General features: G+C 35.7%; 8 protein-coding genes, 1 long non-coding RNA gene and 1 pseudogene across 10 annotated transcripts; 4 read left to right on the forward strand and 6 right to left on the reverse strand.

The window, feature by feature from the left end:
* The first annotated feature begins 19,010 nt into the window (after window positions 1-19,010).
* On the forward strand, window positions 19,011-20,618 carry LOC110798795 (uncharacterized). Its single transcript, XM_022003988.2, has one exon. The coding sequence runs from the start codon at window positions 19,349-19,351 to the stop codon at window positions 20,402-20,404; it is 1,056 nt and encodes a 351-aa protein (XP_021859680.2). The 5' UTR covers window positions 19,011-19,348; the 3' UTR covers window positions 20,405-20,618.
* A 4,901-nt stretch (window positions 20,619-25,519) lies between these two features.
* LOC110799066 (pentatricopeptide repeat-containing protein At4g02750) lies at window positions 25,520-27,238 on the forward strand. The gene has a single exon (XM_022004270.2). It carries the CDS (start codon window positions 25,520-25,522, stop codon window positions 27,236-27,238), a length of 1,719 nt encoding a protein of 572 aa, XP_021859962.2.
* A 9,795-nt stretch (window positions 27,239-37,033) lies between these two features.
* Window positions 37,034-54,944, reverse strand: LOC110799773 (formin-like protein 20). Of its 2 annotated transcripts, none has more exons than XM_022005046.2 (17): window positions 54,163-54,944; window positions 52,889-53,592; window positions 52,584-52,805; window positions 49,694-52,503; window positions 49,248-49,377; window positions 47,159-47,203; window positions 45,597-45,695; window positions 45,378-45,419; window positions 44,911-44,991; window positions 44,750-44,800; window positions 44,581-44,662; window positions 43,504-43,598; window positions 40,768-40,839; window positions 40,575-40,691; window positions 38,535-38,603; window positions 38,385-38,451; window positions 37,034-38,050 (listed from the first exon to the last, which is right to left on the reverse strand). In XM_022005046.2, exons 1-17 carry the CDS (start codon window positions 54,233-54,235, stop codon window positions 37,887-37,889), a joined length of 4,923 nt encoding a protein of 1,640 aa, XP_021860738.2. In that variant the 5' UTR covers window positions 54,236-54,944; the 3' UTR covers window positions 37,034-37,886. The 2 variants fall into 2 exon arrangements, with proteins under 2 accessions (XP_021860738.2, XP_021860732.2); XM_022005040.2 differs by having other exon boundaries at window positions 47,132-47,203; window positions 54,163-54,943.
* Window positions 54,945-61,026: 6,082 nt separating this feature from the next.
* On the reverse strand, window positions 61,027-66,642 carry LOC110799790 (protein IMPAIRED IN BABA-INDUCED STERILITY 1). Its single transcript, XM_022005065.2, has 9 exons — window positions 65,806-66,642; window positions 64,690-64,974; window positions 64,192-64,509; window positions 63,868-64,095; window positions 63,631-63,728; window positions 63,174-63,264; window positions 62,544-63,083; window positions 62,140-62,263; window positions 61,027-61,443 (listed from the first exon to the last, which is right to left on the reverse strand). The coding sequence occupies exons 1-9, from the start codon at window positions 66,139-66,141 to the stop codon at window positions 61,424-61,426; spliced, it is 2,040 nt and encodes a 679-aa protein (XP_021860757.1). The 5' UTR covers window positions 66,142-66,642; the 3' UTR covers window positions 61,027-61,423.
* A 7,379-nt stretch (window positions 66,643-74,021) lies between these two features.
* LOC110799073 (uncharacterized) lies at window positions 74,022-75,291 on the forward strand (annotated as a pseudogene).
* A 110-nt stretch (window positions 75,292-75,401) lies between these two features.
* On the reverse strand, window positions 75,402-80,226 carry LOC110798801 (NAC domain-containing protein 92). Its single transcript, XM_022003996.2, has 3 exons — window positions 79,881-80,226; window positions 77,851-78,116; window positions 75,402-76,267 (listed from the first exon to the last, which is right to left on the reverse strand). Exons 1-3 carry the CDS (start codon window positions 80,032-80,034, stop codon window positions 75,659-75,661), a joined length of 1,029 nt encoding a protein of 342 aa, XP_021859688.2. The 5' UTR covers window positions 80,035-80,226; the 3' UTR covers window positions 75,402-75,658.
* Window positions 80,227-91,452: 11,226 nt separating this feature from the next.
* LOC110799800 (uncharacterized) lies at window positions 91,453-102,252 on the reverse strand. The gene is made up of 3 exons (XM_022005074.2): window positions 101,907-102,252; window positions 92,458-92,577; window positions 91,453-91,813 (listed from the first exon to the last, which is right to left on the reverse strand). Exons 1-3 carry the CDS (start codon window positions 102,148-102,150, stop codon window positions 91,659-91,661), a joined length of 519 nt encoding a protein of 172 aa, XP_021860766.2. The 5' UTR covers window positions 102,151-102,252; the 3' UTR covers window positions 91,453-91,658.
* A 4,829-nt stretch (window positions 102,253-107,081) lies between these two features.
* On the reverse strand, window positions 107,082-109,034 carry LOC110798809 (uncharacterized protein At5g01610). The gene is made up of 2 exons (XM_022004006.2): window positions 108,704-109,034; window positions 107,082-107,759 (listed from the first exon to the last, which is right to left on the reverse strand). Exons 1-2 carry the CDS (start codon window positions 108,803-108,805, stop codon window positions 107,325-107,327), a joined length of 537 nt encoding a protein of 178 aa, XP_021859698.1. The 5' UTR covers window positions 108,806-109,034; the 3' UTR covers window positions 107,082-107,324.
* Window positions 109,035-114,916: 5,882 nt separating this feature from the next.
* On the forward strand, window positions 114,917-116,278 carry LOC110799807 (anthocyanidin 3-O-glucoside 2'''-O-xylosyltransferase). The gene has a single exon (XM_022005081.2). It carries the CDS (start codon window positions 114,917-114,919, stop codon window positions 116,276-116,278), a length of 1,362 nt encoding a protein of 453 aa, XP_021860773.1.
* A 6,541-nt stretch (window positions 116,279-122,819) lies between these two features.
* Window positions 122,820-124,533, reverse strand: LOC130460863 (uncharacterized). Its single transcript, XR_008921053.1, has 2 exons — window positions 123,601-124,533; window positions 122,820-122,984 (listed from the first exon to the last, which is right to left on the reverse strand). It is a non-coding gene; the product is annotated as an uncharacterized lncRNA (long non-coding RNA).
* Between the last annotated feature and the right edge of the window lie 18,979 nt (window positions 124,534-143,512).

Genomic DNA, 143,512 nt, shown 5'->3' on the forward strand with positions numbered 1-143,512 from the left:
GGAAAAACCATAAAGCTAGGAAAACATATTATTTACACATAATCATTTAGCATAGTTTAGATGCATACTCTTTGTTGCGTGCCCTCCCTAGCTGCGCCCGAACCGAACAAGAACAAGTCTTTAGGACTCCAAGTGTCGTCCCTCCGTAGATAGTCCACAGCACGTCCGGATCCGCCTTAAGATTGACCAACTAGAATCGCCCTTAAGGTACTTAGAATTTTCGGCACTTTATAGGCAATTGTATGACTGAATTTTGCTCTCAAAAACTCACTTTGAATACTTGAATGCTCGATGTAAATATGTGACCCTAGGCACCTATTTATAGAGTTATGGAAAAGGATTTGGAATCCTATTAGGATACTAATTTATTTAATTATAATCCTACTAGGACTCTAATTAAATAAACTAAATCTTTTAGGATTAGATTTAATCATATGACAAATCCCGGTAGCTTTAGGATTCGAGTAGCACACAAACACACACGAACGCACAGCAGCCCACGAGGGGCGCCATGCGCGCGCGCGCAGCCCGCGAGCTCGCAGCCCACTGCCGCAAGCCCACACGCTGCCGTAGCCTTGGCGCGCGCTGGGCCTGCCTTGCGGTGGGCCTAGCGCAGCCTTGGCTGGTGCGTTTGTGGCGCGCTGGCTTGCTGGGCGATGGCCCGGCTTCGTGCTGGGCCTTCGTCTGGCAGGCCTCGTCCGATGCTAATTCGTACGATACGCTTCCGATTAATTTCCAGATTCCGGAATTCATTTCCGATACGAACAATATTCAATATTTCCGATTCCGGAATCAATTTCCGTTTCGAACAAATATTTAATATTTCCGTTTCCGGAATTATTTTCCGATTCCGATAATATTTCCGATTCTGACAATATTTCCGTTTCCGGCAATATTTCCGATTCCGGCAATATTTCCATTTCCGATAATATTTTCCGATACGTACCATGTTTCTGTTTCCGGCAACATCTACGACTTGGATAATATTTATATTTCCGATACGATCCATATTTCCGTTTCCGAGAATATCATCGTTTCCGGAGTATTCATTTCTTGCCTGTGACGATCTCAGCTCCCACTAAAACCAAGATCCGTCGATTCCGAATATCCATAGATGGAGTATTTAATGCCATTAAATACTTGATCCGTTTACGTACTATTTGTGTGACCCTACGGGTTCAGTCAAGAGTAAGCTGTGGATTAATATCATTAATTCCACTTGAACTGAAGCGGCCTCTAGCTAGGTATTCAGCTCACTTGATCTCACTGAATTATTAACTTGTTAATTAATACTGAACCGCATTTATTAGACTTAACATTGAATGCATACTTGGACCAAGGGAATTATTTCCTTCAGTCTCCCACTTGTCCCTATCCTTTGTCGCTCGATGCTTGCTCTTGAACATAAGGTAAGAGTTGTCATCCTTATTATGTCCAGAGGTGTTTCTCGGTTTCAGAGTTCAACTGATCAAATAAACAGATAATCATAGCCTATGATTCATCCGAGCACGGCCATGCATTTCACAATTTCTAGCTCTCCGAGTGGCCTTGTACAACTTTTAAGCATCTCATCCCGATTTATGGGAGGACAATCCCAATCTTGCGATCTTGAGATTAGACTTCGTTTGATAGGTGATTACCTGAGCGTTGCCTTTATAGCCTCCTTTTACGGTGCGACGGTTGGTCAACGTCAAAGCAACCAGTTCTCAAACAAGTAATCTCAAATCACTCAGGTATTGAGGATTTAGTGTCTAATAATTTTAATGAAATTTACTTATGACAGATTTTCATCTCTTACAGTAAAGTTTCATAGGTCTTGTCCGATACTAGTCTTCCCAAAGTAAGTATCTATGCAAATGATTATGACATTGCCATGTCCACATAGTTCAAGAAACAGAACTACTAGTCATCTTTCATTCTAGTCGTCTAACGTTTTCTATGCGTCCAATTTTATAGAAACCTTCGACTAGGGACCATTTTCAACCTTTGACATTCAAGTTCACTTGATAGACATTTCTTAGTCACAGGACTGGTCCTGACAGTCTATCTTGAATATATCGTCAAATTGAAGGGACTCATCATTTAATAAACCACAAATTAAATGGAAAAATGAATTCTTTTCATTTATTGTGAATGATTAACCAATAATGTTTTACAAAGATTTAAACTCTAAAACTTTAAAACATTAAACAGGGTCATCAAAGCCATTCTCCAATATGCTTGATTCCCATAGCTGTAGTGTGCGAGTTGTGCTTCGCCTGCGGCAGAGGTTTAGTCAATGGATCTGATATGTTGTCATCAGTTCCAATCTTGTTTATCTCGACTTCTTTTCTTTCAACGAACTCTCGTAGAAGGTGAAATCTACGAAGTACATGCTTGACTCTCTGGTGGTGTCTAGGCTCCTTTGCCTGTGCAATAGCTCCGTTATTATCACAATACAGGGCTATTGGTCCTTTAATGGAGGGGACTACACCAAGTTCACCTATGAACTTCCTTAGCCATATAGCTTCCTTTGCTGCTTCATGTGCAGCAATGTACTCCGCTTCAGTTGTAGAATCCGCAATGGTGCTTTGCTTAGCACTTTTCCAGCTTACTGCTCCTCCGTTGAGGCAGAAGACAAACCTAGACTGTGATCTGAAATCATCTTTGTCGGTTTGGAAACTTGCGTTCGTATAGCCTTTAACAATTAATTCATCATCTCCACCATAGACCAGGAAGTCATCTTTGTGCCTTTTCAGGTACTTCAGAATATTCTTGGCAGCAGTCCAATGCGCCTCTCCTGGGTCTGACTGGTATCTTCTCGTAGCACTGAGTGCGTACGCAACATCCGGGCGTGTACATATCATAGCATACATTATTGAACCAATCAATGATGCATATGGAATCCCATTCATTCGTCTACGCTCATCAAGTGTTTTTGGGCACTGATTCTTGCTTAGAGTCATTCCATGAGACATGGGTAGGTAGCCTCGCTTGGAGTCCGCCATCTTGAACCTATCAAGCACCTTATTGATATAAGTGCTTTGACTAAGTCCAATCATCCTTTTAGATCTATCTCTGTAAATCTTGATGCCCAATATGTACTGTGCTTCTCCTAGATCTTTCATCAAAAAACATTTCCCAAGCCAAATCTTGACAGAGTTCAACATAGGAATGTCATTTCCGATAAGTAATATGTCGTCGACATATAATACTAGGAAAGCAATTTTGCTCCCACTGACCTTCTTGTATACACAAGATTCGTCTGCGTTCTTGATGAAACCAAAGTCACTGACTGCTTCATCAAAACGTATATTCCAGCTCCTGGATGCCTGCTTCAATCCGTAGATTGACTTCTTTAGCTTGCATACCTTTTTAGCATTCTTTGGATCCTCAAAACCTTCAGGTTGTGTCATAAACACAGTTTCTGTTAAAACGCCGTTTAAGAAAGCAGTTTTGACATCCATCTGCCATATTTCGTAATCGTAATATGCAGCGATTGCTAACATTATCCGAATAGACTTTAGCATTGCAACTGGTGAAAAGGTTTCATCGTAATCCACACCGTGGACTTGCCTGTAACCTTTTGCAACCAATCTAGCTTTGAAAACTTCAAGTTTCCCATCTTTGTCCTTTTTCAGTTTGAAAACCCATTTGCTTCCAATGGCTTGGTAGCCATCTGGCAAATCAACCAAATCCCATACTTGGTTTTCAGACATGGAGTCTAATTCAGATTGCATGGCTTCTTGCCATTGCTTGGAGCTAGGGCTCGTCATAGCTTGTTTGTAAGTCGCAGGTTCATCACTTTCAAGTAATAGAACGTCATAGCTCTCGTTCGTCAAAATACCTAAGTACCTTTCCGGTTGAGATCTATATCTTTGCGATCTACGCGGGGTAACATTTCTAGTTTGACCATGATTCTCACCAGATTCTTCTAAAGATCTCTGAGTTTCATCCTGAATGTCATCTTGAGCATTCTCTAGAGTTTGTTGTTCGACTCGAATTTCTTCAAGGTCTACTTTTCTCCCACTTGTCATTTTGGAAATGTGATCTTTCTCCAAAAAGACACCATCTCGAGCAACAAACACCTTGTTCTCAGATGTATTGTAGAAGTAATACCCCTTTGTTTCCTTTGGATAGCCCACAAGGATACATTTGTCAGATTTTGGATGAAGTTTGTCTGAAATCAATCGTTTGACGTATACTTCACATCCCCAAATCTTCAGAAAAGACACATTTGGAGGCTTTCCAAACCATAATTCATATGGAGTCTTTTCGACAGCTTTAGACGAAGCTCTATTTATAGTGAGTGCAGCTGTATTTAGTGCATGTCTCCAAAATTCTAATGGAAGTTTGGCCTGACTCATCATTGACCTGACCATGTCTAGCAAGGTTCTGTTCCTCCGTTCCGACACACCGTTCCATTGTGGTGTTCCAGGAGGAGTCAATTCTGATAGAATTCCACATTCTTTCAGATGGTCATCAAATTCATAGCTCAGATATTCACCGCCTCTATCAGACCGCAGTGCCTTAATCTTCTTGCCTAATTGATTCTCTACTTCACTCTGAAATTCCTTGAATTTGTCAAAGGATTCAGACTTATGCTTCATTAGGTAGACATAACCATATCTACTGAAGTCATCAGTGAAAGTGATAAAGTAGCTGAAACCACCTCTAGCATTTGTACTCATTGGTCCACATACATCTGTATGGATTAAACCCAATAGTTCATTTGCTCTTTCTCCAACTTTAGAGAAAGGTTGCTTTGTCATTTTGCCAAGTAAACATGATTCGCATTTACCATAATCCTCTAAGTCAAATGGTTCTAGAATTCCTTCCTTTTGAAGTCTTTCTAAGCGTTTCAAGTTTATATGGCCTAATCGACAATGCCACAGATAGGTGAGATCTGAATCATCCTTTTTGGCCCTTTTGGTATTTATGTTATATACTTGTTTGTCGTGATCTAATAAATAAATTCCATTGACTAATCTAGCAGATCCATAAAACATCTCTTTAAAATAAAACGAACAACTATTGTCTTTTATTAAAAAGGAAAATCCCTTAGCATCTAAGCAAGAAACTGAAATGATGTTTTTAGTAAGACTTGGAACATGGAAACATTCTTCCAGTTCCAAAACTAGCTCGGAGGGCAATGACAAATAGTAAGTTCCTACAGCTAATGCAGCAATCCGTGCACCTTTTCCCACTCGTAGGTCGACTTCACCCTTGCTTAACTTTCTACTTCTTCTTAGTCCCTGTGGATTGGAACATAAGTGTGAGCCACAACCTGTATCTAATACCCAAGAAGTTGAATTAGCAAGTATACAGTCTATAACGAAAATACCTGAAGATGGAACGACTGTTCCGTTCTTCTGATCTTCCTTTAGCTTCAAGCAATCTCTCTTCCAATGCCCCTTCTTCTTGCAGTAGAAGCATTCGGATTCGAAAGTGGGTTAACTGACCTTCCTCTTTACAGATTTGGCGCCAGTTTTCTTAGTTGGGCTGGCCTTGTTGCCACCTTTCTTAGCATTCCTCTTCTTTCCAGATTTCTTGAACTTTCCCCCACGCACCATAAGCACATCCTGCTTATCACTTTTGAGCGTCTTTTCAGCGGTCTTCAGCATACCGTGAAGCTCAGTGAGCGTTTTGTCCAGACTATTCATACTGTAGTTCAGTTTGAACTGATCATACCCGCTATGAAGAGAATGGAGGATGGTGTCTATAGCCATTTCCTGAGAAAATTGCTGATCCAGCCGACTCATATTCTCAATGAGTCCAATCATTTTGAGAACATGTGGACTTACGGGCTCGCCTTTCTTAAGCTTGGTCTCAAGAATTTGCCTATGAGTCTCGAATCTTTCGACTCGAGCCAGATCTTGGAACATGTTCTTCAACTCACTGATGATTGTGAAAGCATCTGAGTTGATGAACGTTTTCTGCAGATCCGCACTCATGGTGGCGAGCATTAGACATTTCACATCCTTGTTGGCATCAATCCAACGATTGAGGGCTGCCTGAGTGACCCCGTCGCCTGCGGCTTCGGGCATCGCCTCTTCTAGGACATACTCCTTTTCTTCCTGCATAAGAACTATTTGCAAGTTCCTTTGCCAGTCAAGGAAGTTCTTCCCGTTCAACTTCTCCTTTTCGAGAATTGATCGTATGTTGAATGAATTGTTGTTTGCCATATTTAAAACTACAATTGAAAAGAATAAACAAATAAATAACCATTCACAGTTTCTCTTAATAAACTTAAATTCTAGCATACATGCATAATTCAATGTTTATTAAGCATTTTATTCAAGTTATGTGTTCCGGCAGGTGTGAATAAAATGATTCCAAGATCCTAAAATCATTGAAGAACTAAGCACAGTTTGTCGACTTAATCCTAAAACATCTTAGGTAAGCAAAAGCCTTTTGCTAATAGTCTAGAAACTATTCTTGGTTGATAGGTACGTCTAAGAACTTATTAGGTAAACCTATCGATTTTGCCACGACATAAAAGGACTCCTTACTCATATCGTTGAGTTTTACCAAAACTAACATGTACTCACAATTATTTGTGTACCTTGCCCCTTTAGGACCAATAAGTAACACCTCGCTGAGTGAAAACTATTACTAGATTGATGTAAAGGATATCCAAGCAAGTGTATATTTTGGCATGGCACCTTTTAACTCAATTTTTAAGTTTGGAACTTAAGGCTCTTACTATGCTGGTTAGATTTTAAGTGAACTAAAATCCTTAATCATGCAACATAATCAAGCTTTTGATCTCATGCATTTTAAGACATATTTAAAAGCAATAAATAACTTAAAACATGCATAAGATAAATGTGATCTAGTATGGCCCGACTTCATCTTGAAGCTTTAACTTCAAAGTCCGTCTTGAAAATCTCCGTGGGAGGCACCATTTTCTTCAAATAGGATAAGCTATAATTAAAACTAATTACAACTATTTGATGGTACGCAGACCATATTTGAATTGAAAAACAACTTTGGTACTTTAGACCAATTACATTCAAATTAATGGTACGCAGACCATATTTTCTATCCTATTTGGGCCATACTAGTCACTTCATAACCTGCAAAACAGTACATATACAATATATACCATTCACCCATTCATTATCATGAATGGCCCACATAGCTGGTTAGTAAAACACATTATGCATCACGTAAACATTTGCAGCAATTAATCAAGGGCACCAATAATCTACCAATTATTCAGTCCTTATTAATTCTAATCAAGTTGTTTTAACCTTAAGGATTTGTAGACCTAATCAAGAGTTTATGACTAAAAGGGCTCCCACTTAAACCAATAAATTCATATGCTTTACTAATTTTAAACATAAAAATGTATTTCTAGTCTAACCGGAAACGTACAAATTTAATTAAAATTTAAAGCTCATATAAATTTATAATTGAATCCAAAAAGTTTAATTTAATTTCAGTCGTATTTAAATTAATTCATGATTTTAATTTTAGTAAAATAATTAGAATAAATAAAATTTATTATAATTACAATATTCAAAATTAAAATCCAAGAAAATAATTTAAATTATTAATTTTAAAATTAATTAAAATTACGTAAACTGAAAATTTCAAATTAAAATTTCAAAACGATCCAATCGCAACGCAACAACTCCACGCAACGCACGCCCATGGGCCACACGCACACAGCCATCGCTGGCCATGTGCGCGCAGCCCATGCGCTGCGTCGCATCGCTGCTGCTGCTCTCCTTCGCAAGGCATCACGCGAGCTGGTGCTCGCTACGCGCGCCAGCACTCGATGCACGCGAGCCATCGCTCGCTGCGCTCGCTCGCCAGCGCTCGCTTCATGCGAGCCAGCGCTCGCTGCGCGCGCTCGCCAGCGCTCGCTTTATGCGGGCCATTGCTCGCTGCGCGCGCTTGCCAGCGCTCGATCCTGCGAGCCTCGCTCGCTGCGCAAGGCATCGACGCTGGGCGTAGCACTCGTGGCACGCGAGCTTGCGCTCGCTGCGCGCGAGGCTCCGCACGCTTGCGCGAGGCAGTGCGCGCTGTGGCGCAGCTCGCTTGCTGCCCACACGCGACTGATGTGCCTTGCTTTCGCCCTCGCCCATTCGTCCATTGCTCACAGCCCACGACACAAGGCAGGGCTGCTGCCTTGTGCTCGTGCACCATGGCCTTGCTCATTGCATTCGTGCCGCATGGGCGACGAGCTCCCTTGCTCGTCGTCACATGCCCGCACTATACAACACCCCTTAAGGGTAACACGTAGCGTCCATTGCTTTGTGCGTGCAAGTTATATGAGCGAATCGCATAAAATTTAAAAAATTTATATTTAAAAATTAATGACAAATTAATAAATAATATTAATTTCATAATTTTAGGGCGAAAAATCGAAAATTTATTATTCAATTGATTTTCGATTAACATGGATTCAAGTCTAGGTCATAAAAATTTAAAATTTAACATAAATTTACAATTTTATGGTGGTTTTTAATCATAGGTATCTAATTAAATTATAATTTATTATGAAAATCAAATTAATTCTAAATTATTCTAATTTTCAACAAATTAATCATAATTACAAATTAGATTGCATAATTAACAAGGCTAGGCATTCAAACTTGTTAAACATATACAGTAGGTCAATCAAAAATTCAAGATTTATCAACAAGAATCGCAAATATTTAATTTAACATCTTAAATTTACGAAATTTTGCATTCGAAAAACTAAAACCTCCGAAAAGTCATAGTTAGGCTTCGAATTTGAGAATTCTGGGTTCGGCAGAAAAATACTATTTTGTCAAAATTTTAGAATGCCTTTTACATGCGGAATTGACACAAAAATCACTCGATTTGGATGAGTAACGAAGAAACTGCCGAAAAATTGCGTACGTATAATTAAATAAACGCAATTTGCAATTAATTAACAATTACGAAAATTAATCACCCCTTTTAATTCTTGCAAATTTGTAATATTTAACCATGTTCATGCAATTTTAGATTATGAAAATAATAAGAGGCTCGTGATACCACTGTTAGGTTATGATACATATGACAATTCATAAATCATGTGGAAAAACCATAAAGCCAGGAAAACATATTATTTACACATAATCATTTAGCATAGTTTAGATGCATACTCTTTGTTGCGTGCCCTCCCTAGCTGCGCCCGAACCGAACAAGAACAAGTCTTTAGGACTCCAAGTGTCGTCCCTCCGTAGATAGTCCACAGCACGTCCGGATCCGCCTTAAGATTGACCAACTAGAATCGCCCTTAAGGTACTTAGAATTTTCGGCACTTTATAGGCAATTGTATGACTGAATTTTGCTCTCAAAAACTCACTTTGAATACTTGAATGCTCGATGTAAATATGTGACCCTAGGCACCTATTTATAGAGTTATGGAAAAGGATTTGGAATCCTATTAGGATACTAATTTATTTAATTATAATCCTACTAGGACTCTAATTAAATAAACTAAATCTTTTAGGATTAGATTTAATCATATGACAAATCCCGGTAGCTTTAGGATTCGAGTAGCACACAAACACACACGCACGCACAGCAGCCCACGAGGGGCGCCATGCGCGCGCGTGCAGCCCGCGAGCTCGCAGCCCACTGCCGCAAGCCCACACGCTGCCGTAGCCTTGGCGCGCGCTGGGCCTGCCTTGCGGTGGGCCTGGCGCAGCCTTGGCTGGTGCGTTTGTGGCGCGCTGGCTTGCTGGGCGATGGCCCGGCTTCGTGCTGGGCCTTCGTCTGGCAGGCCTCGTCCGATGCTAATTCGTACGATACGCTTCCGATTAATTTCCCGATTCCGGAATTCATTTCCGATACGAACAATATTCAATATTTCCGATTCCGGAATCAATTTCCGTTTCGAACAAATATTTAATATTTCCGTTTCCGGAATTATTTTCCGATTCCGATAATATTTCCGATTCTGACAATATTTCCGTTTCCGGCAATATTTCCGATTCCGGCAATATTTCCATTTCCGATAATATTTTCCGATACGTACCATGTTTCCGTTTCCGGCAACATCTACGACTTGGATAATATTTATATTTCCGATACGATCCATATTTCCGTTTCCGGCAATATCATCGTTTCCGGAGTATTCATTTCTTGCCTGTGACGATCTCAGCTCCCACTGAAACCAAGATCCGTCGATTCCGAATATCCATAGATGGAGTATTTAATGCCATTAAATACTTGATCCGTTTACGTACTATTTGTGTGACCCTACGGGTTCAGTCAAGAGTAAGCTGTGGATTAATATCATTAATTCCACTTGAACTGAAGCGGCCTCTAGCTAGGTATTCAGCTCACTTGATCTCACTGAATTATTAACTTGTTAATTAATACTGAACCGCATTTATTAGACTTAACATTGAATGCATACTTGGACCAAGGGCATTATTTCCTTCAACAGGATGCCTCTACAATCCTTAGATCTTGAAACACCTTACTACAGATTGTTTAAACAAACTCCAAACCTCTCACATTTAAGAACCTTTGGTTGTCTTTGTTATGTATCCACATCTAAGGTTGGGAGAAACAAGATGAATCCTAGAGCAACTCCTTGTGTGTTCATGGGATACTCTACTACTCAGAAGGGATACAAAGTACTGGAGATAGACACAAATAGATTCTTTGTAATCAGAGATATCCATTTTAATGAGAAACATTTTCCTTTTCATCTCTATCTAAAACACGGCCTTTCACCTTCTCTCTATACTAATTCCATCTACTTACCTAGCTTCATGTCACCTGCAATTTTTGATCCACCTGATTTCACTTCTTCTGCAAACATCTTTCCACCTCACTCTTTGCCTGTACATTCACAATCACCCACAGAATCAGCCACATCTACAGATTCTGTGCATACACAGTTCAATTCTTCTCCATCTCCAACAACACCAACTCCCTCAAATTCACCTCTCCCTTATCCTATTATCAGACAATCTGCAAGAATACATAAACCACCAGGTTACTTAGATGCTTATGAGTGTTTTGCAGTATCATCCACCAACACAGACACCCCTGTTGTCACCAAGCATTGGTGTAATCTAGTTTCATATGTCACATTTCCAGATGAATTTCAAGCTTTTTTGTCTCAAGTTTGTACTATCACAGAACCAGTGTCTTATACTCAAGCTGCTAAACATCCATTATGGCTTGAAGCAATGAAGAAAGAACTGGAAGCCTTGGATAGAAACTACACTTGGGAATTGGTGGAATTACCAAAAGGGAAAAAGGCTATAGGGTGCAAGTGGGTGTTCAAAGTGAAATTGAAATCCACTGGTGCACTAGAAAGGTGCAAAGCAAGATTAGTGGCTAAAGGGTACAACCAGAAGTATGGTATTGATTATGAGGAAACTTTTAGCCCTGTTGTGAAGATGAGTACTATAAGATGCTTGCTAGCAGTTGCAGCTAGTAGAAAATGGCCTCTTTTTCAGCTAGATGTCAATAATGCTTTCCTACATGGGGATCTCAAAGAAGAAGTGTATATGCAGATGCCTGAAGGGGTAGACAATCCAACCAACAAAGTTTGCAGATTGGTTAAATCCATTTATGGCTTAAAACAAGCATCAAGACAATGGCATGAGAAGTTGTTGACTGCTTTAGAGACACAAGGTTTCATACAATCCAAGTATGACTACAGTTTGTTCATCAACAAACAAAATGGTCACATCAACATTGCAGCAGTTTATGTAGATGACATCATTTTGACAGGAACAAATGTTGATACACTGAAAGCATTAAAAGCATATCTTCATCAAGAATTCAGTATTAAGGATCTAGGGAGGTTAAACTATTTCCTTGGTATGGAGGTGGGCTATACTACAGATGGGATTATTCTGAGTCAGAAGAAGTTCACTAGAGAACTTATTGAATCTTGTGGTTTTGATACCACTAAGAGAGCAATCACTCCTTTGCCCATGAATGTTAAATTATCAAACACAGAAGGAGAGTTCTATTCTGACACTGAGAAATATAGGTCTTTAGTAGGAAAACTCAATTTCCTAACCCACACAAGACCTGATCTTTCTTATGCTGTCCAAACTCTCAGTCAATTTCTCCAGAATCCTAGAGAACACCATGTGGCAGCTCTGCACCACACTCTGAGATATCTAGCACACACTGAAGGTCAAGGGATATTGCTGAAAGCATCAGATGCTGTTAGTTTACAAGCATTTTCTGACTCAGATTGGGCATCTTGTCCTGATACTAGAAGATCAATCACAGGGTACATTTTATTGCTTGGTGGATCACCAGTCTCATGGAAGTCTAAGAAGCAAGGGACAGTTTCCAAATCTTCTGCAGAAGCTGAATATAGAGCAATGGCAGCAGCTGCCTCAGAAGTTACTTGGATTGTCAACCTGTTAGAGGATTTGGGAGTTCATCATTTGAAGCCAATCACATTACACTGTGATAATCAGTCAGCTCTCCACATTGCTAAAAATCCAGTGTTTCATGAACGCACTAAACACATAGAGATTGACTGTCACTTCACCAGAGATAAGGTTTTGGAAGGGCTACTGCTTCTAAATTACTTTCCCACTCAGCAACAATTAGCAGATATCTTCACTAAGCCATTGTGTTCTACACAATTTCAGACACTTCTTTCCAAGATTGGAGCTTGTGATGCTCCATCTTGAGGGGGGATGTTGATTATAACATCATCATTCTATGCATACTAGTAGTTTAGTGATGCTGCTTTCCTAATGTTGTAGTGTTGCTTAGGGGTGTAAGTGGATTGAGAAAAGTCCAAAGTCCAATCCAGTCCAATCCAAACTTGTCAGATTGGATCGGACTTGAAAATTTTTGGATCGGACTCGGACTCAAATTACCAAGTCCAATTATTTTTGGACTGGACTTGGACTCAGCCTTTTGGAGTCCAAAAATCCAATAAAGTCCAAAGTTTTAAGATTTTATTTATAGACAAACATAAGTAATTTGAAAACTATTGTGAACTATGTGATTTTTAGGCCTTTATTTACTATGTGCAACAAAAAACAATCAAATATTACCCTATATATAAAACTCATAACCCAGAAATATTCTATCAACCTCTTTCTCTTTCCCTTTCTCTCGTTGGCTGTGATGGTCGATTATTGAGCTTTAATATTATAAAATTTTGTTTTTTTAAGAACTGGAACTTTTTTTGACTAAGTATTTAGAATTTTAGATGTGTAAGGCATAATGTTACTTGCAATTATATCTATTTCTTAATGGATATTTTTTTTCCCTTTATGCAAAAGTGACATGTAGTTATAGGTGTTAAAGTATTTCTTACCCAATTTTTAATACTCGTAAATTCTATTTTATGTGTATTATTTGAATTCTTTTATTAATTTAATATTATTTTCATTTATGTTCAAACTAGTTGAGTTTCACATTTTAGAAAAAAAATTAAAATAAAGTTTTTTTCAAAAAAAAAATCGGATCGAATTGGACTGGATTCGGACTCAAGAATTTTTTTTATAGATCGGACTGGATCGGACTTGAAAAAAGTTTGGATCGGACTCGGACTCAAATATCCAAGTCCAAAAATTTTTGGATTGGATTTGGACTTGGCAAAGTCCAATCCAGTCCATCCAATTTACACCCCTAGTGTTGCTGCTTTCCTAATGTTGTTGTTTTACTGCTGATGCTGCTTTGTCAGCACACAGTCAGCAAGTTAGTTATAAGTTTGTTATAACAAACTTTAGAACAATCTAGATCCCTAAGCTGTACTATATATACTTCATTGCTGTAATAATTATTTGATCATCTAATACAAAAAATCAGAAATAAGATTCTGCTTTCTTCTTCTTCTCTCAATCAATACTTTTCATTCTGTTTCGTTTTTCTTCACTTATTCTTACATACTCCGTACTATATTTTTTTTTTTTTTTGAAGGTTCTTATTCTTTCATACTACGTGCAACATATATTTTGGAAAGGAAATTATAGCACCTTAGGAAATTGCAAACTTATTTCCTGAATAATAGTGAAAACAATGGATGACCTACTTAATTTCCTGTTTCCATGAAGCTGAGTGTGCATGTTGAGTTTGGCAGCCACCAAAATGCATTTGTTGTCTTACCTAATTGAAGTTGAAGTGATTTAGGTAAGTATTTATTCTTTCCCAACCGAAAGATAACTCACAAAAATAGTCACACCAATTCAGATGTTCAACTAACCTCGACTTGGGTCAACATACTTTACTACTCCACAATATTTAATTTGTAACCTAACCTGCACCAATGGTCGAGTTGATAATTTTTTTGGCTTGTGTAAACATAAATCATAAGTTATTTACCTCAGCTAGGGTCAATATATTTAAAAATTACTAGATTAAATCTCGTGCATGCACGAATATTCTTAAATTCTTATTTGACCATTTTATATAAAATATTTTAACTGAAATATTTTTTCTCGTATACCTACAGCATGATTTATAAATAATGAAAATACATATTTAATTAATAACATTTTTGTCTTATTACGTATTACATATTTTATAGCTCAATAAGTTTCACAAAAATATTGATATGCTTAATATAATAATTTTCCAAAATATTGAGTAAATATATTTTCCACTAAAAATATAGATTTGGCTAAAATATATATACCAAAAACCCTTTTTAGCAAATTATTATTACTTTGTATATGACAGAATCTCTAAACCAATTCTTTTCTTCTCATACATAACAATTTATAAAAAGAAGGATACAAAAAATAAAGTAGACATTTTTTAGGAAAAGTATTTTGGCGGGAACAAGTGTCTTGTGTCATTTCTGGTGTTGTTTTAGTAATACTCTACAGATATGAAAGTTTTCTTTCGTGGCTGCTTATACATATGTAGTACATAACTAAAATATGTTTTTTTATATTATAGAACGACTATAATTAGGATCAATTAAAACGATAATGATATAGTCAAAATGACTTATATATTACAAATTGAGGGTGTATGATGTCCTGTCAAAAAAAAAAAGAGAGGGTGTATGATGTAACAATAATACATTAATTATGCCATGAGATATGATCCTATATCGTTCTCCTAAATCCTAACAGACTTATATGTGTTTATATTCTCCTTCGACATACAGCTAAACTTGACCCATTAGAATTTATCATTTTACATTGTCAAAGGATTAACGCAACCAAAAGCTTAATCTGATGGTTGAAGTCTCAATATTAGTTTTATACTCTATCACGCCCCTCACATGAAAGCCCCACTTTGAAAGGAGGGGTGGATGAGATTTGAACCTGTGGCCTTTGCATCACGTTGGCTCTGATACCATGTCAAATGACCAACTCAACCAAAAGCTTAAGCTGGTGGTTGAAGCGCCAAGATTAGTTCTATACTCTATCATATATACGCAAATGTGAAGTTTTTTTTGCTCAACTTTCCATAATTCAAAATGATCAAATTTAAGGATCGTCAAAACGAGCAATTACGGGTTTACTGTTTTTTTTGCCATTTTGGTGTTAGCACCCGTTTCACCCTTAGGGATAATCCGAATTCGGGGCGAGTTTTTGGTGGATAGGTTCCAGTCCCTCCCAATTGTTGTTGCGCGGGATCGAACACGGATCCGCCCTATCAAGTTCATCCTCAATCGCCACTGAACCAACAGACAATTGGTACGTGGTCCGTGGAAATGTTCTCAAGTTTACAATTTATTCCTTAATTGCTTAATTTTAATTTTCTTAAACTACTTTATAATTATTGCAAATTTTAAAGGTCCCTATTATACACCAAAATTGAATGACTATACCATGGAAGAAAATTCTTATAATTTTCAAAACACCATTTTTTAATTTGAATGGTATACTTAATTATACTACTAATCAAAAAATACTTAATTATACATTTATACTACGTATTTAACACTTTCAAAAATCAAAAAGAAAACTTCCAAGTATTCAATTTTGAAGTACCCGTTGACTTTACTGACCATAAGAAAGAAAGTACTCCGTACTTGGTTGGCCAAGTTATAGATGAATCGATTGGTTTTGTATATGACCCAGCAATTCATGTTTTCTTATCTAATTTTTTTTTTTCTAAAAAATTTAATACTTCACATTGCTTTTCGCCTGGTTATAAGCTACTATTATTTTGATTTTTCTTGCAAGTAAAGGTTAGTCCATTTATCAGCATGGTAGGCCATATATGATACTCCGTACATTTACATTTTTCAGAGGAGTAAGAAAGAGTAAGGTATAATAAGGAGCTTAAATTGGTATTAAGTAGTGGGTTCAGGGGGTGGAAGTATTTTCGGATATCAAAGTAAAAGAAAAACGATTTTTTCATGAAATGCACCTGAGGTTTCACGAAATTCATCAAATACTCCTGCGTGTTTCAAAATACATAGTATACCCCTATTTATCCGTACTGTTCATTAAATGCACCTGTACTTAACGGACGTTAGCCTGCCGTTAGCTGTGTTTTACCATTTTACCCTTAATTCGTATTTAGGGCGATTAAGGATGAAAAACCTTAAAGAAAATCAAAAAAAAAAAAACATCTTCTTCTCGTCTCTCATCTCCCCTGTTCTTCTTCCTTAAATTCTACTCAAATGCTACAAAATCTGGGTGTTCTTTGGGTGAATTCGCGACAAAAAGGATATTTGACGCGATTTCGATCTCACCCCCAATTCATCAATGGCAGATTCACCTCAAATTAGTCAGAAACACAAACATGGGTATTTTTTCGTACTGTTCGGATGTTTGACGCGATTTCGATTTCACTCACAAACTTTCTTTCTCCTCCACTCAACCAACACCACTTCTGATTTCATTCACTAATTTCTCCTTTTGAATCTTCAATCAAATAATTGTTGATTCTTGAAATCCCCAATTTCTAGGGTTCATAGCTTTTATTCGCAAAATTGAACGATTTGCCCCAATTTAATTTTGTTGGGTTTTCGATTGTCTTGGTAATTTCTTTTGCAATTTTAGTGTTCCTCAAATATGGATTTCGATTGCCTTGGTAATTTCTTTTGCAATTTTAGTGTTCAAAATTTAGTGAAGACACTTACTGTGAGATTGTGAAAGGGTTTCTAATGCATGAGAGTTAATGCTTGTATTGTACTTGGGATGTTGGATAAAGCACATAGTATATTGGATGAGATGAAAGCTAAAGGAGCTTCTGTTGGACTTGGGGTGTGTATTTGTCAATCTTAAAATCCTACTGTAAAGAGTATCGGACAGCTGAAGCTGCACAAATGGTAGCGGAGATCAATTGTTCTGGCTTGCACTTGGATGTTAGTTGTTATGACTCTCTAATAGAAGCGTCAATGTCAAGCCAGGATTTCCAATCTGCATTTTCTTTGTTTAGGGACATGAGGGATGCAAGAATATCGGAGCTAAAAGAAAGTTGTCAGTCCACTGTTGGGTAATGGAACATCTGGAATTCTGGAGGCAAAGGTGCTCCGTCCCAGTTGGGAAGAACTACTAGAAGAAAAAATGCTCCTGACTTAACAAAGGAAACATCTAGAGGTGAAGATGCTTGTGTACGTTAGATTCAAATTCTGCAATTTAAAAAGCAGTTTTGGTATTTGGTGCAAACAAATTTACAAATATGGGTATATTGTGCAAGACATTTATAAATAGGTGCATTTGGTGAATTATAAACATGATTTAACGGAGGACTAATGGAAAGTCAAAATAGGGGTATTTGGTGAACAATACGAAAAAAATAGGGGTATACTATGTATTTTGAAACACGCAGGGGTATTTGGTGAATTTCGTGAAACCTCAGGGACATTTCATGAAAAAACCGAAAGAAAAATAGCTAAAATATAAAATAGGAAAAAAATGAAGTACCATTCATGTTAAAAGAAAGTACAATTCTGTAAAAACAAAAAAAAAGTACCATTTTTGTTTTAAAAAGTACCATTCAATTTCATTTTTGTCTTTTCACTATTTTGTCTTTTGCGATGATATGCATTTGCAAGCACATATCTGATATCCATAAATACTTACTCGGTTCAGGAGTAAAGAGAAAAATATCTTTGTTTTGAAACGAATAATGTGAGAGTGAGTACAGTGAGTAACACCTAATAAGCGAACGGGAAAAAATTAGTAGAACATAAGAGAACGGAAGAAGTATTAGAAGTCTAAAATAGATTTTGCAAAATAATTGGAGTTCCCCTTTTCACTTACAACTCCTAATTAAACTCTTAATCCAAAATTGGCCCAAATTCATGTTAACTTACATGTTACATTTGATGATCATAGTTTTATGCAAACAGAAATACCCTAATCATGAAGGTTTAACCATGCTTACAGTTCAAGTTTTTTAATGGCCTTATATTATTGGCCACCTATGCAGATTCATGATAATACATAAAACATGAACATGCCACAACTTCAAATAATTAGCCTAGCTCAATGGAGTGAGAAGAAAGTCAATTTGACATATTTATCCATTTCTTGGAAAACAAACTATAAAAATGTAACTACCATTTGTTCATAATGTGCGAGTCACTAAAGATGAGCATAATGGAATACCTGCATGATAAAAAACTTAAAACTGATTGGAACTGGTTCCTAACGTTAGAATCAGATTCTGGTTTTCGATACCAGTTCCTATAATTAATTTGTTTTCTTTTTTGAGTTTATTATTGTTCCAAGATCATCAATTCCGTACCGTGATACATCTTCAATACATCCCTTTTATGATTTTGCCTTATTAAGAATTCATTCATTACTTAATTGAAAAAAGTTTACGTAATATTTATCGATTGTGACTAACAAAGTGACATATGTAACACAAAGTTTAAAACAAATTATTAATAATGAATTCTTATGCTCCATAAAAGATTGATCAACTAACGGTTAGTAATTTATCATATCAAATGTCATCAGTATGCAACGTTACTTGGGATCTGATAGTAAATTACTCGTAAGCGTCAGATGATTTGAAAGAAGAAGAGCTGATGTAAAATTTGAGAAGAAATAATAAGAAATTGTACACCCCCTATTTTCTAATTAATAAAACCAACTCCACCTCCAACTTCTCCAAGTAGTATATCAGTCTCTAGTTGTTGGCCTATCCATTCATCCAAAACCACCATTTTTCCAAACGTCCCCTCCAAACTACCACCAACAATTTAGAGAGAGAAAGAGAAAACTAGACAGAGAAATTTCCATCATTAGCATATTATTAAAGGGGATTAGGGGACAATCATCAAACAAACCCCTTTGCTTATTTCTTCATCTTACTTCCTCAAAAAAAACAGAGGAAAAAAACAGGGGAATTTATTTCAACTAAGTACCCTCATTTATAAGCTAACATATATCAACATCATTTTTGCTTCATTTTCACATCACTTTCTTTAGTTACCTACTTTTCTTATAAATCACCTTACAAAAATTTGTACATTTTCATGGAAGATAATCCATTAATTTCAATGGCAAGAGCAGGAAAAATCGTTCGAAAATCGGTTTATACATTCCTTCAACACTACCAATACTTCACCTCAATAGCTGCCTTCATAGCTCTTCCTTTCTCAATTTCAGTCCTCATATCTCAAGCAATTGTTCCTCGCTCGTTCGCGCTCCTCCCCACCGTGTATGGCCGCCTTCACACGGTGTTTCTCGCGGCAGGGTTCCCTCCTTACTCCGATTTCTTCTCCCTTCTCAGCCTTAAACTTTCTCAAACAATCTCATCATCTATTGTTACTCTCCCTTTCACCCTCTCTTTTCTTCTCTTAGCAAAAGCCTCAATCATCCATTTCTTCACACATAAGACTAATAATAATCAACAAAAAACACCACCTTCTTCTTCTTCTTCTTCTTTTATAGCCCTTTATCACCCTATTCTCTCCACCCATATATGCAACACTTTCATCATCTTCGCCGCAAATGCAACATGCTTCTCCCTCCTTTTCTTGGCATTCAACTTCATCGAAGGCTTCCACCTTAGCTCTCCAAAATGGGTGCTCCTCTTCTCGGTTCTTGGGTCGGTGTTCTACTCCATAATCCTTGCGAATTCTTTCGTTGTTTGTAGTTTGGCATTGGTGTCATCGGGAATAGAAAGGAGAGGTGGATTTTTATCTGTACTTAAAGCATGTGTTTCAATACGAGGTAAAACCTCCACCGCGTTGGCCTTAGCTGTGCCTACGAATCTCGGCCTCGCCGCGGTGGAGGCGTTGTTCCATTTCAGGATAATCGCCACCGCTCAACACCACCCTAATAGTAGTAGTGCCGCCTTGTGGCTGGTGGCGCTCGAGGGGGTGCTCATCGCTTACATTTACTCCGTCCTCGTTGTTCTTGATGTGATCATGAGTTGCTTGTTCTACCAATGTTGCGAAAACGATCAACTTTTCCTTCAACAATTCACTCAAGATAATAATGGTAGCGTGACGGAGGTTGAAGATGAAGAGTATTGTTATTATGAATATAATGCGGAAAAGTTGAAAGAATTGGAGGAATTTGTTTAAGTGTATAATTGGTTCAAGAAAAGGTTAGATCATTTTTCAAGAATTTAAGTATTGTTGTTTAATTGGAAACAGAGCATTTTGTACAGAAATATTACAATGAAAAAAAAAAGATAGATTATTAAAACCAAAAGAGATGCAAACTTGCAAAGTAAAGATGATAATTGATAAATCATCAAATTTTATTAATGAGATTAATTTTCATATTTCAATACAAGTTTCTTTGTACAGCCAATCAAAAATATTTATTTTTTTACGTGTAATTACTAAGAATTTAGTTACGGATTTAGGGCGTGTTCGGCGGTAGCTTTTGAGGTAGCGGGTAACGTTTTGACCGAGTCAAGACGCTACTTGTAAAATTTGTAAGTGTTTGGCGAGGTAGCGATTTAGGTAGCGGTTAGCGGTAGAGGTAGCGGTTGAGTAGCTTTTATCAAACGTTAAAATTAGTAGCGTTTAAGGTAGCGGGTAGTGTTTGACAAATTTATAATAAAGTTTTAAATAATATTTCACCTTTTATTTTATTTTATAATATCAACCGCTACTTTTACCGAACACTCATATCAGTTACCCGCTACCTTTGACAGCTAACCGTTACCCGCTACTATTGACCGCTACTCGCTACTTTAACCGCTACTCCAACCGTTTCCTTAACCAGGTTAATTGGTAAAGTCTTTTTCATCCTTTTAATTATAGGCCCTGTTCGGCAAAATTAGCGGTAGCGGGTAGCGGTTGAGTAGCGGGTAGCGATTAGTTGAAATGTTCTTTGAGTTTAAGGGTGTCATGATCGTTTGACTTGCTTAAAAAGTAAGTTATAGATAATTCATGATCTTTAAATGATTCTCTTTGGCTTTAATAATGAATTATTTAGTTAAGAAATGAGATTTCACCTAATAAACAAAGAGTAGATTGATTAATAATAAAAGGTAGGTAGGAAGGATGTTGTCATGAAACTATATGTATTAACATGTGAGATTTCATCTCAGGTGTGTGATGGTTCATAATTACCATATTTAGAAAAAAAATATTGGGGTGCATTTTAATTCTAGAATTGATTGTTCTCTTTTTTTAAGTTGACATTTAATTTTAAAATCTGTCTTTAGAAGATGGGGTTTGGTTGAGTGATTTATAAGGCTCTTATAATTTGGGTACTTTTTGCAATCACACAATACCCTATAGCGGAATTTTGAAGGGATAGTGTGCGTACCTTTTTCTTATGTAGAATTATGAAAAACAATGTAAATGTGTTGTATATCTAACTTTCAAAGTTAATAGGATACACAGTAATTATGTTTTTCTCAATTTTGACAAAAAATAAACTTTTTCTCTCATTACAAAAATGGTGAAAGGAGATTAATTCAGTGGCAGGTCCCAGGAATTAATTGAAAGACGTCAAAGAACAAGAATTACAAACAAGAAAGGAAAATTTTACAAAAACACTAAACTTATTAGGTCAAACACTTATTAGTGGCTCTATAATTTTATTATGTACATATTTGCACAAACTAATACTCCTTTGCATATGGGGCAGGTCAAGGCTCGAGTAGACCGCTAAATCCGTCAATATTTATCATAAATTACTAGGTTGCGTTTGGTTGGGGGTCTTCATGTAAGGAAAAGGGAGTGATGGGTTTTGATTCTATTTATTGTTGTGTGTTTGGTTGTTTTTGTCATTCCCTTTATCCTCTTTTCTTTTTCATTTACCTTTAATCCCTCTACAATGATACCCTACTCCTCCAAGGGTTTTCTTTTCCATTTCCTTTTGACCACCCTCTTTTATAAATAATAAATAAAATATAAATAAAATAAATAATATAATAAATACAAAATACGGAGTAATAAATAAATAATAAATAATACGGAGTAATTAATAAATAATAATTTTATTTATTTATTATTATTAAAATATATTATTTAATATTTATTTATTATTTATTCAGTTCAATTAGTTGGGAGTGAGAGGGAGGAGAATAGGAAAACCAAACACCATTTTTAAACAAAGGGTTTTCATTTCATTTTTCTTGATTCCTTTTCTCACCCTCTGTCCCTTTCCCGTTCTCCAACCAAACGACCCTTTAGATGAATCCAAATGCGAGATACTCAATGATTGATAGTGGTAAGCTTGGCATGAAACAAATTAACTCTTGAGTGAAAGGATTCCCGCACCAAGTGAGCATAACTTTGCTCTCAAGTGCATAATACTATGTAAGAATTGGTCGTCTTTTGCTCAACAAAATAACTAGTTAATGAAAGTACTCCCTTCGTATGAGTTATAAACTTGTAATTTGACCGGCATAAAATTTAGAGGATGGGTTGATTTTATTAAAATAAAATACAAGTGGAAGTGGATAATAAACAATTGTAGAAAAAAAAAATGAGACAATTAAATTATTTAAAAGAAATAGTGGAGACCATGAGAGATGAGAACTATGTATTGTTAAAATATAAAATCATATTAAGAATAAAATTGTAAATAATATTAAAATATGACCGTTTATAGTAACTATAACGCATATTAAAATACAATTGTTTGTAGTAATTGTAACTCATATTAAAATAGGAAGGGATGAAGTAATAAGATATGGAATACTCGTAATAAAACGGAGAAAGGTTAGGTGGTCAATTTCTAGTCAATTCCTTAACTTATTTTGACACTTCAATTGAATTAATACTTCGTTATTTCCATTGGATTTGATTAGCCATAGAAGCCTTCCATATGTGGCCATTACCTCGCATGTTAATATCAAGAGCTTCATGACAAAATCCTTGTAGACTTATGCCTTCAAATGTTACTCCGATGGTCCTTAAAGTCTTAAATATAACTATATAACCCTTGTTAAAATATTAATTTAGAAAAATCTATATAATATGTTTGTAAAAATTTAGTAGTAAAGTGTGTAGAAAAATCTAGCTAAAATAATGTCTAGAACATACTTAAGAAATATCTAGTTAAGAAAAGTCTAGATAAATGACAAGTGTAGAAAAATCTAGAAACTAGGATACAACCACTATAAACATGTTGTATGTGCATGAGTTGAGAGGTGGGCCAATCAAGAGAGCTCCCACAAAAAATATGAGTGAGGGGTAGAAACAAGAGTTCTACCAAAGATATAAGTGAGAGACATGGGCTCTCGCAAATATTGTTGCACAATTCTTATTAATGTAATTAATGATAAACATGCAATTTTGTTATATAATCGTGGCCCATCAAAACTTCCGCGTGCGTCCTCAAATTTCTATCAACCCTATAGCATATTTTTAGATTAAACTTTTATAAAATTAACATGAATTCTCATTAAAGTATAAGGGGAAAAAAATTTAATGTATCATCTTGTCAAATTCATTTAAATATGTGTTTTTAGTATATCAATTTTTTCATAATTTTTCAGAGATAAGTAGGTTTTAAGTCGTGTTTCAGATACCATAAAAAGTTAAATTTGACAACTTTTAAAGGTACGTAGGAGGAAGTAATACTTCTTTTGTTTTTTAAAGACAAATTGTTTCTTATCACCTAAAATTTTTTGTTTTTTACCACCTAAAAAAATTTAAACTTTTTTTTACTACCTGAAAGCGAAAAAGTAGATGAAACACTCATGTATGGCTATATAATTCAATTTCCCTCCAATTTTTTACACTCCCTGTGTGATTTCTTTCACCCTCTATCTTTACTTCCATTAAATTTTGTCAATTTATTAATTAATGGTGGTGAAAAATTATGTAAATTAAATTTTGTCAATTTATTAATTAATGGTGGTGAAAAATTATGTAAATTAAATTTTGTCAATTTATTAATTAATGGTGGTGAAAAATTATGTAAATTCATGGAACATAAGAAAGTTGGGGAAGAGACAAGAGTTAAAGACATGAAATTGTGGAAGAATAGAACATATAAGAAACATTACCGTTATTATAGCCCCTTACATACCATATTCATATATTTTTCTAATTTTCAGATGGTAAAAGACAAGTTTTAATTTTTTTTAGATGGTAGAATACAAATTTTAGTTTTTTAACGTGATAAAAAACAAACTTTTTATTTTTTTAGGGTGGTAAAACCAATTTATCCTTTTTAAAATAGGGTAAGAAAAATTACGTAGAAGACCCTCTTCACGAGGTAAACACCCAAGTAATCATTGTTTATAATCTAAATTAATTACGAGCTATTACAAGAATCAATATACATGCTACTACTACCTAAATGATCAACTTTTGCATTTTAATTTGCTGCCAGATTAGCTTCTCAGTATATAAGATTGATATCCCAGAAATCAAAGGGTCATAGAAGAGCTTTAGAGCTGCTCACAAAAAAAAAAAAAAACATGTGAGCAGGTAGCCCACTATTGATACAACAATGACATAAGCAACTGTTAAAACCTTGTAGCTATTTTGGGCTACGTAGCTCAAAAAAATATAGCTCAAACAAATATATTATTAAAATTAAATACTGTAGGGAGCTATGAAGTATTGTAGGCCACCAATATGATAATTTATCGTTTTAATTAATTGTAGTTAGAAATTTGATGTGGCAAACTTAGGCACAACATCTTGTAGCTAACCATTGGAGTTCCTATATTACTAATGCTTTGAAGTAAGACTTTTTTTTTTTTGGTTCTACTACGAGGAGTTCCCACCGCCTTCGGCGAGGTAATCTCCCGTGGGAGTTTGCATGGGTACCTCGATGGGCAGCATCCCTCCCAGTTGAGATTTTTTCCATTCCCAAGGCTCGAACCCGAGACCTTGGTTAAGGAGCAAGAGGCCCTTAACCACTCATGCCAACCTCAATTGGTTTGAAGTAAGACTTGATAGGGTTGAATCCTTTGCTTTAGCTCAAATATTTGTGCGCAACCAAAAGAGTGATTATACTTCAATATTTTTATGAAGTATTAACGTATGGTCATATGGAAATTACAGAATTACTACTCATCTCTTTTGAAACACATATCAATGTTTTCAAATTTTCGGCACTGCGTAATATTTGCAAGAAGAAACGGTTTCTTTCGCAGATTGTGGAATAGTTCCCCTGTGTCATCAAGAAACCATGATACATTTTCATGGAACACGAAGATTACCTCCTGCTTTAAAAGTGGCGACATTGACTATGCACGCAAACTGTTCGACGAAATGCCGCAGAGAAATGTGGTGACTTATAACTGTATGATTTCTGGGTTTGGTAGGAATCACATGATTCATGAAGCTCGCTACATTTTTGATGTTATGCCTTTCAAGAATTTTGTTTCATGGACTGCAATGTTAAGTGGGTATATTGGTTGTGATAAGTTGGAGGAAGCAAGGAATTTGTTTGATCAAATACCGGATAGAACCAAAACCCATGTTTGTTGGGACATAATGTTAAACGGGCACATAAAAACTGGAAGAATTGATGAAGCTAGAGAATTTTTTGATCAATGTCGTAATCGTAATGTAGGTCTTTATAATAGAATGTTGAGTGGTTATGTTCAAATGGGATGTGTTAAAGAAGCATATGAGTTATTCTTAAGCATGCCTGACCGCGATCTGGCTTCATGGACTAATATGCTAACTTGTTATGCAAAAGCCGGGTTGATGAATGAGGCGAAGGCAATGTTTGATGAAATTCCTTTCCAAAAGGATGCACAAGCTTGGACTGTTATGATCCAAGGTTATATGCAAAACGGCATGGTAAATGAGGGTTTGAAGTTATTCAATGCCATGCCAAATCCTGACATTGTTACATGGAACTGTATGATTGGAGGATTTGTTGAGAATGGTAGATTAAAAGAAGCTCTAGATTTGTATGGAAGGATGCCAAAGAAGAATATCATTTCATCAAATTCAATACTTCACGGGTTTGTCCTAGAAGGAGACATGATAAATGCTCAAAAGTTCTTCCAAAACACAATGACTCGTAAAGATACAGTTTCCTGGAATACATTGATATCTGGGTTTCAAACAGAGGAAGCTTTGTTTATGTTTTCAGAGATGAAAAGACATGAATTCAGACCTGATCAAACAACTTACGTAACAATTTTATCTATTTGTGGTTCACTTGCTCTACATGGTTGGGGTAAAGCACTCCATTTACAAACAATCAAGACAAGTTATGTGCAAAATGTATTGGTTTCAAGTTCGGTTTTATCAATGTATTCAAAATGTGGGTTGATAGATGATGCTGCTACCTTGTTCGGAACCATGGAATACCGAGATACAGTGACTTGGAACACCATGATAGTGGCACAAGCATACCATGGAATTCCAGGTAAGGCACTTGAGCTTCACTCTTGTATGATTCAATCAGGATGTAAACCTAACCATGTTACATTTTTAGCTCTATTAACTGCTTGTGCTCATTGGGGTCTAGCTAAAGAGGGTCAAAAGTATTTCAAGTCTATGAAAAACGAGTGGAATATTACTCCACATCCCGAACATTATGCTTGTATGGTTGATCTGTTTGGAAGATCTGGTATGTTATATGAAGCTTATGAGTTGGTTAAACAACTGCCATTAAACGATACATCATATGCCTGGGAAACGCTATTGAACTACTGTAAATTACATGGAGATTTTGTACTAGGAGAGATAGTTTCACAGAGGATTTTTAGAAGTAACCCTTCAAATGGAGAGATGAACGTGCTGTTATCGAATATTTATGCTGCAAAGGGTCTGTGGGGTGAATCAGAAAACGTTCGTACAACGATGAAACAACGGGATGTGAAGAAAGAAGTGGGGTGTAGTTGGGTAGAACTAAGGGGATTAGTCTGTAAATTTGTGTATAATGACAGGTCTCATCCACAAACAGAGGAAATTTACAGGGAGGTTGAAAATCTTTCTGTCATTATCAAAAGGATTAGCACTATGATATAATTCATTAAACTGTTGTATTATTCTTTCTTCTATGACTTGATAACTAATCATAAGATGTGGTTAGCTATGACTATATGAGCTGGTATTGTTTTAAATGATTGTGCTAAAGATCTGAGATACTGTATATATCTATACGGCTATACCTAATGGCCTCTTAGCTTCTTCATGAACCTTCCCAATTATGCGCGTGATTTTGTCATAAATTCTTAAATTATAATCTCGTATTGATTACATGTAACTACAACTCTATAGCAATATCGCCAATATGATATACTCCTCAATTCAAAGGTTCTCGTGATCTCTGTCACAATATGGCAGAGGGTTCGATTTTCTTGTACGGAGTACTAAAATCAATTCATTAATTAAATTCATATCACATTTATCAAAGAAATTAGAATCTAACAATTAAAAATCGAAAACAAATCGAATCAAATAAGAAGTTCATTCATCAAAACTACGATCGTTAAGTAAATCACTGGTTCATAATTGATAGCTTTAGTGATTCCGAAAACTCCCTTTGTCTCTTTTTTATAGCAATCCGATAACGACCATCACTCCATTTCATGATAAATAATAAGTGCATGTACCTAATTACCTATAGACCAAATAATAGTACTTCAGTAGTAAAACTTTGACTTAGCCGAATATTAGACATTACACAAACAAAAGTCTAAAATAATTGCTTGGAAAATGCAAATAATTGTAGTTTGATCATTTGATTAGTTAGCTTTAAATACATATTGTACGTGGATCGTTCTCATTCCACTAATTACACATAATTTCCAAAAATAATTCCGTACATTTTTAATTTCTTAATAATATAATTGCTGATTTCACGTTTGACAAGAAATAGCTTCATGCCGACGATTTTGTCGGCTATAAAAAGAAAGTGATAAAAAGGAAAGCTGCATATATAATCGGCACCATAAGCAGTGAAGTAGGACTTATATATGTTGATTATTAGGAAACGAATAAATGTGGTGTTTTGCCACTAAAAAGCATACTAAAAACTTCCAGAAGATATGATAGGCTTTTTAGAATCATATAAATTTAATAATGTTATATTATTTTTATTATACATAAAGACAAATGTTAAATTTGATGTGGGCAAAGTTTTAGGCTTTTTTGGGTCTATTGCATATTTGCATGAGACAGAATCAAGTGATTATTGGCTTATTGCACCATCTTCTTTGGTTAATTAATTAAACGGTTTTTTCATGATATGCCCATGAGGTTTCACGAAATTCACCAAATACCCCTACGTGTTTCAAAATACATAATATACCCCTATTTAAACTTATTTTGCACCAAATACCCTTGAACTTAACGACCGTTAATGTTCCGTTAGTGTTATTTTACCTTTATACCCTTACTCATCCAATATTCTACAATTCACTTAAAAATAAAAATAAAAAAAAAAAACACTTCTTCTCTTCTCTCCTCTCCTGTTCCTAGACCCATTCATCTTCATCCCAGATTCCCAATTTCCTATTTCATCATCTTCTTCACTCCATTTTCTCACTCCTGCCATTTTTGCTCTGTTAAAAAACAATAATATGTCTAGCCCATTGATTAGCACTAACCCCAACACGAATCCGTACCCGCCTCCTGATTCGAATCCAACCTTAAACCCATATCCTCCTCCGAGTCCTGGGTCTAATCTGGTAATGTTGCCGCCACCGCCATCTCCATTGATTTCGCCACCGCCATTGTCAGCTACAGTTTCTAGGGTTTCGATTCATAATGTTCAGAACCATATTTGGGAGGCGGCTACATCGTATATTTGCTCGGGTTGATTGTTGGAGGAGAGAGTTTGTTGATTTGTTGTTATTTTGGGGATGGCTTTGAATTTTTTGCATCGGATCTTTCCGGTCCATCTTCCTAAAGAGAATATGGTTCATGGTGGTTCAGAGGATAGGGACATTCGTGAATTGTTGCCTGCTGATCCTTTTGGGATGGATATTAGCTCCACATTAACCGCCATTACGGGGTGGCTTGAAGATCTAGGAGCTGATTATGGTGCTTATTGTAAAGGGGATTACCCTCTTTTCGCTGGATGGAATTTCTGGTGGAATAACACGCCTATGGAATTCCAGAAGTTCCCAAAAAAAAATAAGTGTGATGATAGGATACTAAAAGATGCCTGGGATAATAGTTATTTCCCTGCAGAGGAATTTTGGCGTCCTACCATTGGTTCTGCAGATAATGATAGCATTTACAAGATTGATTGTCATTGTAAGATTACTAAAGATGATGGGTACCTTCAAGAGGTAGAATTTGGACATATGGTGAATGATGGAGGTGTCTGTTTCAATTGTCCCTTGGATGGTGTTGAGTTTGGTACTGGTAATGACAGCTTCAACAGGGAAGATGATATTTGCGGGATGAGTATCGATATGGCTGTTGTTACTGAAGATATATCGGAGCCTCCTCACCCAGCCTTAACCTATGCTCTTCACTATTTGGGTATTTGGTGCAAACAAATTTACAAATAGGTGTATATTGTGCAAAAAGTTTATAAATATGTGCAATTGGTGAATTATAAACATGACTTAACGGAGGACTAACGGAAAGTCAAAATAAGGGTATTTGGTGAACAGTATGAAAAAAATAGGGGTATATTATGTATTTTGAAACACGCAGGGGTATTTGGTGAATTTCGTGAAACCTCAGGGGCATTTCATGAAAAAACCGTTAATTTAAATAAAGTACTAGGAGTACTATATTACCTAATTTATGTTAAACTTTGTAGAAATAAAAGGTAGACACTAACATTTCTGTTGTGTAACTCGTGTTTAAGCTTACATATAAAATTAGAAATACTTTTTTGGGTAAATATCAAAGTTTTACGGAGTATAATTTTAGCTAATACAGAGTACTTAATTTAAAATATTAATGGTTAGAGTAGTACATTGGAGACTATATATTTATAGAAAAGTGAACACAAATTATGGAACATATATACTCCGTAGTAAGTATAATATAACTCTCGAGGAGTTTGATGTTCACCTAAATTGCATAAAGTGCCCTTATTTTTACGTACTTTTTAGGATCTTTTACCAAACTAGCTACTTTTACAATTTTATTTACCAAAATGGCTACTTTTAAAATCTATTTACCAAATTAGCTACTACGTATAATTTATTTACCAAAATGACTATTTTCATTTTGTGGCAAAAACAATTAAACTGGTTTTGTTTGATGCATTTTTTTAGTATAGTTAACCGGCTTTTGGGGGGTTTAGTTATCTTTTATTTTTGTTTACTTTATAATCCCAATTAATTTTTCTTTTGAATTTGCCCATAAATAATATAAAATGTTGCTCTTGATGGTTTAATTTTGATACATACACGATACAGCATAGTAATACTTTAAGTTCATTTTTTTTACCCATTTTAATATTTTAATTATGTTTACTTTTTGACAATATAAACTCCAATGGTCGGAATTTTTTTATTATGCATGCTTGTTATGACGCATTATCTTCTCAAGTTACACACTTGCTACATATTTCTTGCTCCAATGATAAGTTAATTATTAATTAATTATTTTAATTAATTTTTATTCAATTCATAGTTTCAACTTAATAATGAGAAATTACAGTAATTTAAAAAATAAAAAATTACAATTGAGTATAGTAAGATAGTGGTCCGACTTGTAGGGATAATAGACGCAAAAATTTGCATTGTTAGACGCATTTATTGCACGCGTTACTTTTCTCCTTCATGTCACTTTCACGCACACGGTTTTAGAGTATGTTAAATTCTTGGTTGATCGAGTTTGCCAAGCAAATTCGTTTAACACAACGAATTCGCGTAGCTAAGAGATCGGATTAACAATATCTGCAACAAGGTTCAACTAATTTCTTTATATTTGTAATATTTGCGAGCAAGTCTTTTAAAAACTTTGAAGTTGCTAAGAGGCTAAAAATATAAGTAAATTTTCAATCGGTTCATTAATAAAAAAATTCATATCGGTTCACTGTGTAAAAAAATTAAACCGGTTAATTGGTTTTAAAAAAACTCAAACCGGTTTATTGGTTTTTAATTGAAAGTAAAAAATTAGCTACTTTTTTTTTGAAACTAATTAAAGAATAGCTACTTTGGAAAATACAATTTAAAACTAGCCGTTTTGGTAAATAAAATTTTAAAAGTAGCTAGTTTGGTAAAAGATCCTACTTTTTAAGCCTAGTTATTGTATAAACTATGGGGTACATATTTTTGAAAAGGTAAAATTGTAATACCTAGGTTTTTAGTGACTTTGCGAATACCTACCTTGTTAAAAGTTGTTAATTACTACTCATAGTAATTAGGTGAACATATTAATTAGATAGGTACCTTGCTAGGTGTTAGTTATTGTTGTCAATTGCTACCGTAGTCCATATTCCAACTAGGGTGGACACGAGCCGAACCGAACCAAACTCTAATAGGCTTGGCTTAGTTAAGTTATTAAATTTCCCGAGTTCGAACTCGAGCTCGAACTTACCTCAAGCTTTAAAATCTTTATCGAGCCAGGCTTGATAAGAATTATTTGAGTTCGAGCCGAGTTTCGAGCTTGTTCGAGCCTTGATTCGATAAACTATAAACCATATTCTACCAACAGGTACTATAATATTACTAATAATTTTCTTAATCTAACATTATATTAGTATTTTACTTGGACAAGTTATGTAAAATATTATCCCTTATTTTTATTTGAATTGATAGCTTGGGTAATGGTATTAAGCGATATATAAAAATCTTAAATTATTAAGCATTATTATTCTTAAATTAACGAGCTTGCGAGCTTTCAAGCTGAACACCATTGAGTTTGAGTTTGGTTCGTTTATTTATCGAACCATAAATATAAGCTCAAGCTTGGTTCATTTACAAACGAATCGAGCTCGAGCCGAACTCTTATCGAACCGATTTTGAATGTTCATGTCCACCCCTAATTCCAACCAAGTAGTCACTAATTATAGCATAATCAACCGTTAATCATACTTTAATTATTTTAATTAATTAATAAAAAAAATTAATATTAAAAAAAATCAGAAATAATTGAATCCGAAAATACCCAATAAGATCAATGAAAAAATAAAAAGTAAAAATTACCCCAAAACCTAAAAAAGATTAAAATAATATTTTTTTGACATTTTTTCGGATTTTCTAAGTTTAATTATTTTGGGATTTTTTTAATTTTAATTTTATTAATTAATTAAAATAATTAAAGTATGATTAAAAGTTGATTATGATATAATTAGTGATTAATTGGTCGGAATATGGGTTAAGGTAGCAATTGACAGTAATAAATAAACACATAGGTAGTAATTGAAAACTTTTACTCCGTAACAAGTTATGTAGTAATTTGCAAAGTCACTAAATAACTAGGTGGTATTTGAGAAATTTTTCTTTTGAAAATTAGACCACGCATCCCATGCATTTTGATCTAGTTTATTATTACGGAAAGACGATTGATTTAGAAATGTTGAGCAATGTGGATGTCAATTACTCCGTAGCAGCTTCCAAGCGATCAATACCTAGTATTTAAAAAGCATAACCATCACCATTTCAATGACACATAAGTAATATTATTTTGATGATACGTGTCTCAATCTTATTAATCTTTTTATTTACTTTTTTTATAAAAAAATAATGATCATCCATTATTCTACTTTATTGTCATTAGTTATTACGTAGTATACTACTAATCTCAGTCTCTTTAATTTACTAGAATTGTACTGCATCCATCCCATATTTATAGTATTGTTTGACTAAAAACACGGGTTTTAAGAAAAGTGTAATATAATACACGGAAATTTAGAATATATATAGTATATTGATAATTGATTTGTATGAGAAAGTGAAATAATAATACATGGAAAAAGGAATATAGTACATGGAGAAGTTGTGCTGGATTTTCAGTGCATTTTTAATTAATATAGTACATGGGAAAGTGGAAAACTTAATGGCCAGAAATAGAAACATGATTATAATTTTGGGACGCTTAAAATAGAATCAGGGCTACAAAAACAGGACGAAGAGAGTACCCAAAATTAGGATCGATACGAGAGTGATGGATAGCTCAGTTGGTTAGAGCTTCCATCCCGGTTCCAGGTGATCCTGGGATCGATTCTCATCCCCGCCCTTTGTGGCTCATTCGCACCAAAAAAAAAAAATAGGATCGATACTCAACTTGATTATGCCTAAACTACCTTCCCCTACTTCATCTTCCCCATTCTTCACCTTCCCATTAACTCTCCAAGCTTAATTATTTTCAATGTCAATTTAATTCAATCCCCAAATCTTCTCCCCTTCTCCTGCAACATTAATTCAAAATTTAACCTCACTAATAGACTTTTTGACTGACCCGTTTTGTAACGGTGGGAGATTATAGGGTGCTTTAATTCAACATTTTTATTGTTTATTTTCATGCATGCAATTCAAGCTGTAATACCACCACCCCCACCCTCTCTATCTCTCCCTAAGCACGTTGTTCTTGATTTTTCTTAAGCATATTGGAAGTATGTTGTTTATCTTTCTTGCTTAATTAGTTGCAATTCATTTTACAGAGAAGGATAATCTTATAATGTATGGTTTCCATGCAAATGATAAAAGGTGGGTAAATCGTCATCGACATTTTGAGACTTTTAAGTGGGTTTAATTTGTATATTTTTGTTGTTAGGGGAACTTACAATTAGTTTTAGTTCTCCTATAAGAAAAGTTTTATCATTATAGTTCAATAGTTAGACTTTGTTAAGTCTTTCCCTTAATTGGATAACATGAGTATAATCGTAAACTGTAACTGTTGCAAATTTGTTTGGTCTTTGTACAAATGATATGCTATTGGTGGTAATAAGTGATTTAAAGTGGATCTATTTTTTCAAGGAATATGAACATGAGCAGAAAAATGTTAAATTTTTAATTAGTCATTTGGTTTAAACACCTTCTAACACCTACTTAAGAAAAACATAATTTCTAAATTTCATTACACGACCAACATATAACCAGCCCGTTCATCGAACGGGCCAAAAACTAGTTATTAATTAATACTAACTCAAGCATAAAAAAACAAAAAACGAAAAAACAAAACGAGAAACCATTTTCACAATTGGTTTTCCACAACTATATGAAACATGTTTTGAAAATTGAGACACCTAAATTGAAAAGATTTTCATTTAAAATGATGTGCTTTTAAAAAGGAGTTTCGAATAAACCGTCTCTTAATTATATAGTAGCATTAGTTAATTCCAAATTCTTATATGAGACTGTCCTCACCATCAACTGATGGTGAGACCAGTTTCCACTTACGAATTTAGGTATGTTACTTCTATAGTTTAGACATGTTTTTTTTTTTTTTTTTATAATTTTAGAGGAGGTATTTTTTTAGTTTTTATAGATGTTACTTTTTTTATACGGAGTAGTTTTAGGGGAGGTACTTTTTTAGTTTAGGTATGTTATTTCTATAGTTTAGAAGTGTTACTTTTTTTTATAATTTTAGAGGAAACACTTTTTTTAGTTTAGGTATGTTACTTCTATAGTTTATAGAATGTTACTCTTTTTATACGGAGTAGTTTTAAGGGAGATACCTTCTTAGTTTAGGTATGTTACTTCTATAGTTTAAAGGTGTTGCTTTTTTTAAAATAATTTTAGAGGAGGTATTTTTTTTTTAGTTTAGGTATGTTACTTCTATAGTTTAACTATGTTACTTTTTTTTTATAATTTTAGATGAGATACTTTTTTAGTTTAGGTATGTTACTTCTATAGTTTAACTATGTTACTTTTTTTTTTATAATTTTAGATGAGATACTTTTTTAGTTTAGGTATGTTACTTCTATAGTTTAGACATGTTACTTTTTTTTTTATACGGAATAGTTTTAGGGGAGGTACATTTTTAGTTTAGGTATGCTACCTCTATAGTTTAGACATGTTACTTTTTTTTATATATAATTTTAGAGGAGGTACTTTTTTAGTTTAGGTATGTTACTTCTATAGTTTAGACATGTTACTTTTTTTATATATATAATTTTAGAAGAGGTACTTTTTTAGTTTAGGTATGTTACTTCTATAGGTTAGATCTGTTACTTTTTTTTTATATAATTTTAGGAAAGGTACGCTATTGATTTCGCGCTCGTCACACCATCAAGTTGATGGTGTGACTGATCTCACAGGAGACACGCTGTTAGTTAATTTAGTAACAATGAGGGTAATTGGGTATAGGATCCCAAGCAATTTCGAATCCCGTGGACCATGGTTTACCCTTTTACTAGAGGAGGAATAAGAATACTCCCTCCGTTTCAAAATGTTTGTTACGTATTCCTTTAATAGTGTTTCAAAATGTTTGTTACATGAAGAATCTTTCTATTTATAAACTTGTTATTATTATTATTTTTTGAGCCAACTTTTATTTCTAATTGGTCCAACTTTTCAACTCAATAAATTTCATTCACAATTTCCGAGTAAAACAACACTATATTCCAAGAGAGTAATAAATGTTAGAATTTGGAAAGATGAAATCAGATTTATGATGGAATCTAGAACATTTAAAATTTTAAAAAAAAGAATTTTAAATATACGTTAATAAACGTGCCAAAATCCAAACGTAACAAACATTTTGAAACGGAGGGAGTACATCAGAAGAAAACTTGTGCTTGAATGTTGCCGACTAAATATATATTGTACTTCCTCCGTCCTTTTTTACTTGCCGTATAGCCATTTGTGCAAGAATTTAGGAGAACAAAAATGTAAAGTGAAGAAAACGGATAGACGATGGAGGGATTCAACTCAGGGAAACGAGTAGATGTGAAAGTTTTACCAAAATGAAATATTACATACTCTTCCTTAAAGGATAACTACTAACTGGATAATGAACAATTTTAATTGGACGGAGAGAGTACTTGATTCTTACTACAATTTTTCGATAGATAGCTGTAGTTGATAAGTAGACGAGGAAGTCTTGTTCTATAATCCGTAGAGATTTGAAATGTTATATTCAAAATATAATAATAGTTCGCATTTTCATTTAGTACCAAACAACATAATTCGTAGTTTGGTAGAAAAAGAGTAGTTGCAGTTTCTCATGTGGTACCAAACGACATAGTTTGGTAACATGGTTGAATTTTAATTTGGTACCAAACAACATAGTTTGGTAGTCACAAGTCAAAGGTAAATGTTACTTTTCACATGGGTCAGACTTAATTTATTAACTAGAGTTATCATCTAGTCTTTAGTATACTGTATACCACCCGAAGTTATTATTTCGTCCTTAGTATTTTCTATAATCTCTACCGGTTAGAAAACTAGAAAACCTCTAAGTTGACCCTACTTCAAGTTCAAATGACACCATCACTATTCACTACTTTCAGAAAGGTAGAAGCCACCTATAAGTCTATAACAATTCAAACGTTTGCTTTAAGGAAGGCAATATGTAATACCCCGTATAGTGTGTCCAAATTAGTAGATTTTATAGAAACAGTGAGGTTGTTTTTCTTTAAGAGAGCACAGGTAGAACTTCCTAATAATGGCAAAGAGAAAATCTGTGCATCAAACCATCCCAATTGCGGCCGAGAACGAGTCACTATCCCTTACGAGAATCGAACTCGTGTCTTCGGTTTTCTCTTTCATCCAAGCCCAGTTCAAGATCTATGTATACAGAACACCTTTGACGATTTGCTATGAGTTGGTTCAATTTCAATAGCATTATAATTTCGGTTGACTGTACAAACTACCAAACATGGCTGTAATTTGCGCAACCAGACAATAAATTCGTTTTTGTTCCGTACAACTTTCAATTCCAGCTTGCATTTGCAACAAAATGGGAAAAAAAAATACCTATTCATTGTAGACATACTTCCAAGATCAATTACAAGTTACAAGAAACTAAAACAAGGCCTTAAAAAGCAGAAATTTGTATGTTTTCATTCAAATTTCACACTATTTATAATAGAGAAAACCGACCCCTGTTTCTGAATTTTGATTATTTTCCCATCTCCCAACTCTACACTCTTTATATATTACAATTACATTGAATAGAAATTGAAGACACGATGACCTATACCGAAACCCTAACCATCTAATCTCCCTTTCTAAGTCCCTAAAGTTCTATACAAAACTGTCTGTTATACCTCCTATCCTAACCCACTAACTATATCAATTTTATGGGAGGACAAAAAAAATCAAGGACTATATGGTACAAAAAGTTTACCTACCTACCTACTTACAGGTTAGAGCTTTGTACAAGATCGCACGCAATGGTAGACAGGGGTGAGCGTTGGAGATCGCCATGCTGGCGGCATCTGCTTCGGAGGATTATCGGTAAGTGAGCATCATCTGCCATTTCTAAGCAGGTTTGAACTTTTGATGGCGAAATATATCTCTTGGGAGGGAACGGTGTATCTGTACAGTGATGATACATTTCTGACAGTCCAATCAGCCACCGACAGCTCAGCACCCATCTTGAACATATTCGAGCTCCTAGTGGGAAAAAGTCCGAAGGTCTTGACCGGCAGCATCTCATTATGCTTCACCTCAAAACATGTTTCACTGTTACTGCAAATCGGTGGCGACAAAAGCTTAAGTTTGCTTTTGGGTTACTGAGACTGCACAAGACCTTTTTCACGTATGGTGCGTGCAACTCTGGGCTTCACGAGAGATATTCTGCCATCTTTCAACTACGTATCACTCTCTTTTGATGGCTTGGCTGCTGCTTTTGCCTTCTCTGCCTTCTCCATTTCAGCCTCTTTTTGGGCTTTTTTCTTTTCCAATTCAGCCTGCTTACCATTTTCATCGTGTGCTTTCCGGAATAATCTTGTAAAGTTCAACAAAGTCTGTGCAACTGCATTCAGTTTGGAGCATATATGTAAGTTACCTTGATTGTTATTAATGCCTATTTGCTAATGAGTGCAATCAATCAAAGTTTATGTGGAAAATAAAGGGAAAGTTGCATTTTTGGGATGACCACAAAAGATTAAGTTGCAAACATTATAAGATAGTGTCCCCAAACTTGGGATTACTAAGAAATAAATCAAACTTAGAATTAATATGAGTAGACAAACATGAGATTTGTGATGTCAATTTTTCCTAAATTATATTCTTCTATTTTCTTTGACGTATACAGCTAAACAAATAAGGAGCTTTACAAAATTGTAGCACTAAAATATACAGCATACCTTGCTCGAAAGGATACTTAGCAGGATCTTCGCCAAAATAATAGGCTAGTGCATCCGCATTTCTACCCTGTCTCACAATAAGTTAGACAAAAGAACAAGAAGCTTGAACACAGTAGATCATACTGAAGTTAAAAGAAGAAAAAGTAGTACCGCTACGGAGTAAAGATTCATCACAGATTCCACCTCAGATTCAGCAACATCGACAAATTCCTTCAGAGTCTGCAATAATAACAGTAAATACAAATTAATTCTATAAGGAAAAAAGAGGGAAGGGAAGAGAAAAAAATAAAGGAGGGAATTAGAAGTCAACGACTGGAAAAATTAACTACTTTCACTGGAAAAGTAAAATAAGGTGCTACTGTAGAAACATATCTTCTTAAGTTCTTAATGACCCTCTTAAAAGAACCTACGTTACAATTATTATTTTATATTTTAAATTGATTAAATAGTAAATAAAACATGTATCTACAAAACAATCGTTCTAAAATGAAATTGACCAAGATAAATGAAGTCAACTAAACCAGAAACTAATTCCAAATAAATGAATGAGAATGTTGAAGCCAACATATTTCACAGCAGTAGACAGGAAGGCTAGCCAGAAGTTTTCCCTAACTGATGTGACCCCTTTAACATCCGATTCACCTTTACAACTTCAAAAGCCCGAAAACAGTACTCACTGAACCGGTAACTCATGGGCAGAACCAGGAAGTTTCAAAATCTATAAATTACAAAAGTTACAAATGCTACAACATCACATGACTGGCAGGACTTGTTGCCTGGAAATCATGTTTGTCGCCCTTATATTACAGTTATCCAATGGTTTTAGATTTTGATCTCTTCACCCCTTCTTTGATTTTTCTATCTTCTCAACTCCTTCCCCTTCAGCAAGTGTAGGTGTTTAATAACATGTCCATGATTTCTTTCCTTTTTCTGTTTAGGGCACGCTTGGATTGGGTGTAATGTATTATGGGGGTAATAAAAGTCAAACCACCATAATAAAAGGACAATGAAAGTGAATTGAGGTGGTTGTAAGGAGGGTGGTGCGGTGGTATTGTGAGGAGAAGTTGTGGTAGTGGTGGTGTTGTGAGGAGAAGGGAGGAAGGGGGGAAGTAATTAGCCCCCAAATGAGGGTGATAATCACCCTAGTGGGATGGTGGGTAACTATTCCCCCCATAATGAGGGTATTTGTTCTCCCTTCCCTTTTATTTTCTTCTTGCCAACACTAGCTTGTTCCCTTTGACACCACTTCATCCCCTCATCATCATCTTCAATTACCTTAGTTTGACTTTTATTACCCCTTTAATACATTATCCTCAATACAAGCATGCCCTTAGAGGTAAAGATGGGAGGTTCTCCCTTTCCTTTTTCTGACATTATTTGTTGTCTCTTACTACTACCCTCTTCTTTCGAAGCTTTTCAAAATGCTTCAATGCTGTGGAAGGGAAACATTGCCCTATATTTTTTACTAGATTTAATTCAACAAGAAAAAATTATTCCATTTCAGTAAGTAGTAATATTTGTATTCTCCTCTATTATTGATTTGCGATCCAATCCCAACGCAAATATTACATTTTAAAATATTGATACCATGAACTTCTTACGGGGTGCCACATTTATTATAAACAAGACATCTACAGGCAAATTGGCAGGGTGAGGATTCAAACCAATGAAAAAAATGTCACTAACAGTAGCAAGTTCTAATTCCATAAGAGAAAATGCTGGAGGGATATACCCAAATTGATAAATGAACATATGGGGTGTGACTGGTGTCAATTAGAATATTTTTAAGTTGGATATACATAAAAGTTGTATTTTCCCTTCTTGCTGACATTTAGTCGAATAGGTCTTTAAATCTCAATAAGATGAAATGCTGTTAACTCTAATGATCGTTATTTACATCATTGCACAACACAGCCCACCCCCGAATAGTGATTTTAAGGTACCATTCTAGCATTAAATCACTAAAATGGAGATTCACGGACAAGGTAGTTCACCTCCCAAGTGCAAACAGAAAAGATCCTTCACTTAAAGTGTTACAAGCCTACAAGAAGAAAGGAGCGGGAAATAAACTCCCCATGAAAGGAAACTAACACAATCAAGGACAAAGGGGGTAGAGAGTCAACTGGAGAAATGCAACAGATATCACATTATAGCAGTAAACTGTAAACATCACATACTGAGAAACCATACCTTGCAAAAAGTCTCAGAAACAGGGCCATCATTAGCAGATGCAGACAGCTCCTGCTTAACCTTTTCCAACCCTTTGTTTATAGCCTGCATTTCCTCTGCCAAGGACTTCAATTGTATCTGAAACAAAACAAGCTGTTACTCAACCTATAATCAATATTTATCATAGAATAGTCATAATGAAGACTAATAGAACCTTTGTTGCTGCTTCAAGGCTTAAAAGATCTTCATGGAAGTTCAACAGTGCTGGTACCTTCTCCGCTACAAACTGGAAAAAAAAAAAAAAAACCATGAGCAGGAAACTTGAAGCAGAAATTAAGAGGGGGAGAAGATGACGATATGATGGATAACAGAAATTTGATACAACCTCTCTAGGATTTGTGAGGCTTGAACGATTCAGTTCACTAATATTACAATAATTTTCACTTTTCATAAATAGCTACATGGGTCATTAACCATAGAACAAACAGCACAGACCCCATGCAACTTCATTTTATGTAAATATGCATCTAATTGAATCTCAAGTTCTATACAGTTTTTAAGTTTTATGATTGACAAGATAAACTTTCTAGCTGATAATTCAGAGAAAGTAATGCAAGCAAATCAAACAGCTATAGTTTCCAGACAAGACGCTATAAATACCACATGATGTCCGATATCATAAGCAAAGTCGATTTCTCTGAATAGATCGCAAGCTTAATTGAGCAAAATATCATATTCTTGTGAGCCTTAAGAGTTGAGACATTAGAAAAACAGAAGCAAGGTGTCACGTGTTCTCTCTCTCACTATTGCATGGGCCATTTGGTGGCCCAAACGGTATCCGTTTGGGCTGAAACTTGGGGGTCCCACCAGCTTTGGGCCAATGAAGATGATGGTTGGGCCAGATTATCCGGATCGGACCCAAAAAGTCCCGCACGCAGCAGAACAGTAGCGGATGGGCCTGGAAGCTTCTAGAATGTTCTACGGTGTTCTTGGGCATTCTAGCATGGTTGGAGCTTGAAGGTTTTAGATAGGGAAACTCTAGAACACTCTTGTATATTTGTATAGGAAGTTCCCTTGGAGATGGGAATGTTCTGAAAACTTGTAGGAATTGTATAGAATAGTCTAGAGTGTGAATTAGGGGATGGTGGCCTATAGATAGGCACCAAGGCTCATTTGTACATTTAAGTTGAGAGTTCAATACAAGAAAACATTCCAAAAGCACTTGTGTTCTCTTCCAACTCAACCTTCTTTCTTCTTTCTTCACTTAGAGAGTAGTGAAGAAACTGAGGCACGAAGCTTGTCAAACGAGTGATCGGGCACACTAGCGACGGACTGCTCGTGTGTTCATCTTACTACAACCAAGGAGAGTCGTAAACTTTGTAGCTAGGCAGGAGGTGTGCTAGCTAATCGAGGGTATCTCTAGCACCAAGGAGTCGTGCTACGAGTATACTAAGGTACTAAGAGTTGTGTCAACAGTGGGAAAAACCTGACTCATCTAAGCATCAAGGCTTGGAGAGTGGCGAACGGTGCGTGAGTAAGTCAAGAGACTAGGCCAAATAGTCAGCAAGTGACAAAGAGCTTCAGCCCAACTCACTAATCAATGTGGCATCCAATCACTAAGGTAACAAATTCAAGCCCCAATAATGGACTTCATTCAAAAGTAAATACCAGATAACGTGAAATTCTGCATCTAAAGTTTTTTTAATTGACCTAATCGGGGTTATGGAAAGATCTGACGGAAGAGCTAACATCCTTTGTCCAACCCACTTAAACAAGGTCCAATCCAGTTTCATAACACAGATAAGACAACAAGACGGATTGTCGCTGATATCCAGTTCAAGCAAAATGAAAGGAAAAATAACACAAGACGTCTTGATTTTTGTATATACTCCCTCCGTCCCAGATTAGTTGTTACACTTTCCTTTTTCGTCCGTCCCAGATTAGTTGTTACACTTCTAAATTAGGAATGACCCCACAATTATTATATTGTATTTTTCTTCCCACTTACTTTTTTTTGTCCCCACACCCTCTCTCATTCAATTAAAAAAATACTCCATTAACTCCTACCACATCTACTTTTTCAATAAAATAACAATTGATAACCAAACAACCACTTATCACCTAAAACTTTGTGCAAAGGTAAGTGTAACAACTAATCTGGGACGGAGGGAGTAATACAATATGTTCTATTAAAAGTGCACAAAATATCTTTGGAAGACGGCTTCTTGAAAGTCAAGATCAACTAACTTGACTTGAATTTCATTGATTATGAATCTAATTGCGATTTAAAAAAAATCTAGCCTAAAGCCCATTGACTCCTGGTCTGAAACACGGTAGAATAAAAATGTAATTATCACTAGTGAATTGTACAAAGTATAAACCAAAGGGAAAACAACGTGAAAATACTTCTTCAAGACTAAATGTATAAAGCTTCTTTGTCAAGAAAGACACTATATGATGCTAAGAAAACTGTCGTCTTAACTAAATGGTGTCATATACACTCCAGGCAATAAGGAAAACTCTAAACTATCCATATAGACCCACAATTCAACCAATATACCCACAAACTCATCCCATTCTCTCCCTTTAAAAGTCCCTACAATCAGGAAGTCCCTAGATCTGTTTACTGTTCACACACTTCATGTGGACATAGGCTGGGACACAGAAGAGATAAAATAAAATGCAAAGGTATCTATGTGGAAGGAAAGACGGAAATGGGCTCATAAGATAACATGTTTTCACATAGAACCCAATTTAGAGAACATTAACGCTTACCCACGCCATGTTAAATTGGACACGATTTTACAACCAGATAACAATGATGTCTGTGAAAACTGACAAGGACTAGCGAATCAGATATACACAACGTTTTCAAGCAATTGCAGTAGGCTTAATAACTTCGTAATAAGCAAGTAAAGAAAATTAAACCTTAAAAAGAAACAAGATATACCTTGCAAAGATAATGCATAAGTGTCATCCTGCTGTTAGTTGCACGGGTATCCGTCAGTTTTAACAGACTATCCAACTTGAAGCCAACTGCGGATCCTGTGTAACATGAAGAGGCAAATTATCTTGAGAAGTTTCGTCATTTGTCAAATAAACATCAAACAGTTTGCTAGGACTTAAATTCTCTCTTTTTATTTTTGACAAAAGGCTTAGTTAGCCTAAACTTGACTTGCTCAAAAAATAACTTGCTCTGGTGATCAAGGTTTCAGATAAATGTGCATAGAGGTCACAGATGCGATAACATACATGAAGCACAGGAATAAACCAAAAATATAAGCAAGAGAATCTTGGCTAGTGGTAAATTAACCCCTTATTACTCTATAACTTTAAAAATAGAAATTAAGAGGATATAAACAATTTAGCAAATGAAGGGTGGACATTCTGTTTCAAAGCATTAATTCTCATAATATGAACATGAACTAAACTAATACTCCAATAATTAACATTAAAAATGATCTTGGATGTCGAGGCACGATAAAAAAACGTCTGCACTATTTTGGTGAACTTGATAGAAAGGAGAGAGTATTTAGCAATGTGTTTCACAGCAAACAACCCTAAGCTGGGAGCAAACCTGCTAGATAATAGGTAACGGTTAAAAGTAGAGATCAATCTCATGGGCATAGGTTTAATATCTCCGGGTGGACATAGCAAGACGTAGCATAATAACAAATTTACAAAGAGCTCTTCCTATGGTCTATAAATCAACCTCTCAAAATTCTAGCTAAAGCAGTGTAGATTTCCCACTCATCCGATACATCGCTTCCAAAGCATAAGTATGCTACACTGGCTGCTTAGGGAGGAAAAGAGGAAAAGATGAAAGCCTCAAACAGAAGGCAGATCTTCTTAACACAGATCATATTTTGATTTTGCAAACAGCATAGCAAGTATGAAATGCACAGAAACAATCAGGGAGGACGGGGTACATCATGATTTTGTAAAACGGAGAGCATGTATATTTTCTCGATCTACTCATTTTGGTAAAAGCTTACTGGTAAGAAAATTACAAACTTGAAATTCATACCTCTTGCAGTTCCAGAATTTAATACATTTCCTAGATTAAGGATTAACTGCATGATCTCTTTCAAGTTCCCAGAATTTCGCACCTAGTCAACAAAAAAGAAAGTATCAGCATATAAATAAGAATATAAACGAGAACAGTATACAGGGTCATCAGTGCAAAGGTGATGTACCTCATCACATGCAGAATTTACAGTATTCAAACTCTTTTTAAAATCTGTAACCTGCAAAAAGAAAAGGTGTTCAATGACACGTTTCCATGCAGCACCAAACAAGAACAAAAAAGTATATGCGGAATGGTGCTATAACGATCCAAACCACCAAACAAAAGTACCTGAGTGTTAAACTGAATTTTGAACAAAAAAACTCGCATTTTTGACTCCACCCGCGGCACTTTCATGAGCTCCATAAAAAACTGAAAACAAAAAAGAAATGACAGTAAGAAAAACCAGCAGTCACATACAGAGTACGCAAATATTCAGAAGAGAAATAATTTTTAGAAGACAGCTAAGATCTAGCAAGCAACATATATTCAAATTTAAGAACAGTGTCATCTTTTTTAATTTAATTTCTTTCATCCTCCTTCATTAATGGTAGAGGGCGTTTTTAACAGTTTGACCAGTATATTAAAGTCAGGCCTTGCACTTTTTGGACCAAAACTAATACTGCAGGCAAATAACTATGTCATTCACTGAGTAATAACGTAATTAGGCACAATACGAAGCCAACTATCTCACAGCAGTAATTGAGTTCAATAGACGAAAACTTCTAGTATTCAAACAGAAATAAATAATAACATACCTGCTCACATTTTCCTAGCTTCGTTCTATCGCCTGTGTAGTTCTGTAAAACAATAGCAAAAGAGTCAAAACTAAAGTTTCAGCAATGACAATCAGACTCTAGACTTGGGGTAACTAACAAAGCACGTAACCACATTCCGTATTTAAAATAATGGGGATTGGTGAAAGAGACTTGCATTAACAACGAAACATAACAAGAAAATTCAAATTTGAAAAAGACCTTTAGAGTGTCCATCTCCTCTTTAGTGGGACAAAATTTTATTAGGTTCTCCACCTGATCAGCATCCAAAATTGACTCATCCATAGCTAGTACTGCAGCCTGCAAAGTTCAAGGCAGCACCTAAACTTAGCATGGGCATGATCAAGTACAAAAAACATAAACGCTAATCCCTTGACACTATGCCTCCACATCACCTTCTTATAAATATGAAAAATTTAAGACAAGAAACTAGCAAGATAAAGTTATCAATGACTACACCATGAAGATGCAAGAGATGCAAATTTTCTGCCTAAATCAACATAGATTAATACATTCAACCGCTACAGAAAGTTCAATCAACGGTCGCAAATGTCAATAAATTCAACCACTAAAGGCACTAATCATGACCAAAAAAAACTACAAAGCTATTCAGCAACCAAAGTTCAGAGATGCAACACATAGGAAGAAAAAGATGACTAATTGACTATAACTTAAATTTCTAGGAGATACCAAAGAAAGTTCATCCAGATTCAAAGTCGGTCCATAACTAAAGGCATACATCAGATGAAGGCTTTCCTAGAAAGTGCAGTTCCGAGAGAACTGAAGTAGCTTAGGCAGGATTGGCATCACAATAAGCTATTTCGCCAACTGTATACATAGGTGTCATGGTGCAAGAAGAATAACGAAACTGAGAGTCTGCATTCAATGATCTTTGGAATACAGAATATAAGTTAAATAATTAATGGAAATCATTGCATTAATTATTTAGTAAGGAAAAACTTTATTAATACTGAGGGAACTAAAGTGGATCAAGATGACAAGGTGTCTACACAACGTAGTAGAAAAAGCAAACCATAAAGAAGTACGACTTCTTTGTATCTTGCTTATAGAATAGCCAGGGAGAGCCTCACGCACCTTAGTTACCAAGGTGACTTTATCCTCATAAAAAAAATTGGGACTCTAAATTATGTTGTATCAGAAAAGGAAAGTTCAAAAGTCTGGATTTAAGCCCTTATGTTGTATTACTTCTAAATATAAAATGTCTGTTCAGCATATCAAGGATGACAGATGTTCCACACCATAGTACATATTAATATAACTCCTCTAAAGGCCATAGATGACAGATATTCTGAGAACATATACTCAACTTCTTAGTGCATATCAAGAGTACTCCTCTAAAGGCTTCAGAAACCTCTAATTCTCAACCAGGAAAGAACTCCTGCTGGTGTCAATTCTCACCAAAAAATCTATCTAGAATCACATATATAATTAATTCATCGCCAACGTGCAGGAACAAACTTGAAATACTCCGACACTTGGCTCCAATCCTGACTTAACACCAAAATTGTAAGGTAGGCGTACAGTCCATTATCTTAAATATAATTAACGGATTTAAGGAGGGCAAAGAAGATGAACAACAGATAAAACTTAAATAACGTGGATCATGGTTTTCCAGAGTACGTGAAAAGTAAATTTGCTAACTGAAGATTTGTTGCAAAAATTGCCTACTCAGTACTCCCTAATTAGCAACACGTGTGGAGAAAATTCTAGCATACCATCATATCAGGGAGTGGCATCTTAACCTTTGTAAGCATTATTTCTGTGTTGTTAACCCTTCTGGTGTCAATCTGCAGCAACCATGTAGATGTATAAATATATATCCAATCAACAAGCAAAGAACAAAAGGTGAGGACTGTTTAGAATATTGAATTATTATCATAGCCAAAAGCACTCCAAAGGTTGAAAACCCTCCATTATAGTAACATAAATTTGGCTGGTACTATTCAGTACAAATATACTCTTGCAGCAACGCAATCCCTTACATATTCTCTTCCTGTACATGGATTGGAGTTTCGACATAACCATTACCACAGCAGAAGTAATGGATTCTCATAAGGAATTTCACTCAGTACCTTATTACGAGAAAAATAAGCAACCAGAACAATTAACTACCTAACTACATCAAGCAGCCAAACAACTGAAATGACAGATCTGGATATATTATTTGTTGACGTATAGTGTGAGACGTCATTGCACATACACAAGCAATACCACTTAATCGATTCACAAAAAAAGAACCTTCTTTCATTTCCACTTTGTCTATGTATCTATCACTCTATCCCGATCTCCGTATCTTCTGTTCCTTTGCCTATATCCAATCAACAAATACCTTATCCTCAGGTTACATAAAGGTGACTCGCCGCATTAGAACTTCTTTTTCCGGTTACACCATTCTTTTGTCTAAATTCGCCAAAAATATTTTAGTAATTAGCTTGTAAATTATAAAACACGATATTTTGAGTGATTATTCATTCACAAAATATGTCATGCGCCCATATTATGATACATTTAATTACATTACTCCGTATAACTTAATAAATGTAAGCAAGGTTTAAACCCTTTAATGCGGATGTTTTGACAAAATTCACACCGTGTTGGCCGCGATCTGCAATTCTTCCATTCATCCGTTACAAGTCGTTTCCGCGACCGCATCCGCGGTTTTTTTCTATGGTTAGACCCCCTCCCCTAATCACGAAAATTTCTGTTGATGGCTTGGTCAACTTCAACAACAAACTTTTTAACAAAAAAAAAACCCATTTGTACTACTATTAACTAAAGCTCATTTGCACTTTGAAGCAATTAAAAGAAATTTTCCCATAAATATTTGATTTCTAAATTATGAACAAACGAAGAGGTGGCAAAGTCTCCACAAGATTGGATTCCAATTATGTGCATCTCATTCTTCTTCATTGGCATAATCTTCACTAACAAGTTTGAATGGTTTGATTCACCATTTTTTCTTGTGTTTTCTGCTTCTAGATATGTGTCGTACGATGGTGTATTTTTTTTTTCCCAGTTAATTTGATCTTGTGAAGGTAGTTCGTATTTGCAAAACTTGAGTTATTTCAATTGATAGGTTGAGGGCAGGTTGTGGTGGTAGGGTGTCGAGGGAAGAGAGAATAGAGGGGAGAGATAGAATGGAGGGGGAAAGGAATGAAGAAGAAGAAGAAGAAGAAGAAGAAGAAGAAGAAGAAGAAGAAGAAGAAGAAGAAGAAGAAGAAGAAGAAGAAGAAGAAGAAGAAGAAGAAGAAGAAGAAGAAGAAGAAGAGGGATAATATTCTTGGCACACCCAAGAAAAGAAAAAAATGGAAACCAAGTCAACTCACTAAAAATTTCTTTTTTTTGCCGGAGAGTTAAGGTTATGTGCTACTTCACAAACTTATAAAAAATCAATTTACCAGCCATACCTATGTTGACATGACCCAACAAGGGTGCATACCAGAATACAGATCCAACCAAGTTCAGAGAAAGTCGACTCAGCAATCGCTAACCCTAAATCTAAAATTGAAGTTCAGATCCACCAAAACAAGAACCAAGACATTGGGGCTTTGTAGTAGAAGGGACAGACAAGTAGACCAGGCCGCTCTATGCATCCACACAAGTGGCTCACACACTTACCACCAGAATAATACCATAAGATATAAACTCTATTCTGAATTGTCAAATAGACATTGGTTAAATGAAACAACTACTAGCCTACTAGGAGTACTAAATATCCAAATTTATCAAGAAGGCATGGACATTTATGTTTAAAATAAGCCTCACATCTCCAACAAGTATATATGATCCAAGGGATATTAAAAAAACAATATAACAGTTATACTGATTTACCAGGTGAACAACTTCAGACTTGGATCCAACAGCCTTCTTCTTTTCACCAGATTTCCCTCCTGCACCAGCAGGCTTTGACACTTGATTAGAGAAAAGCTTCTCAATCTCTGACATATCAAATTCTGCAACACTAAATTTAAAGGCATGATATCAGTGCTTACATAACAAAATTACACCAGCCCTACAAAAACGTGCATTTCATGAACTAGACATCTACTAACTCCAAACTGGAACTCTCATACAAAAAGAATTATGATCAGCCACTTGAGCACAAAAGAAGAATTTTTTTCTTTAAAAAAAAATTAAGCAAAAAATTGATAACCTTTAAAAAAGCTCAAAAGAATAAGAAAAGGTTAACATGCAAAAGAAAAAGTCACACAAATGATGGATGGAAAATTAAATCTATGTATGACATTGCTGATAAGAGAAGAAAGAAGATGCACTACATTTGAGACCCTGCCTGTGTTTGCAATTCTTCCCAAAGACTCCCTTGTATTAGCCTCGGCACTTTTATCCAGTGATAGGGTTTAAGTGTTGTTTTTTTAGTTGCAACTCCTGGTGCTGACCGTGGCAGCCCACGACCCCTACCCAGAGATGGGGGAGCATTAGGTGCACCTGGAGCGGCTTTTGCACCAAATGGCGGGGGCGGTGGTGGTCCAGCTCCCGGGGGTCTTGGTGGTGCAGGAGGACCTGGAGCACCACCTCTAGGGGGTGGTGGTGGTGGTGGTCCTCCTCCACGCAAAGGAGGAGGAGGTGGGGGAGGACCTCGGCCCCCCGGAGGTGGCGGAGGAGGAGGAGCGCCTCGACCCCCGGGAGGTGGAGGAGGAGGAGGAGCACCTCGGCCCCCTGGAGGAGGCGGAGGAGGGGGAGGTCCTCGTCCCCCGGGAGGTGGCGGAGGAGGAGGAGGGCCTCGTCCCCCCGGAGGTGGCGGAGGAGGTGGAGGGCCTCGTCCTCCCGGAGGTGGCGGAGGAGGTGGAGGGCCTCGTCCCCCGGGAGGCGGGGGAGGAGGGGGAGGGGCTCGGCCCCCTGGAGGTGGCGAAGGTGGGGGAGGGGCTCGGCCTCCTGGAGGTGGTGGAGGTGGGGGAGGGGCTCGGCCTCCTGGAGGTGGTGGAGGTGGGGGAGGGGCTCGGCCTCCTGGAGGTGGCGGAGGTGGGGGAGGGGCTCGGCCCCCGGGAGGTGGTGGAGGTGGGGGAGGGCCTCGGCCCCCGGGAGGAGGCGGAGGTGGGGGAGGGGGTCCGGCCCAAGGAGGTGGTGGAGGTGGGGGAGGGGCTCCATAAGAAGGAGGTGGTGGAGGAGGAGGTGGTGGGGAAACTCGTAGTAAAGGAGGTGGGGCATAGTGTGCTGGAGGTGGTGGGGGAGGAGGAGGTGGGGTATCTTGAATAGGATGAGATGGAGCACCATATGCAAGAGAGAGAGGTGGAGGTGGAGGTGGGGGTGGGGGTGGTGGAGGTGGTAAAATAGAAGGTGCCAACAGTCCACTTGATCTAGGAGGTGGTGGTGGAGGAGAAGGTATTGCCTTTTCAAATGATGAAGGCAATGAAGATGGAGTTGATGGAGGATATGGATTAGAAAACCTTGGTGGAGGTGGAGGTGGAGGCGGAGGCGGAGGCGGAGGCGGAGGCGGAGGTGGAGGAGACAAAGTTTGACTCCTTAACATGTTAGAGGATGCAGTTCGCTGGGTTGGAGGCGGAGGTGGTGGTGAAGGTAAAACTCTCGAATGAGGGGGAGGTGGGGGAGGGGGAGGGGGTGGCGGTGGTGGTGGTGGTGGTGGTGGTGGTGGTGGTGGTGGTGGTGGTGGCGGCGGTGGCATTTGAGGCATGGTTGTAACTCTACTTTGTTTATCAGACGAATCGAAAAGAGACGGCGATTGAGGAAGCATTGGAGAGGATATTTTAAAATTGCCACATGAATTGATAGAAGAGGGTGACGGAGGTCTTTGTAGTGGTAACACCTCTACAGTTGGCATATCTGATGAAGAAGAGTGAACAGGAGATTGGGGAGGTAGGGTTAAGGGTGCCTTTATTTCTTCTTCAAGCTCAACAGACTCAGCTAAAGACTGGGAGGATGGATTAACCAAAGAGGAGGGATCTGAGCGAGGAAAGCATTTAGGACTGGAAACTTCTTGGTTAAGCCCATCATCAGGTGTTTCAACCCAAGAAAATTTGGCAGATTCCACAGGATTTACATCCTGAAATTTATGCGGACGTCTATCAATACTAGTAGCACCAAATCCAAAATCTGTGCTGGCAGCACGATCCTTCAGTTTGCCAACGGAACCAGAATCCTTCACTTGATTTTTTGTACCTCCTAAAGAAGGCGGTGCACTGTTGACCCGGGTAGGTGGATAAGCGACATGCATAGAATTGGTGTAAGAACCTTTGTTTGAAGGTATCCACCGATGTTCAGTTGGTTTTTGCTTTCCAGACTTATCCCCTGCTGCTTCTTGCTGTTTCCCTCTGTGCTTGCCCAAAGCTGAGTCAGAAGCTGACTTTTGATTAAACGTGGGAGGCCTTTTGGGTGAAGGTTGCAGGACTCTCTCTTGCTTTTGCTTAGTAACATCACCATTCAACTTTTTCCGTGGACTGTTGCTGCTATCTGACCCTTTTCCCATTTCCCAGTCCTCTACAGTCTGTTTTCTATCTAGCTCTCCCACCATGTTGCCATCTACAAAACCAGTCTTGATATTCTGCTTTATGAGCGTATCTGAAACCACAATCATCGTGTCTGCCTCTTTAACATAAGCATCCAAAGCAATGTCCTTCACTTCATTTAGATCATAGTGTACCTCATGTTTGTGCCCCCCTTCATGCAAAACAATATCATCGACAGCCCATTTAACGTCTTCTTTCTGATTCGCATCATCCATAAGAATGTCTTTGATAGCATTAAGATCAGACTCGACATGCCGATGCAATGTTTTACTCCAACCATCCAGGCCTATGTCCTTCACTGTTTCAATCTCCACTAGTTCTTTTATGTCTCGTCTATGAGCTCTTGTATCTGGTCCACAATCTACAAATGAGGGTGGTTCTCTATCTTCCTTCTGTTCTCCATTACCTACTTCATTGACAGAACTATCATGAATGAAAGGACCATCAAAGTCGGTCTTCCCATCTTGGGCATCAACAGCATTACTGAAGATCTCTTCAGCTTCAAAAAATTCCTCTGGTGAAGCACTATCTGTTTCATTATCATCATCATCACTTTCTAGTTCTGTATTTATAATTGGCATTGCACCAACGTCCGAGAAGAGTACCTGATACAGATAATAAGTATGCATTCAACCCCCATCGCTTAAGGAAGAAAAAGGCATTTCAAAAAACATCTATAACTTACCTCTGCTTTGAAGTCCTTAGAAATCTGAACCTTTGCATCCCATAATTTATCAACTTCGTCACGGCTGAGGGACAAAATGTTTGACCGAATAAAGGATGAGTGAAACATAATTCTGAACATAATTTCTTCCCGTATTAAATCATCACAAAGATGGACGCATTCCAAAACAACATCCCCTTGAACACGGCAACGAATATCCAATTTTACCAAGAGACACTCTGTCTGCAATCATAAGCCAAAGTTTAGGTCTTTAAACCTACTGAACTACCATCTCAAATTAAGGGGGCAAAAACTTTTGACTTTACCTCTGAATAACGGGGAACCTGTTTTTTGGACTTTAAGGATGAAAATAACTGCTTGGTACTTCTACTAGATTTTGTTAAAGGGTCCTGCCCATACACACGAACCACTGGTCTGCAACCTTTACCCTCATCAAATAAAGGAAGAACTCTAAGTATTAAACAGTCTAGAATAAGAGGTGTGTCAGAAGGAGGCCAATCGGAGCCTAAACTTCTTCGGGATATATACTGAAGATATCTCTGTTGTGAAGGCTGTGGGTTTAAAGGAGACAAAAGCTGAAGAAGCTCCTTCGACGCCTGCTTGTTGACCATTTCAAGTGTTTTTTGCTCACCAGAATAGTTCTTTCTGTACAACAAAAGACCTGCAAGCATAAAGGCAAGGACAGGCCAACCTCCTCTTTCACAGTGCAGCAGCAATACATTTTGCTGCCCTTCCAACGACAGCCAGCTTTCACTGGAGCGTAGGAAGTGGTGAACCATTTCAAGGGGAAGCAAAGGACATTTCTCATATTGACGAGGATATTCCATAACCGTCATATCATAATCGGACAATATGTCTGCAATGTGACTCCTTCGATCCCCTTCTCTAAAGTTGAACACCATGAAAGAGGCATCTGGGCAGTAGTCTTGTAGCTGAGTTACAATACCACCAAGGTATTCTGTGTACTCATCTTCATCCAATGCATCCGTGGAGAAGCAGCAATCAAACACTGAAAAGGAATAAAGATCGAATTTACCATTGCTAAAGAACCCAACTATAGAAAACCCTTTTGCTGAAAGGAAAGTAAAAGGTCTGCTGAACATGTTTAACTAACAGAGAAAACCAACTACATTGAACCCTCAATTTCATAAGCTTCCTCTACCTAATCTAAAATTGGAACTACATTAAATGACTCAAGTTCAATCAACTAAAAACCTCCCATATCTGCAGATGTAACAACCTCAGCTTCAATTACAAGCTCTCTGTAGCTCAAATAACGAAAATGTGCCGCGAGAAGTTGAATGCAAACGTACAACCCAGCTCAATTGTGCAAACTACATCACAGTGCCAGTTTCCAACAACCCAAAAATGACAATGACATAGAACCTAGAAATGGAAACCAAATCTAATCTTCAAATTGCATCAGCAAAAATGGAAGCATTTCAGCCCAATGATCAACAATCTAACACTTACATACATTATACCAAAAATTCAACATTTACCCATCAAACAAAATCCATAATTCAAACAAACCCAGAAAATATAGCCAATTTCACAGACAATTAACAAGAAAACTTACCGAAAACACGCTCAGAAATTTCGAGAAGCCGATCAGGTGGCTTCCGGTAGAATAATCGACGAAACAGCGCCATGGGATGGCGCTGTTTTTCCTAAAATCGGATCCAAAACGGATAATTCCGACGAACCCAGCCCGAATCGAGATCCAATCAATTTCGCTCCAGTTTAAAAACACCCAGAATTAGTAAATTAATCAACCCCTTATCTTAATTCACAATTTGAGCCACACTTCCAAATTGGAAAATTGGAGGAAATGATCAAATCAAGAACAATTCAACAACAACCCCAGGAAATAAAATTGGGAAGAACCCAGATTGTAATTGAGTATAATAAAGTGTAATTATAACAATAATCAACAAAAATTAATAATTTTTATCAAAATTTTGGATCGAAAATTGGGCAAAATCATGATGATTTCATAAGATGGGAGCAATCAAAATCACATGGGGGGAGGAAGAAAGGAAAAGGGGTTTTTCCTATTATTTAGTGTGGACTGAAAAGGAGAATTCACTTAGACTTCCCCTTTTCTTTCTCCCTCTAAATTTTCTCTCTCTTCTCCTGCAAAAAAACGAATTATTTTGGTAAAAAAATAAAAAAATAAAAGGTGGGTAAATTAATTACCACGTGGAAAAATATTTACAAGGAAGAAAAATGGAGATGGATGAGGTGTGTCAATGGAGGAGAGAGAAAACGTCTGGACAAAAATAAAACAGGGGATGATGAAAGTAGGAGAGAGAAAAAGGAAGGTTTTGGGATTATGTCAGATGAAGAAATTCTGACTTTTTCTTATGTTTTTTTGGGGAATTTAATTGAATCCTTTATTATTTTTGTGCAATTTGCAGACATCTTGTACTCGTTTAATAATGGTTCATGCTATTAAATGTCGTATACTTTTGATTTAAGTTGTCATTTCTTTTTTAAATGATTAAGTTGTCATTTCTTTTTTAAATGATTAAGTTGTCATTGGTTACGTATTTATGGTACGTAGCTAGCGTATGTTCTTTCAACCGAAGATGTATTGGTTTAATGGTTAACATCGAGAGTATGCGTATCAGTGTATGTAAGAGTATTTGGGTGAGTTTTTTTTTTTTTTTTTTTTTTTTTGTTTTTTTTTTAGGTAAGAAGAAGGGACCCTAACTGAACCAGCACCTAGCACAGGTTACCAGCCCAGCTCCGCAGGTCAACGCTTGAGCCACTCCCAAGCATTTCGCAGTTGATGGGGTTCGAACTTGTGACTTTCAAGTCACAAGGTGAGTTCCCCACCAACTCCACCAACTTATGTTGGTTGAGTATTTGGGTGAGTGCGGTTCACCGATGTGGGAGGCTTTGACGTTTTATATACAGTGAATTATACAAGATCAAAAGGTATTAAATGACCTAACTTTCATTTATACGGAGTACATTTACCCTAATTTGAACTTCGAAGTATAGACTTGTACTAAAAGTATGAGCCAAGCCAAAACCACCGCAATAGGCTTCTAAACCTCATGCCTAGGGGATTGATATATGAGTTTAAAACTATTCAAATTATCAATCAAGCACATGACATGAGTTTAGTTCATTATAAACTCACACTTCGTATGTAAAATTTATGAACAACATTAGTCATGTAAAAATAGTCAGAGTTATTCCCTTAGGCTTTTTTTTTTTTGAAGGTCGTTCAATATTAGTAAAAGAAAGAGAGAGAAAAGAAGAGAGGAGAAAGGAAAACAAGGGACAGTAAAGATATTTTATTTTCGAATGTCGGATTAAACAGAAGGAAATGTGAGTGACAACTTTTAATTATTTTTTTTCTATCAAATTCCTTCAATATTAAGAGGAAAGAAAAATAAAAATTTTACAAAGGATTTCCCCTCCCATTTTCCTTCCTTTCATGTCAAACCAAACTTGGAAATATTTTGTTTTTTGACGAGACATGAAAATTGAAAACATACTAAAAAACCACTTCCTTCTTTTTCTGTTCAGCATAATCTTTGTCCATATTGGGGTGTGGGCTGGACATTTTGTAATCAATCATTTGGATCCAATTAGACTTTCTGCATGTTATGGGCCTGCTAAAGATTTCGACATCATATCAGGCTAAATGGACCACATAAAGCCCAACAAAAAGTTCCTCAAATATTTGCAAGTTGCAGAATGTAGTGTGAGAAAGACTTTTTATGAAAGGTTTATGAAAAACTTGTTAGGAAAAACTACGGAGTAGTTGAGAAAAACCAAAAGCAATTGATCATTTGCTCTTTTTGGGTGCGATCTTTTAACCGAAGTTAAATTTATTGTAACTTATTGAATCTCATTAAATTTGATTGACTTATATTAGGATTTATTGGACATGATTGGAACTTATTTGACATGATTAAACCTGATTGAAATTTATTAGACCTAATTATACCAGATAGTAAAGGAAAAACTTATTAAATTTGACTTAAAATTATTACTCCGTATATCTTATCTCCTTGTTGGAATTTATCTAAACTTATGACCCACAGTTTATTTGTTTATAAGATGAAGATAACGACACTTACTATACCAAGCCCTTTTTGTAACCAATCTATTATTATTATATACAAAAAGACACACCATTGATGACACGTGTCACGTCCTGGTGAGTCCTTAATATTTTTTTTCTTTTATAAAAAATAAATTAATTTAAGAATCTTTTAAAATATCTGATTTCCTGATTTTTTTTTTCTTCTTATTCTTTCCTTCTATTTAATATAATAGAAGTAAAAAAAATTATGATTATTGTATTATGACAAGGATAAAAAAACATATTATTACTGATTTAAAATATATGTTAATAATGGAAAAAAATCACAGTTTTTTTTATATTATTGTTTCTATAATATACGTAGTAAGCTATTACGGAAACTCCATCAAAGCAAAATAGCAAAATATTTTTTTGCTTTTCATATGAAATTTTCAAAAAAATGCATTATACTCTTAACCCACACTAGTTAATAAATAAATAAACAAATTACACTCAAATGTATTATTATACGACCATACCCAAACAAAAAACAGTTATTTATTTTTTATTTTATGTAAAACAAGTGTTAAAAAATGGGTCCAACAAAATTACTTATAATTTATAAACCTGAAAGCCCGTTATATACCCCATCTAGAAAATAGGATATTATAACTGATACGGAGTATGATTATCAAATCAATACCATATCCAAAAATTTGGATATATCGAGGGTACGGGAATGGTTACGGATATTATTCAATTCCAAAAGAAAGTGATATCTAATAATTGTCTGATAAGTTTTTTTCTTATATTTTCCCAACTTAAGTATTGTCGAAACGCTAAACTCCTAAAATCACACTAATCACTTTACAATCCAAATAAATAATAATTTTCTCAGATTTTCCCAACAATCGTTGATAAAAATTGATTTTATTAAAAATTTCGTTTAAATAAATTATTCAGAACAGAAAGAAAAAGTATTTAGTCTCATCCGTGCATTGCACGGGACTTGACCTAGTTTTTACTAGCCAAAACACTAACATCTATTTAAAGCTATCATCGAACACTATATGTTTCCTATCTTCTTCTATTAAAAAGCCGAAAGGAAGTGGTCCTTTTTGCTTAACTTTTATGGACAATTTATTAAGTTTTTTCTTTTTGTGCCAATGAGTAAAAGGGCAATATAAACTACAAATAGGTGTGGAAAATTTAAACCTGAGACCTATCATACATAATCCTTCAATCTTAATCATTGGACCAAGACCTCATTAACTGTTTGTTTGTACCCACTTTCTTAGTTTCTTACTTTCTTTCATTCCATAATTGTTGAAGAAAGTGAGTTCTACGCATTTTTTGACCACTGCATTACTCATGACCTCCGTATTAAAAGCTATTAATTTCTTTTTCTAACTTATTTGAAAGTGTATATTAGTCATTAGGGTAGAGGTGTCAATTCGGACAAACAGATTGGATGTGGGTCGGTTGGGTTTTCGGTTTAAGTTGAAACGGGTTTATTGGCTAACGGGTCGGATCGGTCAGGTTCAAATTTTAACTCGTCAGTTCGGTTCGAGTTGATAAGCACGGATTCATATTTGAGATGATAACCGGGTCGAGTTATAGTCAAGTCGGGTCAGGTTGGGTGGGGTTTGAGAACGACGGGTCATAACAGGTTTTAACAGGTTGGATCATATCGGGCCGGGGTCATGTCGAGTTGGGTTTATCGGATAACGGTCAGAAATGGGTCGGGTTGAACAGGTTTAGACGGGTTCCATCTGGTTCGGGTTCTTATATTTTCAGTTCTTATCTGTTTGGGTTTATACCGTGTGAGTAAATCAGTAACGGGATGACATGAATAGCGTTTCATACTTCGTGTCAGGTGAATTCGGTTCCAAATTATAAAATCACAATATCGGGTTATTACTAAAGTCACACTTTTTAATATGTTAAACTAGTTTTTGGGCCCGGGCGATGCCACAAGTTATTACATTAATAAAAAATTGCATTTATTTATTTTTATTTTCACCATAATAACATGAATCATGTCATGTCTTAGTGGTAACGGCTTCATTGTTAAAACACAAGGTTGGGGGTTCAAACCTTATGCAATCCATATTTTACCTTTTTTTTCATGTATGTGAAAATCACATAGAGTGAATGACTAATAAGTAGAGTGTCACTTGTCAGTTGTCACAATATAAGTAGAGTTAGTAAGTATATAGAGATAACTTAGTTTAATAATCGATAATGACGAACTAATAATAGATAATAAATGTTATCACTTAAATTCGTATTAATCAAGAATTTATTGGTTAAATAATAATCGATAATGATGAAATTATACGGGTGTTAAACGATTCAAATTAAACGGTTTAGATTAAATAGGTTACGGGTTGTAAACGCTTCGGATCAAACGAAATTTTCTAGGGTTGAAACGGTTCAGATTAATACGGATCATGCATTAACGGGTTTCAGATCCGTTCGGTAAGGGTTTAAATGAACCGGGTTGCCGCAAAGTGGTTTTTTATCGGGTTTCAGATCTTAATCGAGTTAATATATACTTTCGGGTCATTCGAGTTGAGGTTGAATTTGATCGAATCGGATCGGATTTCGGGTTATAGTTCACTGGGTATTAAACGATTCAGGTTATAAACGATCTGACTAACCCTTAGGGTTCAACAATTAGAGTTGAGAATCCACAGCTCTATTCTAGGATAATGATATACTCCATACTTTTCTTAGGGCTACAAATAAACATTTAATAGGCTTTATGTAAGACATGTATTTGTATCGCGTTTGATTGTATAACTCTTACTGAGCTTATTAAATTATCTAATTACATCAAGAATAAATGCCTAAATTATACTGTATACATATATGTATAGGGTGATCGAGATTCTCGTGAGAATTGTCTTATGGTGAGAACTTCTCTTGAGAACTTTTTTTGTGCGTGTTATTTGAACTATTTGTGCTTTTTTTTAACTAAATGTGCAAGACGTTTTTTAAAAAAAATTAATTTTTTTTTTTTTTTTTTTACTTTCTAAAAACGAAAAAAAATACACTTCATGGTCAAAAAATATTCACACAATATTTGAGTAAAACAAAATGCACATTTAGTTGAAAAAACATGAACATTTCACATACTTGAAATATTATGCACTTCTGAATAAAAAAAAAGTATGCACAATTAGTTCAAAAATATGCACATATGAGGTTCTCACCATAGTCCATAAGACGGTTCTTATGTAGACCTTAGGGAAAAATTAGTGTTTTAATTAACAAGGGGAAATTTGCCTATGAGTAAATACGAAGATACATTTCTAGGACAATAATTAACCCATATTTGTTGAGTTACGAAAGACACTAATCTAGAAAGGTGAAGAAGAGACGAAATTACTCTCTCTTTTCGCAAGAGACCAAGCAATAAAATTAAGCAAGAAAAATCCATTCACCTCCTCCCCAACAACAATGTTTTCGTTCATGGAGTTAAGTGGCTAGGTAGCAAAGCCGTGTGTATTGACCTTATACCCTTTCTAAATACAAATACAACTCGCAAGATACTAAGGCCCTATTGTTTTGGAATGGATTTTGTTGAATTGATCTGAATTGAATACTCTGAAACTGAACTGAAAAACACGTTCTAGACTGAAAAATGAATCCAAAAGAACAAGGCCTAAGATGAGGGCGAAAATGCCTAAGATATACAGCTAGTACAGGGCCAACTTGTCTATAGATAGAGTGTTAAATGGAGAACTAGTTAGCTTTAGCCATGTCCTACTGTTAGGCATCAAACTATGTTGTTGACATCAAAATCATACGATATATTCCGTAAGGATTATCACGTGAGTTCTTATTACATTCGTATCGTTATGTATTTTTAAAATATCAACTTCATAGTATATTTACTTATACACAATTTAAGACATAAACAGTCTAACTATACTACTAAAGACCGCGTAAAATACAAGTGAGTGTAACTCAGAAAAACGGGAGAAGCCCATACAACATGAAGCACACCATTTTTTTGGTTAGAAAATGAGTAGAGGGACCACCACCCAACCAATTCAACCTACCAAAGCATGATGATGTCTGTTAACGCAACAATTCATATCAATCGGCCCAAAATAAGATATGTTATGCTTCCTCCAATCCTCTAAATTTGCATATGAAAGCAACCCACTTCGGCATAACATCGTTACTCAACAGCAATCATCAAACTTTCCTTTTTTCTGTCTTCAATAATTAATAATCTTTACCTTTTCTTTTCTGCTTTTCCTTTTGTAGGGGCAAAGTTAAGACAAGTTTGACCCTATTACAGCTAATTCAAGGGGATATTTTCTTTTATTTTTTACCTAAACTAGGGGGAAAACTAAAGTTGTTTAAAGAATATTTGGACAAAAAAGAAGCAAAAGGTAGACATATTATGGGATATTAATTATCATTTACAATATAATTCCTTGAAGATATAAACCCCATTAGGTCATTAATATGTACATTGGGGTGACAATAATTCTGTAGGGAAGTGAATTGAACTAACCACCAGCTTCTGTGAAGTTCTACTGAAAACTCGAACAGATTTTCAATGGCCGCTTTGGTTGAATCTCTCCTGCTATGGCTTCTACTACTTCTTTTCTAAGCACAGGAAACACGGAGATTGGATTTGAAGAGCAACAATCTTCGGTTGATCACTTAAGTGGTAAACGCAACATCAGGTTTACTTTACACTTTCTTGAATTTCCGGCTGGTTTGTGTCAGCACTGAGCCAAAATTTGAATCTTTGGTTCGATGGTTTTTCCACTCATTTGCCTTGCTTTTTTCCTGCAGGGTGCAGAATCAAGTAACATGAACAAATCTAATCCAAATGACTCCATCAAATAATATGCAATACAGAGTACTTCATAATTCATATGTTTTTGTCGTGAATTCATGATGGGAAATCAATTTGTAATGCATCAGGCATCATTTAGTATTTTACATCTGTATCAATCAGATATTCAGATAACAGGTTTCATTTTTGCAATGACAATCATAGATTTTGCAGTTGTACACCATCAACTTTGATAGTGGAGTTACATTAGTGTAGTTGTTGAACCTATTTAGGTCAATCAAGTGCTGAAATGATAGTGTAGTAGTAGAACCAATTTGGTCAATCAAGTGCTGAAATAATTGTATTTATTTCCGGAGACTTTCTGAGTTTCAGCAAACATTGTTTATCATGTTCACTAGAAAATCATATATATGTGGACCTACAAGTTCAATAACCTTGAAAAGGCGAAAAGACAAACTAATGTTTTAGAGAACAAAATGAAAAGATCAAAAGAATTGTAGCTTAGAATATTGAGTTGTTGGTAATTTAGGACTTGATTAGAAAACATACAATGCACTAAGACTTTGTATGGAAAAGTGAATACTTAAGACAAAACTAGTACTCCGCGAATGTTAACAGAACAAAATATGGTTATTAGGTCTAAATTAAGAAGAAGAGGGGTCACATCATTTGGAACAATTTGTTACCTCTTTGAAACCATGATCTTCTAACTGCTTGGCGGATCTGACGTTCATGTCTCTCTAAAAGTTCATCAACACGGTATGATTGAGATAACAATGGTCCTGAAAACTCAACTTTGTCTTCTTTATCCTGAAACCCAAATTCAAGACATCAGTAAGTTACTGATGTTTAGCAAATTTGAAAGTAACACATTAACATTAAAAACAATCCTGTGCTTGCTTTCAATTTAGACATCAACATTGCTTATATTAAGTTCGATAATCCGTGTGCTGTCATAAAAATATCAAGTTTACAAATAGGTATGACATAGCTATAGCTAAGAGAGATGCAAAAGTGACATGATTTGAACGGATTATCCTATAATTATGTTGAAGTTAATACATGATCAGCTCTGATAATATGAACTAACCATGTGGATTCTCTTTGTTCCCATCTCCTTCTGATAAAGTGCTAAAGATAATTCCTGTGAATGGTACTCATCCGAGGCATCAAAAGAGTCAGGACGATCAAAGTGGCTCCATTGTCTCCTTACTGTATGCTTCAGAGCCTCATAATAATCCTGCCCTCTAGAAAAGGCACGAGCTCCAAGAGAAACATCCCCATTTTCATTCTTCTTTAACTCAGAATTATTTCTATCAGTTGATGTTAAATAAGTCTCTAAACCATTAAAGCTAAGTTTTGAACTAGTCCGTCGGTGTGATCTAACAAATACATCGTCTCTTCGGTTTTTGGCCCATGCAAAACCACTTGACGCTGAAACCTGCAGCGGGCCTGAATACGGCACATCTCCTTGAGAAGCGTTCTTCAAATGGGATGTCTCTTCTCGCCGGTCAAAAGATGGTTTTGGTGGTTCCCTACCTTTAATATCTTCTTCTGGTTGAAAGAGTGCTATGCTTCCATTGATTTTAACTCTCTGTGGATCTTGAACTTGAGATGGCAATGGCAAGTCCTGCATAATGAAAAATACAGCAGTTAGGAACACTCAGTATTTTATTATTGTGTTTATAACGGGAATGGACAGACAATCAGTTAGAGATACCTCAGCAGGGGCAAGTTTACGGATGCCACTCGGTTTCTTTGTTGTCTTTCGCCCTGTTTCATTCCCACGCCCTCTTCCACCAACTCTCTTCCTGCAAATTAATATCAAATCAAACAGTCATGTATACAGAAAAGCTCCAAAATATCCAAGCATGTATATAATCAACAGGAAATGAAGTTCAACAATCTAGCTGAAAAAGTCAGCAGACAACTACCTTTATCATATACAGAGCATACACTCAATAGTCAATACTATGTTGCATATGTAATGTTTCTTTGACAGATGCATATGAAATGATTTTAATATTAAAACCTGATATTCTAACATAGTAAAGTGATTTATACTGATCAAAAATATTTTTGGTTGAAACATACATTTATTGAATCCCAAACAAGGTCTATGGTAGCTAAGAATACTGTCTAGTTCCTTATCAAAGGGTGAAAGAAGAAAGCATTACCTTCTAGCGTCATCACGACCTTTTGCATCAATTTCTTTGTTAGGTGGGTATACTGGCAAAGTTGATGGATCACACGCATAGGGTTTACTGCTGAAATACTGAAAATGAGACCAAAAAGTATCCAAGATTAGAAGGGATTTGAGTGACGTTGTCATAAACATTAAACTATACTATGAAGAAAAATAATGCAAGATATTCAGGGATGAATTGGAATCAAACTAAGTACTCGTCTAATACCTCAGAACATAGAGCAGAAGAAGCATTTCCACGCTTGTATGGGTCCACGGAGAGTAAAGTTTCAATAAGGTCAACTGCAGTTTCGGGTATATCTTTACAGGTCACCATTAGAGAACTCTCGTAACGCTGTTGTGGCTTAAAAAGTGTGGCATGAGGAAGTTTAGATTTCTTCCAGTACTCGTCGGGTGGGGAACCACATAGTTTGAAGATTTTGTGCAGTTGTTCTACCTGTTCATCAAGACAACTTTGCTCAAAAAATTCACTTCTTAAAAAATGATGAAATTGGGTAGTGGAATATCATGAGCTCGGAAAAAGTATAATCACCTCGGTTCTCCCTTGAAGGAGAGGCTTTCCAAGAAGAACTTCTGCAAATACACAACCAACACTCCAGAGATCAACAGACGGTCCATAATCTGTTGCCCCCAGTAGAAGTTCAGGAGGACGATACCACAGAGTTACAACACGGCTTGTTAATGGTTGCCTGTGTTTGTTACTGCAGAAGTTTGCCAAACCGAAATCAGCCACCTTCAAAATTCCTTCATTATTTACCAGAAGATTTGACCCTTTAATGTCACGATGCATTATTCCTCGCGAATGGCAGTGCTCAATTCCTGATAAAAGCTGCTTCATATAGCACTTAACCTGCATAGATTAAGGAAACCTTAGATAAATAATAATTGGATGAGCCCTTGAAAATGAATAGAAAGACACCACAGACAAAAATAGAAGCAGCATTGTTCTCCTACATTGTTCTATACAACAATGCAGACGGCAGACCATTAAAATGCAGTAATGAATCAGGAATTCGAACTGAAAACACACCTGTGCCTCCGTAAACTTGATATCAGGGCAAGACACTAGCCCTGCAAGATCATGTTCCATGTACTCAAAGACAAGGTATATGCTACATGATAATTTGGATGTGACAATTCCTTCCAACTTTATAATATTAGGATGATCAAGCCTCCGAAGAATCAAAATCTCTCGAGCCATAAACCTAACACTCTCTGGCTCAAAATTGTCGAACCGGACCTTCTTCATAGCAACTATCTTCCCAGTTTCAATGTCACGAGCACGAAAAACGCTACTGTATGTACCTTGGCCAATCTAAGTAACAATTAGAAGAAAAAACACAAATAAGACTACAGAGCAACACAGGTTTAACAACAGTAACAAGTGTTCATACAAGATAAAACAAATAGTTGAAATGAAGCACACACTCATTTCTAAGGCATACTAATCCAAAAACCATTTTAAAGCTTCCTTGTGCCGGAATCCGGAATCCGGCCAACCTTTTGGGTTCTTGAGATCAAAGAAAAGTAGAAAACAAGAAACATTAGACTGATAAAAATCTAGCATTCTGAAACAAACACTAACGAAATTTGGCCCCAGAGAAAACTTAGTGTCTGGACAAGCTACCAATTTTATCCTCAACCACCCAATAAAAGACAGAAAATAACATGAAATTGACAGATTACATTCTTTATCAAACCAAGTCAGTGATCCTCACATGTACTGGTATCAAATTAAGCATAGAACACTAAAGAACAAATATTCATGAGATATCAAAAACTAAAAAAGGAAACAAAATAAAATAAAAACACAAATCCAAAACCACTAAATTTAGCTGTAATTTTCTTCTCTTGGTCAAATCCCAGCTCAATTTTCCAAAAATACACAGAATCAAAAGTTCAAAAACCCATTTTCACATTTTGCATATCTCAAAATATTTTGAACATTCAAATGGCAAACCCCCTTGGATAAAATATTGGGGGTGGTACCAAAGGCGCGAGATCAAATCACGTATACATCATTGCCAAAATTCTGAAAACACTGAAATTCCAAAATTCACTGCTTATTTCTGTAGAAAAAACTCATTAAAATTCAAAATGAATTATATCCAAATTAAAAAAAGTTTCTAAAAAATTGTTAATTCACCTTCTCTAATTTCTCAAAAGCATCAACACGGAGGGGCAACCAACCATGAATAGCCTCACCGGCAACCGCACTAAGCCACGCCGGCCAACCAGCCGCCACCTGCTCACCCTCCACATACTTCTGCAAATTCCCCAACCTGAAACTGACCGACTCGCTCCCACACGTTGAGCTAACTCGACCCGACTCACCTCCACCCTTCTTCCTATTTTCGGAATCAGTCGGGCCCACCTTACTTCGACCCGAACCCCCCACCACGACCACATTGTCCCTGAATACACCGGAGTAGTCCGCCGCCGGCGTCACTGACACACCTCCTTTAGAACTCACACACCCCATATTTATTTCCTAATTAACAAAATATATAAAAAAAATTAAAAATCACAAGGACCCAAGTTTTCTTGGGATCATTGAAGAAAACCCAGATCGCAGAATTTTAGTTTTTTTTTTAATTTCAAAAAGAAGTATAAATGGGGGTGAAATTAGTAAAAGGAATGTGGAAATTAAGGGGGGTGTGAGTGTGTGATGAGAGAGAATATATATATATGGAGAAGCAATGATAGATTGATAGTGATTTTGGTGATGTGGCGTTGTTGATTACTTTGGACTTGTTTCACTAACTATTGTAGTGTTAATTAAAGGGAGTATTAAAAATTGGAAAATTGCGGCAATTGCGGAATGTGGAGGGAGAAAAAAAAAAAAATACAGTGGAGAGGAATTGAATGTAGGCAGAAGAAGAAGAAGAAGTGCGCAGAGGTTTGAGCAGAGGAATACAGCGAGATCAGCGGGCTAAACAACGATTTGTTTTTGTGAAGTGGTGAGTGGTGACCCCGTTTGGTGCTTTGTTTTTTGGTCTATATTTAGAATCGACTTTGGGTCTTCTCCTATTCATTAACTTCTTTTCCCATTAGCCCATTACTGAATTCCAGGGTTTTTTCGGCAAATTCGACGAATTTGAGAATTAGGGGGCGTTCACTTCACCAGAATAAATATAAACTTATTAACCAAATGAATTTGATAGGATCCGATTGAAAATCTAACTATAATGTATATGACCTGAGAAATTTGGTAGATTGTCTTATACAAGACCTACTTAAATTAAACGAAGACACGAATTATTTCATTAACATCATGTAAAAAATGATCTCAACAATAGGTTGTCCAACAAATGTAGGATACACTACACTTGGGTATGTCATGGAGTTTAAGATAAGAAATTGTCCAGGTAGGCCATCAAAAAAAACCTTTCCATGTGTAAGGGCATGTTCGGCAAAACTAGTTGTTGTGTTAGCTAATAGATGTAATAAGAGTAAACCATTAAGGTTAGCTATAAGAAGCTACAGGTGAACATTAGCAGTATCGAACCTTTATCGACGTATGATTTTGACATGAAATCCTACATTATTTCCAATTTAGAAAAATGCTTTAAATTTTTATTGACAACCTTTTATTAGTATTTTTTTTTGTTTACTTTTGAAAGTTTAAAAAATATATTGTAAATTTGATGTTAGTTTGTGATTCCGATGTCAATTTTTACTAATTGTAAAAAACTTTCTTATTTCACATATTAAAGTAATTTACAAACTTTTATATAAGGCGGTCTTACACAAAAGACCACCTTGGTGTCATATAAGTTAAACAATGAAATCAATTACTTAAGCACTATAACTAATTAGTTAATCACTACAACCAATTAGTTAAGCAATGAAAGTAATTAGTTAAGCACTATAACCAATTGTTAGTCAATGAAACCAATTAGTTAAACAATCAAAATGCTCTTTTCAGTAAGGCAGTTTTACACAAAAGTTGCCGAAAATAATTACACGTATCAATTGAAAATATAATAAGAAATATTTTTTACTCGGGATGACTTTAGAATAACCAAGTTGACTATAGTACGTGGATTTCAATTTCAAAAATCACAAGAAAAATTTACAAAATTTTAAATTTTAAAAAGAAGATGTCTATGTCCTATAAATAAATGCCCGCTTTGAAATTTTATAAACTACAATTGCATATATTGCGTAGTGTCATTGGTTGGTAAACAACTTCAATTATTTTTTTTTTACGCTGAAACAAATTAAAAAACAGTTTGTAAATTTCAATAAATTTAAAATTTTGAAATTCATAATATTGTTGGTGCAGCAATAAAAACATGGGGTCCCTTGATGAGACCATGAATTCTTATCCATGAAAGACAATTACAATTGAAGGCCCGTGAGATTGGTTTAGACTATTTGATGGGTGGTTTGGAACTGGAACAACATTGATTAAAAAAAAAAAAATCTTTTTAATTTTTAATTTTTTATGCAAGCTTGGAGCAAGTAATTAAAAAGTTAACAGATTACCAGAGTTTAGAAAATCATGGAGGTAATAATACATCTACAAGAAACCCGAAAGGGTTCTCTAAAATGAACATTGACGGTCTAGCTAATGTGAAAATTTTGGGTCTTTTTTATTGTTTAAATACAAGTACGGAGTATAAAACTCCTTCGTTCTCTTTTAATTCCAACATTTTTATTATGAAATGTTTCTTTTCAGTTGCATCTTTTTTGTTTTAGTAAACTTTTCTCATTGACTTTATCAAACTACCCTCTTTCATACAGAGTATTCAACAACTCATATTGATAAATAGGCAAAAGAAAATCAAGTGAGTTGGTTGTTTTGCTTTTTTACTATTTTAAATTATAGAACATGAAAGGATAAAATAATAAATGTAATTGTCACATAATATAAATGGTATGTGCCAAACTCAAAGAAACGGATTGAAAAAAATTGGACTAACATTTCAGGGTGTAATAGTGTAATATGCACAGTATTACGTACTACATAGAGTATTGTACAAGGCGAATTAAGACTTGAGAATTGTCAGAATCAGAAAGTGTACAAAGTAGAACAAAGAACAGCTAAAGTAGACAAATACAAATGGCAAAAGTCAAACTGATTGGAAGAACATAAATTGTTCTCAGAAGCATGGTTTTGGACTTTTGGTGGTATCAAGTATTTGTCCAAACACGGACTTGTCCGAACACGGACCTAAATCATACTCCAAATTACAGTAATTTGTCCAAACACGGACTTGAATTATTACAGTACTCCTTTTGTTTTAAAATAATAATGTGTTCTATTTGGATGAATACGCGGATATTAAGAAAAATGAGAAGTGTGTAAGAAAAACAATGACGGAGAGTGTGTTTTTTTGGGGAAAAGATAAAGTAGATAATTGTTTATTGATAAAGTACAAATAAAAGTGGATGTGTGGATTGAAAAGTTGGAAAAGTGTAAAATGTGTAAGAAGAAGTAATTATGATTTATGGAAAAGTGAAAAAAGTGTATGAAAATGTGGCAAAAGTGGGTGTTCAAAAATAGAAACATGATACTTATAAGGTAACGCTATTTTTAGAAACATGATACGTATTTAGAAACGCAGGGAGTAACTTTATTCACTTCGTCTATTTTTTTTTTGACTTTTACACTATACTCCCTCCGTATTTTTTTAAGAGATACACTTGCCTTTTCCGGCCGTATTTTTTTAAGAGATACACTTGCCATTTTTGGTAACTTATCAACCCCACCACCTAATTAAATAATATATCTACTACACCTTTTGGCCCACCATCCAATTAAAAAAAAAAAAATTACTACTACACCCACCCTGTTGGTGTACACACTGGTGTTGGTGTACACACTCATGCTCTCAATGCTGATACAAGTTTACAGCAATGCAGCAAGCAGTTTCGTGCACAAGTCAAGCAGCAACAACTGCAGCAACAACTAACTGCATCAGCCTTCTAGAATGTTCAGTGTAACTGAATTCTGTTAGAGCTATTGTTAGCTTCTGTTTCTGTTATAGAGCATGTTAGTTAGAGCTTGCTGATGTGTTAATTTGAAGCACATTGATTGGCTCCAACACGTCACCTATCATTGTATATAAAGCCAATCATGCTGTAATCTTTATTCATTCAATAAGAAAACAATCTATCTCTCTTTCTTCCTCTCTTTCTCTTTGCATTTACTGTTAAGTTGCTTAGCAACTTTCAGTTTGTGATCAACCAAGAAGGTGATCACTAACATGGTATCAGAGCAGTGACTCAGATCCTGCTATAATCCGTTCTTCTTTGCATATTCAATCAGCAAAACACTTAAAAAGATCAATCAAGAATGCCTGATCAAACAGATCAATCCCAGAATCCTAGTTCTGTTTACTATCTGAGCAACAGTGATCTAAATGCTACAAAATTGGTGAATATTGAATTTGAGGGACAGTTTTTCAATGATTGGAAACGATCTATGATGATAGCTTTATCTGCAAGAAACAAATTGTGTTTTGTTGATGGAACACTAAATCAGCCAGCAATAAATTCTGCAAACTACAGATTATGGTGCAGATGTAATGATTTGGTGATTTCTTGGATGTTAGCTTCACTTGAACCTAAAATAGCAAGAAGTGTCTTGTATCTCAAAACAGCAAGAGCAATTTGGCTTGAATTGGCTGACAGATTTTGTAGAGAATCTGGTCCTCAATTGTTTTCTGTACAGCATCAGTTGAGTGAGTTAACACAAGAAGAGGATGAAGGAATTGCTAGTTTTTACACTAAAATCAAGCTATTTTGGGACCAACTGGATGGATTAGAACCTCTGCCTACGTGTGTTTGCACTGGTTGTAATTGTAATCTCACACAACAACTTCTGAAAACTCAGCAGAATCAGAGATTGATACAATTTTTGATGAAATTAAACCAGAAATATGAGCATCCTAAAAGTGCAATTCTCATGATGAATCCCTTACCTACAATATCTAAGGCTTATGGACTCTTACTCCAAGAAGAGCAGCAGAAAGAGTTGCACACTATCAGAAATCAATTGCAAACAACAGAATCTGCTGCATTTAGTGTCAAAAGGTTTGACAACAAGTTCTACAAGCCTCAATACAGCTCTAATTCTGGCTCTCAGATTACAACATCAACCAGGAATAATCTCTTTTGTGATCATTGCAAAATGAAAAACCATACCGTTGACAAATGCTGGAAGCTACATGGCTATCCAAAAGATTTCAAGAATAAAGGAAAGAGGATTGCAGCAGCAGCACAACTTGATGAAAACTTCAACAAAGAAAATCAGAATGAAACAAATTCAGGAATGGTTCATGCCACTTTTACTGAAGATCAATACAGTCAATTGATGCAATACCTCAACAATAATCAGGTTTCTAATCAAGTTGAGAATTCCAATCCTCACTCACTTGGATTAGCAACAACTTCTCAGCACAAAGGTACTTTCTGTTTATTTTCCAATCTCAAGAAAAAATGGATTTTAGACAGTGGTGCTAGTGATCATATGTGTTCAGATCTGTCATTATTCAGTTCTTTTGAATCTGTGAATGATGCTCAGCATACTATTACTATTCCTGATGGTTCAGAATTAACAGTTAAGCACAAAGGTGTCATTCATTTAGGTGGAAATATTACACTTAAAGATGTGCTGCATATTCCTGAGTTTCAGTTCAATTTGATATCAGTATCCAAACTTTGTTGTGATGATGGTTATTCTGTTTCATTCACAACTAATGAATGTTTACTTCAGGACCTTTCCAAGAACAAGCTTATTCTGCTATTAGCTGGAAATCCAAGAAGCAAACAACTATATCTAAAAGCTCTTCAGAAGCTGAGTATAGAGCTATGTCACAAGCAGCTAGTGAAGTCTCTTGGATTGTAAGACTTCTAGAGGAATTGGGGGTCACTGGTTTACAACCTGTTCAACTTAATTGTGACAATCAATCTGCTCTTAATATTACACTTAAAGATGTGCTGCATATTCCTGAGTTTCAGTTCAATTTGATATCAGTATCCAAACTTTGTTGTGATGATGGTTATTCTGTTTCATTCACAACTAATGAATGTTTACTTCAGGACCTTTCCAAGAACAAGCTTATTCTCCTATTAGCTGGAAATCCAAGAAGCAAACAACTATATCTAAAAGCTCTTCAGAAGCTGAGTATAGAGCTATGTCACAAGCAGCTAGTGAAGTCTCTTGGATTGTAAGACTTCTAGAGGAATTGGGGGTCACTGGTTTACAACCTGTTCAACTTAATTGTGACAATCAATCTGCTCTTCACATTGCCACTAACCCTATTTTCCATGAAAGAACCAAGCATATTGAGGTTGATTGCCACTTTACAAGGGATAAAGTTCTTGAAGGTCTGTTACAACTCAGCTATCTTCCTACTCAGCACCAGTTAGCTGACATATTCACTAAGATTCTCCCTAGTCATCAACACAGAACTCTTTCTTCCAAACTTGGTATGACTCATGTTTCACCCATCCCAAGTTTGAGGGGGGGTGTTGGTGTACACACTGGTGTTGGTGTACACACTCATGCTCTCAATGCTGATACAAGTTTACAGCAATGCAGCAAGCAGTTTCGTGCACAAGTCAAGCAGCAACAACTGCAGCAACAACTAACTGCATCAGCCTTCTAGAATGTTCAGTGTAACTGAATTCTGTTAGAGCTATTGTTAGCTTCTTTTCTGTTATAGAGCATGTTAGGTAGAGCTTGCTGATGTGTTAATTTGAAGCACATTGATTGGCTCCAACACGTCACCTATCATTGTATATAAAGCCAATCATGCTGTAATCTTTATTCATTCAATAAGAAAACAATCTATCTCTCTTTCTTCCTCTCTTTCTCTTTGCATTTACTGTTAAGTTGCTTAGCAACTTTCAGTTTGTGATCAACCAAGAAGGTGATCACTAACACACCCCACCCCCACCCCCATTTGTTCAAAAGGACATGGTCCCCATAGTACTTACTTATTAAAATATCTACCCCAACTCCACTTCTTTTATTCTTCTTAAGACCCGTGCCCAATCAAGTGTATCTCTTAAAAAAATATGGAGGGAGTACATATACAACATATCCTAACTTGACCTTATTTTTAAAAGAGCCGTTTTATTACGGGCCAAAACTTATTGCTCATATTTTTGGCGACAACGTGTTTGCTAAACTAATCCAAATATTTATCTAATGCTTAGAGAAATTAATATTGCGTAAAATTAAATGTTGGTTTGACTAGGTTAGTCTTTTGTCTTGACATTGTAGAATTTAGATCCACTAGCTACATGTAGTGCCTTGTAGCATAATCTTCAAAAGAGCAACCAATCTGATTTAATTGTGTTAGCAATGTTAAGTTGTGCTTGCACACCTCGTTCAACATTTCACTTATTTTGTCATTCATTGCCGTGCTTTTTCAACACTGTAGTTTTATCAACATGCACAATATTATATCTTGACCAATTGTCTGTTGGTTCAGTGGTGATTGGGGCTGAACTTGGTAGGGAGAACTCGTGTTCGATCCCCCGCAACAACAATTGGGAGGGGACTGGAACCTATCCACCCAGAACTCGCCCCGAATCCGGATTAGCCCCTAAGGGTGAACCGGGTGCTAACATCAAAAAAAAAAAAACAATATTATATCTTGGCGTATAATTCCATATTGGGCCACGTTATGCCTTGGGCCTTGGGTTGGGCCAACAAACTAACTTGAACTGAATCTTGAAATCTCCTTCGAATACCATTGTCAGTTATATAACTCCGTATATATTTTTCCTTTTTGCTAATTATTTTATATACTTAAAAGAAAGGGATAAAAAAAAGGCAAAAAGAAAAAAGTAAATCGTTACTCCACAAAGAAAAAACAATTGGAAACACAACAACTTTAGGTGTCTTTCCAAACCTTGTTGTGTAATCTTTTGCAGTTCCCACTTCATGCAAATTGCAAATGGCCTTTTATGGGACCCATTAGTGGTAGCTTAACAATTTAACATGGTTTCTCTATTCTTTTACGCACTAATTATAAAGGATTAGTAAAGTAAGCATCTCTCTATCTTTTGCACTTTGGCCCTTTTTCTTTTGTACATATAATAATAATATGGTGTTATTTGGTCAAAATGATAATAATGTAGTAAGAATATTAATTAATCGAATTCACTTAGCAAACATATAAGCACTTACATTATTGTGTTAATATGTAAACGACTTGAAAGAGTACGTAGTGGCATCCATCCATTGACATGTAGGTATAACTTTATTTTTTTTACCGGCCTTTTTATTTGACAAACTGATGAAGAAATAATCTAAATTATGTTGGATATGTGGAAACTAATCTAAAGAATGGAGTTTATTTCGGATAAAAGTGTTACATAAATACAGTTCTATTCAAGTTAATTGGTGATTGATTTCAAAACCTGTTGGGATTAGGAAAGTATATTATTGTTTAGTGAGTTTAGGAAAGTCGCATGTATATATATATAGTTTCCTAAATCTACATTAATTGTTACGTAATTATAATATTAGGAAGTCTTGCAAATTGTATAATCCTAAGTTCACTAAACCCTCTTATTTTACCACTCTTAGTTTGTTTCTTGAACTTCAATTTCCTCAGAAACCCTAGAAATTTCTCCAATGGCGTCAAAGAAGAAAGATTCAGAAGTTTTTAATTTGCTGAACTTGTACCAAGACAACGACGACGAAGACATGGAAGATGTCGAAAAGAAAGAAGAGGAAAACGATGATTCGATTGATGAAGTTGGTGTGCCTATTGCTACCCGATTAAACTCTAATTCTACTCAAAAGTGGAGCGATTTGAGGCCGACCACGGCAGTACAATCTTAGACATCTATGTCGGACTCTGATGTGCGGCGGCAGAGGAGAGAAAAGCCAAGTATTGTTGATTATACGCATGATGATGATGTTGCAATGTCTACCGAATTTGACCGATTACAAAAATTTCTTCGACTACCTGTACCGGCAAAAGAGAATTGTTCAGATAAGCTACAGGAGAAGATAAATAAGTCTGTTGCATTGAAGAGGCAAGGAATAAGCTTCAACGTAGCGGTTCGCAATAGAAAAGAGTATCGAAATCCTGATTTCCTGCGCAATGTTTTGATCAGGTATGAAGATATTGATGAGATAGGGGTCATGCTTTAGTAAAGATGTGTTTGACCCACATGGATATGACCAAACCGATTATTATGATGCAATTGAAGCTGATATGAAGAACCGTGATGCAATTGAAGCTGATATGAAGAAGAAGCGTGAAATGGAAAGGAAAGAGCAAGAGAGGAAGAAGACTCCAAAGGAATTATTTAATTTTCAAAATCGTCAGTTAATTCCGAATTTAACAAATACCACAAAACGTGATTTGACTAATTAAATTATTCCGAATTTAGGCCTTGTTCTGTTCACCTTATTTTCACTTATTTCGGGTAAGTTAAGATAAGTTCAGATAAATTTAGTTAAGTTCAGATAAGATAACTTCAGAAAAAATAGGTGAAAATCAGGTGAAAAGAACGCAACCTTAGGCTGCTTTCTATTCACCTGATTTCCACTTATTTTTCCTGAACTTATCTTATTTGAACTTATTAGAACTTATCAAAATTTATTTTAGTTATAAATTGTACTTGGCCAACCCTTATTTTTCCTGAACTTATCTTATCTGAACTTAATTGAACTTAACTGAACTTATCTGAACTTATTTTCCTGAAATAAGTGAAAATAGGAAATATATTTGATCGTAAAAATATAGTACTACATAGAACTAAGAGTTATGAATAACAAAACCCTATAAACAATTACAATATTCTGGATAAATGGGCTTCGCCCATAGTAATTACACTTTAATTAACAAGTTAATCCTCTAAATGAAGATGATTATTCCTCTTCAATACAATAACTCAATGACTATAGATCGACATGCTTAAGGGACATAACCAGTCACATATTGAATTGTTAATTAGCTTCAGTCTTTTACATTTATGTTCAAGTCTACGACTGTACGTACGTACATAGCATTACATGATCACCACATGGAGTCCAAATTGAATGGTTGGTCCTGGAGTTGTTGTTGTTGTTGTTGTTGTTGTTGTTGTTGTTGGTTTTGTTGATTCTGTTGTTGAATAGACTGAAACACGGTGTCAGCAGACGACGATGAAGGTTGGAAACCCGAAAATATTTCATTCGTCATACTTCCTATAGGCAACCCTTGTTGGTGGCCAAGGAACGAGTAGTCGTTAGTATTACCACTTGTTGTACTTCGAAACTGTAGAGCCTTTAGTAACAAAGAATTTACCGTGCTATTTAGATTTGGAGTAAGGAAGGTAGACGGCCAGGATAATGGTTGAAGAGTTGCCATTTCTAGTGCCCAATTTAAGTTTAAATTCGTGTTCCCGGTTAAATTTAGATGATTAGTAGTAGTACAATTAGGGTAATTTTGTAGGGAGGGGTAATTAAAACCGTGATTGGGTGAAGTTGATAGGTTGTTTATATTTGGTAGCTCAATGTCTCCATACTCGTTTGTATGTGTGTTGGTATCATCTGGTGAGTCTGGTGAGACCATTGAGGGTGAGGTGGGTTGTGGTTTTTTAACTGCTACACTCTTTTGGAAAACTCTACACACCACCCATTCATCCTGTCGACAAATAAGAACGAGTTATAATAGATTCAAAAAAAATATAGGAAAATTGTCAGAAAATAATCTCAAATGTTGCACATGTTTCGTAAATACAATACTCCTTCCGTTCTTAAATAAGTGTCTTATTTAGAAGAATGAGAAAAATAAGAAGTGGGTAAAAAATAGTGATTGTGAGTTTTTTTTGGGGAAAGAATAAATAGATAATTGTTTATTGGTAAAGTACAAATAAAGGTGGACATTGCTAAATCTATTCACTGGGCAGACAACTCACTACTAAGAGAACATTAACAAATAATTAATAAAGCTGTCGTGGATTACACTACCACTACTCTCTATTAGTGGTGGGTAGTTTATCTAGTCGGTAGACAAAGTTTTTCCATAAAAGTGGATGCAATGATGAAAGAGTGTAGAATGTATAAGAAAAAAACAATCATAATTTATGGAAAAGAGAAAAAATTATATGTCCAAAAATGAAAATTGAACACTTATTAAGTTATTAGGGAACGCTATAAATAAAAATATGATACTTATTTAGCTAGGAACGGAGGGAGTAATACATAGTACGTATTAATATGTACTTAAACCAATTAAGAAATTTCACAAAATAAATACTATACCTATATATAAAGCCTTATAACAAAATATATTCTTGAGAGAAAACTATCTTAATTCCAGTATTTTTTCTTTTAAAAAATATAAGCAAAATAAAGGGGGCATTCTTATCACCGCATGAAACCTAAACTTATCTAAGCTTATTAAAACTACAAAAGGTCTGGCACACATTAGGTGTACAATAAATTTGTACATTGGGTAAACCTTTACCCAGTTTTTGGTACGTAACTTTTAACAAGTTTTGATTAAATTTTATACCATCATATTTTTGTATGGATAAACATTTTAAAGGGTTACACAATTAATTTCATACATTATTAATAATTTTATTAAAGCAAAATATTTTATCACTAGAAAATAGATAACTTTTACATTAGACTAGTATAAGTTTTAAGCATTTTGACTTAACTTCTACCTTTAAATATAAATTTGTGTTGGAAATATGATTAAACCTGATATAGATGACTTGATTGAAACTTATTTGACACGATAATACATAATTACGTTGTACAAGAGAGTAAAGAGAGTAAATTAGATTGTGTTCTATTAACCTGATTTGCACTTATTTTTCCTGAACTTATCTTATCTGAACTTAACTGAACTTATATGAATTTAACTGAACTTATCTGGACTTATCAAAACTTATTTTAGTTATAAATTGTGCTTGACCAATTAATATAAAACATAATTATAACCTGATTGCAACTTATGATCTATAAGACGTGATTATAATTTATCTAAAAGTATTTAAACTTATAAAACATCGAACTTCTTTTGATATTTATTTCGATATTTTTTAATTTTTATAAATGAAAAGAACACATTCTAAATTTGTTCAAGTAACAACAACGTGACATTGATAATTAAGTTGAACTAATAATACGGAGTACTCCGTACTACGTTTAACTTAAAAAACGAGATAAAATGGAGTACAATTTTAATGGTGCACGAAATATATATGAAGGTACCTTGGCGGGTTTGAAAGAAAGCTTATTGTCGAGACGATATTCATGCATTACCCAATTAGTTTTTTCTCCCTTGGGTGCTCTTCCACGGTAGAATACAAGAGTCTTCTTCATCCCGATTAATACACCTCCCCGGAATATTTCTTTATCCTTCCCTGTGGTTTTCCAATAACCGGCTTCGGTGGCTCGGTTTGTTCTTAAACCTGTTGGGTATTTTCTATCTCTTAAGCTGAAAAAATACCATTCTTTTTCTCCCATTGATGCTTTTCCTGCACGTTTGTTAAATACATCAACTATTGTTATACTCTTCTTATCTACTTATGGACTATTTTGACTTGTTATGTTTTGTAAAATTAAACTAAAAGATTATAGCATAGAAGGCTCAATGTTATTTTTACGTCCACGTGTTGACAAAGTATAAGCATATGAGAAAAAACAAAAACAAAAACAAAAAAACAAAGTATCAGCCTATGAGAAAAAACAAAAACAAAAAAACACTTTGGATACGACTGATATTATTGAAAATTATCGTGCCATAAAAAGAAATTATGTCCGTGATTTATGAGTACCTTATGAAGGCTACGGGCCTACGGCCTATATTTGATTCAATATTTACGTAAATCATATGTAAAATTATGTACTCCGTATTACAATAGCTACTAAAATCCGCATTGTATTTCATCTATATGGTGATTTAGAACTAGCTAGCTACTCTCTGAGCCTACGACCTATCATTTGATTCTCATTTTCCGATCTATTTCCGGCCATGCATACAAATTTTCGATCCGAGCAGGTTGACCATTTTCATAATAGGAGTACTCCACAAACACACCCAAAAAATATAAAAATCAGATGGCTTTTGATCACGTGCTACGCCTCGTTTTAAGTTGCCCAAAAGTCAAAACAAAATCCTCTTTTCCCTCGAAGCAATTAAGATGTGACACGATACATATGTAGTACGTAGTTTAGGATTATTCTTGCCTGAACCTGGTTCACAATAGATTAGTGTAAACACAAAATCGATCAATAATTTTCTCTAACCGCTTTTATACATATATAGAGATCTTTATTGTTCATATAGTGATTATAATCAATTAAATACTAAAATTCTTAGATATAGTAATTATTTTTTCAATCATAGTAACCCTATGTTTTTATAAGCAAATTGTGAGTTAAAATCACATTATTCAAGCACAACATATATTAACCACACACAAATTTGATATTCTTTTTTCATAATAATCCTAATGATCATGTCAAAATAAATTATGCACAAGTATTTGACATTTTTTAGACATGGTTCGCAATTAATTCAGTGTGCGCGCACCGAGTTCATTTAAGAATTGATACGTAGTAAGAGAGTTATGATAAAACTTAATTGTATTGTGTAAGGCTGCGTTCTATTCACCTGATTTCCACTTATTTTTCCTGAACTTATCTTATCTGAACTTAACTGAACTTATCTGAATTTATTAGAACTTATCAAAACTTATTTTAGTTATAAATTGTACTTGGTCAACCCTTATTTTTCCTGAACTTATCTTATCTGAACTTATCTGAATTTAACCGAACTTATCTGAACTTATTTTTCCTGAAATAAGTGGAAATAAGGTGAGCAGAACAGGGCCTAAGGGAGTATATATAGAAGCCTCAGAATATTACAACGTCAAAGATAAAATAAATTCCTAAAATAATTAGAAAATATTATTAAAAATCAAATCTACAACTAATACGTTAAAATATTCACATATACTAAATATAAAGGATATAGTTATCGAAAAAAAAAAAGAATATAAAGGATACGATGGTTCAAATCACGATTATCTTACCTCCTTCATATTATGATATTATCTATAATAAGTACGGAAAATTAGAACTAGTACACGGATTTGAGCTAGTAACGTGACAAACTAACTACTAACTTCCGTTGGTCGAATTTGTAACAAATTCATAATTAATGAATCAGCCTAAAAAAACACAGCAAATTATGGTTATATATCCCCAAGTTTTAAAAATGTAGTAGCAGTATGTACCTGGAAGGTCCCAAGGCTCACACTTGTTAAGATCAACATCAGCAATAGCCTTGGAATCGAAATTGAAATCCGAGACTTTCTTAGACAAATAAAACGTAATTAGCTCCTCGTCCGTCGGATGAAACCTGAATCCTGGAGGTAAATTCTCCTCCATTGGATTGATTCGATATTTCAAACACGAATTATTCAATTTTCGAGAGTTGAAGAAGTAAAATTAGAAGGAGAAAATGAAGGTGATGGTAAATCTCGTTAAATACATGGTTTAAAAGAGGCAGCAATTTAGGGTGTTAATAGGAAGAAGGCATGAATACTTGAGGAAGAAGCTGCTATTTCTAGCCTACTTTAATTACTGATCGTATCGTCTGGAAACTGATCAGCTAACATTTTGACAAAGATAGTAAATCTAAGTGTTTTGATATTTTGAAACAGTCAATTTCGATTATTATATTTCTTTATTGGTATTTTCTTGTGCAACCATGTTTTTTGTTTTTATTATCACCAACCAAGAACACGTATATACAAATTTTTACATGCACTCGGATTTTTTTTTTAACCTGTGTTTGTCTAAGAGTTTACTTAGAGCCAACAAATAGTTTTTCATTTTTTTTGATGGGAACGAGTAATTTTATTATGATAGAAAGTAAGAAACGGCGTAAATAGCTAGTTATTTTTTATTTTTTTTGGGGGAAAATAGGTAGTTAGTTATTGATTGGTTTCCCCTTGGTTTTGACACCTTGAGCTTCAATTTCTTGAGCAATTACTACAAACTAAAACATTTACGGCCCGTTTGGTAGCCGGCCATAAATGGTGTCAATGGCAATGAATTTGTATGTAAATTTGTACGGAAAATCAACATCCATTCCCATGGTAATGCTAATTCACTCAAAATTATCCTTTTTCTTTATAAATTTCCATTACCATCCATTACCATTTGGGGAGTGGTATTAGATGGCAATGCAAATCTATGAAGAAAAACACCAAGCTTGAGACAAAATTTCATTACCATGGGCTTCATGATGTTATTTTCTTGCCAAATAACACTATGATTTATTCCCATTCCCACCAATTATTACCGGCTATCAAACGGGCCGTTAGAAGAAGTTGGAATATATCATGTGCAAGTGCAATATGCATTTGATTAATGTATGTAATCGTATATCCACTTTTTGGACTTTTTAGTTTAGGTTATATACAAATTACTGTATTTCTATTGCACTTCCTTCCAAAGCCAAATTAATTAGGTATTAGTTTGTTATTGACAACTGGTAGTCCTAATCTATACCTAATCTATACCTCTATACCTAGTATTTAAAAAGCATAACCATAGCTTATTAGATGACACGTGGCATCTTCTTTTCTTCCACTTTACTATTGTCATTCAATATCAATTCACTGTTTAATACATTTATTCATCAACATTTTCACCTCATCTTCTCTTTAACACGCGATATGAATTTACCATTAAATTTATTTATATAATATTTCAACCTTCAAATTCTACATCTATTTAAATCATGTATTTCCACTAAAATAACAAAACCCTTGATAACATTAGAACTTTAAAAAACGGTTAAATAATCCTTATATGTATAATTGCCCGTTATTTGAACGGGCTCAAGAGCTAGTTAGCATTAGTTTACCAAGTATACAAATCAATAAGTTCTTGGTTTAATGTCTGCTTATGACTTAAAAGTATGATACACTTTCGCCCTCATATACATCAAAATCGCGATTCTACTTTAAATCAAAATGGTCTATCAATATCAGATGGTAAAATCGAGTTGTAAAATCATAAGATTCTACAGATGTGTGGAGGTGAGATTTTATTATAAAATTTGTAAATTATTTACCCATTTTTCAATAAATAACACATAAAATTAAACTGTTTAAATTAAAGCATTATACACTCACGTATGTTAACCTTTTTATTATATGTTTAGAAGGGAGGAATATTTATGGCTTATTTATCAAGTTATCGTCGTTGTATTAGATGGTTGCATATTGTAAGATCGTAAAATCATAGATTAAATCGACCGTGTATTTTAGGATCGTAGAATCGTAAGATTTTAAGATTCAAATCACGATTTTAACAACTATGCACCATAATGACGAGTTAATTACCCCGTATATACAACAACGAATTAAATTAGGTCTGAAAAATATTATTAACCGATTCTGATAAAATATGAAATGATTATAAAATAGAGATAGGAAGTGTGAACATAGGATATGATTGTACGAAGAGTGTCCTGCATACACATTGACAATGAAACGTAAGTACGTACGGATTAGTAGTTAATGTTAGGATTGACTAGAATTAATGAAGACGTAAGCATGTACTCACTCTGTTTCTTTTTGTTTGTTACGTTTGGACTTTTGCACGTTTATTAACGTATAATAAAGATTTTTTTTGCTTTTTTATTAAAAAATAAATCCAAGTAAATCTCAATCCATTAATCATTACAACAATCAATAAGATTGTTTTATTCCTCAAAATGAGCCAATAATGGAAAAGCACAGAGATTGCTAACTTAACATACTTGGAAAATTGTAATGAAATTTAATGAGTTAAAAAAATTGGACCAATTAAAATTAAAAGTTGGCACAAAAATTAATAGTATAATAAGTTTATAAAACGAAATATTCTCTCATGTAACAAATATTGTGAAACACCTTAAAAGAAATACGTAACAAACCAAAAGAAACGGAGGGAGTAATTAGGAATAATTAATCAAACGGATTTGCTAAAGTTCGACTGGACTGTGGGTTGGTCACTATTTTTAACCACTCATACATACACCGCCAGTATCTTGGACCATGTCATATACTGAAGACAATGCAGCAGTTATCAACTTATCATATGTTTTATGTGTGCATAAGCCATAAACTGATTACTATATTATCTATAGTAATCTATACCTCAAGTGTAGCTAATAACTTACATTACCATCTTAACTAATCACCAATTGTGGTTTTTATCTTCACACTAATTTATAAATAAATGTTAACAAAAAATCTAAAACAACTAAATTTTTATTTGACTTAATTTTTATTTTATATGGACATTTTTGGACAGAAAATAATAATTGAAAACATTAGGACTACCATGAAGAAACATGATCTCATAAATTTAATTTGGTGTTTATTAATTTGAAACACTTAATTCTATTAGAAAACAAATTATACAAATTGTGAGATGATCTTCTTGAATAGTTACTTGGCATGATAAATGTCATATATAGTGTGTGTATGTGTAGTTGACGAACTTAATGAATATTTTTCACTTTATGAAATTCATGTATACATTTTGATCAAATATTGAGCTCAAGAAAAATCTAAAATCTTAATTATTCAATGTAGTTACACTTTAATTTGTCTCTTTGTGTTAAGCCAAATAAAATATATAATTATAACCCAAAACAATTATACTACGTAATTCCTCCAACACGTTATATGAAATGATGATGCAGTACTCTTTAATTTGTTATTTGAGCCTTTGAGGGATTTCAGATTCTACGTGTAGATGATTAAGTGACAATTTCAATTAAACTAACCGGGCAATATATATCACTAAAACGCCGCCGTTTTGAAAAACGCACAAGCTAACTTGTTGTGGTTGTGTGTTTGGTCGTACTCCTACTCCATACGTAGTACTTTTTTTCTAAGGGAAAAACATCTCCTCTTAAATAGTTAAATCAACTAGGAATTGAAAATCAACCCCCGCACGGCGCGCCTAGCTTATTTATGCACTACAAAATCAAGAACGATCCCTAACTCAACTACGAGCTAAAATCTACACTTGTTATAAAGTAAACACACTTTTGAAGCTTAAAATATGATTTTTTTTTAAAAAAAAACTCAATTGAATGGTAAAACGTACATGCAAATAAAAGTATAGTTTTTTTTTTTTAACTTCATAGAGAAAGGATCGAGGTTTCACAAATATCGCAATATCTATTATCTAGGAAAGTTAATTGCACAGTTCTCCTATCATCCTATGTTAAAATGTTATTAGACCATAGGAAGTTTGTATCAACAAATACATACGGAGGTAGAACGTACTCCCTCCGTCCCTTAATACTCGCACCGTTTTGACTGGACACGTTTGCCAATGCACAACTTTGACCACCAATATCTTTAACTACATATTATAAAAACTTAAAAAAATATTAATATTTGAAAATATATATTAAGATGAAGCCAACAATATATTATATACTAACATTTGTTTTAATATACTAGAAATAAAATGAGGTCAAAGTGAATTATGTGAATAGTGCAAAAAGTCAAAACGGTGCAAATATTAAGGGACAGAGCGAATAACATACTATGATATTTGCTTTTTTGGTTTTTGTAATCGTACCATCAAATTTGTTACCAGTAACCCTGGCTTAATTGGTCTATTAGTAGACTATACGAAGTATGTTGTTTTCATGAAATACTTTTATCCCGATCAATGAATTCCAACGTCGTATTGGAAAAAGTTTTGTACTAAAATCTCCAAAACTTTAGTTGTATTGAACATTGTCCATGGATATATAATTAATTATTACTAGGGGTAGAAATTAGAAAACCAAGGTAACTAAACACTTGGGTGTTGGGGAGACACATTCAACATTTTATTTTTTCTTTTCTTTTTGTGTTAACATTCATATCTTCTACAGATAGAAAAGATTTTCACGTTATATTTTTCTTTTCTATTCTGTATCATTTTACCTTCTTTTCCATATCTCCAGACTCCAGCCCATCAAATCCTCCATTTTTTTTTGTTATTTTTTTTTTCTGCCAATAAACCAAACAAAGGAAAACATGACATGACAATCAATTTTAGTTGATGGAATTTTGTTCAATTTACTTTTCTTCCAAGCAACACGACTAGACCTGGTTATTGGACAGGGTAGTCCAATGGATATAGGGTTAGGGTCAAGTTAATAAGGCTTTTATTGGGCAGGGCTCTTACTGGACAGGGCCTTTATTGGACAGGGTCATTATAGGGTCAAACTTATACTACAATTATTTTGAAAATTAAAATAGTAATGATATAAAAAATTACGTGTATAGCTTCGTATTTACTTGTACTTGCACATGACTCTTTTGTTTTTCATTTTTCATTTTTCATTGCTCGTTTATTAACCCGCCCACTAATGACCTGCTATTGACCCGCACCGACCCTGACCCGCCCCGCCCCGCCCGATAACCAGGTCTAAACACGACCAAAGAAGAATATAATGCAATATATGTCCGGATTCGAACCCGGTAGTAGCTGCCTATTTGTACACTGCAATCACAATTTAGAGAAGTGACCCCTAAAGCCCTAATCTCGTACTTAAAATATTTCTCGATCGATACATGTACTTGAAATACTTCGTAAGTAATTGCAATGGTGGCTTTACAGCAAATGTACGTCACAACTCACCAGACATGGTGTATTGGTAATTTGGTATGTGTGTGTGGCACGAGTAGATCGCACTTTTGAATGAGGAAACATGGGTTTCTATAATTGCTGCTTCCCATTTCATAACCGGGATCATTACCTCATTAGCCTTAGAGCATTAGCACTCAAAAACCCATCTAATTAATCATGCCAACATATTATAATGCCCCTATTAAAGTTGTTATAACTTTAACCAAAATTATTATGGAAACTTATTTTTCTGAATTTATCTAAACTTATTTTGTTTAAATTTATTTTGTTTAAATTTTTATGTAGCATATAATACTATGATTTTTATTATTTTTTCTGAAATAAGTTCAAACAAAACAAACCTAAGCTCCATTCTCACCCGTAGATATTGATTAATATAGAATATATTATCTATGTTTCATTCAGTTCTTTACACTTGCTATTTTCCCGGACTCCAATGTAAAATCTTCATTTATGAATTCGTATACGAACAAATTATAGAAATTTGATATTTTGAATTTATTGACATTATTCTAAATCTCACATGCATGATTACATTATATGCAAGACAAGAGAGTAGACTTGAGAGAGTCAACTTATACAATCTGATTGAAACTTACACCAATAAGACATAATTGATTGGCTAATTATAACTTACTCCGTATTTTTTAAATTATTAGGCTTAATATATATTGTTTTTTTTGAAGGAAACTTAATATATATTGTTCGAAAATGATAAAGGTCGCAACATGCGACCTTTAAGTCATGTCACAATGATGACATGACATGCTTATGTGTCATCATTGGAAACTAATTAAAATATTTAACTTACACTATATTCTAATTTGTATTTTAAATAAAGGTAGAAAATCTTAATATTCTAATTTGTTTCCTTCTTTATATCGACTACCTTATTTACATATTTTCATAGTAAAAATATTGCATTTATAGTAAAAATATTATGATAACTCATACCTTACGTGGCGTATATATGTACCAATTAAATTCCGACACGTAAGATTGCGACAACTAAATGTTGTCGCAACTTACGACCTTTATCATCACCTATTGTTTAAGGTAAAGATAAGTAGAGAACGTACCCTAATATAAATTAAACCACCTACACTACATATTAATGGTGGAATGGGTGAATTTGATAATATATTATTATTATTATTATTATTATTATTATTATTTATTCAGGACATTAATATAAAGATTTCTTGTCTACGTGTTACGACTTATGCGCACATTAATACTATGTTAAGTTAATCCAGATTAAATAACTTATCTAATTTGTTTCATGTGAGAGGTTGGAGGCCGGAGATGAGAAAATAAAGAAATATATACGTGCATCTTGATCAAAACCGTATTCACCTAACATATCATGGCATGTTATTAATTATCATAAATGTATATAAACTTGAATTTAGTGATGTAGACCTCTATCAAATAGGCCATTTAAGTCAAAAGGTAGGTCCATCTTCACTATAGCTCTCAATCATTTCTTAACAGCTTCACTTAAGTGTGGTTTTGTTAATTTATACTCCCTAATACTCAAAACGAAACACACGTACACATCCGGGAAATGATAAATCCAAGGAAGAATTTCACTCCTTCCAAGAAAATCAACTTTAAGAAAATATAGATTTCCTTGAAAGAATTAAATTTTCCTTGGATTTACCACTTCCCGTAATCTCACACCCGCTCTTACCTCGGTTCGCATCTCATGTCTTACTGTTTCTTATAATCTATACCACTCGATCATATTTGTTCAATTAATTAGGAGTGGTATAGAAGTGGCCGAGTGAAACATAATACCCCCTCCATATTTATTTAAGAGATACACTTGTCTTTTCCGTTCGTATTGATTTAAGAGATACGCTTACCATTTTTAGTAACCTATCAACCCACCATCTAATTAAATACTCCATAATACATCTAATTTACCCTATGACCCACCATCTCATTAAACAAATGATTTCATAAACCCACCCCACCTCCCACCCCCCTAAATGACATGGTCCCTACTTGTTTAATTATTAAAATATCTACTCAACCCCACTTGCTTTATTATTTTATTTCATTCAATTATTCTTCTTAATACTCGTGCCCGACCAAGTGTATCTCTTAAATAAATACGGAGGGAGTAGTGGGATAGGAGATTTAAATCACTCTTACTCGCCAGTGGAGAAAAAAATACATAAAAAAGATAGTAATTGTACATGTATGTGCTTGAACAAGATAACATAAATTCTTATTTATAAGTAGTGTACAAAATATAGTGTATACTGGAGTAGAAGATAACATAAAATGATTAAAAGTTACCATCATCTATTACTATATACTAAAAGACACACTAGAAATGATAATTGTCACGTCCTGCTGAGTCCTTAGTGTTTTTTCCTTTTTTCTCCTGTCGAAAAGATTTCGCCATATTTTAAAATACACACCAAAAATGACACGTGTCATATTTTAAAGAATCTTTAAAAAATACACACCAAAAAAATATATTTTTTGTCTCATCCGTGCGCTGCACGGGAACTAATCTATTATATGTAAAAGTTATGTGATAAAAAAATCATTTTTATAAAAATAATTTTTTCGAAATCATTAATAATGTATAAAAGTAATCATTTGACCCTTTAAAATGTTTATCTATCAACTACTTCCTCCGTCTTTTAATACTCGCAACGTTTGTTAGTTGCACACATGCCAATGCACAACTTTGATCATTTATATCTTAAATTCTCTTTATGCAAAAATTATAAAAAGTTGATATTTTGAAAATTCACATTGAGACGAATCTAACAAGATCCCACATGACTATGTTTTATCTTATATAAAAAACACTACAAATAGTCAAAGTAGATTATATGAATAGTGGCAAAAGTCCAAACGTTGCGAGTATTAAAAGACGGAGGAAGTATTTCTTATATAATACAAAATTTAATCAAAACCTATTAAAACTTACAAAAAAAGCTGGATAAAAGTTAATCCAGTTTATAATAAATTTATTGTACATCTTGTACGTACAAGTCCTTTTAACTACTCCGTAAATAATTAATGTCTTATTCGATCTATTTACCTATTTAACTTATTTCAGGGATTTGTTTTCCCAAATAAGTTCATCATATAAGTAGTTTATTTTACAACATAAGTTTTTATAAGTGCTTGAACAATTTAATTGCGGGAGATATATAAGATTAACTTCATTGGTTAAAAAAGAGACCTGATCCAAAAAAAAAAAAAAAATGTGAGTAGGTAACCCACTATTGGTACAAGAATGACATAAGCAGCTGTTAAAACTTTGTATCTATTTTGGACAGATAGCTCAAAAAAAAAAGGTAGCTCAAATAAATAAATTATTTAAATTGAATGTTACATGGAGCTATAAGGTATTGTAGCCCTCCAATGTGAAAATTTATACTGAAATCAATTGTAGCTAGAAATTTAGTGTGTCAAATTTAGCCACACCACCTTATTGCTCACCAATAGAGTTGCTCGATCTAATACATCATATCATTATTTAGGTGTTTTGAGTAATATATTAGCATAAAGTTAGGGGTGCAAATGAGCCGAGCCGGTCAATAAACTACTCGTGCTCGGGCTCGTTTAAAGCTCGTTCATGTTCGTTCATTTATTAAACGAGCCGAGCTTGAACAACTTTTGAAACTCGCTTAATAAACGAGCTTGAACATGAACATAGGTATGCTCGTTCATTTAAGTTCATGAACAACTCGTTCATTTATGTTCATGAACAACTCGTTCATTTATGTTCGCGAACAAGTTCGTCTAGTTATGTTATGTATCATATTTTATCATATATACGTTTTTCAAATATAAATATAAATCATGTTTTTAACTTTTATAATCTATAATAGAATAAAAATATTTTGAAATAAAATTTTAATTGCTAAATTAGTGCTCTTTAATTTGAATCTTTCTAAATTATTAGTTTGTTTATCAAATAACGTAATGTACTTTAATCTTTATTATTAGATATGATTATAATTTGTTAGATTTTCAAGTGGTTATACTCTAAAGCTCGTTTATAAACTCGACTCGATTAATAAATGAGCCGTTCACAAACAATTCACGAACACAAAATCTTTTAAATGAACCGAGCTTGAACAGATTTTTGAGCTGGGTTAAAAGCTCGGGTTCGGGCTTGAGCTCGCATAAGTTAAATGAACATGAACATGAACAGGGTAAAGCTTCGCTCGGCTCGGCTCATTTGCACCCTACATAAAGTATAATGGTTTAAATGAGTTATAAGTGGTAAACCGAATTAGTCTTAAATGGTTGGGTAACCAACAAAAACATCGTGCTAGTGACTAATAAAGTTGTAGCCTATATAACTATATTGGACATTTAATATGATAACTGATAAGTTACCACTTACGGAGTACCAGTTACCACTTACCACCAATTCCAAAATTGCAACGATAGGAAAACTCGCCGAAAATGCAATTAAAATATGGAGTAGATTATTCAAATCTAATGCTTTACACCATCTTTCAACATACTTTATTAGATTTTTAAGGTCAAATTGATAATTAATTTATGCATAAAATATTCAACTAGATCTTATACCCTTGTGACCTTGTCATTTGTTCTGGACGTTTCTAAGTACAATTAGGTTCCCCTCGCTAGTCTGACGTTGTTGCCGTGAGCCCGTGACAACTGACAACTACTTGTGCATTTCTAGAGGAACTTATTTTATACGACTACGAGAAGTGGGTGGATTTGGTCAGGGAGACGCAAAAATGGCACTTCAACACTCACTGTGAGTAAGATCCTTTGTTTTTCTTTGTGTCTATTATTTAGCACAAATCTTTCAACTTTTTATTTCTTTTTAACGGGAAAAATCTTTCAATTCTTAAAATGAAACAAAGCGAGAAAGTTCAATTGTTCAAAATGAATTTCTAGGATGATAAAAACATGCATCTGATTTCAATGGCGAATCTTCTTGATGGCCTGGATGATCCATCCCCCTGAGAGAATTCTTTTGTAGTACATTTTTAGTTATGGTCCCTTAATATTTTAATATAATTGTATAAGTTACATATTATATTACTTAATTTCTTTTAACCCATCGTAAAACTACTCACATTCCACCACTGTCTATATCAATATCAAGTAACACATACGAAGTACGTAATATGTTCCCAATCGCGATATGTAATACTCCGTGTGATTACCACGTGTAGTACATGTACGTCCTATATTATACCGTGTGTAAAAATGTTATGTTAAAGTTAGTGATATGCAAAAAGGTGAACGTTCAATTCAAACGAAATCTTGAACATCGTAGTCAATTTATATTCCGATGAAATGGTAGCTCAAATAGAAATCCCTTTTGCCTTACAGATAAGGACATTGACGGAATGGAAGGATTAAGGCTCTGTTCTCTTCGTCTAGATTGGTCGGGTCTGATTTTTCATTTTGTTGGTCTAGCCTAGTTTGATCTAATCTGGTCTGGTTTGAACTTTTCTTATTATAATAAATAATAAATAATAATTATTACTCCGTATTATTGTTATTATTATTATTTATTAATTATTAATTACTCTGATTAATTATTAATTATTATCATTATTACCAGAATGTTGATGGTCTGGTTTGGTCTGATAAGATGTAATCCAATAAGTAACAATGACAAGGTGAAGAGAACATAGCTAATAGTCTGATTAGAGATGACCCAATAATCTGCAAGTAAAGTCTTAAGTCCATTGTAGGAGTTGTGTCAATTTTACGGTACTAAATTATACAGTACACTGCGTAGTATTATTAGAAAAGTCTAAACCTTTTGATGGATCAAGATAACTAGAACGGGATCCGATTGAATCAGGTGAGCCCACCTAAATCTGTTTGACTGTTTACCTGAATAGCTTCACTAAAGCCAAAAAAAACAGGTGATTGAGTTTTAGCCTAATGCGAAATGTAGAACACTTTGAAGTGATAGAATTAAAATGTTGAACATGAAGAGTCATTTTTTATTTTAAGCTGGGACTATTCAGAATGGGTCAATATTTGGTTAGGTCTAAATCAAGTTACCCAGTTTCAGATCTAGTTCGGATCAGTTATGTGAAGTTTATTCCAACACGATGTCAAAGATTCCAGACTGCAGGAAAATGAGGAATAATATCCAATAACAAAAATGTCTAATTATTAGCAATTCGAATAGCTTATGCTCAACTATTATTATATTTTTGTTTATTTCCTCCCTGTATTCAGTTATCAAATGCTTCCTTCCACAATGTTTAAGTTGGCTATGAAGATGTAAAGTTGCCAATTGTACAGTTTGACGATCTTCCGTACAAATGAGTCTAGTTGAGAATTTCTCAACACTTCATTTTGGTATAAATGCATCATGAATCTTCAACATATGGCAATTTGCAAGGCGCCATCTGATCTTTGGCCTTGAATTTTCCAAGCATTTCAACAACTGACCTACAACGGCATTGGTTCCCTGGCCGTATCACATCCCCATACACTGCCATCTCAACTACATCAAGTTCTTTCTCTGCAAAAAATACACTCTCAGAAATTCAGTAAAAAACTGTTAATCTTTTGCAACATACTTGTCACTCCATCTGTGCCTTAATTAAGGCTTTTGGCTGAAATTAGACATAAAGGTTTTGGTTAGGTAATTTGGAGATGCAAGGAAGCAAATAGGAAGGCTCAATTATGCCTGATAAAAGCCATGTTTCCTGCAGTGGAAATGGAAAGAGCAAATACAAAATTGTGCCAGAAGCATTGGTCCAATGCTAGTTTCTCAAGGGACGTCAGGACCATTTGCTCGTCTGAAAAACAATCGAGTCTTTCAGATAATCTCCTCAAACATGGCATCACGGTATCTTAGATTCGTTATCTTTCATATGAAATAGCCCCTTTCTAAAATTGCATTACTTTTTGTAAGATCTTATATATTCCAAAATCAAAACCAAGAGACAATCTCAAGGCTCCACCCACGAGAAGTTTGTCTATGTGCACTTGTGGAGGAAGAAACGGAAAGAATTGGGATCAAGGGATTCATTCTTATAATCTTTCCCTCAAAGCACCAATCATGCTTTTTGTATAATACTCTGTAGTCTGTACTCTTTCTATCAAGTGCAAACAATACAAGTAAATAAAATAAATTGACAAAATCATTTCCGGAAAACATACCAGTGAATTTCAAGTCACATGAATAGCCTCTCAATATGCTGGGATCCATTTCTTTGTCAGATTTATATCGGTTGACTCTAGTTTGAAGGATCTGACAATTATCTATTGTGGATTCACCTCCTACAATGACAGTTCCCAATGTTCAAGCATACCTTGACATGTAAAAGTTATTATCTCACAGTTAGGACATCATAAGTACCGAACTTCATATCAAATGCACATGCTCACAAGGCAAACAAAGAAAAATTAAGGGAGTGTAACTCGTGAGATCATTCTGTTTAGATTTCATTTTCCAGTTTTCTAGAAAAAAAACTACATGTTGTTCTATGTCCATAACTTAACAAGTTTCAAGGGGACGACGACAAGGTTTTCACAGTTCCCTACTCAACAAATGATTCTGGAAACATCAAACCAATGATCTCCGTGTCTTCTTTTAAATGAAGACAATGCTATTTGTAAAAAGTGCTGATCCACTCCCACCACCTCACAAGTCACAACCCATGGCCACTACGCTTGCTGCCGGCTACCAAGGCTAGCATGTCACACAACCATCGTTAGTACTCAAATCAGATTGACCAATTCAATCAATATTCATATACCAACACAGCTCGCCCATAAAATTAGGGATACACACCCACACTAAGAAAGATTGGGATAAAGAACACTAAAATATGAGATGTACTCAAACTGATAAAATATCTTTTATCCTACTTTCGGCTTAACTAATCTGTGATGTTGACTTGTCTTCTTCTCATGGAAATGATTTCTTTTCTTCCTTTTAATAATATCTATTTAAACGTCAATCGCAGTAAAATAAGAGCATGAGCAACGGTTGAAAGGAAGTCTTAGCTAGCAGTTAATAAATAATCGGAGCTAGAAGCTCAACCATTGTCGAAAAATGAAGCTTGTAGCTTTGCGGAGCTAGTAGTTTTGTGTTGGAAAAAAACAAAAACTCATTCTCCTCTTGTTTGACTTGCACACATGGAGTATATGGGAAAGTGTGTTGTGCTTGCCACATTTTGTTGGGATGATATGTGTGCCCCAACATATTTCTTTATGGAACTTTCTGGCCCCACAATCACCTTTAAATCTTTAATACGAAGTACTTGGGTTTTCAGCTTTTTGCGAGATTGGGCATGACTTCCCACTACCTACTGAATATATAATCAAATCCCAAAACATATCCAGTTAACGTCCACAAATGTGTTGTTTGAGTGTATATTTTCATCTCAAATTCATTTGCACTATTATACAGTCATAGTGGTTAATGAACTGTTAACAATAGGGTAGTCCTGATACTCCCTCCGTTCCATATTATTTGCACCATTTTGACTTTTGCACTATTCACACTATTTACTTTGACTATATTTTTTGCTATACATGAAAACAAATGTTAGTAGGTAATATGTTGTGTGATTTATCTTTGACATATATTTTCAAAATATTAAATTTTTATAACTTTGAAAATAGGTAGTCAAATATATTGATGGTCAAATATATTAAAGTTGTGCATTGGAAAACATGTTCAACCAAGGTGGTGCAAGTAATGATTTATGTAGAAAAAGCTTCAAGATGTCAAAATTCCCAAAATACTCCACTTTTAAACATAAGTCCCAGTTTACCGTCCACATCATCATTGTCATAAAAAAAACATGAAATTTTTTCCCAGAATTTGTGATCTATGACAAAATCCCCAATTCAGTTGGAGGTTCCCCTTGGTTTCAACATGCAGTGACATGGAATAATATCCATCACATAATTTATAACCCGTCAATTGAAATGGCGGTTGACCTATATAACCGCCAATTGAATTGTCGATTTGTACTTATCAATAATTTAAAAAAATTGTTGATTTTCTTGTTGACGTGGACGGTAAATTGAGAATTACGTTAAAAAGAGGCGTATTTGGAAATTTCGACATCTTTAAGCATTTTCTGCGGAAATTACTAGAGGGGGTATATTTTTGTTACCAAGACAGAGTATTCATATTTTTCCACAAAAAATATTGTAAACTAGTGTATTAATATATTTATTCGGAATTAAAATACATGGAAATTCTCTTTGGTAGCATTATACTTTTGCAAATTCTCAATGGTAACATGATTTTTGCTACTTTCTCTAAAATAAAATTAGTAATCTAATTTCTCTCTAACATAACACTATTTAACTAATTTCGACCTAATTAATCAATCTACTACGCCGTACAAAATATGGTTATTGATCACCAGCCCCAATCAAGTAGTTATAAGTTGAGACATTGGGGGAGATGTTCCGCTCCAACATTAACGCAACAACTTCATCCATCATCCCAGCTTTGCAATAGCATCAATCAAAGTATGGAAATTTCTAACACTAGGAGTTCAACGAATTCTATCAGCATCTCCCTAGCTTCTTTAATCATTTCCATTTAAAAATAGCCATTCATGAGGACATTAGCTAGTGCTATGACATTCAACTTCAAACCTAGAAGATCGAGACATGTCATTTAAAGCTTCATCAATTTTACCATCACTATAGAATCCACTAATCAGTGTAGTATAAGTGATATGACCAAGTCTCAATCCATGGCTCTGTATTTCTTTATAAACCTTCAATGCAGCCGGCAAGTTTTGATCCTTACAGAATCCATCAATAAGAATATTGTAGGTGATCTCATTTGGGCTAACGTTCATTGACACCATAATACATATTTCCAACTCTTGATGTCTTGCAATACCCATCGATAAGAATATGAAAAACCTCTGAATTCGAGTACTTTCTATTCTTCACAAACCCATTCAACAACTTCCTAATCTTCCCGTATACTTAACTGTAGTTAGTATTAGATTGATTAACTAGGTCATAATTAGTGAAATACTGCTATATTGGGGAGAAATTAGATTACAAATGCTATTTTAGAGAAAGTGGCAAAATTTTCTTTACCAATAAGAATTTGCAAAAGTATAATGCTACCAAAGAGAATTTCCCTAAAATATATCCGGTAAAAATATTGAGTTTCAACTAAACTTAATTTTATTTACACGTTAATTAAAAAGTGTGAATTATATATTAAAAAGAATTTGAAATAATGATTGACATGTGAAACCTACAAAAGCTACTTGTAATTGTGGCTTTCCATTAGAAAGGTTGTAACTTGAAAAATGGGAAACTACAAAGGTTGTTGCTTTGCCACATCATTTCCAAGCTACAACCCCATTTTCAAGCTACAACATTTCCAATAGAAAGCCACAATTACTTGTAGCTTTTGTAGGTTCCACATGTCTATTATCGTTTCAAATTAGTTTTAATATATAACACACTTTTTAATTAACTTGTAAATAAATTAAGTACTCCGTACATTGTTACTAAATATTTTAATTATTCATTTGCAAATTAATATTACAAAGCAGAAAGTTACAAAATAATGAAAGGACATATTTAACAATTGAAAGGAATTTTCATGACCGATTCATGTTTGTTGACCGTATATTTAGCAAATATGATTGTATATGTAATCATTATGACATTATATTATTGCAAATGACTTTTATCAAAAATTGAGATGAAAATATATTGTCAAACAACATATTTATGACGGTACAATCAATAATGTTGACTTTATATGTTTCGAGATTTGACTGTATATTCAGTAAATAGTGGACAATTGTACACAATCTCGGGTAGTGGGCTAAATTTACACTAGCAGCTGAAAACCCAAGTATTGTAGATGATGGAACATGTAGTCATCACACCAAGAACAAAATGGCAAGTGCAACACACTTCCCATCTATACCATGCATGTAGTACAATTGAGAGGAGAATGTATTGTTTTTCTTCCAACAACAAACACCAAGCTACTAGTAATGCTCCATAAAACTACAAGGTTTTGCAAAGCTACAGGCTTCATTCTTCTATGGTTGAGCTTCAACTATTTAATAATTGCAGGCTAGGACCTCAATAAATCGTTGTTGGTGCTTTAAGTATCTTAAAACAAAATATATTTATAGGTAAAGCGTGTTACTTGTTCGAGTGTCCACTTGGTTTCCGGTAAGTTTCAGCTTCAGATACCCAATTTGAAGCAAAAATTCATTTCTAAGATTTGGTAAGGGTGGAAGTGGGTAAGAGAGGGAGAACCGGAGAAGATAGTAGCCAGAGTGAGGCAGAGAGGATGAGAATTGGGAAACACTCACACTTTGTACATTATAACATGTTCCCTTTTTTTATAATGTCCATCTCATAGATAAAAAATGCGATATCGGTCACGGTCGCGGAGTCTCGGTAACGGAAATGATTCGTTAGTCGTGGACCGTGTAGCGGTTGTCGCGCAGGAATTTAAAATTTGAAAAAGAAGCCCCATGTCAGCCCCACTCACTACCTACCCTAGTCCCCTCCCCTAAACCGTACACGTGACATAATTAAAATGAATTCCTTTGTCTACCTTCTCTCTCCTATCTTGTTTTAGATTTGAAAATGGAGTTCTCTACTCTATTTCAGTGGAGTTTCTCCATTTCTTTCCTTTTTCCCTTTCTTTTTGTCGAAAACATGGTGAATTTGGCTGAAAACCGAGTAGATATGAGGTTAATAACGTTTAACGCGGACAAAATTCGTTCAGATCGGTTGAACCGGCCGAGATCTCGCCGTTTTTAAAAACACCTTTACAACTCGGGATATCTCGTATCGCCAGCCTCCAAAACCTTGTTAACTTGGGCGATACGAGTTAACTCGGGCGAGTTTTTACACCATGGTCCATCTTCAAAATAGGGATGGAAAGTGTATGTCTTCAGTCTTTTTGATGATTATATTTAAGCTATAACCCTAAGCAGCTCAAATACTTGAGTATATCTCCAAACTCCGAATCCATACACTTCAACAAATGACACTTCAACCAAGACATCGGGTGCACAACAGCATGCATTACATGCAATTCGTGTACTATGGACAAATGTGTATAGTGAACAGAGTACACCTAAAGAACACATGTAAATAGGAAAAGAACACGAGATTATGATAAAAAGAACCTGAGATATGCTTTAAATTTTTACTTTAACTATAAATGAAAAACATAACCATGTTCTTTTAACATAAACTCATGTTCGTTTACAAAATGTAATCAGTGCTCACTAATCAATATGCACCCTTGTCAATCATCTAAATGGAAGTCTACAACATGACGAAGCTGGAAGATTTTTTTTTTTGTGTGGCTTTCGGGTCTTTTGGATTTTTTTCAACTATATTTGAAGAGTTTGTTTACCATCTTGTTTTTAAAGCTTGTTTAACTTTTAGACCTCAACTTTCGCGTGGTTGTAAAACTTGTAGTTACTAAAAAGAAAATAAATTAAGTAATCCACTCATACCACTCAGTAAAGGCAAGCTCCTACCACCACAAGGCCTTGGATGGTGATTCGGTGAACCATTAAAAGTTACTCTAACTTTATACCAAACCGCCACGAGCACCCAGAAGAACTTCAGGGGAAGATAAATTTTGATGTGAGCTTTCCTTCCAAGTAACCAAGTTACACTGCATTTGAGTATGTTTAAGTTCCCAAATACGACAGACAGTCCTGATGTTTAGCTATATAATTTGGAGGAGTTCTGCAAATAGACTCAAGTCACTCAATGTAAACTCCTGAAGGGACAAATTTAACACCCAAGGGCATCACCCCATAAGATAATGGCTCATTGGCTTCATTCAGCTCCACAAATTATCCTTTCTGGTGGCCTAAAGTTCAAGTGCACAAAAGGAAGCCCGATTTGCATCAGTCCAATTAAACCTCCACACCTCATAACCACAAAGGACAGTAACGATTGAAACACAATCCTACTCTATAAGCTAATAGGCGTTGCCTACACCCAAAAAAGGTGATTTCTAGGTCCATCAGCTCCACTCTTCAATTTCAACATCTCGAACTTTATTTGAGACCTTGAAGTTTCACCACTCAACGTCACAGGCTTCAAGTACCCACAAAATGTACCTTTTAAAAACAATTTCATGAGTTTTATTCCTTACATGCTTCTCATGCAACATCTTGTGCCTATGCATATCAACCTGTAATTCATGTGATCAAAGCTCTCGATATACACTTCTTATTTCCTCCAAAGGGGTGGACAAGTATTTCATGCCACATACACGGATACACCTCACAGTCCACACTTCATATGCTCCAGGTGCTTCATCTCCAGTGAACCTAGTATGATGAAGACCTGAAGAACACGTTGTGGAACTCAACCACACATCACTACTTCAAGTTGAGATAACCAACTTCATGGGATACAGAAAATCTGTATCCTAGAACCTGATGGAACTCAAGCATGCACGAGTACGACCCCTTTGCAAGTCAAGAGGACCTACTTCATGGAGTCTCCAGGTAAATGTGAATGCAATCAGATGTATTTTCTTTAAATAACCCTTTTGAAAACCTCACTTCAACTTCAGTTATTCTGGAATGGACTTCGACTGAGATTGGCCTAGTACTAATTTGCCGGTTGCCACTAAAAATGCCCACAAAATAAGACAGATGGTTAACCTTTTTACACCACCAAGAATGTTCGATCATCCTATGCTAGTATTGGACTATTGGGTAAATGAACTCTATTGCAACGATTCAGTTCGCCTACTTTTATGAACATGTTTTCTGATAAATCACAAAAATGTTTAAATATTTTGTTAAGCTTAAGGGTTTACTCTATTTTGACTTATTTGGTCTTAACTTCTCTTATTTGAACTTATGGCTTTATGTCTGAAATAAGTCAATCTGAGTTGAGCAGAAGTTGCAGAACAAGCCCTATATAATCATTGCCCTTTCAAACTCAATTTAATTTGCACAAAGATCCTTTTTGTTCCTTCTTTTAGTGATATCTCAACCATTCTACTTTCTTCCAAGAAACTCAACTTCAAAGTACTTTGTATCTTTTACTCTATAAAGAAAACACGATGTTAACATCCTCATTCCTGAAACTGTCTGATAAGGATTGACTAAGTCTTTAGTTGACTAAGTCTTCAGTTTGTTACGTTGATACTCTGTTACTATAATATCTCCTAATGTTATGCACATATCCCTAGTGTGTTGCTAGTATATAGCTTAGTTAGTTTAATGTTTAGAGGCTACATTTCCATTATTGTAAACCTAGTAAACTAGAGTTGTACTACTATAAATGCTGTTGCATATTAATGATAAAACATAACTTCTTCAATTCTCTCTTTATGGTATCTGAGCTAAGATTCCAATAAAATCACATTTCTTTTTACTCCCTTCGTCTGCTTCCATGGCCATCCCCAACTCCTCTTATCAAATTCCTAACTCTAGTGAGCCAACCAAGCCTTTTACCTTCATCAACATTACCAATGCATCAAGCTTACCCCCACTAATTACTTATCTTGGAGAATGCAAATTCAAGCCATACTTATTGGCCATGATCTTCACAGCTTCATCGATGGTACTACATCATCCCCTCCTCCTACCATCACCACCGATGCCGTTGAAACCATGAACCCCGCTCACCTCACCTGGGTTCGCCAAGACAAGTTGTTGCTCGGTGCTCTCATTGGTACACTATCCTTGTATACGTTGATGACATAATTGTCACTAGCAATGCTCCCAAGTTTCTAGAAACCTTTATTACTCCGATTTCAACTTGATTTTCTCTTAAAGATTTAGGACAATTGTCCTACTTCTTAGGAGTAGAGGTACTCCACCATCCTCGAGGTATGTTCTTAAGTCAAAGAAAATATATATCAGACATCTTGTGCAAGGCCAATATGGATACGGCTAAAGCGGCTGCCACCCCTATGGACACACACCCCCCATTGACGTTGTCTGGTCCAGTTCTTCAAGATCCTACAGAATATCGAACACTCATTGGTAGTTTTCAATACCTCAGTCTCACTCGTCCGGATGTTGCATACTCGGTAAACAAGCTTGCCCAATATATGCAGCGTCCAACTACTGACCACATGCAGGCACTTAAACGCTTACTACGTTACCTTTGTGGCACGTTGCATCATGTTATCGTCCTTCACCGAAACTCTCCTATCACTATTCATGCTTTTTCTGATGCAGATTGGGCTCGTGACAAAGACGACTATATATCCACAACGGCTTACATTGTTTATCTTGGAAAAATCCCATATCTTGGTGTTCAAAGAAGCAACGCACAAGAGCTCGATCGTCAACCGAAGCCGAATATAGAGTCGTGGCAAACACAACGGCAAAAGTTTTGTGGCTTCATAATTTATTCAAAGAGCTCAAGCTTGCTCCATCCTTACCTCCTGTTATATACTGTGATAATGCCGGTGCTACTTATGTTAGTGCCAACCCCGCATTTCATTCTAAGATGAAGCATCTTGGGTTAGACTACCATTTCGTGCGAGAGAATGTTCAAGCAGGCAAGCTCCGTGTTTCATACATTCCTAACAATGAGCAATTGGCAGATGCTCTTACCAAGCCTCTTCCTCGCATTCCCTTTATCTCTTTGGTTAACAAAATCGGTCTCTCGTCTTGGCCGACCGTTTTGAGAGGGCATGATAAGGATTGACTAAGTCTTTACTTGACTAAGTCTTCAGTTTGTTACGTTGATACTCTGTTACTATAATATCTCCTAATGTTATGCACATATCTCTAGTTTGTTGCTTATAGCTTAGTTAGTTTAATGTTTAGCGGCTACGTTTCCATTATTGTAAACCTAGTAAACTAGAGTTGTACTACTATAAATGTTGTTGCATATCAATGATAAAACATAACTTCTTCAATTCTCTCTTTACTGTCATTATATTCCGGATTCCTAACTCATTTTACATGGTTACTTTGGACCTATAAGTTCACTCTAAGGTTTTAACATGGAGGACATCAGTTATGCATCACACACAAGTAGGGTAACACCGCAATGTTATCGCTTGTCATCTACGTAGTAGAGTAACAAATATACAGCGCCATCAAGTTATCAGAACAGCTATCTAGGTTCACATTATGTGGTGAAGTAAGAAAGGCTGGCTGATAAACCAACATACATATTCTCCCGGAGCTCCCTACTGATCACTCTCAATGCGGATGCTAAATCTCAATTGGATGAAAGATACAATTCAAAACACAAAAGATGATCCCAAATTTCCCAATTCACCACTTCTTAATCCCAACACAAATTCTCAACCAACTAAAAAAAATCCCAATTTACAGTAGTTTAGCCATTCATTTCCAAACCCAGCGTTACCCAGTTCCTTCATTTCACATCAATACACCTAAAACCCAACAAGAATCACACAAACCCCAGTGAAAATTCAAGGGGGGGGGGGGGGGGGTCACATCGAATTCAACATTCACCCAGCAAAATCATGAAGTTCCATTCAAAATGCAAGAAAATCTAATAACATCAGTAGAAATTCATCAAAATAGTAGAATAAGATGTACCGAACAAAAAACACATAAACCCCAGTAAAATTAAATTAAGAAAGGAGAGAAAAAGAGAGGGGAAATGACCTTTTGAGAAAGGGACGATGTGATCGTACTCAAAGCAAAGACAGCCAGAACAGTTGCAGAAACGCTTGCAAACGATGTTGCCGGCGGCATCTTTCCTCCAACGGTCAGGGTGACGGCCGGGTACAACATCAGCTTTAGCCCAGCACATACTCTTTGCCTTCTTATCAAAGAATCTAGGCCTCAAATTTTGATTATTAATCTCATCTTTGTCAGCACTCTCCATCTCTGCTGCGTTTTTGCTCATTTGATTGGGTCTATCGACCCTTGTTCACCAATATTTTTCTGATTGGGTTTGGGATTTGGGTTTTTTGCCATTTTTTGGTTTGATGCAAGGGTTTTGTTTCCGTATAATTGTCATGGTTTTCAAGATTACCCACTTGAATTGTCCGATGCTCCGAATCAATTCTCTGTTGCCTGTACCAATTGCATGTTGGTTCAGTGATGATTAGGAATGGCAGCGGGTCCAGAATCCTACCCGGACTCTATGGATCCAGGATCCTACCCTAAAATTAGGGTATAGATCTTTATTTTTTAGACCCTATAGGGTAAGGGTAGGGTATGGGCTGTAACACCCCGACAATTCTCTCTTTTCTAAAATAACCTTTTAATATAAAACGTAGAGAATTATCAAGGCATTATCACCCGTGTGAAAACGTAACGGCTTATTCAGAATTTTGAAGCGGAAAAGCATAAAACTAACTTTAGGTTAATAAATAATCGATTACAGGTTTAATCCCAAAAATCATCCAACGAAAATAAGGAAATATAAATAGTACGACAAGTTTAAAGTCCCAATTAACAAACCCAAGTTAACTTAGCAAAGCAAAACTAAATACAAGCTCTCTATTCCCGATCCCAATGATGCAACATCTTCAAACCTGCAGATGGACAATGCTTATTGATCCTTAGAGACTGCTCACCAAAGATTGGGTCATCACAGGATCAATAAGGCATAGCCATGATCAACATGCACAAGCAAAAGCACGTAATCAGCAAAGCTGAGTACTACATACTAAAACAAAAACAATCCTAACATGATACTAATAAACGAACAACCCTAACATGATTCTAATGAAACATAAAGGAAAACCAAAACATATTGACTTGAAAGCTATACTTGACTGGACTAGACATTTGTAACAATAACATTATTTTAATTGAAATAGTCAATGGACCGAGTTGCTACTAGAAACTTCTTCTTCTTCACTAAGGAAGACGAGGTATGGGCGCGACTCCGTAAACCCCAATGACCTGCGATATCGAGGGACTTTTGAATAAAATAGAACCGGTGATCAATCCGGCCCCAGAAAAAGCCATAGGCTACCCATGACCCCAACTCCTGATTGTCCGTCACTTTAGACGTGCACGGTCTAAAGCTATTGCTACTCAGTTTCACTTTACATAATTTATAAATTAAACTATGTTGTGACTTAACAATCACATAAGGCATACAAACAACATTTATTCACGACTTTTTTTATCTTGGAATTAAGTAAGTGATCACAGAGATGTCAATCAAGACTTATTCCAATTAATTCAACCTTTCCTTTAATACTGATCAACCCTCTATATGGGCATAAGGTTTCAACTTACTAAACAAGGTCCTCGGCCCTCATAAAGTAGTGAAAAACTAAAAGGGAACAACGATCAATCGATCTGAATCAATGTATATAAAATAAAGTTCCCAACTGACATGCTTGCATCAATAATCCATACTAACATGTTATAATTCTCATAACGAAATATATACGATCAACATGTCCATCCAACAATATTAAACATGCACTTTCAACATAACTAAGTTCATCAACAATTTCAACATGGTTTCAACAAATCACACACATTTCAAGCACACAGGTATGTACGTACCTTGTGTAAACAAACTGATAGGCCACTTTAACGAATTCAAAAGTCGCCTACAAAGAATTCTCCGCCTAAAATAATCAAGAAACGTAACCAAATCAATTCTTAATAATTTACAGCAACACTAACGTACTCTAAACACATCCTAAACACATTTAGAACATTCTCCAATATCGAAACTTAATTAATTAACTTCCTAGAATAGTGATTAATTCCCTAACGATCCCTAATTATCATAAACTCCAATAAACGTTCCTTTTTAAATTTCCAGCAATATAAAATAATTCAAAACTTGCTCAAAATATATTCAACATCCTTAAAATCATAAAAATAATAACTTTAATAGGTACAATAATTCTATTATGATTTTAAACATAATAAAACCTTAAAATTCATGCTTTAATAGTTTAAAATACTTATTTAACCAAATTAATAAATCTGAAAATTAAATTTGTTACTTAAACATAATATAAATTCTGAAAATATACTTTAATCATAATAACTTGTAATTTATATTCAATAAACACGAATTAAATCACTAAACTAATTTAAAACCCTAACTTACATATTAATCAACCAAAACTGAAATAAATTAATTTACAATCTCAATATCAAATCTGAAAATTATAATTTAACTATAAAGATTAATAATTTAATTTCAATAACATAAATTCAAATCAATAAACTTAATTAAAAGGTTTAAATAACTTAGGGTTTAAGAAATAACCAATGAAGAGGGGAAGGAGTTCTGGCCGGCGGCAGGGCGCGACAGCGACGGTACTGGGCGGCGGCGTTGGTTGGGTCAGGTGGTGCGCACGGTGGTTGGGGCTGGCTTGCGCAAGGAGTACCGACGAGCAGAAACGAAAGGAGAGGGGAGGAAGATCTAGGCTGGCCGGCGGGACAGCAAGGCAACGCGGCGGTTAGACCGGCGGCGCGACGATGAAAGCTGGGCGGCAACGCTGCGGTGGCTGCCGGTTCAGACACAACAGCAAAAGTGAGAACGAATCTAAGGATTAAAGAAAAACGAGGAACGAAGGAGGAGGAAAGGACGAAGAAGAAGGAGGAGAGGCCTTACCGGCGGCAACGGTGATGGTGGTCCGACGGCTGGAGCAACGAACGTGAAGGAGGAGGAGGATTGGGGTTTCACGTGAGTGCAAGGGGAGAGGATGAGGGTTTTTGATTTTTACGTGAACTTGTTTGGGTGAGGGTTTGAATGTTGGGTTTTGTTTATTTCCACGTGAATTAAAGGTGGAGAGGGAATATGGGTTTCTTGTTTGGGCTTGCAACAATGGGCTAGAAATAGGATTTGGCTTTTATAATTCGAATCCAAAACTGAATAGGATCGTTTTCTAAATTCAACGAGTTTTCCTAATTCAAATTCTTCTCAACATAAAATTCTAAAATTATTTTTGATTGCACAAACCGTTAAAATCTTTAGAATATATTTAAATGAAATTAAATATATATTAAATATATAAATATAATAAAGTTTAAAAATCGTTAAATATTTAGAACGTACTTAAAATAGAATAAATATACGTTAATTATATATTTATTACTTAAAATTCATAAATTCTATTTAAATATAAATAATATACGTTAAATTATATTAATAAAATTTATAAATTTACGGGGGATTACATGGGCATATGCTGTTTTTTTTAGGGTAAGGTAAGGGTCTTAATTTTTCAGACCCGTACCCTACTCATACCCTACCCGCGGACCCTTAAGATCCATACCTTACCCATACCCTATATTTAAACCCGCTTAAATTTTGTTATTTTAATGTACTTCACTTTTTTTTGTTGGATCTTGATGATGAAGTAGATGATGATATTGACGATAACTACTACTAAAGTACTGAATGGATGCCTATTTATTAACATTAATGTTGTGTAGTTAAGAATGTGGGATTTTGTAATTTATGAGCTTCGTACTTTAAAATGTATTGTATTTAAGGAAAGACAAGGATAATTTTTGAAGACTAGCTATTTATTTGTTTTAAAATGCCTTATTAATCGTTGTTCTTGTATTATTTTTGCATATTACATATAATTGCATACAAAAAAGGAAATAAAAGTTATAGTTTTACACGAACCCGCATAAGACCCTAGACCCTACCCATACCCCGTCGGACCCATAGGGTCCGGGTAAGGGTCTTATAATTTACACCTTATAGGGTAAGGGTAGGGTATGGGTATATGTCAAAAAGTTAGGGTCCGGGTCCGGATATTACTAGACCCTACCCAGACCCTACCCATTGTGTTCGATCCCTCGCAATAATAATTGGGAGGAGATTGGAACCTAATTACCCAGAACTCGCCCCGAATCCGGGTGCTAACACCAAAAAAAAATTCTCAGTTGACCTGTACCCGAAAGTCCGAAACAAACCTGAAACGACCTGAACAAATTCAATAGAACCACAATCGAATCGACCTATCCAGTACCCCAAGACCTGTGTGGCCTTGTCTGATTGGATCATTTAGTTCGTGTACAACTTAGGTTAATTTGTATTTTGCGTTAATTTAGTAGCTAAATATGGCATATGGATGAAACCTAGACCCGATCAACTTGAGTCCGACTCGCCAGTCCGAACTTGTGCGGGTTTGGGCAGAATTTTCCGGCTCATTTTTCGGGTCTGGCCCAAAAGTTTACATTTTTTGACGGGTTTGGGCAACGTATAACTACACTTTTTAGTTATAAACTTGGTTCGGCCCGAAATAACCCGAAAAGTCCGTATTTTAGGCCCGACATAGTGGGTTTTGGCACAATTTTTTGCCCGAATCTTGGCCCGGCCCGACATAACGGGCTGATTTTTTATGCCTCTGCCCGACTAGAACCCGGCCGGCCCGCCATTTGATCGGGTCTAATGAAACCATATTCATTTTGGTCAAGTTTGCACAAAAGTTCTTTGGTGCACCTGCACCCAGTGTCCAAGGATAACCCATTGGTAGTTCTCTCTTATATTTTCTCCTCAAATGATATGCACATGTAAGGAGAAAATATGAGAGAGTGCACGGTGCACCCGAGTATACCTTAAATGTGTTAAAGTTTGCAAGAGCCAAACTCAGTCATCTGTTTTGAGGGATTTGGGTATATGTCTAATAATCGAGATTCGGTCATTTGAGGTGACTAGTTGTACTATATCTAGCTACACTTACACATAAGATTTAAATGTCTTATGCACATCATGTGACAATCTGATGTTTATGTTAATTAGTTGCACGTAATTTTATAAATGTGTTAGGTAAAGTTTAGAGTTTACTTGTTGTAGGAATTCCCCAAATAAACAATATAATGTATAAATCAACATCAACATAAACATCATCATTATCATAAACATTTAATGTATAAGAGAAATAATATAAAGGAACGTAGGGAGTAATTAACAATATGCTACATACATAGTACATACCTACATTATCTCTACTGACGATCGTATGCTCAACCATTTCTAACTACTATACATATTTTCTATTTGAAGTATGATCGATTGTCATACAATAATAAGTTACATGTTCTTCTTTGGTACACAAATGAGACTAACAAAGTTCATCAAAATTCTTCCACATTAACCGCATTGCGAGGCAATTCATAAGCATCTTTAGGCCTATATTTCTTAACACCAGCAGTGAACAAAACTTTATCAGATTTGTAGCTTTCGACATTGATGCTAGTCACTTTAACCCACACTAACACTTTAGTCTTCATACCTTCAATTCCTATAAGCTTCCCTTTCAACAACGTACCCTTGACGCGGTTGGCATACCTTACAATGCTCGAGTCCTTAAAGCATACTTCACAAGGAGATGACATATACACGATGAGCTTTGATCTCGATTCATCAAACTCATAGCATATTATGTTCTGAGGAAATAGTCCCGCCGGAAGGTTGTAGTCTCGAAGGAGCTCCGACAAGGGTTTTTGAGTCTTGCCCTTCAATTTGTTGAATACCCACTTTGCTTTGCCTTCAATTGTACTTGAAATAGACTACATTTTGAACAAAACTCTTTGGTTAGGTATGAAGTAACTTCAAAGGCACTTAAGTGAAAAAATTTAAACACTAAAGTAGTGAAAATATAATTAATAAATATATAACATTTATACTCCCTCCGTTCCTAGATATCATTTTAGAGTCTAGAGCCTCTAAACAAGGATTATTCTTGCGTACGTGGACCTGGTCCACGATAATATTATTGTGGACCCAAAATTAATAGCTTTCTCTATCACCCTTTTTATATTCATAGTGGCCTTTATTGTTCATATATTAACTATAATTAATTAAACACCAAAATTCATAGACATAGTAACCATTTTTTGAAGCATAGTAACCCTATATTTTTAAAAGCGAATTTTGACTTAAAATCATATTATTCAAGTACAACATGTATCAATGGCACTAATTAGATTTTTTTTTTCATAATAATTTTAGTAAAATGCCAAAATAAATTAGGAACAAGTTGTTGACTTTCTTTTAAGACATAATCCGCAATAATTTTAATGTGGACCAAGTCCATTTAAGAATTGGTGCCTAAACAATTATGCACCTCATTTTAGCTTTTACGTGATTCCTTACACTATTTTCCTTGTAGAAAAACTCAATCTTACATTAAAGTTCATAACTTTGATTTACTTCATTATACAAACAACACCCACACCAAGACCAAGCACATAAAAATATATAAATGCCTTTTTTTTTTTTTTTTGATGGATAGAAAGACAAAAGGGACGACATAGCTAGATTAGATTAAATTCAATAATAAACCTTAAACCTTAAATACCACCCAAAATAAAATTATCAACTAAGCTAGCTGAAAGATGACATACACAATGATTAGATTAAATTCAATCTTAAACCTTAAATACCACTCCAAATAAAATTGCCGACTAAGCTAGTTGAGAGATTAGAAATTTAGAATGGTAGAGTAACATACAGAGAGATCATCAGTAATGGTGGATAATTCTTCTTTGGCCTTCTTAGAAATCCAAAAGCTTCCAACTTTCAAGCTCCCAACTTTTGTTAATGCTTTCTCCATTATCTTTCTTCTTCTTTTAATATGTTTTCTCTCTCTTTAATTCCTATTATGAAGAATAAATTGCTAATTGTGAAGCTCTAGTAGTGTATTATAATGAAAATGAAGCTTCATTTTCTCTCTCCAATTATACAAGTTTACATTTTAAGCTAATTATTATAGTTAAGGAGTTTGTATCATTTATTCAAGATGCCCCGAATTGACAGAAACTTAGTTAGAAAGATACTCCAAACTGACAACTGTGTAATTCAAGATGTTTTTGTAATTATGAGCAAAATATGAATTCTATTCTTTTGGCAGGACTTCATGATACAATCATCCTACTACATATTGGTTGTCTTTCAATTTATAATATCCACTTATTTAAGCCTTATCATGATGCAAGGACTTGGAGCAATCGAGCGTAGGGAATGATTTTGGCACACAAATTGTGAGATCGGATTTGACACAGGAAATGATTTTGGCACACTCTTGTGAGTGTTAAGAATGGTACGAGATAACAATCTAGACAAATCACACACAATATAAATAACGTGGTATATCCACGCGTCCAACTTGTATTATTAATCAAAACTGTTATTAACAATTCAATCAATCAACCTCCTAGGTGTTTATCTCAAATTATGCTTAAGCTCAGGATTTCAAGCATATCAATCATAATGGTATATAAATCCCTATTTTTATATACCCCAATTTCCTACCCTAACCCTAGTATTAGGAAACATAATATTACTAGAATATTAAAATTTAGGAGACCAATATACTAACAAATATATCTCTAAAATACAACTCGTAAAATAGGAATACAATAACATAATACTCCCTCCATCTCGACTCGAAACGATTTGACCGGCACAAAGTTTAATGCATTGTAATTGACTTATTATTTAATTAGATGGTAGTTGCATGGTAATGGGGTATTTTTTTAATATAGGTAGTGGGATGTGTGTCAAACTTTTAGTGTATCGCTATTTGACGCCCCTCGTACGCTAAAATCGCCCTTGTTATTTACATAAAAGTACAGATTTACCCTTATAAAAACCACCCCACCCCCTTCAATTTTCACTTCAAACTTTTACCCCCCCTTCTCCGGCAGCCCCTTACGTTTTCCGGTGTCCCATTTTCCGGCGACCCATTGTATATAAATCAGAGTATGTAATTGAAAATTAGGAGGACAAACTTGATTCTAAGGAAATAAAACAATTGATTCTAAATTTCCAATCTAACAAATGGGCCGCTAAGCTTGATTCTAAGGGGCAAAAATAGTGCAGACCCATCCAGCTTAATTGTGCCGCTAAGTTAGATTGTGCACAGTCTACAATTGACTGAATTTCACCATTTCTCGTCCGATTAATGGCAAATTCCAACAAAAAATCTAATATATATATATATATATATATATATATATATATATATATATATATATATATATATATATATATATATATATATAGGGGAGATTTTTTAAGAGATTTTGGAGCGCTACGTAAGACTTCTCTGTCATCAATTATAATTTATTAATTTCAGATTTATTAAAAAAATTAGATAAAAAAAAAGTTCACTAAAATTGAAAAACGATTAGAATTCTCATACCAAAAGATATATTTTATCCTTTTGTGGAGGAAAAAGATTAATCACAACGTTGATAATAATATTAATAAAAATTTCCATTTTTAGAAACGTTGTAAGTAATCCGGGACAACCTTATAAGGAAAGCGTTTGGAGTATTCCGGGACGGAGGGAGTGTATCTCCTAAATAAATATCTAATAATATACCATAACCGAAACTCATCGTTATATTGGGTCTAATATTAACAGTGAGAGCACATTGAATGTAGGAAATAATTTTGGACTTAAATTTTGGAAATGGGACCTGGATTTTGAATTTCGAACCGATGTGAAGGATCGGAAATCATACTCGGTAATTGAACTTTTAAGAACTTTGAATTGGAGTCAGGAATTGAAGTTTGGAGTTGGAAATGAGATTTTGAGAGCTTGGAATTAGGCTTGGTATTGGATGTTTGGAATTAGAATTTTTTCTTTAGGAATATTAGTGTTTCTTCTTGGAGTTGCCCACTTAAAAGTAAACCGATTGTATCGTCAGTATACTTTTAGTAGAGACACAAATTTGATGACTACACTACTATATTTATATGTAGTGTCATAGGATCGAGTCAATTGGACTCGTTTAAATTATCACTTGCTTGTGGTCTGGATAATTCTACGTATCTTCGCCTCATCATTGCACAGTAAAATAAATATTATACAAGATCTGATCGAGGACGGGATCTTTAATTACTCTCCTCATGTAAAATATGGAGGAAGTATCACTACGCTACAATTAATATTAAACATTCACTCTCAATGTCTAAAACTTAATTGACTTCTTAAAATAATTATTTGGTAGAAGGCAACATTTGGGACAACTATGACACACCTTACCTTTTTCGAATCAGGCTTCGTTCTATTCGACGTATTTTCCTATTTTTCTCTCCCTCTATATAGATTTTACCCTTTTTCTTACTTTTTTTTTATGTTTTAAAAAGTTGTAATTTCTTTTACAAAATCAATGCACTGTTTCCCTCAAAAAAAAAAAAAAAAAAAATCAATGCACTGTTTAATAAAACATTTTTTCCACAAAATTGGCATTTTAGGCAAATTCTGACTACTATATAATGTGGCCACCCTAACAAAAAAATCTAGTTCCGCCACTGTACATAACGGGGGAGATCCTCTAATATTATTTGGCAAATTATTAAGCTTAGTTTAATCTTAAAACTATATGAATACTTATGAACATGTTCTATAAATTGTGATTATTATCACCTATTTATAGAGAGGAATTATCGGACTTAGATATCCACTAGGATTCAATTTACTAATTCAATTAGACTTCTACTTAAATTAATCCTTTGTATTTTAGTGTTTAATTAAACGACTAACTCAAGTGGATTTAGGAAAACAATCTAACCGGAAAAATCCTAAGCGTCTAAGGATTCGAGGCATGCACGAACACAACAACACACACGCACAAGCAGCCCACGAAGGGCGCTGTGCGCGTGCGGCCCATGCGAGGGCGCTGTCAGCCTGCTGCCTTGCCTTGGCTGGGCCTGGCCTTGCCTTGCGCTTGGCTGGGCCTGCCTTGCTCGGCGCGGGCTGCTGCTTTGTTGCTGCTCGCTTTGCGCGGGCTTCGCTAGGCGCATGCCTGGCTTCGTGCTGGGCCCTTGCGTCTAGCAAGCTCGTCCGATGCTTATTTCGTACGTCGCGCTTCCGTTTCGTTTTCCGATTCCGGAATTCATTTCCGATTCGAATAGTATTTAATATTTCCGATTCCGGAATTAATTTCCGTTTCGAACAAATATTTAATATTTCCGTTTCCGGAATGTATTTCCGATTCCGATAATATTTCCGTTTCCGGCAATATTTCCGATTCCGGCAATATTTCCATTTTCGATAATATTTTCCGATACGTACCATGTTTCCATTTCCGATAATATTTTCCGATACGTACCATGTTTCCGTTTCCGGCAACATCTACGACTTGGATAATATTTATATTTCCTATACGATACATATTTCCGTTTCCGGCAATATCATCGTTTCCGGAGTATTCATAATTTGCCTTTTGACGATTTCAACTCCCACTGGAACCGAGATCCGTCGATTCCGAATATCCATAAATGGAGTATTTAATTCACTTAAATACTTGATCCGTTCACGTACTATATGTGTGACCCTACGGGTTCAGTCAAGAGTAAGCCGTGGATTAATATTATTAATTCCACTTGAACTGAAGCGGCATCTAGCTAGCTAGGCATACAGTTCACTTGATCTCACTGAATTATTAACTTGCATAATTAATTAATAATGAACCGCATTTATTAGACTTAGCATTGAATGCATACTTGGACCAAGGGCATTATTTCTTTCACAAATAACGGAGGTAACAACCAAACAAAGACGGGAACAACCGTCGCAAATGTGTTTTACGACGGGTTAATGACGGAATTTTCCATTAACGACGGCCCTATTTTATGACGGGTTCGCGTCAGGAAATCCTGTCGTTAATCAACGATTATTGGCCTTTAGCGACGAGATTCTCCGTGATTAATGGTACAATTTTTTGTAGTGTCGGGACCGGAGAGTAACACCTTATGAAAATATTATATGGAATACTATGTACTTCGTATAAATAATTTTGATCAAATATTGCAAATATTATTATCCTAACTAATATCTTTGTAATTTGCAGATGGGTTCAAAGTTAAATTCTCTGGTTGATCAGTTTTTTTACCGCTCCAGAGCCAGAGAGATGAGGATATTGTATTTATACTATCATCCGACATGTCAGATGCCATAATTAATAAGTGTAACACGAGGCTCACGAGCTCCATGTATTTTGAAGAACTACTAATAGAATATGTATAGAATAATTTAGACTATCATCGGACATGTCAGATGCCTGGAAGGGTGAGTTTATCCCCATACTCACTTCTAATCTTCAGATTCTGCCACATCAGCTTTCCACTAACTTTTTCATTATACAGACTCACACAAAACTCACCCTATTTTTACACATTATCCCCAAACTCACCTCAGACTCACCTAACTCTTAAAATAATATTTTATGTATGTATCTTTTTTTTTGGGCATATTTTCTAAATAATATCGAAACTATGTTTTCTTATACACAAACAAAGTAGACCTGATCAACATGCGAGCCGGGCCAGGTTCGGGTCGGGCCGCGGGCATAAAAATTTGTCCATTATGTCGACCGGGCGGGTCGGGCCAAGCTTCAGGCCAATTTTGTATGCCCAAAATTCGCTATTTCGGGCCAAAAATAGCAGGCTTTTCAGACGAATTTCGACCATGCCAAATTTATAACTAAAATTGTTGTTTTGCGTTGTCCAAAGCCCGCAAAGTTTTTTTTTAAATCGGGACTGAATCTTCTGCCCAAAACCCGTTAATTTTCAGACCGGGTCGGGCCGGACCCATGTTGATCAGCTCTAAAACAAAGTAATTTATAATTCGAGAAAAAAAAAAAAGAAAAAAGCAGAAAATGTTAATTTCGAAATTGACCTATATTCCGTACAAATTAGAAACAATAATACAACATATTAAATTCAAAAGATCTAGAATATAAATTTAAAGGCAAATGAAACAAAATAATACATAAACCATCAATAATTTAATTGAGTGAAATAAGATAATTTAAGTTAGATGATGTGGCATGATTTGATTGGAGGAAGAAAAAAGTGGAGTTTTAAGTGAGTCTTGGATTTTCAAACCCACTTCAAGACTTGGTGTAGTATTTTACCACATTATCCCAAGATTTAGGCATGAGACTTACCTCAAGACTCAATTCAAAACTAGGGATAAACTCACCTTAACACGAGGCTCACGAGCTCCATGTATTTTGAAGAACTACTACAGTAATAGAATATGTATAGAATATTGACTTAAGTAATACGGAGTATATAATATAGTCAACTACATTACAATCACCAAGTGTAAACCGAGACTCACGACGTCCGTGTATTTTGCAGAACTATATCTATATCTATCTACTCTGTATTCTCTCAAAAAAAAAAAAAAAACTATGTATATCGGGTTGAACACAGCCACACAGGTAGGTATTAAGTGATCGATTGATGGGATAAATGAGGCACGTATTAAGTGTGTAGAACAACCGAGAGGAATGGTGGATGAGATAACTTAATGCGCGTTTGATAGGCCTGATAAATGAGGATCAAAGTAATTTTTTACGTGTACCATTATTTGTTTTAACAAATTTATCCGTCAATGTTTTAATTAGGATAAGGGGTCAATAACAAATTTATCCGTCAATGAGGATAAATGAGGGTCAATAACAAATTTATCCGTCAATGTTTTAATTAGGAGAATATCTATAATTAAGTATTATTTTAATGATAATTGTCTACCAGAGTTACATATACATTTATATTTAGATTGTAAACCGTGCATCGAACGGATACTATACTAGTTACAATTACTAAGTGTTAGGTGTAACAAGAGGCTCACGATCTCCATGAGCTCCATGTAGTACTCCTATAAATGAACACTCCCAATAATTAGTTAATAAAAAAAAAAAAGATGGGTGGAGAGAAAATGTTGCGGATAGTGATGTTTCCATGGCTTGCCTTTGGACACTTGATCCCTTACCTTCACCTTTCCAACAAACTTGCTGAGAAAGGCCACAAAATCACCTTATTGCTTCCCAACAAAGCTAGGCTTCAGTTAGAACCACTTAACTTTCACCCTAGTCTCATTACTTTCCATTCAATCACTGTCCCACCCCTCGAAACTCTCACTCTCCCTCCTGGCACTGAAACAACTGCGGATATCTCCCTCAACCAACATGGTGAACTCTCCATTTCCATGGACCGCACTCGGCCTGAGGTGGAGTCTATCCTATCAACCCAGAAGCCCGACCTTGTCTTCTACGACATGGCCCATTGGATACCCGATATTGCTAGCAAGCTCGGGATCAAGTCAGTGTCATACAACAGTGTATGTGCTATTTCTATGTCCCATGTCAGACCTAGCGTCCTTCCAAAAGCAGCAGCAACATCACAAGTAGCTTTGTCATCATCGTCATATGTCGGTAGTGTCCCTCAGTGGAGTCGCAATGATCACAACTCATCAGTCTATTTTGGGGATGAGATTACCTTACTTGAACGCTCTATCATCTCCCTCTCATCTGCAGATGCAATAGCCATCCGCACATGCAGGGAGATTGAAGGAGTATATTGTGACCGTGTTGCTGCCACATTCAACAAGCCTGTCCTTGTCACTAGCCACGCCTTGCCTGATCTTGAACTCCAACTCTCTCCGTTGGAGACTCGATGGGCTGACTGGCTAGCTAGGTTTGGGCCAAGATCAGTGATCTTTTGCTGCCTTGGTAGTCAGCATGTCTTAGACGCAGCCCAACTGCAGGAGTTAGCCTTGGGGTTAGAAATGACAGGACTACCCTTCTTGATGGCTGTAAAGCCTCCTGTAGGCTATGCCTCATTGAAGGAGCTGCTGCCAGAAGGTTATAATGATCGGGTTAGTGGGAGAGGGGTGGTTCATGGTGGGTGGGTGCAGCAACAGCAGATACTGGCGCACCCATCATTAGGGTGCTTTGTGACCCATTGTGGGTCTTCGTCCATGTGGGAGGGGTTAGTGAGTGAAACTCAGCTGGTACTACTCCCACAGCTGCCAGACCAAACTCTGAACGCAAAGTTGATGGCAGATGAGCTCAAGGTGGGTGTGAAGGTGGAGCGACAACAGAACGGGTGGGTGTCAAAGCAAGGTCTATGTGAAGCCATCAACAGAGTGATGGATGAAGATAGTGATATAAGTCATGTAGTGAGAAAGAATCATGCTAAATACACAAGTATGTTGATTAGCCCTGACTTTATCACTGGCTACATTGACAACTTCATCAAGGATTTACAAGCCCTTATTTCTTAGTTTTTGTTTTGCAATTCGCCAAGAGCGTCAGTTTAATTAATCTGTCAAATGTCTGTCAACAATTATAATGTATTTAGTGCTTGTCTTTTCCATACTTGATCATTTTGTTGGCTTATATATATATTTTGTAATACATCTCTATATCAAAATTTATTTCCTCATCAAACATCAGAAAATTAAGGACGGGGGAAGTATTGTCACCAAAGACAACAGATATTGATAAGGACCTATTAGGGAATAGGGAGTGCTAATGTACTATCAGTCTATCACCAAAGAGTCAAAAACCACACTGACCCGTATGACCCTATTATATTACCCATCAAAATAAAATATATGACCCTATTATATCCTCAATTTTTTACCGGTAACAAATTTAAATTTTTAAACTCAATCTTATACTATTCTGTATTTATTTAAGTGATACACTTGCCTTTTTCGGCCGTATTTATTTAAGAGATACACTTGCCATCTTTAGTAACTTATCAACCCCACCATCTAATTAAATAATCTATTTACACCCCACCCACACCCTAGCTCCATCCCTTAAAATGACATGGTCCCCACTTATTTTACTTATTAAAATATCTACCAACCCCACTTGTTTTATTACTTTATTTCATTCAATTCTTTTTCTTAATACCCGTGACCGACCAAGTGTATCTCTTAAATAAATACGGAGGGAGTAATTCATTTGGTTGCCTATATGGCTACAAAGTGCAGATGGTGCAGGGCCTGCACGTAGATCTACGTGCACCTGCACCAAAATGCAAAAAATAAAAAAAAAATACAAAAAGAACATAAGAAACTAAACAGATTGAACATAATAGAGTAAACGAAAAGAACATTAAACAAAATCTGAAAAGAACACTAATGTTAAAAAATTAAAGAAAATGTACAAAATTGAAAATAACATATTCTCTCTCCTGATACACTATAAAAAGAACAACTATTTTACAAAAAGAACATCATGTGAAAAATGCAACAGAAAAACAAAAAAAAAAACATATTATTGATAATATTATAAAAAATTAAAAAACAGTAAAAAAGTTAAAAAGTTAAAAAGAACACAAAATAATTAAAAAAAGAACAACGACTTTTTTAGAAAACACAAAGAACAAAATCAAAAGAAAAATAAAAAACAAAAACTCAAAAAAATTTAAGAAAAAGACAACAAAAGAAAGAACAAGAGAACAAAACACATGAAAAAGAACAACATTTTCTTTTTCCTTATCAAACAAAAGAACAGAATGAAAGGGACGAAAAGAACAACAAATCTATGTTCTTTTATTAGTTGTATTTGTTCTTTTCAAACCACTTAGTGTTCTAATTAAAATGACAAAAACGACGATATTTTGATCTTTTAAAACTAGATCTATATTTTTATTTAAATGTATTTTTGTTCTTATCCAACAGATCAGATCTATGTTCTTTTATTAAGTGTTATTTTTTCTATTCAAACGATTTTATGTTCTAATTAAAAAAGGCGAAACGACGATTTTTTGATGCACTTAAAACTAAATCTATATTTTTTTTAAATGTATTTTTGTTCTTTTACCACGAATCAGACTATGTTCTTTTTTAAGTGTTATGTGTTCTTTTCAAACTATTATATGTTCTTTTTTTAACAATCTATGAACGTTGATATAAAAGAACAAACTATGTTGATTTAAAAGAACAACTATGTTGATGCCACAGTAAAAGTAAAGTTGTGAAAAGAACATTATAATTTGAAAAGAACATTAGAGGTAAGAACAAGGAAACGTACCTTAAACACTTGTCAACATTTTATCAGGAGCATCGATATATTTTAATAAATCTTCAAAAACTGATCTCAATCCTCAGAAAATATCACACTCTCCAGATATTCTCTTGCTTCGAAAACTAGCCAAATTGAACTAGTGTTTTTCTTAATTCACTCATTTTTCAACAAAGGAGAAACATTCAGAAGGAATTTTAGAGAGAGAATAAGGAGAAATTATATTTTTTACTCTTTCACTCACCATCTCACTCTTTCTCTCTCAAAAAATCTCTCTTATGTTGAGAGAATATAAATCTTCTCCTCTTTCTCTCTCTAAAATGTACTTATAAAATGACTAATGGTTATGATTAATAAATACAATTATTATATATATAGTTGCTGAAAAATAGAAAATGAAAAATTAGGAAGTAGAATCAAAGATTAACAGAGAAGGAGAAAGAAAAAATTCTTAAAGAGTGCATAATGAGAACTATGCACGTGTTTTTATTTTGTTCTTTTAACAGAATATTATAAAAAGAACAAATGAAAAGACTAAAAGAACAAATAGAGAGACTAAAAGAACAAGTCAAGTACCTTGTCCAACAATAATATATGATTTCGGAATCATCATTTTCATCATTCTGTTATGAATTATCAAGCACATTATTCATAATATCGAAAAAAATAATAGGTTAACATATATAAAACCAAGAAAAAGAACGCAACCAAAAGAACAAAGGATAAATAAAAAGTAAGAAGAAAAATAACACAATAAAATAAAAAGTACAAGTTATGAAACGCAAATGAAATTGAAAATAATAAAAAAGAAGAACACAATAGAATGAAAGAACAAATTATGAAACGCAAATGGTCTATTTTTCTACTATAATGAAATTGTTCTTTTAATACGAGCATAAAGAAATTGTTCTTTTAATACGAGCATATGTTCTTTTAATACGTAAAACTGTTCTTTTCTGGAAAAAAACCGTAATGACATAATCCAAATCTTCAAAATCAGCGATTTCAATGAAATCAACGTGTTGTTACATAATTTGATTCATTAAAATCATCAAAACCATCAAAACTCGATTATTACAAAAACAAAATCATCAAAATAATCAAAATCATCAAACACACGATTATTACAAAATCAAAATCATCAAAACCTAGAATTTATTATTTCAACATTGAAAAATTACTTCCCAGAATCTGATTATCAGCTGCAGAATTCAGATTTGAAGAAGAAGAATCGATTTAATTTGATGTTGAAGCAGAAAAATCAACGAATTTTTGGGAATTTTCACTACTTTCTCTCTCTAAGAACCATTTTAGAAAACCTAGTTCATACTTTCTCTCTCTTTTTCACAATTTGAGTTAAAACATAAAATCTAGAAGAATATATATCGCAAGAAGAAAGCAAATCGAATAAAAAACGCGAAATACAGAGCTGAAAAGAACAGAGCCTTTAATGTTCTTTTGTTCTAGGGTATTGTTCTTTTGTTCAAGGAAAATGTTCTTTTGTTCCCGGGATTTAATGAAACACGCGCGTTTTATGTGTTTTTTATGTCGTTTTGTTTCCGGTGCACCTAGAGCACGGTGCACACGCCTGCACCATCAAATTTGCGATATGGCTATATGACATCGTGATAACTACAAAAGTATGAAATAAATTCCGTACTCTCGCGGAATATTATTATGCCACGTTGTAAGAGTAATTTTGAAAAAGGAAGGCAACATAAATAAATGCGGGCAACGAATAATAACACCTATATTATTGCGTAGTCGATAAATAGACGTTTGTTTAATTTCTAGCTAGCAACAGTAATTAGTTTTTTTTTGTGTGCAAATCAAGGGTAATTAGTATTCACTCCGTCTATTTTTATTCTTTACGCTTTTCATTTCTAATGTCCCATTTTAATTTTTATATTAAGAATTTTTTCTTTTATGTTGCATCATAAATGTCCTTAATATTCTGTCAAAAATCTTACAAATGATTATTTTAATTAATTAAAATCGGTGAGATACTAAACCTTTCATACCTTCCCATCGAGAATTACATCTCTCACACTTTGACAATGTCATATTTTAATTTGTTACTATTTGCACAAATATTAAGACAAAAGTAAAATGGTTGGTTCAATAAAATATGGATAAAGTAATACTGTAGAAATGTATAAAAATGTAGGTAGGTGTAAGAAAAAAAATGAGTAAAGTAAAAGAAAGTGAGTAGAAAATGATAAATATTCTGGGATAAGAAGGGCAATGTAATAAAAAAAATTGTCCAAAAATAGAATAAAGCAAAATGTAAAGAACATTATAAAACAGACTCAAACGGAAAACGCAAAGATCTTTTTGAAACGGAGGTAATATTGGTTAAATAAAAAATTTAAAAAAACTTATCAACATTAATTAATTTTTAAATCACATATATAGTTCCAAACATAAAGAATAAAAAGAAACGAGGAGAGTACAACACTACTACCCAACAATATACGGAGTATTGATTTTTAGGGGTCACAACTTCTGGTGGCCACACGATCGGTTCCACACCCTGGCTTACCTAGCAAATATGACATACTTCCTCCATCCTTATTTATATGACACAATGGGGTTTTTGAAACTATTCACACAAGTTCCTTTGATTTCTTTTTGTGGTTTATACTTAAGTAAAAACATAGTCGTGTGGCCGGGTCTTGTTAGATTCGTCTCAATAAATATTTTTTAAATATCAACTTTTTATAATTTTTTTCTTATGCATAGTTGAAGATATTAATGTTTGAAATCGTGCATTGGCAAGCGTGACTAAATAATTGTGTCAGAGGACGTATTTATTAAAAACGTGATCATTAAACAATGAGTTATTGATTTGCCAATAATAGACATATTCTCACCCACCAGAGTTATTACTCCCTCCATCCCTTAATACTCGCACCATTTTTACTGGACACGCTTGTCAATGCATAACTTTGACCATCAATATTTTTAACTATATATTATAAAAACTTATAAAAACATTAATATTTGAAAATATATATTAAGATGAAGCCAACAATATATTATCTACTAACATTTGTTTTCATATACTAAAAATTCAAAATAGTGTAAGTATTAAAGGACAAAGGGGGTATCTTTTTATTCTGTACGTATTTTTTTGTTTTGTACTTTTCTTTTTAATCTTTATATTATTAGCAATTTTTTTATATATAGGTAAGAAGAAGGGACCCTGCTGAACCAGCACTTAGCACAGATTAACCAGTCCACCTACGCAGGTTTTCGCTTGAGCCGCTCCCAAGAATTTTTGCAGCTGATGGGGCTCGACCCGGCCTATGACCTACTGTGAGGGGGTCGAAAAAGCGCGAGGCTAATGCGTGATCTTGTCCCTCGTGGGTGTGACGATTATTTTTATTCAATCAAGTGTAATTGGATTTCCTGTGAGTATACACTCAATTGACTAGTGATATAGGAGTCACCATTCAGTTTTTAACGACAATGAGAAAAACTGACAAAACCCGATTATCGTGACATAAAGGGAGTGCAATTATGTTTGACCACGACGGCCGTAGGTTCCCTTGTGATCCCTGGTGTGGGGATCTCTCAATATACACCCGCAAGGTAGAGATTGAGGGTTCGGGGGACTGTAACTACCGAGAGGAGTAATTCGCTCGTCGATAACTCCAGAGGCAGGATATCCTTACTAGCTCAGCATAAATAATTGAAGGGACATGCGTTAACAAACTAATCTGAATTGATTTTAGCAATATGCAACATATAATACTAATTCGATCGTGATTATCTGATTTAAATAGCATTAAGGGACCTAGCATGATAATCCGATTTCCCAAAAATATTATATTTGTTAGGCGTGATAGAACAATCATATTAGGTTAGTTTAACAGTTCATAAAAAGGGGGAGGAAAGCAGTTAAATCATCAAAAAGGGACACATTACGACGCACCCTTGAGAGGTGCGTCACAGTTCTCAGAAAACTAACCACTTTGCTTCGCTATTTCTCCTTTTCATTTAACGAATCTCAATTATGGGACAGGATACGTTCTGTTCGATTTATGGATAGATTGCGACAGAACGTGTGAACAGTTTCGCAGCGAGAGGCTTAGGCTAAGGGGTTTAGAGTCAATACTCAGAAGATATTATGTGTTGTTGTGTGTTGTTTCACGTCGAAACTAGGGGCCTATTTATAGGGAAGAGTTCGTGGAAAGATAGAATTGCAGAGTTCTAATCCACAAAAAATTAGGAAAAAAACACGTCCCAGGTAATTTCGGCGCCCAGCTCTGGACGTCAAAGATTTCGGCGCCCAGGGCTGGGCGTTGAAAATAGAGATCCATGCAATTTCAGCGCCCAGGGCTGGGCGTCAAAGATTACGGCGCCCAGCTCTGGGCGTTGAAAGTGATGTCTGGGCCGAATTCTTTGTCAGATTCAGATTCCTGAAATCCGTAGAGTTTGAGATTAATTCGAGTCTTTTAGCGCGTATCAATTTTTATGACGGAATGCGTCTGAGCCCGTTACGAACTCTAGGTTTGTTAGGATTTTAATTAATACGTAACTCTTATTTCCGAATCCTATTAGGAATAGGATTCTCGCGGTTTTCTATCTCATTTAGGATTTATGTTGGAATGCAACACCTAATTCTGACAGGTTTCTATCTGTAACGCCCCGACTTTTCGGCTCCTTAATTAGCGGTAATAAACCGCACTTAATTGATCATTAGCAGCGGAATTAGGCCTAATTAATCCTGGGACCTGTGGGTATGGGCCCACAAATAAAATAATCCTTAAAAACACTCCATAAATAATACAACTTTTCCATAAAATAAATATAAATCAATATTCTTATAACAACCTCAATAACATGATTTCCATAATAAATAAATTCTCGTCTCGATATCTCCAAAATAAATTACCAACTCCAGTAATAACTCTCATTTGAGCAACTTGAGCTCCTTAATCGAACCTGTACATCATCGTAAAAATAGAAAACAGGAAAAACACAGAAAATACAAAAATGAGTGGAAAACTCAGTAATATTACTCCAGCCCGTCAAAACGGTTTTATTTTGAAAATCATTTGGCACATATCAATCATTAACATTTATTGTTCGGAAATAACTAACTCAATCTCGTTATCTGGAAAACTGTGTCGGCAAGGAATCATTTCCCTTACAGCTCATTGGCAAGTACAGGCTTTGGCGGGACTTTTCTTACATCTTTTCAGGGGGGAACTGTTTCCCAGACTTTAACTTTAACATGGCCTCTACCTGTAACTTGCCCATTTACTAGTTCAGTTCACTTTTCCAGGCCGACAAAAGCAACATCGTATTTCTTTAAAATAACTTTATAAATATCGTCATTATTCCCGAACAAGGGCTTTAACATCATAACATAATAACATATTATCATAATCGTACTTTTAAACATTAAATCATACATCATGCCATTAGCACATAAATCACATAATAATCATATAATCATACATAACACACATACGGGCATATAAAGCTTAAATGCTGGACATAAAAATTATATAACATATACGGGCACATAAGATAAAATGCTAGACATAATAATTACCTCGATCGATCCTTAACTAAAAACGTTTGAGCCGAACACCTTATACTCCAAATACTTCCCGTAGTTTCCAACCTCAAAATTATAACAACAATATGCATTAATCATAAGATTCTTTAATTAATTTAGTAATATGCCAACTTAAAATTATGATACTTAGAACTTAATAAACTTTTACCTTTATGGAAAAATAAACCCAAAATAGTTCTTTCTTTACTAAACTCACGGTCCACTATCTTACTCCATAAGATTGTTGGCTCCTTAACATAAAACCATGGCCCACACCTTTAAAATCCAAGTACTCAATAAAACAAGACCATGAAAATTCAATCAGAGAAAGAATAGCAGTAGTCACGCAACAGCAGCAACACCCGTAGAAAAAGGGCCACAGCGGCATGGACACGGCGACGGGGAAAAGGTGGTGCCGGGTCAGGGTTCTGGGCACTGGTCCGAGGCGGTGAAGGAAGGATTCGCTGGAAACAGGTGGTGGCAGCGGTGGAGCCGCGGTGGTCAACGGAGGAGAGAGAAAAATGGTGGTCAAAGTTAATGGGGTAAAAAGTTCCAACCTTTAACAATGGTGTTTTTAATTTGATTACTCAAATTTGAGTTGGATTTGTAAGCTTGAAGATGACAGAAACTTTAATGGCTATTTATAAGCTTTCTTGACATGGTGAGTCATGAAATTGATAAATAAATTGGACATTTGGCATTTCAAATTAACAAGGTTTTGCCACGCATAAAGGAGAAAGAATGAGAAATGAGTTTTGCTTTGTTCTTGGACTGAAGAATGAAAAGTCAAGAAGCTTGATGAGAAAGTTCTCATACGTGTAAAGGAGGAAGAAGAAGGCAGACAAAGAAAAAGATGGTGTTTGGTCTTTAATTGACTTAAAGTCAAAATGAAATTTCCAAACCCCATAATAAAAATCAGATTTTTGGGAATAGATGGGCTTGAAAGATAACTCACACATGAAAAAGAGATTGGGCTTCTATTATTATGTCACAAAAAAAGTAGACATAATAAGATAATTAAAATAGATCGGAAAAAAAATTTGGGACGTAATTACGTTAACAATCGTAATTACAGAATAATAAAATAGGCTTGAAAATACGGGGTGTTACACTATCCTTTATGATTTGCCACTTTTAGAAGCTACCTTTTACGGCAGTTTACTATTTTTAGCGGGTTTCCATAAATAGCAGGTTTCGGGTGAAATGAAATGGGGAATCGAGATTCGTTTATTTTATAGGAGATGCGTTGTCAAGTGGAGTTTTTGTGCTTTCATCATCGAACCTTTCCCTTGCGGGAACGGGGACAAAAGTAGGTGTCTACAGTTAGCCCCACTTTGACTGAGTCTTGGAGTAAGACGATGGTCAAAGTATTAGACGGAGTGCGTCACACAAGCCATGGTGTATGTGACCTGTTTTGCGAGGGTCTCACGAGCCCCCGAGTGATAACATTTGACTTAAGGGTCATCACTTGAAGTGTCGACATATCCCTCACGTGTCATTGGGATTTGTCAACTAATAGTATAGAAACTTCCTCACTTTGTCATTGGAAGGATCTAAAGATGCGTAGAAACTCCCTCACTTTGTCATTGGGAGTAGCTACCGAGTTTTTCGAAATCAAAGCTATAAAGTGTAATTGGGTCTGGCCAAGCCCAATCACGAGGTAAAACGACGTTTTTAAAGATTCTCATTTTCAGGGCTAGCTAAACGAGAAAACCCCCTTGTTTTTATAGGACGTAAAACGAAGGAAAATCCAGCACATCGTTCTTTTTTGGAAAAACGGAAAACCAATCCTTTAACTTTTGGAAAAAGGGAAAACCGATCCTTTAATTTTCGGAAAAAGGGAAAACCGATCCTTTAATTTTCGGAAAAAGGGAAAACCGATCCTTTGATTTTCGGAAAAAGGGAAAACCGATCCTTTAATTTTCGGAAAAAGGGAAAACCGATCCTTTGATTTTCGGAAAAAGGGAAAACCGATCCTTTAATTTTCGGAAAAAGGGAAAACCGATCCTTTAATTTTCGGAAAAAGGGAAAACCGATCCTTTAATTTTCGGGAAAAGGGAAAACCGATCTTTTAATTTTCGGAAAAAGGGAAAACCGATAAAAGTTATCGCTGCAGCGACTAAGGACCTGCGCTGTTAGTGACGCAGACCCCGCCCGCTGAAGGTGGGCGAGCCTGTCCGCTGAGGGTGGACCCCCTGTCCGATAGAAGTGGACGAATCTGTTTTGATGTTTTTGAAAATAAGGACCTACGCGGTTTGTGACGTAGACCCCGCCGGCTAAAGATGGCGAACCTGTCCGCTGAGGGTGGACGCCCCGTCCGATAGAAGTGGACGAATCTGTTTTGAAATTTTTTTTTGTTTTTTTTTTGAAAATAAGGACCTACGTGGTTTGCGCCGTAGACCCCGCCGGCTGAATATGGCGAGTCTATTTTAAATTTGAAGACTTTATTTTTCGAAAACTGAGGACCTGCGCGACTTAGAGACGCAGACCCCGCCCGCTGAGGGTTGGCGAGCCCATTTTGAATTTTTTATTTTGTCTATGTAGAAGGGCTTTTGTGATTACAACATGTTGGTGGGTCGTAATATTTTTAGATGTGTCCTATAAGTGGGTCCACACTGTGTATATTTTTGTTCAACAATATATATATTTTTTGAGATATCCAAACATAATATGGTGTGTGGCGCAGTATGGGAATGTGATTTTGATTGCGCGCTCCTCCTTGGAGTCTATTTTTTCGTGAGCCCCCAAGCACTGGGGCTCGTCGGTTGTTTTTCGCATCTTGTAATCATGTTTGGGGTCATGCTCGTATGTGCGAGCGACCTTTGTAGTGGTGTGCTACTCTTAACAAAGTCGTGAGGTGCGACTTTCAGCAATTTTCAAGTCGAATGAGTATGGCAGGGCCCACTAGAAGTTAGGGCCTTTTTTGAGCATGGGTACATTTTTGGCGCCCAGGCCTGGGCGTTGAAATAATTCACGCCCAGGTGGGGCGTTGTAAGTGTTGTTCGGGCTGGTCTTTTGATGACACAGTTGGCCTCTTGTTCATTCGTTTATTTCACTTGGAAGTTCTATGTATTCTCTTTTCTTTTGTTTTTTTCTTTGTTTTTAGAACGTGATGATTTTCTTGAGAAGCCGTAGCCGATTGGTGGACTACGGTGCTTGTCGCTTTGGGGCGATTATTTTAAGGAACTGTTGCTCTTAAGGTGTACAGTTATTGCAATAGTTGGGCGAGTCTATATGGCCCGAGGAACATACCTTGAGGTGTAAGAATTTGATCGCTCTTATATTTTTTGAACGTGTTCGTGAATGATGATATGTATGTGCGAACGAGCGTTCATAGAATGGCCGTTGTGTGCGGTCCATTAATCAGTTTGCTTGAATCATTTTTTTTGAGCAATGACTGATTTTGAATAGTTTGCTTAGAAGCTTGATAGGGGTCAGGTCCATTCATGAAGTGGTCTCAAACATCGTGCCCTTTTGATTGTTCAAACATTTTCTTCGAGATTTTTTATTTTGCCATGGTTGTTTCGTAGCTTGGAGCCCCCAAGTATGCATGTTGGGATGCTTCCTTTTGGCGTACGATTTTGTAGGTTCTTTCGAGAAAGATGCCTTGGGGTTCCGCTCGTGTAGGTGCGAGCTATCCCTTTCGTGGTAGGTAATATTTTGCTACCTTTAATCCTTAATGTAGAAGTCGTGTGGCTTGCATTTTGAATTCGGGCGATAAGCAGTCTTTGCCTCTTTTACACGTGCTCTTGGTCGTGCCCGTGTTAGTGCAATATGCCTTACTCTCTCTCTTTTAGACTTGTACCGTGGGATGGTTGAACTTATGGTGCGACGTAAGCTTGTGTGGCCTAACAACCTGTATTAGAACATTTCTCCAGGTGTTGGGATATCATTATTTTTTGCATTCATCACGCCTCGTTCAGGTGCTTGAACAAGTGTAGCACCTTCCGCGTGGGTTTGCACGGCTTATCACTTCGTTCGATGCGAGGATTCATATGTGTTTTTTTTTATTTTTATATCTGGGCAAAACTTGGCTAGCAGAAAGGTTCAGCGCCCAGGCTGGGGCGTTAAAGATATCGGCGCCCAGCTCTGGGCGTTGAAAATGATTTCTGGGCAGAACTTTGACAGTATTTTTTTCTTTCGCTTTTGCTTTGGAACGATGTAGACTATGTAACGGGCGTTTTATAGGGCGAGCGTTATGTGCAGTGGTTTGATCGGAGTTTTGGTGACTCGCGATTTTCAGTTACCCTTGTTAGTGGGGTGACTTTATATATTCTAAGTAGTGCTTAGAATTTGGGAGGGGTTGTACCCATTCTAAGGTTTGTTTTTTCACAATTTAAAGCTTAGGATTGTGCCCCTATGATGTATGTATAGCATTAGCGTCGAGAATTTGCGATAAAATCGTCATTTCGAGCATTTTTAGAGTGTTTTTCTCAAGCCCCCAATTGTAGCTACGGGATTGGCTTGGTGCTATAATGCTTTGCATACGTCTTTATGCGTTCATGGTGACAGGGATCATGAATAGTTTGAACCAGACTCGTTTAGTGCGAGGTACGTTCGAGTAGTGACCTGCTACTTCTCTTGTAAATGTCGTGTTATGCGACATCGCCATGGTCAAGGTAGTAACATGTGGAAGTGTGCCTTGACCAAAAGTTAGGTGTCTTTCTTTACCCATAATCATATTTGGAAATCTTTTGACTCGCTTGCAAAATTGAGATAAACGCATACTTAGCTTAAACCAACGACACTTTATTATGTTCGAAAAAGTCTTTGAAAATTATTTGAAAATTATTTAAAATCCGAGTCCTACTGTCCTAAGTAAGTTTGACTTATAGAAGGGTTCGTACAAGATTACATGAGTGAATCAAAATACTGTTACGAGTTTTGAAATGCTGTCTAAGGATTTGCCGGAAGCCAGGGTGCAGGCGTCAAGACATACTTGTGCCCGTTTGGCATATGCTTTAGGCTTTTAGGGCCATCTTTTCCAGAATTGCGGGAATATAAACCGTTTTCAAATTGACTTAGATTTACTTGGTGTATGTCTGCACAAAAGGTCAAGGTATACTTAGTTCTTTCCCTAGCTCTTTCATTTCAATTTTCTAGCCCCCAGTTGCTATTATGCCTTCCCATTAATGATGTTTTTTAGATTTCGATTTTAGATGCCCGTGTCATATGTCTGAGTAGGGTGAGCCTTGGTTAAGTGCCAAGTCCTATTGACAATGTCTGATTTTTTTTCAAAGGGGATTCGCGAGCATTTGAGTTACCATGAACGGGTGCCCTGAGCTCGAAGGAACGATGGGGCGACGCCGTAGAACAATCTTCTTTATTGCAAGCTCACTGCCCTTATTACTTGTTGGCGATTATGACTGTGTCTAGTGGTGAAAGAAGGTCTTTAGGTGAGTTAGTTCGCTTTAGGGAGGGTCAAGTCGAGTATTTTAAGGGTCATGAACGCTTGCTAGCCCCCATTCAATTGAGGCAAAGCGATCTTTTGAGTCTTGGCTAAGTGCCTAGGAGTGTGAGAGCTCCTTCTGGCAAGGGTACGTGCCCTTATTTTTCGTTGTGTGCTCATTAATTTTGGCATCTTTATGACTTGGATTCTTCTTTTGACTTAAATCTTTCTTTCGACTTGGGTTGCAAGTAATTAAATTTCAATAAGGGACTTCTATTTCTTATTCTTGTTTTTCTATAGGCTTTAATATTTTTGCAAATTGGTTGGACCGAATCATGGATTGCCTACGTATCCGCCTTAAATAATTTTAATTTGGAATCAGGTCTTGCGTAGTTCTTAGCCTAGAAAATGGTTTTATAGAATGCCGATTTTGATAAGTATGTTCTGAGGTGGAAACATATTATTTGAAACGGTAGAATAAGTGAAGTTTATTATTATTTTAATCTGCTCCCTTGCCGTAAGCCAAAAATTTGTTTTATATTTTTTTTTGAGTACATGTATGTATTTTTTGGTGGTACGTATATCTGAATACGTGTTGTACCCCTCCAAGTGTTCGTTATTTTTCCGTGCATGTGCGGGTAAAATGACGAGCACTTCTGGACAAATTTTAGCAGGCAGAGAGATTCGGCGCCCAGGCAGGGGCGCTAAAGATTTCGGCGCCCAGCTCTGGGCGCTGAAAATGACTTCTGGGCGGATCCTTTTTTGGTGCGCTAGATGCTTCTTTTCCTTTTTAGACTAACTTTAGAGGCGCTTTGCAAAGTTTGCTTTTGTATTATTTACATTTTTTTGTACTTTTCATTTGTCTTTTTTTTTATATTCGTGACTCAAGACGGTTTGAAAGGTGGGTTGAATGAGATAGGATAAGTTGAGTTGTATAGGTATTGGTCAAGCATAAGGATTACATCTTCTAGGACTCATAATCTGCAGCCTCACGCTAGTGTCATGAGTTTTACATCAACCAAGACCGATGAGTAGCATGGGGACGGCTCAAGGGTATATCAACAGGATGTATCCACACAAGTTATATGGTCATTATGCTAATGGTGATGCAAGAGCAGGTTTTGGAAATAGTGGGCATGACGCACGTGTCAATGACCGTACGTGGTTTGCGGTTGACAACGAGTTCAAGAACAAGAGTCGAGGTAATGGTTTCCTGGGTCATGGCAATGAGAACATGGATAGGTTAAAATGAGCTGAACAGGGACCCCAGAGCGAAGGCGTCTAAGAGCATAAGGATTGGAAAGGGTAGACATCGTAGAATTTTATGATTTGGATTGGTTGACTCAATTCTTTTCCTTCGTTTACTTAGGTAAATGTTGCACTACGGGATAAGTATTCCCTGGCTTGCTCTTTTCGCTCTCCCTTTTCTCTTTCTATTTTTCTTTCTTTTTTCCTTGGGATTCCTCCCTAATATAAATTCTTCAATTTTTAATTTGGGCTAAAAGGTAGAGGGTTGTGGTCTTTGAGTCACGAGGCGAGACTGAGTGAGCCTCGTTTGGTAGGCCTATAGTGGACCTTTAATTTTAGTAGGCCTAGGGTGGACCTTTAAATTGTCTTACTTTGCAAGCGTATTTAGTCGTTTCTTAAAATATGCAAATAGCGTAGATTCAAAATGTTGTTTTTACCTTATTGAATTTTAACGAAAGAATTACATCGAAAGTAATTTTTTGTTTCTTTGAGATTCCAGTTTCTGGGATTTAATTGGAAGTTGTGATTTAGACTCAAACTTTCATTAATCTTTCTGATTATAACCCGTGTATGAATACAAGGAGGTGGCCTAGACTCAAAATAATGACGTGGCGTAAGCCTATAATACTTGACCAAGCAACTCTCAGACTTAGGCTAATTGGACCATAGCTTTCGTTGGTTGACACTTTAGATTTTAACCCTTGGGTGTTCATTTGTCATGCGCCATTTTGTTTAATGTTGGCAAGGTAGTTAATTGGGGAGATCGAATTTTTATTTTTGCAAGACTAGAATCATTAGTGCGGCTTCCCTCTTAGTGTGTATTGCTTTACCCCAATGGTAGCCTTATGGTATGCCGATTTGGGTATTTTCATGGTTCGTCATGTTGCATTCATGGAAAATCTTTTAGTCCGTACTTAGGAGTATTTCAAGGAGCGAGTGACTCGAGAGGACTATGATAGTCGTGACCCAATGTGATTATAAGCCTTGAGGCCATTAATTTTTTCTTTGCCAATGGTGTTGACACCTTAGGTTCACTTTGGGGGTTGTGCGACTATGTGGGAATGATTTTCAGAATGTGACTGTTTCCATTTTGCAAATATATTCTTTTTATTGGTGAGAGAGAGTATTGAGGCCGTGGATTCTTAGCAAGGGATGACAATTACATATGGGTGCTTATTGATTTAAATGTTAGGAGGGGAGACTCAATATGGTTTAACCTTTTAACTTGCAGAACGACACCAAGTATTGGGACCGATTCTATGGATAAGACAACTAAGACTTAGGATTTAGATTGTACTTTGGCATAGCCTAGTCTAGACTCGGATTTATTTTTTTATTCGAACATTATTTTTCTTTAAGGACTCTATTCGAACATTATTTTTTGAATACTTTGCCCATGTGACATTCAAGGTCGTTTAATTAGCATGCTCGGTTTTGGTGCCGAGCATTGTCGTCGTAGGAGGCCTAACAACGACACAAAGAGTTATTTATTTTTATTTTTTGTCGCTTTTAGAATCGAGTGCCTTTTCATACGCCTTTGCAGCAATTTTTACGAAAAGTTTTTTTTTTGCTACGTGATTTTTTTGCGCGGGCACCGAGGCTGCTGTGCCTGACCAAAAGGCCAGGCAGCAACTTCAGCGCCCAGCAGTGGGTGTGAGAAACTTTGGCGCCCAGCCAGGGGCGTTGAAAATGCGTCCCTGGCTGGTTCTCGTTTTCTGTTTGCGTATACTTTTGTTTTTGCGACTTTAGTTTTGCGTGCTTGCCTTATAACGTCCTTTACGCGTTGCAGCGTTCGTGGGATTCGTTACAGGCCATCCCGAGCGTCGCTTATTTTTCTGGCGATCATTCGGGTTTGCGGAACACGTGTTTCGGTATAACTCTTTGGCAAATTAGTCTATGAATGTTTGGGCAATTTTTAAGGTCGTTGGTTTTCTAGGATAGTTTGTCACACACAATCACATATTTCGCTACACATAACTACATTACAAACATGGATTTGAAAATTAAATATGTCACGTAGTTTATGATAGGCTTCTATGGGTAGTTTATTTGCGCCTGGCTTGGTACCGCTTCTATCGTAGATCCAACACATGCCCCAGTCGAGGTAGTGTCTTCAACAGACGAATTTCGCCCAAGAGGCCAACCCGCAAGTGCAAGCCAAGGGGGCATGCAGGCGAGAGGGACCTAATGAGCGAGCGATTGGGTTCGGGATAGGTGTACTACCTGCACAAGTACCGAGTGGGCAACATGCGCGGCGTATGCACCCCCCTATTGGCGAAAAAGGGTATCCTTAGTCCCAACTCCCGAGGGAGCCGAGATTCGTTATGATGTTCTGCCCGTTCACATTAATATGCTGATTTTCAGGTCGTCCCAACTTGATGGGGAAATAAACGCGGGGTAGGATCGTTTCACCCTTCGGCTATTTTGATTACCTACAAGCACGAGTATTTCCTTCACTATCCCCAGTGGAGTCGCCACTGTGAGGGGGTCGAAAAAGCGCGAGGCTAATGCGAAACCTTGTCCCTCGTGGGTGTGACGATTTTTTTTATTCAATCAAGTGTAATTGGATTTCCTGTGAGTATACACCCAATTGACTAGTAATATAGGAGTCGCCATTCAGTTTTTAACGACAATGAGAAAAACTGACAAAACCCGGTTATCGTGACATAAAGGGAGTGCAATTATGTTTGACCACGACGGCCGTAGGTTCCCTTGTGATCCCTGGTGTGGGGATCTCTCAATATACACCCGCAAGGTAGAGATTGAGGGTTCGGGGGACTGTAACTACCGAGAGGAGTAATTCGCTCGTCGATAACTCCAGAGGCAGGATATCCTTACTAGCTCAGCATAAAGAATTGAAGGGACATGCGTTAACTATTAAACTAATCTGAATTGATTTTAGCAATATGCAACATATAATACTAATTCGATCGTGATTATCTGATTTAAATAGCATTAAGGGACCTAGCATGATAATCCGATTTCCCAAAAATATTATATTTGTTAGGCGTGATAGAACAATCATATTAGGTTAGTTTAACAGTTCATAAAAAGGGGGAGGAAAGCAGTTAAATCATCAAAAAGGGACACATTACGACGCACCCTTGAGAGGTGCGTCACGGTTCTCAGAAAACTAACCACTTTGACTTCGCTATTTCTCCTTTTTATTTAACGAATCTCAATTATGGGACAGGATACGTTCTGTTCGATTTATAGATCGATTGCGACAGAACGCGTGAACAGTTTCGCAGCGAGAGGCTTAGGCTAAGGGGTTTAGAGTCAATACCCAGAAGATATTATGTGTTGTTGTGTGTTGTTTCACGTCGAAACTAGGGGCCTATTTATAGGGAAGAGTTCGTGGAAAGATAGAATTGCAGAGTTCTAATCCACAAAGAATTAGGAAAAAAACACGTCCCAGGTAATTTCGGCGCCCAGCTCTGGGCGTCAAAGATTTCGGCGCCCAGGGCTGGGCGTTGAAAATAGAGATCCATGCAATTTCAGCGCCCAGGGCTGGGCATCAAAGATTACGGCACCCAGCTCTGGGCGTTGAAAGTGATGTCTGGGCCGAATTATTTGTCAGATTCGGATTCCTGAAATCCGTAGAGTTTGAGATTAATTCGAGTCTTTTAGCGCGTATCAATTTTTATGACGGAATGCGTCTGGGCCCGTTACGAACTCTAGGTTCGTTAGGATTTTAATTAATACGTAACTCTTATTTCCGAATCCTATTAGGAATAAGATTCTCGCGGTTTTCTATCTCATTTAGGATTTATGTTGGAATGCAACACCTAATTCTGACAGGTCTCTATCCTTTATGATTTGCCACTTTTAGAAGCTACCTTTTACGGCAGTTTACTATTTTTAGCAGGTTTCCATAAATAGCAGGTTTCGGGTGAAATGAAATGGGGAATCGAGATTCGTTTATTTTATAGGAGATGCGTTGTCAAGTGGAGTTTTTATGCTTTCATCATCGAACCTTTCCCTTGCGGGAACGGGGACAAAAGTAGGTGTCTACACCTACAAGTCACAAGGTGAGTTCCCCACCAACTCCACCAACTTATGTTTGTTTTATATTAGTAGCAATGATACAACCCATTTATGTTATGTTTAATTTGTACGGAATTATGTTATGTTTAATTTGTACGGCACTATATTTTGTTCAATTTGTACGAAATACTTAGTTTTGTTATTTCAACGTGTATGAAATTTTTAATTATATTTTGTTCAATCTACGAAATAGGTAATTAAATTATGTTCAATCTGTACAAAATGAAAGTATTTATTTCATACAATTTGCATGAAAAGGCTCGATAGAACAGGAAATAAAAATGAAAATTACATCAATTCCAAGGTTTCTAAGTCCAAAAAATTGTTTGTTGCAATCAAAATATGTACTCCCTCCGTTTTTTAGTGTTAGTCCCCTCTCTTAATTGAGTTGTTCTTTTTTATTATAATTAGTCTTTTTTGAAATCTTTCCTTATTTGTTTAACATTTATCCCCTTTAAACCCTATAAATATTACAAAGGCCCACTTGTTTTAACTTTTATCCCAATTAAACCTTCCAATTATTTCTCTCTCATATCCACGTGGGTTATAATCTATTGTAATACATGTGACAATTGTAATTTTGTTGGATTGTCTTAGATTCCAAAAGGGACTCACATTCAAGAACGGATGAAGTATTCTAATTTGATTAGATACACGTGACACTAAAAAAAAATTAAATTTATTTGAACCAAAATATTATCAAAAAGGGTTGAGAAAAAATAATAAAAGTGAGGGTTAAGGTTCTTTTTAGAATACTAGTGGGGGCCGTGCGCGTTGCGCGCGGTGTAGTTGGGTATTTTAGTTTTGGCATCGATGATGTTCTAGTGCTTACGAATGTCTAGAGTAACAATTTATTTACTATGCACAAAAACTTAGTTATAACATAAAGTTTACAACATTAAAGGATTATTGTTAGAGTATACAAAAATATGGGGGAAACATTCCCTAAATCAAACCGCTCTAAGGTGGTTTGTCACATGATATCCAACTGCTATAATAGGTACAAGCTAGAGCCTTGTTTTTTGCTAGGATGTAGTCATTTTCTGCGTTTTCCAAAAGTGGGCAACTAATTTTTTTAAACAAAAGGTGTCTTATAAGAAAATTTGACATGTTTTTCTGCACAAGTTTGATTAATCATGTGTTCCTATAAGATTCCCTAGGGAGTTCCAAAAGATGTGATTAATAAACTATATTCTAGTCGAAAGAAATGGTTTTGATCATCCATTTCAAAAGCCTTATCCTTGACAATGATGTTGCCGGTCCAACTTGGATGAATGTGTTTTTGCTTTTCAAATCCTTTGTCAGTTCTGCGAAATCCTCCCATTCACCCTTTATAGAAATAGGATAGGGATATATTCAGCCAGTACATGAAGTGAATCATTTAATATTGTATTACATAATTCATTATCATCATAGTAATTGTTCTCAGAGAAGTGATACAAGTGAAAAAAATTGGCATATGATCTGCATTTATTTCGATGAACATTCATTATGAAATTGAAGATGTAATTGTGTCATTTTAGTTATCTTAAGTGGACAAGTGTTTAGTGTCATCATGGTATCTTTATGTGCAGGGTAAAATGTGAATTAAGATCGATATTTGGGATTTCTAGCTAAGACTTTGGCCTTTAAGGTTTGAAGTTATGGGAATTACTTTTCTAGCTTTTATTTCCTAAGATAATTTACACTCTCCATGTGCCTATGTGTTGACAAGCTTGTATATAAGGAAATTCATTGTAATAGCTAGATTTTATTTGACCTTTTTTCACATCAAGTGAATCATTTATTATTATTGTATCACATAATTCATTATCGTCATTGTAATTGTTCTCAGAGAAGTGATGCAAGTGCATATATTTGGATGAACATGTACAGAATGAAGAAAATTTGTCTTATACATTATGAAATTGAACATTTTAAAGTATTTTTAAGGGAGCGAGGAGATCTTACATTGATCTTGTTTTCAAGAATTTGGGAACTTGTAAGCTTGAGAAGCTTCTCGCATTGTTCAGCAAAGACAGTTAAGAGCAGTTTTCCGGTGTTGTCAGTTGCCTCGAATGTGAAGTTGACCCTAGAGGCGGATGATTATTTGTTACGATATATAATTAGAATGCTAGAGGGATTCTAATACATAGAATTGTTATTCTGTTAGACTTAGGCCTAGTATTATAATTTGCGTAGGAATTGGTCTCATATGTATTATAAATACATTGTTTATCAATGATAAGAACTACACCTTCGAATAATATTTGACATGGTATCAAGAGCTTAGGTTACGATAACCAAGTTTTTTTTTCTTCCGCATTAATACAAAACATACTAAACGTGAGATAGCCAGCCATCATGAGCGACGACGAGGAACCTATTAAGCCTTCGAAGGAGGTGAAATCTTCGAAGGAGGAAATCCTTGCCAAGGCATATTATCTAGGTTCGAGTGAAAGCCCGGGCAATATCATCACCCCCATTAAACTGAGAGGTGCAAAGAATTACGAAGAGTGGTCGACGTCCGTGCGTCGGGCATTGATTTCAAAACGAAAGTTTGGATTTGTTGACGGAACGATCTTAGAGCCAACAGATGATCCAGAACGACTTGCGGATTGGATCGCGGTACATTCTATGTTGGTTTCTTGGATAAAACACACCTTGGAAGAGTCATTGCGAACAACTGTGGGAGACTACGATGATGCAGGGGTTTTGTGGATGCATCTAAAGAAGCGATTTTGTGTCGTCAGTGGTACGAGAGTCTGTCAATTAAAGATGAAACTTGCATATTGTAAACAAACACACGACGAGAGCATCTCCGAATACTATGGCAGACTATCAATGTTATGGAACGAGTTAGTCTCGTTTGCAAGGGTGCCGAAGTGCTCCTGTGGTGCGTGCAGATGCAATATTGCCGGACAGATAGCAGATATAAGAGAAGAGGATTACTTACATCACTTTCTTATTGGTCTTGACAAACCGTATGAGGCTATCCGTGCTCAATTACTTGCCCAGACCCCTTTACCAAACATCGACGAGGCTTACAACAGCGTCACAAATACGGAGCGTCTCCGCAAAGAGGAAGGTACAGGTGCTGTCATGGCCTTTAAGGTTGATTCGCGTGGTAAAACGCGGTTTGATGATAATGTGGACAACAGATTTTGTAATCATTGTAATCGTGCGGGTCATGATGACGATTCGTGCTATCAATTACATGGTTTTCCAGAATGGTGGGATCACAACCGCCGCGGTGGTCGGAGCTCAGGGCGGTCTGGCAGTCGGGGTGGCCGCGCTGGACGTGGTGGTAGAGGTTCTGGCGGCAGCAACAAGGAGATAAGCGCAGGCGCAGGAACTGCTGTTCGAGCAAACAAAGTGACAAATCCAGGTCACTCTGGAAACCCAGGTGCAGCAACAAAAGCTGGAATTACAGAGGGTTTAGTAGGGGTCACAGACCAACAGGTTCAGCAAATACTGGATATTCTAACCTCGAAAACAAAATTAAAGGGTAAGAAAAATTGTGAATGGATAGTAGATACGGGAGCGTCAAATCATGTTACATATGATCTTTCGCTATTAAAGAACGTCCAGACCATACCGAATTGCCCTATTGGACTTCCTGATGGACAATATACGAATACTAATCAAGCGGGTTCGGTTGAATTAGAAGGAGGACTTATGCTTCATAATGTGTTATTTGTGCCTAGATTAAATTGCAATTTAATTTCTGTTATGCAGTTAAATGAGGAATCAAATTGTTCTGCTCAATTTACTAACAAATTATGTGTTATACAGGACCGGTCGACGAGGAAGGTGATTGGCCTGGGTGAACGAGCAGATGGACTATTTCTTTTCCGTGGAATTCCGTTAGTTGAGGTACGGGCAGTTGGGGCAGAGTGTGTAGTCGAGCTGTGGCATCAACGAATGGGGCATCCGTCGGAAAGGATTACGAAGCTTCTTCCTCCGGTTCAAAGTATGGCTAGAACTAATAATAAAGTATGTGATGTGTGTCCTCGTGCAAAACATACTCGTAGTAGCTTTCCTGTTAGTTATAATAAAGCTAGTAGAATGTTTGAATTAGTTCACTTAGATTTGTGGGGTCCCTACAAGACACGTTCGTCGTGTGGGGCTAAATATTTTTTGACTGTTGTGGATGATTTTTCTAGAGCAGTTTGGATTTACTTAATTCGTGATAAAACTGAAGTTGAAGAAATGTTTATGAGTTTCGTTGAAATGAGTAAGCGTCAATTTAATCAACATATTAAAGTAATACGAAGTGACAATGGAACGGAATTTAATAGTCTGCAACGTTATTTTTTTAAGAATGGTATTTTGTTCGAATCTTCATGTGTTGGAACTCCGCAACAAAATGGTAGGGTAGAACGGAAACATCAACATCTTTTAAATGTAGCTCGTGCCTTACGATTTCAAGCAAAACTACCTAAGAAATTTTGGGGGGAGTGTATTTTGTCGGCATGTTATTTGATTAATAGGACGCCTACTCCGTTGCTTGAAAATAAAAGTCCGTATGAAATGCTATTTGGACAAGTACCATCGTATGAGTTAATTCGGGTTTTCGGATGTCTTTGTTATGCTCACAATCAACGAAGTAAAGGGGACAAATTTGACTCTAGAAGTAGACGGTGTATTCTTGTTGGCTATCCATTTGGGAAAAAAGGTTGGCAATTGTTTGACTTGGAAACTCGGGAATTTTTCGCTTCCCGTGATGTTAGGTTCCATGAAAAGATTTTCCCATACTCTGAGAATTTAATGCAGAATGTTAGAGAAAATGAGATGGAGTTGCCTACGATTAATTATGACAGTGATGATGAAGTGCTGGGAACTGGCAGCAGGTCTAGCAGGCAGCATAGCAGTAGGACGAGTGCATCACTACTGGACTTGGGTGCAGACTTGGTGAGTACAGACGAGGGTACAGGTGAGGCGCTGCCTCATAGGCTTGAGGCGCAGCAGCCCAGTAATAATACTCTGCAGGACGCCCAGGAACAAGGCGCTGCAGAGGCGCTGTGTCGAGGCTCCGAGGCGCTGCACACACCTGCTGAAACAGCGAGCCAGACAGCAGCAGATCATTCTGCGAGACAGAACAACAACACAGGTCTGGAACAGGAGAGTGACAGATTCGTTGAGGGAGTGGGTAAGGACAATGAAGAGGAGTTCGGTAGAGGAAAAAGACAGAAGTATCCCTCGTTTAAATTACGGGACCACGTGTTACACACTATACGGAAAACTAATAGTCCACCGGCAAGTTCACCCTCGACATCATCTTCTTCAGGTACTCCTTATCCTATAACATATTCTGTTAAATATGAGCGGTTTTCTGCAAAACATAGAAATTATATTGCAGCAATTACAGACAATAAAGCCCCAAAAACATTTAAAGAGGCCATGAAACATGAGGCTTGGAGAGAGGCTATGGCCGCAGAAATCGAAGCACTCGAAGGGCAAGGAACATGGGTACTACAAAAATTACCCTCCGGAAAGAAAGCACTCGGAAGTAAGTGGGTGTATACGGAAAAAAGAGACGAGGATGGAAACTTGATCCGTAATAAGGCTCGATTGGTCTGCTTAGGCAATCATCAAATAGAAGGTACCGATTATACTGAAACATTTGCTCCAGTTGCTAAAATGACAACAGTTCGAACTTTTTTAGCTGTTGCAGCAGTGAAAAATTGGGAGGTACATCAGATGGATGTGCATAATGCTTTTCTCCACGGTGACTTACAAGAGGAAATTTATATGAAAATTCCCCCCGATTTTCAAAAAGATAATACTGACATGGTTTGCAGGATGAAAAAATCATTGTATGGCTTGAAACAGGCTCCCCGATGTTGGTTTGAGAAATTATCAACTGCCCTGAAGCAGTACGGATTCAAACAATCGTATTCAGATTACTCATTATTCACCCTCTCTAAGAAAGACTTGCAGTTAAGTGTGCTAGTATATGTGGATGATATGATTATTGCAGGAAACAACGTGTTTGCACTGAATAGTTTCAAAGCCTACTTAAGTCAATGCTTTAAGATGAAGGATCTAGGCCATCTTAAATATTTCCTAGGCCTGGAAGTTGCACGCAATAAGAGTGGATTTTATGTCTGTCAGAGGAAATATACTCTAGACATTATTTCTGAAACAGGACTATTAGGTGCAAAGCCTGCAGATTTTCCGATGGAGCAGAATCACAAACTAGCACTTGTCAAGGGCAAAGATCTCGTTGATGGAGAAAAATATAGGCGCCTCATAGGACGTCTGATTTACTTGGCGGTCACCAGACCAGACTTGGCTTATTCAGTGCATATTTTATCACAGTTTATGCAAGCACCAAAGGAAGAGCATTGGGAAGCAGCTTTGAGAGTAGTACGATACTTGAAAAAATGTCCGGGACAAGGCATTCTTTTACGTTCCGATAGTGCCTTACAACTAGAGGGATGGTGTGACTCAGATTGGGCTAGTTGTCCGATAACGCGTCGTTCAGTAACAGGGTGGTTCGTATTACTTGGTCTTTCTCCTGTGTCATGGAAGACGAAAAAACAACATACGGTGTCTCGTTCGTCCGCAGAGGCGGAGTACCGTTCAATGGCCGCCCTCACGTGTGAATTAAAGTGGTTGAGACAACTACTCATAGATCTAGGTGTGGAACACAAGCAGGGCATGAATGTGTTTTGTGATAGTCAGTCTGCACTTCACATTGCAGAAAATCCGGTATTTCATGAGAGGACAAAACATATTGAGGCAGACTGTCATTTTGTACGAGATGCAATTAAGGAAGGAATTATTTGTCCGTCGCACGTATCTACCAAGGTGCAGTTAGCAGATATTTTTACAAAGGCGTTAGGGAAAGCACAGTTTGAATTTTTTCTTGGCAAGATGGGCATTCGAAACCTTCATGCTCCACCTTGAGGGGGGATGTTACGATATATAATTAGAATGCTAGAGGGATTCTAATACATAGAATTGTTATTCTGTTAGACTTAGGCCTAGTATTATAATTTGCGTAGGAATTGGTCTCATATGTATTATAAATACATTGTTTATCAATGATAAGAACTACACCTTCGAATAATATTTGACATTATTAGATATAATGATTTGTAGCATGTAGTTAGTAATCTATTTTAGTAGATATATACCTTGGTGTTGAAATGCAGCTATCTTTTGAGCAAAAAGAGCATGTGTAAGTCACGCCGTTTGCTAGATCGGAACGTCGTCCACAGTTGTTGCATCCGAGATATGCAGTGACTTTGTGCTGATCAGGATTTGGAATTGTGATTTTCAGCCAGTTCCTTTCTTCTTGCATTGTATTACAAACCTGACATTGTTTATATAGGGAATTATTAAGATTATGGATATAAATCATTAGAATTTCAACAAGATGTGATTGAGAAAGAATAATTTTCCCTGGTTTGTCATGACATAATACCTAGAACCATTACAAACAGAATATCTTTGTCAAAGACCTCACATTTTTAATTACATCTACAAAATAGAATCGATGTTATAATATTCCCTTGTATAATTTAATTAAGACTATTATTCATAGATGACAGGATAGCAAGCATCATTGTTTGATATCACATTATTTTGGGAAATAAGCAGGGGATAGTACCAACAGCACTGCACAACTGGTGAAGACCGAAACCTAAAGATTGCATTAGAGGATATAACTTCTTTGGTTTAATTAATCAATTAATTCCAGTCTTCTAGGAAGAGAAAGGAGTACATGAACATAACAAAAAACACTAAGCTAAGCAAACTAAACTTATGTTTTTCGATACAGTATTCGAAATTTCTAAAGCATACCAGACAGTAACTTCAGGCATATGATATAGAAACAAGGAAAAAGAATGTGATTTGAGTCTCCATGCGCATGAACCAGCACAAAGCTGTGCTCACCCTCACTCAAGAATGGGACGGCAGTGTTCTGCCGTCTTATCGACTTTGAACTTCCCTTTCAGAAAACTTACCATGAACATCAATAATTTATTAAGGAAAGGCTAAAGCATAAAACCTGACAACATTCTATACTGGGAGCCAGAAACAAAAAAAGAATGGCAATTCAACACTTAAAGAGTAAAGACTCTCCGAACAATGCGATTTTCGTTGGTGGTTAAAAGATTCCTGCATAATGCTTAGGTCTTTAACCATGTGAAATTATTAGGCTTACCGTTTTTTCAGGTCAAGTTCAGCAATTGTTGTTATGAATCTTGTTGTTGATGGATTTCTGATTTGCAGTACCTTTGACCTCTGATCAGCAAGGAGGGTTTGATTTTCTCTGACCCTGGCAGTGATGGTATGTGAAATGTGTGTTGTAAGTGTAGTGAATTAGAAATAAGTTAGGCCTGTAAGCTTACCATGTTCTTAATGCGTCTACCTTATCTTTGAGTGGACTTGTAGTGATGATTGTTGACATGGATGATGCCATAGAAAATCCTAAACAGAGCATTAGTATTCAGTATGAATAATAATAGGGTGATAAGAGGCTTTGTAATAAGCGGGGTAGGAGCTACCTTTGTGAGTTGTTGGCCTTAAAGAGGTGAAGCCAACAACTAAGAAAGATTAAGGCCATGTGTTTAGTTGTTGACAGTCAGTGCTTGTTAGTTCATCCCAAGAAGAGACAATTAGAGGTTGGTCAGTGTTGTTTTACAGAGAGAAGTTTTAAGGTTAGTAAGCTAGTTGCTTGAAATATATAAGAATATTGTTGCAATTGTAGAAATTGAGGCTCTTTCAAAGTATAGGAATTATAGGTTATGTTATTATAGTTGTGATTTACCTATGGTCTGTGATTACAGTTTCACGGACTTGGTGATCAACTCCGGCCGCAGTTTTGATTATTCTGGTTTCTTCCATGAGTAGAACTACGCCTAGCACATCTGTTATTGTTTGGTATATGTGAGCAGGACAAAAAGGAAATTTATAATTAGAATTTGGAGAGCAGATTAAGGAGGGAAAATACCAAAGCGGTCTTGTTGACTGCTAGTGCGTGGAACATCAGCAATTGAGAGGTACTTTGGCATCACATGTCCTGCATTTGCATTTATTGGTTGTATTATAGTCTGTCCTCCAAAGCTTATTTGACATTCTCCAGGCCTGGTTTGAAATTTTGGATCAACAAGTCTTAGAGGAGCATTTGCAATTTCATATTCCTTGTCTAGTTCAAGCACGTTCTTAAACCCTTCAATCTCATCTCCAAAAAGAACACCTTTAAGAAGGTTTCCCTGAAATGTTTGT

The sequence above is a fragment of the Spinacia oleracea genome, chromosome 5 (genome assembly GCF_020520425.1).
Source record: "Spinacia oleracea cultivar Varoflay chromosome 5, BTI_SOV_V1, whole genome shotgun sequence".
NCBI lineage: Eukaryota > Viridiplantae > Streptophyta > Magnoliopsida > Caryophyllales > Amaranthaceae > Spinacia > Spinacia oleracea.

What these genes read in the sequence shown, in the direction of transcription:
- LOC110798795 (XM_022003988.2), top strand. Translation starts at nt 19,349, where the DNA reads ATGGAAGATAATCCATTAATTTCAATGGCAAGAGCAGGAAAAATCGTT.
- LOC110799066 (XM_022004270.2), top strand. Translation starts at nt 25,520, where the DNA reads ATGCCGCAGAGAAATGTGGTGACTTATAACTGTATGATTTCTGGGTTT.
- LOC110799773 (XM_022005040.2), bottom strand. Translation starts at nt 54,235, where the DNA reads ATGGCGCTGTTTCGTCGATTATTCTACCGGAAGCCACCTGATCGGCTT. An exon ending in CTAAGGACTTCAAAGCAGAG is followed by an intron (nt 52,504 to 52,583) that starts GTAAGTTATAGA and finishes TATCTGTATCAG; the next exon opens with GTACTCTTCTCGGACGTTGG. An exon ending in ACACAGGCAGGGTCTCAAAT is followed by an intron (nt 49,378 to 49,693) that starts GTAGTGCATCTT and finishes CTTTAAATTTAG; the next exon opens with TGTTGCAGAATTTGATATGT.
- LOC110799790 (XM_022005065.2), bottom strand. Translation starts at nt 66,141, where the DNA reads ATGGGGTGTGTGAGTTCTAAAGGAGGTGTGTCAGTGACGCCGGCGGCG. An exon ending in TCAAGTTTACGGAGGCACAG is followed by an intron (nt 64,510 to 64,689) that starts GTGTGTTTTCAG and finishes TAATCTATGCAG; the next exon opens with GTTAAGTGCTATATGAAGCA. An exon ending in GTAAACTTGCCCCTGCTGAG is followed by an intron (nt 63,084 to 63,173) that starts GTATCTCTAACT and finishes TTCATTATGCAG; the next exon opens with GACTTGCCATTGCCATCTCA.
- LOC110798801 (XM_022003996.2), bottom strand. Translation starts at nt 80,034, where the DNA reads ATGGAGGAGAATTTACCTCCAGGATTCAGGTTTCATCCGACGGACGAG. An exon ending in TGAGCCTTGGGACCTTCCAG is followed by an intron (nt 78,117 to 79,880) that starts GTACATACTGCT and finishes ACAAACGTGCAG; the next exon opens with GAAAAGCATCAATGGGAGAA. An exon ending in TTTCTTTCAAACCCGCCAAG is followed by an intron (nt 76,268 to 77,850) that starts GTACCTTCATAT and finishes ATTTGTCGACAG; the next exon opens with GATGAATGGGTGGTGTGTAG.
- LOC110799800 (XM_022005074.2), bottom strand. Translation starts at nt 102,150, where the DNA reads ATGAGCAAAAACGCAGCAGAGATGGAGAGTGCTGACAAAGATGAGATT. An exon ending in CATCGTCCCTTTCTCAAAAG is followed by an intron (nt 92,578 to 101,906) that starts GTCATTTCCCCT and finishes CTGTCATTGTAG; the next exon opens with GAGGTGAATCCACAATAGAT. An exon ending in ATGTGACTTGAAATTCACTG is followed by an intron (nt 91,814 to 92,457) that starts GTATGTTTTCCG and finishes TATTTTTTGCAG; the next exon opens with AGAAAGAACTTGATGTAGTT.
- LOC110798809 (XM_022004006.2), bottom strand. Translation starts at nt 108,805, where the DNA reads ATGGAGAAAGCATTAACAAAAGTTGGGAGCTTGAAAGTTGGAAGCTTT. An exon ending in CCATTACTGATGATCTCTCT is followed by an intron (nt 107,760 to 108,703) that starts GTATGTTACTCT and finishes TTCAAAATGTAG; the next exon opens with TCTATTTCAAGTACAATTGA.
- LOC110799807 (XM_022005081.2), top strand. Translation starts at nt 114,917, where the DNA reads ATGGGTGGAGAGAAAATGTTGCGGATAGTGATGTTTCCATGGCTTGCC.